This window comes from Astatotilapia calliptera, chromosome 8, assembly GCF_900246225.1.
Source record: "Astatotilapia calliptera chromosome 8, fAstCal1.2, whole genome shotgun sequence".
Classification (NCBI taxonomy): domain Eukaryota; kingdom Metazoa; phylum Chordata; class Actinopteri; order Cichliformes; family Cichlidae; genus Astatotilapia; species Astatotilapia calliptera.
The window spans coordinates 15,417,218-15,536,537 of record NC_039309.1 but is presented as its reverse complement, the minus strand read 5'-3'; the positions used below and the strand labels follow the sequence as shown (position 1 = coordinate 15,536,537).

The 119,320-nt window shown below is 41.2% G+C and overlaps 10 protein-coding genes across 24 annotated transcripts; 5 read left to right on the top strand and 5 right to left on the bottom strand.

The window, feature by feature from the left end:
* Window positions 1–25,824: 25,824 nt before the first annotated feature.
* On the top strand, window positions 25,825–45,655 carry slc38a10 (solute carrier family 38 member 10). Of its 3 annotated transcripts, none has more exons than XM_026178938.1 (18): window positions 25,825–26,059; window positions 26,247–26,496; window positions 27,647–27,764; window positions 28,188–28,233; window positions 28,423–28,516; window positions 28,662–28,805; window positions 31,711–31,835; window positions 35,547–35,649; window positions 36,518–36,700; window positions 37,046–37,157; window positions 38,359–38,465; window positions 38,559–38,712; window positions 40,447–40,620; window positions 40,697–41,158; window positions 41,250–41,357; window positions 42,748–42,768; window positions 43,177–43,317; window positions 43,463–45,655. In XM_026178938.1, exons 2-18 carry the CDS (start codon window positions 26,407–26,409, stop codon window positions 44,731–44,733), a joined length of 3,453 nt encoding a protein of 1,150 aa, XP_026034723.1. In that variant the 5' UTR covers window positions 25,825–26,059; window positions 26,247–26,406; the 3' UTR covers window positions 44,734–45,655. The 3 variants fall into 3 exon arrangements, with proteins under 3 accessions (XP_026034723.1, XP_026034722.1, XP_026034724.1); XM_026178937.1 differs by lacking the exon at window positions 31,711–31,835 and adding an exon at window positions 30,848–30,972; XM_026178939.1 differs by lacking the exons at window positions 31,711–31,835; window positions 42,748–42,768 and adding an exon at window positions 30,848–30,972 and having other exon boundaries at window positions 25,826–26,059.
* A 2-nt stretch (window positions 45,656–45,657) lies between these two features.
* Window positions 45,658–46,857, bottom strand: ndufaf8 (NADH:ubiquinone oxidoreductase complex assembly factor 8). Its single transcript, XM_026178985.1, has 3 exons — window positions 46,574–46,857; window positions 45,941–46,051; window positions 45,658–45,854 (listed from the first exon to the last, which is right to left on the bottom strand). Exons 1-3 carry the CDS (start codon window positions 46,652–46,654, stop codon window positions 45,834–45,836), a joined length of 213 nt encoding a protein of 70 aa, XP_026034770.1. The 5' UTR covers window positions 46,655–46,857; the 3' UTR covers window positions 45,658–45,833.
* Window positions 46,858–46,994: 137 nt separating this feature from the next.
* Window positions 46,995–53,085, top strand: tepsin (TEPSIN adaptor related protein complex 4 accessory protein). Of its 4 annotated transcripts, none has more exons than XM_026178949.1 (13): window positions 46,995–47,124; window positions 47,421–47,493; window positions 47,784–47,875; window positions 47,984–48,077; window positions 48,171–48,238; window positions 48,346–48,427; window positions 48,778–48,849; window positions 48,930–49,118; window positions 49,249–49,432; window positions 49,877–49,990; window positions 50,333–50,411; window positions 50,494–50,628; window positions 50,749–53,085. In XM_026178949.1, exons 1-13 carry the CDS (start codon window positions 47,086–47,088, stop codon window positions 51,364–51,366), a joined length of 1,839 nt encoding a protein of 612 aa, XP_026034734.1. In that variant the 5' UTR covers window positions 46,995–47,085; the 3' UTR covers window positions 51,367–53,085. The 4 variants fall into 4 exon arrangements, with proteins under 4 accessions (XP_026034734.1, XP_026034733.1, XP_026034735.1 ...); XM_026178948.1 differs by having other exon boundaries at window positions 48,927–49,118; XM_026178950.1 differs by having other exon boundaries at window positions 47,366–47,493; window positions 48,927–49,118.
* A 57-nt stretch (window positions 53,086–53,142) lies between these two features.
* LOC113028581 (protein FAM104A) lies at window positions 53,143–55,954 on the bottom strand. Its single transcript, XM_026178984.1, has 3 exons — window positions 55,350–55,954; window positions 54,864–54,969; window positions 53,143–54,638 (listed from the first exon to the last, which is right to left on the bottom strand). Exons 1-3 carry the CDS (start codon window positions 55,364–55,366, stop codon window positions 54,381–54,383), a joined length of 381 nt encoding a protein of 126 aa, XP_026034769.1. The 5' UTR covers window positions 55,367–55,954; the 3' UTR covers window positions 53,143–54,380.
* Window positions 55,955–55,974: 20 nt separating this feature from the next.
* Window positions 55,975–60,154, top strand: amz2 (archaelysin family metallopeptidase 2). Of its 2 annotated transcripts, none has more exons than XM_026178975.1 (7): window positions 55,975–56,029; window positions 56,763–56,841; window positions 57,349–57,522; window positions 57,664–57,792; window positions 58,003–58,166; window positions 58,348–58,524; window positions 59,242–60,154. In XM_026178975.1, the coding sequence occupies exons 2-7, from the start codon at window positions 56,763–56,765 to the stop codon at window positions 59,395–59,397; spliced, it is 879 nt and encodes a 292-aa protein (XP_026034760.1). In that variant the 5' UTR covers window positions 55,975–56,029; the 3' UTR covers window positions 59,398–60,154. The 2 variants fall into 2 exon arrangements, with proteins under 2 accessions (XP_026034760.1, XP_026034759.1); XM_026178974.1 differs by having other exon boundaries at window positions 56,763–57,051.
* LOC113028563 (monocarboxylate transporter 7) lies at window positions 60,151–65,858 on the bottom strand. Of its 3 annotated transcripts, none has more exons than XM_026178953.1 (6): window positions 65,440–65,858; window positions 63,111–63,336; window positions 62,864–63,007; window positions 62,632–62,760; window positions 61,409–62,410; window positions 60,151–61,053 (listed from the first exon to the last, which is right to left on the bottom strand). In XM_026178953.1, exons 2-6 carry the CDS (start codon window positions 63,331–63,333, stop codon window positions 60,863–60,865), a joined length of 1,689 nt encoding a protein of 562 aa, XP_026034738.1. In that variant the 5' UTR covers window positions 63,334–63,336; window positions 65,440–65,858; the 3' UTR covers window positions 60,151–60,862. The 3 variants fall into 3 exon arrangements, with proteins under 3 accessions (XP_026034738.1, XP_026034739.1, XP_026034737.1); XM_026178954.1 differs by lacking the exon at window positions 65,440–65,858 and adding an exon at window positions 63,791–63,846; XM_026178952.1 differs by lacking the exon at window positions 65,440–65,858 and adding an exon at window positions 63,425–63,491.
* arsg (arylsulfatase G) lies at window positions 63,507–77,460 on the top strand. 7 transcript variants are annotated; one of them, XM_026178959.1, is made up of 12 exons: window positions 63,509–63,568; window positions 64,338–64,423; window positions 68,201–68,440; window positions 70,925–71,160; window positions 72,566–72,680; window positions 72,885–73,031; window positions 74,359–74,570; window positions 74,658–74,738; window positions 74,827–74,935; window positions 75,173–75,293; window positions 76,185–76,275; window positions 76,717–77,460. In XM_026178959.1, the coding sequence occupies exons 3-12, from the start codon at window positions 68,214–68,216 to the stop codon at window positions 76,995–76,997; spliced, it is 1,620 nt and encodes a 539-aa protein (XP_026034744.1). In that variant the 5' UTR covers window positions 63,509–63,568; window positions 64,338–64,423; window positions 68,201–68,213; the 3' UTR covers window positions 76,998–77,460. The 7 variants fall into 7 exon arrangements, with proteins under 7 accessions (XP_026034747.1, XP_026034744.1, XP_026034742.1 ...); XM_026178957.1 differs by lacking the exon at window positions 63,509–63,568 and adding an exon at window positions 63,824–63,882; XM_026178956.1 differs by lacking the exon at window positions 63,509–63,568 and adding an exon at window positions 63,826–63,885.
* Window positions 77,461–77,464: 4 nt separating this feature from the next.
* Window positions 77,465–91,423, bottom strand: wipi1 (WD repeat domain, phosphoinositide interacting 1). Its single transcript, XM_026178968.1, has 12 exons — window positions 90,932–91,423; window positions 89,800–89,882; window positions 87,356–87,525; window positions 87,164–87,260; window positions 85,881–85,978; window positions 85,686–85,778; window positions 85,536–85,606; window positions 84,885–84,992; window positions 83,041–83,205; window positions 82,828–82,935; window positions 80,922–81,061; window positions 77,465–80,695 (listed from the first exon to the last, which is right to left on the bottom strand). The coding sequence occupies exons 1-12, from the start codon at window positions 91,006–91,008 to the stop codon at window positions 80,574–80,576; spliced, it is 1,332 nt and encodes a 443-aa protein (XP_026034753.1). The 5' UTR covers window positions 91,009–91,423; the 3' UTR covers window positions 77,465–80,573.
* A 1,935-nt stretch (window positions 91,424–93,358) lies between these two features.
* Window positions 93,359–102,779, top strand: prkar1ab (protein kinase, cAMP-dependent, regulatory, type I, alpha (tissue specific extinguisher 1) b). The gene is made up of 11 exons (XM_026178973.1): window positions 93,359–93,527; window positions 95,091–95,306; window positions 97,353–97,523; window positions 97,613–97,704; window positions 97,801–97,862; window positions 97,962–98,008; window positions 98,113–98,271; window positions 98,527–98,587; window positions 98,822–98,943; window positions 100,823–100,904; window positions 102,094–102,779. Exons 2-11 carry the CDS (start codon window positions 95,133–95,135, stop codon window positions 102,264–102,266), a joined length of 1,143 nt encoding a protein of 380 aa, XP_026034758.1. The 5' UTR covers window positions 93,359–93,527; window positions 95,091–95,132; the 3' UTR covers window positions 102,267–102,779.
* Window positions 102,780–105,662: 2,883 nt separating this feature from the next.
* On the bottom strand, window positions 105,663–117,346 carry fam20a (FAM20A golgi associated secretory pathway pseudokinase). Its single transcript, XM_026178963.1, has 11 exons — window positions 116,553–117,346; window positions 114,988–115,181; window positions 114,513–114,563; window positions 113,213–113,291; window positions 112,825–112,917; window positions 110,075–110,190; window positions 109,508–109,688; window positions 107,770–107,879; window positions 107,569–107,650; window positions 107,427–107,486; window positions 105,663–107,286 (listed from the first exon to the last, which is right to left on the bottom strand). The coding sequence occupies exons 1-11, from the start codon at window positions 116,924–116,926 to the stop codon at window positions 107,016–107,018; spliced, it is 1,611 nt and encodes a 536-aa protein (XP_026034748.1). The 5' UTR covers window positions 116,927–117,346; the 3' UTR covers window positions 105,663–107,015.
* Window positions 117,347–119,320: the final 1,974 nt, after the last annotated feature.

Genomic DNA, 119,320 nt, shown 5'->3' with positions numbered 1-119,320 from the left:
CCACGTCACCACGTTAACCCCTGCATCACCGCGTCCGCAAGCAGGGCCAAGAACCCCGTGGGCTTGTACAGAAGGAGGGAGGAGGGGATCCTCAAAAACTAGGGTGCCGAGGACCTCCAAACGCCCCGAAGGGCGGGTCCTGAGTGTCTCCAGCAAAAATGAGGAACAGGTTTCTTTTAATTTATTTCAATTCACCCAACTACAGTTCAGAATATCTGCGGTAATTAGTCTCCATTCGCTCATTTTTCTCTGTCTTTTTTTCTTTCTTTCTTTTTAGTAACGGTTGTGAATTTTCAACAATTACGAAATTTTAAATCTCGTCAACCGTGAAGTACCCAAGCCATATAAATGGTTACACAACGAACAAAAAGTGAAGTATTGCAGTCGAGAGGCTAAAAATAGCGAGCGAAGACATGAACATGCTCAAAGCAGAAAAAAAAAAGATTTACATGACAACTCTTGGTTAGATTTTTTGGGGGTGTTGGTGGACTCGTCTAAGTAATGAAACGCTTTGACAATGTGACATCAGACGTTTCCATCCCAACAGCAAGAAATATGCTTTACCAGCCCCAGCAGGCAAATGCACTTACACAAACTCAGAGTTCAAGCTAAGTAATTCTATTATGACTCTTCCAAACCGCTGCTGCCCTCATCACAGTGTTGAAAAATATAAACTATTCTCAAGACCAAAAGCAACACAATACATACATAAATCCTTCCAGTATGGTTTTGGCTCTGGCTCTGAAAGGATTTATGGGAAGGGGAAGTGGGTAGGTCACAGCATACCCCACCCACTGAGGAACATGACCTTCATTTGTCAATGGCCCGCTGTTGCATTGTGGGTCATGCAGTTTGGAGAAAGTTATTCTCATTCCATTTTACATTTGCATAGAAGTCAACACAAGCTCGTCTAAACTACATCCTATTTTAATTTAGGTGTTCCTGACATTTACACAGCTTTTCTCTTTCCTTCTGCACGGCATTACACCCTAAAGCCTATATCTGTATCATCAAAGAAAAGAAAGTGCTTTCACTCTACTTCTGCCACTTCAAATGATTGTGTCTGTGTTTTTATCTCACACATCATCTTCTTCAATTCTTCCACAAGACATCACAGAAACTCATTTGTTTGTTTCCTGTCACAGTTGCGAATTGCACCGTTTCAGCCGCCCCAGCAGTGCATGCACAAACTGAACTCGGACTAACCGGTTAAATATCTCCCAACCATGTCATCTCTGACAGAAAAAAACAAGAAGAATATTTCAACCAACGGCTACAGCCTGAAACGCAAACCCCTCTTCCTCATTAAAACAATCACAAACAAAGCCAGTGTGCAACTAGTTCTACCCCCTCTCACTGCTCCACACTCTGCTCATGTTGGGTAAACACACCTTAATAAGATACTATCAGAGGTGTCAGGTGGCTTTCACTCATGAATTCCTTCACATACATTAGCACCTGCTGGAACAAAGTTATTTCTTCGGGCAGTGACATGCCTCTGTTCCTTTGCTAGGAAAGTGCAAGAAAACCCAAAAAACATCTTTCTATGGTTTCGTGCTGTACTTATATATATATATATATATATATATATATATATATTAAAAAAGCCACACCGCGTGTCATTATGCAGTAAACATATTTACACAGGAAACATCTGTAATGCTTGTTACAAAATACAGCAGCTGCAGAGGAGACAATAGTTGCCCTTTGGAGCTTTTTGGCGCGTGTTTGCAAGAAGCTTTTAAGCCGATCATGATGTTGCACGCATATGGCAGTATTGATAAACGTGGACAAATGTTTGAGATTTCCTCCGTTGATGTGATGCTTCTCATTTGCTCTGGTGTAATACAGTTGCTCATTCTTAACCCTGTTCTGAGACAGCTCGCCTGCGTGTGTGTGTGGACCCCTGATATTTGTGTGTGTGTGTGTGTTTGTATGTGTGCGAGACACAGCTGCAGTAGGTTAAGAATCAGACATTAAACCTGTCTCTGGTTCCCATTTGAGGCCAGCTCCTCTCTGGCAAATGAAAAACACTTCAAGGTGCCACCGGACCTGAAGACGGTGCCGGTTTCAACAGCTTACATGGTCATGTGATGTTTGGAGAACGGAGATTGTTTGCCCCAGAGGCACACACACACACACACACACACACACACACACACACACACACACACACACACACACACACACACACACACACAGGACTGCAAAGAAAGCCCCCAAGTTTATAGAGGCCTAGTGACCCCATAGGCGAGGCCAACTGGATAACCGGGATGGCTGCAAACGGGTGAGCTAAGAGAGCAAAGCATCCTGGGATATGACTTCTTGCCAAAGCACTAAATTCTTTCATCTCTGTTCTCATATTGTAATGCATATCAGTCATAAAAGTGTGTTACATCACTGGGCACACAGTGGTCCCTTTCTCTTGAATTTGCCACGAATGTCTCCGTGTCTTTATACGAGTTTGGCCTGTATGCATATTCTATGCTCCAGCATTAAAGCACAGTGTGCTGAAGTGACAAACAGAGACATCTCTTAAATGTCATGCCAGGCCATTCACCCCTCCATGCCATCGTCCATCCATCCTCATCTCTCTAAGCTTTTTTTATTGCAGCTGCTAATGTAGCAGCCAGAGCAGAAACAAAGCTAGCTTTGTGACCCCCTACCCCCTCCTCACTGTCTGCTGACGTGTTCGCTTGTTCTCCATGTCATCCCCTAGCCCTTGTTCCCCTTCCAATCTTTCACTAAAAACTTCTTTTCTTCCTTTTATAATCCCCCCCTCCTTCTTCTTCACATCTGCAGCAGCATCACGCGGCCTGGCGTGGCCGGCCTCGAGAGTCATGTGATCTCCGGGGTGGCTGTTGCCTGGGAGAAGAAAAGGCAAGTTTGTGTCAAAATCCATTTTTGGTCCAGCTGGAAGGTCACAGGTCATCTCAACTCTGATGTAATCAGAGTAAAAGTGAGTCGGCCGTTTTGTAGCTTGAGCTATCTTACCCCTCTTTTCACTGTCGTTAATACTTATCTTTCATTTCTTTGTAGCTTTTTGGCCTCCGGTCTGAGCGAAATATCTCTCTTCAAAGACTGACCGTGACTTTGATTAAAGATGCACAGATGTGGCTAGCAAAACCAAACATCAACAGAATATGAGAGACTTCAGCCAAACATGTCCGGGAGCTGGACGTTAACAGATAGACACGTCATGTAGACTTCTCATGTGCATTTCTTCCTCGAGCTGATGTTCCCAGTCTCGGGTAAGTATCCCCAGGAGTACACAGACAGGTTACTTCAACTAATCTGAAAAAGAAAGAATACAGTTGAATTACAAAAATGAGTGGACCTGTAACAGTTAACTAAAAATTATGGATATGTGGAATGTAAGAAAAACTAAACAAAGCAAACAAACATAAATCACCAAAAGAGAAGACAAAGAATTAAAGCAGTGAGTTAAATTAAGAGTTAAATCATTTGCTAATAGTATGCATAAACAGTTAAACAGCTAACTACCATTAGGAGAAAAGTTAAATGAAGTAAAACGATTAGTTAGCAGTCTTGCGTCCTGAAATTTTTAACTAAAAGCTAGCTAACAGCCGAAATTGTTTACCAACAGCATGAGGAAATTGTTAGTTGACTGAATGTATGCTCAGTGGTCACTTTAGTAGCTAAACCATGCTACGTCTTGGTTGTTTTCAGAAACGCTTTAATTCTTTGTGCCCCAGATTCAACAAGGTAGTGAAAACATTCCTCAGAGATTTTGGTACATACTGTCATGATTGTATCACACAAATCCTGTAGATTTGTTGAATGGACATCCACAAGCTCAGATGTGGTGACGCTGAGACCATTTGAGGACAGTGAACTCATTGTCATGTTCAAAACCAGTTTGAGATAATCTGAGCTTTGTGACATGCTGTGTTATCCTGCGAGAAGCAGAAAATGGATACATCGTGGTCATAAAGGGATGGACATGGTCAGCAACAATATTCAGGTGGGCTTTGGCATTTAATTGATGCTCAGTTGGTACTAAAGAGCTCAAAGTTTGCCAGTGAAATATCCCCTACACTATTCCACCATCGGCAGCAGCCTGAGCTCCTGAAATCAGTCGAATGTCACAGCAAAAATCAAGATTCAACAAACCAAGTGATGCTTTTCCAATCTTTTATTCTCCAGTTTTGGTGAGCACATGCAAATGGGATCGTCAGACTCTATGTGGTCTTCTGCTCCTGCAGAGATGCTCTTATACTCTGCATACCTTGGTTGTAACAAGTGGTTATTTGAGTGTCTGTTGTCCTTCTATCAGCTCATAGCACTCTAGCCATTCTTCTGTGATCTCTGGCATTAACAAGGCATTTTCTCTAAAAGAGCTGCCGCTCACTGGATATTTGCTCTCTTATTTTTTTTTAACATTCTCTATAAACCCTGGAGATGGATGTGTGAGAAAATCCCAGTAGATCAGTTTCTGAAATACTCAGATCAGCCTGTATGGCACCAACAACCATGCTACATTCAAAGTCATTTAAAACACTTTTTTTAAGTGCTGCAAGTCTTACTACCACTTGACTGGCTGATTAGATATTTGTGTTACATGCAGTAGAACATATGTACTTAACAAAGGGGCCAGTGAGTGTGTAAACTGGTGATTTTGATGAACAGCTGTTAAATGAAGTTCAAATAGCTAAAAGTTATGGATAGACGATTGAAATAATAAGCCAGTGGTGGTTGAGACAGTTCACTTGCCATAATTGATAACTGGTAAACTGAGTGAAATCCATAAGCGTAAATGCCAAGCTGACAGTAACTTAGATCCAGTTTCAACTGGGGTCACATGAACCCATTTGAAAGTTAGATGTGATGTTGACAAAGGGATTCCTGAGTGACTCTGACAGGCCAGCGGGGGTACATCAGATGAAAAAGATATGGGAACCAGTCCTAAAGTTTAAGATGTTCCAAAACTGGAACTCACTGAGACAACACATGACTTTGTTCATACCATACATCTGCAGCTTAAAGCACAAACGCTGAATGCCCTGGTAGTTAAATCTCAGGTCACCACAAGCAACACAAATCTGTGTATTTTAGCATTTTTGTGCTGCTGCAATGCAACTGTAACTTAATGCTACTCCGCTGTATCAGGAAGCACAAGTAAAGCCCATGACAAAGCTCCTCCGTGTACTGCAGCGATCATTCTCCATAACAGCTGCATGTGTGTATACACCCTCCACCGATCATGAGACTGAACCAATGGCAAAACCAGAGGCTGAATGAGTGAAAAGTTCAGATGATGAGTGTGCTGGTGAGAGGCAAGAGAGCAACATTTGGAAAAACTGGATCGTTTATGTGTTCTGGTTGCTGCAATTACGAATGTTCTGTATTTGCTTGTATTTCAACCAAATACGCTTCTAAGAAAAACGAGGGGGAAAAAGCGATTTGCTCTTTGTTTCAACATGCATTTGTCCATTTCTCAAATATACAACAAAAAGGTTAAAAAAAATTGTTGACCTATGCAATAGAAACAAGTAATGTAATAGCAGTATCAGTTGGAGGGATACTGAAGTGACCTCTGTGATGACGAGTGAATGAAATCACATATTTTTATGTGGCTTGTTGAGGAAAGTACACGAAGCAGATGCATTCAACCATCCATCTTCCTCGGATGAAATTATTCTCCTTCTCTCATCACCCCCCAATCCCCTTCTCTCAGCCGACAATCGTCATCTCCAGCAACAAGTGGCCTCTTCCCCAGATGATTTTTTACATCCGTGGTAATGCAGTCTGTTCCTGACATGAAGCAGACTGTTCCCTGTGCTCAGGATTGATAGGTATACAAACACCAAGCTGGTTTACCGTACACAAGATTTTAAGAAGTGGTTGTACATGCACTCATTCTTAAATACACAAAACATCCACTTTTGACATCCCACCCCCAACACGCACGCTTTTTCTTGATCGACCTGAGAAAGCAAGGCGCTGGAATAAATTTTTTAGTGCCGTGGTGATGTCGCAGAGCAGCGTGGCATCACAGTTAATAGGGAGAGAGTGGGGATCATGTATAGGTCCCACATTCCCAAACCGAGCTACATGTTTAACCCAAGCAACTTCATCTTGTGCAATCTGAACAGGATATAACAGGCCTGAAAGTTCAGATGTCTGCACATAAAGTAAAAATAGATTTACAACAATGTGATATTTCTGTCTTGCAGGAAGGTTGGGATGGTGAGGGGGGAGACCTGCCGGTGAGCACGGTTGCAGGATTTCTTTAGTGGAGAAAAGGTTGGTCACAGTGGTTGTGTGGTTTCTGAACTCCCCCCTCCCACACCACCCCACACCCCTACTTCCTCCTCCTCCCAGGTGGGCTTGGTTTAAATTTGAAAGCGATCCCAGTGGAGAAAAAAAAAAACACAAGTTTGGCAATTAATGGTAGTTAGTGTGCATTTTGCATCAAGTTACATCAAGTCCCCGCTTGTAAAAAGAAAAAGAAAAAAAACTTGATGTATTTAGTGTAAATGTTCTGGAGACTGACTCAACATGTCTAACAAGGCTGGTAGTGGCTGCCAGTGAGCGTGTGTGCACATCATGTGAGCAGAGCACTATTAGGCCTTTTTGGGGAGTTATCAATTAATTCGGGGTTAAAGTCCATTTGCATCTAGACAAAGGGGACATGGGCCATCCATCTCCATGCTGTGGGGGGGAGAAGGGGTAAAGACAGGGAAAGAGGTGAAGGGGAGGGTATGTGTGCCTGTGTCTTTGTGTGTGTGTGTGTGTGTGTGGTGGGGGTGGGCTGGGGGGGGGGGGGGGGTAAAAGAGGGAGGAGGATGGTCCTCTTGCAGATAAATCTGTTACCCTCAGGGGTGCGTTTACATAGGTGAGGACTGACTGTTCTGCAAGCCAAGAGTGATTTATCTGAAAATACCACCACTACCACACACACACATACACGCATTGTTACACACTTATAACAATGTCCTGAATCAATTCCTTCACTATAGATGAAGCCGTCTGTTTCATCACCACCGTGTATCAGTTTGTGTATCGCACAAAGCTGCGCGCTTGCTCTTATAAATACATACGTGCACTGCATGTGCTCCTACTCATTCCTGAACAGATCCAGATTTTATGCTTTTTAAAATAAATACATAAACAATCCCAAAATCTATATTTAAAAGCACTGAAAGTTTATTTCATTTTGCAAAAGATTTCATTTTTTCTGCAGCTGCCTTCTGATCCTGCTTGCAGGTCCTCCCTCACACACTAACAGAAAGGATTTCCTAGCAACGACTATAATGCACTCGCACACAACACACACGCACACACAGAGGATCAACGCGCTGGGGCTCCCTCCAGCTATCAGCGTGGGCTTCCCCCTCCTTCTCCTCCTCCTCCTTTCTCTCTCTCTCTTCTCCCTCGCTGCTGCTCCGCCGTTGAGGGAAGGAGGGAGAGAAAGAGAGAGCCAGAGAGAGAGAGAAAGATCCCCACTTCACAACTCTCCCCTGGAAGCCTCAGCTGCTGGCTAGACCGCGCGGTTACACAAGCAGCTTGCCTGCGAACAGGAATGGCGGCGTGCGGACGGCTCGTTTTCACGCCAAAGCGGCCACGGATCTAATCGGACAGACGAAGGAGACGAAGAAAAGCCCGTGTGCGCACGAAAGCCGCGGACGAAAACGGGAAACCTCTCTGTGATTTTCAAAAGAGAGCGAGGGAGAGAGGAGGGGTTGGGAGGGTAGGCTGTTGGGGGTGGGGAAAGGCTTGGAAATCCACGGATGCCCGAAAGTGCGCTTTTATTCGGTGCGTAATGACACGACGCGTCTCCCTCCCTGATTGCTCCGACGACTCGCTGTCGACGTGAAGAAGGAGGAGGAGGGGGGGCTCAACGTATGCGGCCGTGCCGGGCGAACAGCCTACCGGGGACGGTTTTTTATATCCAGATTCTATAACCGACAAGGGAGCAGAGGCTACAGCCCCGTTGCGCGCAACACGGCACACATGGCACGCCCCCTCTCGCCTCCTCCCCGCTCCACACTGAGAGGAGACGGGAGGGGAGGCGGGAGGGGAGGTGGAGGCGTTTGCTGGGGCGCCATTTTCAAAAGCCTGCTTTTGCCTACGAGGTGTGTGTTTTGCTGCAGGAGGGCTGCAGCCCGTCCTGCCTTCTCATGTTACACACTTATCTGACGAAGGAGAGCACGGACTGAAGAAAACAAAGGAATGTGGACGGAATCTCCACCACGCCATCTATTACTCTTTTCACTTTCTCTGTTTGTTTGTTTTTATTCTTGCAAAAGGTGAGGAGCTTTAAGATTTCATTCTGGGGAGGGAGGGGGGTTATTTACAACAAGCAGCCGCAAATCAGCAAGGCCGTGATATCAGCGCTGGAGTTAGGTGGAATTTGACTTTTCCATACAGTTCGTTTCTGACGTAAACAAACAAAAAGTTAAGCAGACTTTAACTGTATAAGCTATAGATGGAAAAAAATAACTCTTTTTAAACTTATAAAAAAAAATCCTGAGCTCGTTTAAAGCTATAGAATATTATTGCAGACTTTAAAATATTTTTATATTTTTATATTTATATCGGTTATAGTCTATTTAACCTGTAATTTTACGGTAATTTTTCTTTATAAATATATATAAAATATGACTGAATTTAAATTAAATATATTACCGTTTCACTAAGTACTATGAGGCACAACCCCCTCACCCACCCGGCAAATAAATCGATCATTGTAGCCGAGGTTTATTCGCCATGTTGAGATCCTTTGTGTGTGAGAGAGTGTGTGTGAGTGCGTCTAACCTTTCTGTTAACTCAAAAATATAAACATGTTAAATACATTAATAATGCTTTTAAATGTATAAATACAAAAACAAACTAAATAAAAGGAAAGAATTAAGATATTAGTTGCATCAAACAGAGCAGGACTCGCACAACAACCTTCACCAAATCTGACACCAGTGAGAGAGTAATATTTTCCCACCCAAAACAATGATGATTTCATCGTGTGTGTGTGTGTGTGTGTGTGTGAGAGAGAGAGAGAGAGTTGGTGTGTGTGTGTCTGTTTTCCACATTGAAAGATTTAATTTTAGGGAATTCTCCTCTCGCCCTGCTTCTTCTGATCTCACGTTGTATCTTTTTATTAAAGCCTACAGTCCTCAGAAAAAGCAAGAAAAAAATCTAAAATTACAAGCTGGCTGCAGGAGTAAGCCCGTTTTACATAATTACATACGGTGGACCGGTCTGCTCACTTTGAAGAACACGCTTTTAGTTCTCCTAATCATCAGAGCGCGTGCAACAGCCGCTCATTAAAATGCGCCGATATTATCCTTATTATCTTATTCGCACTTTTTACAGTTGGGTTTGAATATTTTTGACAAAAGGCGGCGTTTTGTTTGCACTTCGCCGATCGTTTGTTTCGCCGTCAACACACGCGAGCGCCGAGAGTTTGGCTGAGGACTCTCTTCTAATGAAAAACGCCTTTAAACACGTATCCGCATTAAGCTGATTTTGGCTGACATTCAGTCAGTTTGCACCAAGAAAAAAAAGAGTAACCTGCGCGTTTCTGTGGCTGTGAGGAGTTTCCGTGTTGGTGAAGTTAATTCAAAGTGACTGCAGCAGGACAGGCAGCTCTTCTGTGGCAGCACGATGAGGCGATAATAGCAATAACAACTATTACACAACACGGAGAAGGGGGGAAATAAGGGGACTGAGGGAAACATTACAGACAGCAAGCAGTCGTGGAAGGGTGACTTTAAAACATATATATATATATATATATATATATATATATATATATATATATATATATATATATATATATATATATATATATATATATATATATATATATATTTCATTTTCATTTTCATTTTTCCTCACAGTGTGTTTGATAAGTGGACCTCACAGTGATCAAAATCCCAATAAAACTAAACTACTACTATTACTAATAATAATAATCGTTATTATTGTTATTGTTATAAAAATAATAATAATAGCATTTACTGTGAATGTTTTTCTTTTGCCTAGCTACCTATATCATTCAAATAAAAGCGTATATTTGACCATTTTCATTTAAATTATTAATTAAATTCATAATACAAAATATAATAATAAAATCCTGCATTAATAATATGAATTTAAAAAACACAGTAAAGATATATAATAAAAAGAAAAAATAATAATAGTTGATATTTTAAAAAATACATAAAATGAAGCAGCTGTAAAGGTACGTCAATGTAACACGCTTACAGTCAAGCCAGTATAACGTTTATTTGCTTTTTAAATTAATTTAATTTCTTTTTGTTAATAAATTTAAAAAACTTGACCAAAAAAAGAAAAACAATTTACTGTATCAGAGCCGAGAATTGAGGCTGTTTATTGTTGTGAGCTGAAGTTTCTGTGTGTGTGTGTGTGTGTGTGTGTGTGTGTGTGTGTGTGTGTGTGTGTGTGTGTGTGTGTGTGTGTGTGTGTGTGTGTGTGTGTGTGTGTGTACCTTGAGGTTACAATTTTTTTTTAATATGGTTATTTTTTTCTGCTCTTGTTTTGGTTCTATTCTTATTCTTTTAAAGTTACAGTACTTACATTACACGAAGCTGTAACGTGTATCTTAATACCCGTTTTGCTCTGCTATGGGGAAATTTGCTTGGGCTGCATACAGCACATCACTGCTTTTCTCCTCTCTCGCATAAAAACTCACAGAAACAAACAAATAAACATAAAACTAGAATGAACACGAGCAGATTTGACGTTTATTCGAAAAAAAAAAAAACAGCTGACTAACTCCAAGACTTAAGCGTTTTATCATTTTTATTTTGTCGTTCAGTTCCTGTCTTTGAGTCACAATGAATATTCATAAAGTAATTAAAACGAGGGGGGCGGGGGTTACATTGTCAGCCGCAGTCTGGGTGCCTTAAAGCGATGCTTGTGTGTGTGTGCGTGTGACTGTAGTTGTTGTAGCCCGGTCGGGTCTATCTGAATTATTAAAAATAATAATAATAATAATAAAAATTGCAAGACAAACGTCACAGCTTTGTGTGTGTGTGTTTGCGTGACTGTATGTTTGAATATATGCAATAAAAGAAGTCTGCACCAGATGGCTTCAACTGAATGTAGTGCAAATGTCCGTTTTTCTTCTTTTAGACTCCACTATCAGTCGGGTGGAGGGTTTGTAGGGTGGGATGGGTCCACAAGGAGCAAGCAGCAGCAGCGGGGCATGCTGGGGTGTGTGCCCGCTGAGGTGCTTTTTAACAGCCGGTCGAGGTCCAAAAACAGCAAGTTTTGTCGGCATAACCTGGAGACGTTCTGGGTGTCAAGGAGCTGATTTAGCGGCCCTGCGCGGTCCTCCTGCGGCACTGATGGGCGTCACGCAGCCCATCCGTATCGCCGTAATTGCATCGCAGACAATTAAGAGGCAAATTAACAAAGTGGTGGGCCCGTGAAGTGGAGAAGCCTACAACTGAGTCAAATGGGCAGCACGTGAAATGTTAACAACTGATCATCTGGGAGGAAAGAAAAAAAATCCCACTACATGGTCAGCTTTGCTTTGGAGAAATCAGACACACGCGGAGGCAACTTTTCAGCCTTGTTTGTTTACAGTTGTTAACCGTCTTCTTTCGATCACTGCGATTATCAGTAAGTGCATTTACATTTATAAAATCTATTTTAGATACGTCAATATGCAGCTGTTGCTCCGCTTTACATGAGCAATGCACATTATTCACTACCAGTTGATTGTTTTGTAAGACAGAGGCGGAGCTGAGAGGAGGAGGGGGTGAGGTGCGGGAGGAGAGGAGTGAGGGGGGGGGGGTTCTTGGAGAAAGAGGGGGGGGGGGGTAAGGTTGCCCTCTCTTCTCCTCTCCTCTCCATACACACCACCTCCTCCTCCCACCACAGTTGCACTGGGACGGCCTGAGACAGAATCCCCCCTCACCCCCCTCGCTCCACACACACACACACCCTATAGCGAGAAAGGCACCCAGCAACGAAATACAATGCAAACTCAATTAAACGCAGTCTCCGCCATGATTTGCCGCAATGAATGATAAATTGGCGGGTCGTTCTCACACTGTAGGATCTGGACGAGCTGCGGTAATAGGCGGGATGGTTGTGTAAAATATGCGCAGGGACTAGGTTTACCAAATTTAGTCCAGGAGGGGGCGGCAAGGCCGTCTGCGCCTTTTGTCCGGGAATTCCTGCTCCAATAGCCAGGTCTGTGCCTAAAAGCGCGTGTTTAAGGTCAAACTGCTACATGGGGGCCAGAACTGGCACATTGTTACCCAGAGAGCGAGAGAGGAAATAAAAATGTATTTATTTACGTCTTTTGCATATTGTGAGAATGCTGAATAATTTTGCAGCTGTCTAGCATGAAATTAGTACATGGCAAAAAAAAAAGGGTTTAGCAGTAAACGATGTAAACAATAATTACGAATGCAGGGAGAGCCCAGTCAGAGGGGAATGGAAGGTGGATTGTGTGTGAACCACGTGAACTCATTTAAAAATATTCTTTAGGCGCATTCACTGTCCTTCGCGTGAAATCTGCAAACTGTGCGGTAAGTTTTAGGATCAGCGGGGAGAACTAGAAATAGAAAGAATGGCTATCTATTCGGGAACGGGGTCGATTGTTAATAATTATAAGATGGCACTGAAATCTTCTAAAAGGTGTGTGTCAGTTATTACTGAAACCAAATATGAGCAGGAACGTGTGGCCCCTTTTTTCTAATTACGCTGTAAATTAAACTATAAAATAAGAGACTAATTTTGATCAAACAATTAAAAGGAACATTTATATAAATCAGCTGTGATGAATAAACGATGAATTATCGTTTGGACTGATCCCTGACCAGCTGTTGTGTAAAATTCCACACCACGTTTCCCTTCAATCAGCTGTTTTCGCCATCAGATAAAAACTGAAATTCAAATTTCAGCACTTCCTCTGCAGCCTCACAGCCTTCTGTTAATCAGAATATGAAGAAAATACCACAAAAAAGATCACATGTTAAAATATAATACGTATCATATTATAGGTGAACTTTCATTTCACAGCAGTTTATGAAACTACCCGCATGAACTGTGATAGATATTAGTCAGATTCTCCCAGCGAGCGAGTAAATACATTGAGGTCAAACCACAACACTCGGTGTCTGACTCATATTCATAGTTCATATCACAGCAAGTGGGATCTCCCTGTTGTCAAATACAGGAGCTTATAGTAGTAGTAGAAGAAGAAGTGAAAACCATAATGACTTCTTTTTGTTTCTTCTTTCTTTAAACGTCACACTTTTTGTCCTAAATTCATGACGCAAACTTTTTAAACCCGAGATTTGAGCTGCTCTTCACATCCGGCTCTGCTCCCCTTGAGACAGTTCAATTCTCTCCTTACTCGAGGTATAAAGAACAACAAGCACACTATTCATTTGTGAACAAATCTGCACATTCCTCCTTTTTTCTCCTCCTCCTCCTCTTCTCTGTGACATTTTTTCACACAAGCCTTTCCCTTCAATTACCTTGCTGTGCTGAAAATCACTAATTTAACAATAGGAAAAAATAAAATAAAACCACTCCAGCGTTTTGCTCCTTGGGTTTCTTCTTCACAGACACCAACATGCTGGCATGATGAGACCCAACGTGTTGGAACAGGATGCAAAATATTATCTGTAAAGTGAGGAATGATGACCCACTTACACTTTGCAGGAGCGTGTGGAAAAGATGCACAGAGACAATGTGACTCGGGATTTATTTTTTATTTGTATGTTTTCCTCTGTTTTATTTTGTTAAAAAAAAAAGAAGGAAAACCTCAAATGAACAGATTCATAAACAAATCAAATACTACAATTTCAAACAGATGTGCGTAATTGCCTTTGAAGTCTGACTGCGGCACGGGATACCTAATATTTAGGTTTAGATGGGCAGATCTGGATGTATTCAGCCAAAAAGCTGCGAGGAGAGAGCTGTGTATCATGGCAAAATATTGATTTTGCAGTAGCCTGAGAAAGCCAGACGAACACTCACTCACTCTTTTTCTTTCTCCCCCCAATTCTCCACCCCCACACCCTTACCTCCCCACCTCCTCTCTCCTCTTTATTCCATTAATCTCTCAGAGCGGTGTAAGATACTGGAGGGTTAGTGTAACATTGTGCGGCTCTAATATATTCCAGCCCTCAGTTTGCCTGTGGCATCCATATGTTTAATTCCACTACAAATGTTTCGACAGCAAATGAAACTTGTTTCTTTCCCCCCTTTTTCCTCCACATTGGGTCGAGGTTTTGTAGAAGGAAATTTATATATATATATATATATATATATATATATATATATATATATATACACACACACACACACACACACATACATACGTGTGTGTGTGTGTGTGTGTGTGTGTTTTACATTAACTTTTTTTTTTTTTACTTTTTGTCTCTGCATCAAAAGGAGTGTGTGTGCAATTCAAAAAAAAAAAAAGAAGAAGAAGCACAGTGACGCTTTATTTAATTGGTTGCCGACCACCTGGAGTTTCAACATTTCCCCTGGCTGATTTCAGACTCCCTCACACCAATGTGACGTCTATGGCTGAAGAAAAGACAGATGAAAAGGGGGGGGGGGGGGGGGGATCTGCAATTCAAAAATTCATATAGTGTTTCGCGGATTGCATGCTGTTATTTTCCGTTTTATCTGCAATAATTTATAAGTCATGCTAACGTTTTCAAATAAAGATTTTAAAAAGCAAACGTATGTTTTAACTCTTTTTTTTTGGTTCTTTTTTTTGGACATCTAATTGCACAAAGTGCTCAATAAACAAGCACATGACCTGCAGGTGTGTGTGCAACACTGGACACCGTCTGCAAGACACTACGCTCTCTGTATTAGTCTCTCTCTCTCTCTCACACACACACACACACACACACAGAGACATCAGGATCTTGTGTGTGCAGAGAGATGTGGCGACCAGGAAGGAAGGAGGCCTGTGAGGTCACCAGGGGAGAAAGAGGAGGAGAGACGATAACAGACTCGAGAGGGTAAGAGAAAGCAAGTGGGGGAGCATGTGTGTGTGCAGGTGTGTGTGTGTGTGAGAGAGAGAGAGAAGCAGGGCAGGGGTGGCAGGAGGTTTCCAACGTGTGCTTCCGGTGCAGAATAGCCCATTCATCATTCTCACATGGTGGGTTTACTTTGCCAGTGATAGAGAAAGGGGTGAGGAGCAGCACTACAGGGAGAATTAATGTGTGTGTGTGTGTGTGTTGGAGGAGGGGCACATCCACTGAGAAGTGGACCGATGACCACACCAGATGTGAAGGTGTGTGTGCATTTACCCTTGTGTGTTTACGTGGTGAGGTGTGTCAGAGTCAGATTTACTCCATCTCCCTGCACCCCTAGCTGACATACACGTCATCTCCCACCTCTCCGGCCTCACCTACCAGAAACTGGACACAGACACACATTCAGTTCCTGCCTTTCTGCATTCCTCTATAGGATGCAATCACACACGCACATGTGCAACAAACACATGAACGCTCACGTTGAATCGGAGCTTCATTTTAAGGGTGGTGGATGCTGGTGAGGTCTTGTTGTAGATGACATCACATTAGACTTGAGTGTTTTCAGAGTGGGGTCAGATGAGGTGATCTCGTCACAGTTTTAAGCAGACCTCCAGCTTCCACGGCCACAAGAAAATACGCAAGCGGCCGTCCTTTAAGAAGAAGAAGGGAGGGAGGACAAGGAGGTCAAAGGCTGGAGGAGTAGGTGGAGGACAGATGAGGAGTCCTTTCCTCTCTCTTAGTGTAAAGTGACTTCACACCCCTTCTCTGCCTTTCTTCAGGTTTCTTTGGCCTGTTAAATTCTGAGTCAGCTCAACTGGAACGCCTGGTGCTTCTCAGAGGCTGTCTGCTGACCTCTGACCAGCAACATCAGCTGCTTTTGTGCTCTGTGGAGCCTTATAGGATGGACCACAGCCTCCCCTACTGGCCACATACCAAAGCACACTGTGAGGGGGGAAGGGGGCTAGGGGTCTGATCCTGAATCATCTGAACCTCGTTAAGTAAACCAATTAAAGGATCCGTAAGATTAAAAGTTAGCAGAGGAGGTGAGATTTGATAGAAAACATGATACATGACTTTTTCCCCCAGTTCTTTGAGAGGAAATGGTGAAAGGTGAGAGTGGGGACACCGAGGCGAGGTCACTGCTGTAACTGGGAATTGGGAACACCTGTGGGATTCTGGGAGTCGTCATATCGCAGACATGCATGAATAATACTCAGATATAGCGTAAACGTGCGCGCGGGGGTCTCTCTCTCTCTCTGCCTTTCTCCTGCAAAACACACTCACACACACATTTTTCTCTGACCTTGTTTGGGGTCGCACAGAGGGGGACTGAAATGAGTTTCAAATGTTCACATTATTTATTATTGAGTATCATCTCACTGTACAAATCCCTTACAGATGTTAGCCCCTAGTGTGCTTGTGTGTATGTGTGTGTTTGTGTGTGTGCGTTGAGCCGTGTGTGCCTGGTTCACAAATGCAATGCAGAGAACGCGGGATACTTTTGAAAAGGAAGTTGGTACGTTAGTGATTGGTACATCTTTGTGTGTGTTTGTGTCGGGGGACGAGGCTCTGAGTGACTTGAGAAGAAATGAGGGATGATCTTTATGTGGCAGCTTATTTGTTTTTGAATGCAGGAGGCTCAGAGGCCCCTAAGTAAAGGCATCAAGCACAGGGCAAGAGGGGCATCCGTCACTGTACTGTCAGCAGACACACACACGCACACACAGACACACACAGAACAACGAGGCAGGAAGAGAGAAAGACACACGACCTGCTCCGTCTTGTGATCAGCCCCCTTGTGAGCTTCATTTGAGAGAAAGTGGCTTCTCTTTTTCGCGAAAGAGAAAACAAGAGCGGGATGATTAGTCACACAACAGATGAAGTTTCGGTGATAAAGAACACAATGAGTGGGGAAAAAAAGTAAGAAGTGAGAAATGGATGCGATCCGGTTACAAAACCAAGAGGAAAATATGGTCAGAAAACCTGTAATTTTGGGTGAGGGCAGTTTACAGGCTGCAAAACGAGCACTTTGTATTAAGACCGCTTATACCACTTCTAAATAAATAAATGAAGGCTGTTCAGACGTTTAAAAGAAAACTCTTTACCCCAGTTCAGCAGTTGAGAAATTAAATGAAATATTAAATTATTTTGCGTCATTATTCAACCAGTGAAGACGACACGTTTGAAATTTTAAGTCTGTAGATGCACTAAAATAAAAAAGTGTCACCTTCCTTGGTTATTAAATCTCATTTTTTTTAAAAAGGGTAACTAAAAGCTCAAATAATTTATTCCTGACCTGAACTAAAATATTTTACTGTAACTATTCAGACTAGTAGAAATTTGATATTAAAATTATATTAAAAATAAATTTTAAAAATGTGGAATTTCCTTAAATATTTACCCCTTTATTGTTATTCTCTGTATAATAGTGCAACAGAATTAGAGTACTCTCCCATGCTGGTGCTAAAAGAAAGGCAAGCAGTGATCACAATAAATAACATACAGAATAAAATGTACAATATGTGCAGAGATAAAATAAATAAATACAACAAATGTATATGTGTAAAATAAAAGGAGATGATCAGATTTGGTGTACTAAGAAGCAAACTTTTACAAAAATCTAAAATAAATAAATAACTGTAGCTATTTCTTAATGTTGAGTTTAAAGGAATTAAATAAATTCCATATGAAGGTGGGGAAAAGAAACAAACACAAAAACGAAACCTGTGTAAAGACAGAAAGTCTGACTTGCGTGAGGCTGAGGGGGATTACGCATTTCTGCCTGATGAGCTGCAGTTTGTCTGAGGTCTGGTAGCAATGAAACTCTCTTAAAGGTCAGCGGTGAACTTAGAAGAGAGGACGACTGCTGCTGCTGAAGGCTGGTTGGTCATCGGCCCGCCTCGGGACAGAGGGTCAGCTCCATCACCGCCTGGGTAGTACTAGTGACCTTTCTGATGTCAGAGTAGGGGAGTGTGTGTGTGAGTCTGGATGTGGCCTGGCCTGAAGGAGATTTGAAGGCAGGTCATATATAAATGTGGCCACATGTTGAGCAGGGGTTGGATATCACCTCTGCTTTGGATTTTTTGTTTTGTTTTGTGGGTGGTTAAGAATTAGCTATAAGCAAGTAAATAAGGAACCCAAATACATGCATATAGAGGAGAAAATGGAGGAGGGGGAGGAGGAGGGGGACTTTGTAAAACACCTCGGGTTTCTGTTTTTGGCCCACACACTAGAGAGTCCTTGGCAGAAGCTAAATGGACGAAAGTAAATAAAAGTGGCCATTATGTGTGTGCTCCAGTAAATAGCTGCTCTCTTGTCTCTCTGTGCTTCAAAAAGAGGGGCGGAAGATGTGATCACGAGGAAAGCCCGTGTCTTTTCTTCTGCAGTCACTATAGAGGGAGTGAGGGAGGGGGGCCTGGCAGTCCTCTTCTGCCTCCCCCTTCTCCCCCCACTGCTTTTTCTCCTCTCTCTCTCACTCTCTCCTCTCTCCCCCCTTTTCTCTTTCTGTTTCCTGTTCCTCTCTAGTTCGCTTCTGTCATCCCCTCTCCTGTTCGTCCTCCTCCTCTCACCGTTTCCCCGCTGCTCCCCTCATACGTTAAAAATCCCAGCTCTGCCCGCCCAGTGTTTCTCAAACATGCGGGAAGGGAGAGATCAATGGTGTCCTCGGAGAGAGAATTACACCGCTGAATTTCGATGAGAGCAGAAGAAAGGAAGAGGAAGGGAGAACAAGTAGAGGCGGGGAAGGCATGTGAAAAGGGAGAGAGGGAAGGAGGATAGTATATCTATCGTTCAAGGGAGAGAAAGAAATGGGAGGAATGTGGAAAAGTATGTAGGGGACTGAACGAGGGTGCGTAGGCCCTTCCGAGTCTTGATACTGAAAATAGAGCAAGAAATAATTAAAAATTAAATAAATAAGATTATGATGCTGAAAACGAACCTCAGTGAGTGCGTTTTGAGGTGTTTGGATGTGTGCTTTGGCAAGACTGAGATGACATTCATAACTGTGAGACTCGGGCCATAGTTTGTGCTGACAAATGAATGGCTGTGCATGTGTCTTATTTGCTGGGATTTAACAGATATTTCCTGTTTATAGGGCGAGGAGCCGCATCCATTAACACACAAGTATTAAGAGACAGAAAAGAACAAAAACAATAGAAAAAACAAACCCAGCAGCTGTTAGTTAAGATTTGCATCATCAGTCACTCTTTTTCCATCCTGGCGTGATGTTATTGGGGATGTTAACACATATCTGGAGTTGTGAGTTTGACTGTGACCTACGATCTTTGCTCAGATTTTTCATATTAAGGCCTCAGCACCCTAGAAGGAGAACTGCAAAGGGGCTGGAAGCAATCCCAGCTGTCATAGAGTGAGAGGTGGGACAGATCCTGGACTGGTCCCATTAACAGGGCTAACACACGCGCACAGAGACGGACAACCAAACCGATCTGAACTAAACCAAACCAAAACAGACTAACAACCACACTTAACAACCATTTAGAACAGCTTGTTGTTATATAAGTTTTAGATATGAAAGTAAAAGTAATGAATTGCTCCTACAAGAAATATTACCTCCAGTTTAACTTTTAAAATCACCCAGAGACAGCAATTTTTTAATTCCCTTTTAAAAAACATTCCTTTTCATGCATTCCTAATGTGTATTTATTTAATTATTAGTTTAATCTTTATTTAATCTTTTTTCCCCCTTGTCATGTGCTAGTAAGAAGAAGGTGACTTTTTGGTGGAAGGGTTTGCTGTTGTGAATTTTAGTGCAGTAATCAGGGATCTGAGATTGTCTGCATTTATCGAAATAAAAGCAAAAAATGCAAAAATAAATAAATCAAATACAATAAATAAACAAAACCAGAAATAAAGCTTCTAAAGGAATCATCCCTGAATATTTTCCATGATTGCCACCCCCCAGTGAGCCTACTATATTCTGCAGTGAATAGTCCTTTGTACGATTTATAAATGGTCAACAGAGTTGAAAGCAGTGATGATAAACTCTTCAACCATTAAATTGATAGTGGTTTCACATACATATTTGTTAACAAGCAAAGTTTTTAGTCTGGATCCTATCATAAAAGCTGTTTAATAGATTTGTTGAGGCCATTCAGACTCCTGTCTATTCTATCGCTGTCCGTAATAAATCAGTAAAGCACTTAAAAAAAAAAAAAAAAAAAAAAAAGCAGAAATAATCCTCATATTCGTGGGTAAGGACCTGGCTGCTCATGTGATAAGTACCCTCCTAAAATCCTAATGATGCCGCTGGCACCAGAGAGCCACATAAAGGAGCGTTTCAAATGAAAAGCTTGTTTCTGCCGAGCAAGCCGCAAGCAGCCAGAGAGAAAGGAGGAGTGGAGGAACCTGAAGAGAACCTGGGGTAACACCATCTCTCCTGGCTCTGAACTCTGCACTCGGCTTAAATGCCGTCAATTACTGGGAGATATACGGGCCGGCCTGTTTCAACCACTTTGCTGAGTCCCCTTTAGTTGCAGCCCACTCGGACTGTAAATTATCACCCCCCTCTATCCGAGGTTTGGAGCAGTTTGGAGTCACCAGTGAGACCCTCCTCTGTTTCGGTCCGAATCTAAAGGAATTCCCTCCCTCTGTGTGCCAAACCCCAAACCATTGCAAACGGAGTCTGTGAAGCATGCAGCTGCACGCCCATGTGGACACGCTCACTCGCAAACATTGATTTAAACACACACAAATGCACACAAATGTTCGTATATGCTATATAAAATCCCCCGGAGCCATAGATCATTGGGAACAGGTAGAGAGTTTAGCATGCGCACACAGGCTGTAGATCACTGAGGTGGGCAGGGACGTCAGCACTCTCATACACAGTGAGCCTTATTGCAGAGTTTAATAGAGGAAACCCAGCATGAATCCCCACAGTCATTCTGTTCCAGTCAAACACACCATTCACAACACACTGGGCCAGTGTGTGCATGTTAATAGACACACATACAGGAGTGAACATACTGCACATTATGCGCTTCACTATGCACTGTGAGTGTGTGGGGGGCTGGTTGGATATATATACAGTGTTCGTATATGAATCTGACTGAAGGTGTTTTCATGCAAATGTGACTGTGTGGGTGTACTTAAGCTGTATGTGTGGACGTTAACCGTGCAAGTGACATCTTAGCGTGTGTGTGTGTGTGTGTGTGTGCAACGAGGTGGGGGGTAATATTGACCCATCAGTGCTGCTCTGTCACCCCTTCTCTTTATGAGTCTGGCCTTTTAAAAACACACTGGATTTATGGCAGGTTTGGGCGCTATCTCAGAGACGGTGTGTGGGGCTCAAGTAGAGAATTTGTCTCGTTTGCTGTCAAGAGAAGTGAATTTAACAACATAAACATTTAAAGTGGCGAGATCATTAGCAGCGCCACGTGTTACTTCAACACCACAGCGTGTTTCACTGAGGGGGGAAAAAGGAGTAAAGAGATGTTTTGTGTTGGATTTTTTAAATATAAAAGTTGCAAAGCTATAATTATTTTGTGCAATATTTAATTTATTGTGTAGTTCTTTCAAAAACAGCTGAAGCTTTAATTTCGTTTTACTGTTTATTTCTTAATGTTGCTTTATAAATGCTCTGGTTTTTATTTCTATCTTGAAAGGGACTATATGAATACATTTACTTGCCATTTGTGCTTACATCCTTCTCTTATTAGAATATTATATTTTCTTGCAATATAGATCACAATTTGAAGTTTCTCTGGTTTAGTAAAAGGATTATTAGACGATGCAACTGGATGCTTGTTTAACTGCTCTCTCATTTATGCAAAATCAGGAAAAATAGTAACCCGATCTTAAAAAAACAACATATTAAACAGCAAAAAGGGGATAAGAACAAAAGAGTACAAGAGAAGCACTAAAATGATTTAATGCCATACACCAACAAGTTTCCCCATGAAATTACAGTAAAGTAAAAGTAGCAGCATAAAACTGTTAATTTACAATGTGCCCATACCACAACAGTTTATTGCTGTAAAAAATTATAATAGGCCCCAGTAACACTGCCAGCTTTATCTTCATAGATGGTTTCATACTGTAAAATGTCTTAAATCCTGTAGATCTGAATCTTTAAAACCTTGCATCAGTTTTCAACATCTTTTACCCACCCTGAGGATGAATGCTGGCTCTGATTAAGAGGCTCCAGGAGTCTTGGTCATGGTGGCCAATTACTGTCTGAACCTATTGTTCTTGCCTGCACAAACACTGAAAACCACATCACACATCCCCAACAATCACATAACCATCACGGTACTACTAAATGAACTATCTGTATCTAACATTTACACTCTCATAAGTTTTTTGCATGTGCCAGCACAAAGCTGCCCATAATTAGAGGGAGACTCTCCTCAGGTTGCTGCAGTGTTGTACACCTGCATGGTAATGAGGTATAGTGCAACGTGATGCAACACGATTGTGCTCATATATGAGCAGATCCTGGCAACAGACCGAGACTCAAGTCAAGTACAGTGACTTGCTGTTTATCAGTATTAATGCGTAGATATTTAATTTGCATTGCTATCCAGACTTTCTCCATTAATTCTACAGTAGCCTCGCACAGTGGACAGTAACATGTTTAATGTAGGCTGCAAACTGTCTGAGTTGTGATGTTTACAGGCGCCGACCGAGAATTCTTACCGCATGTAAACACAGTGATTAAAGTCGATATTAACACGTAAACACGCATCACGCATGCAAACAGAGCTGAGCGGTGCAGATGGTGACTTGGCATCTTCCTCTCTGCAACACAAAATCCCCTATCATCTTAAAAAAAAATTGTTCTGCTTTCAAATTGATTTCACAGTGCAGGAAGCCCCCGCACCCCACCCCTCCCCTCCTCCTGGAGATTAACAAAGTAAATTCCACTTCTTGTGTCTGAAAGAAGCACCCACAGATTTTTGCTTAAACCTCAGATAAGCAGACATGGAGAATTTTCTTGAGACTATGTGTTCTTTATCTGCGATTTTAGGTGCTACGTAATTGTGGATGAAGTCTAATGTGTGGTCCATTTGCTTCATTAATGGGGCAGACGCTAGTCGTTCAGCCAAGAAAACGCCTATTGTTCCCTTTACCTTCCCGTTTTTTTAATGTGTAGCATTAGTCGTGCAGTTGTTAGTGCTAGAGCATGGTGCTTTGATGATGGTCAAATGACAAAGTCTTAATAGAATATAGTAGGACGGGCAGGACAAAGGTGGGCAATGTTCAGCTGGATGCAGCCAATTTCTGTGTGAGAGGCCTGCCTAAAAACCCTATTCATAGGCTGTCTAATGCTGGTGCGTAATTAAATGTGATTACTGGAGCAGAGGGCTTCTCTCTCCCTCTCTGAGGGCCACACACAGGACTGGAGGCTGCGTGCATGCGCTCAATAAGGAGGCGCTAACAGATGTACACGAGCAACAACCACAGGCGTACCTAAAAATTCTCAGCCATCTCTCACTCTGACACAAACTCAAATACAAGTAAAATATCACTTAATTCTAAAATTTCAACCATCCGGCTACTAAGAAAAGCACCATTGGATTTAACAGGGAATAAGCCCAAAGGATTAATTGGCTGAGAAACTGAAAATGTTTCTTTTAACCAAATGATCCTTCAGCTGAAACTTAAAACATGAAGTTTAGTTGAGTTGTGTTATTACAAATGCACAAAAACAAACACATACCACAGCATGCAAAGGTAAATAATTTTTACATTTTTTTCATAAGAAATCAGCATTAACTATGACCTTCACTGGTGATAATCGTAAGGCAAACAAGCAGAAATATAAACACAAATCAATTATGGTTTCCATGCACACACGCACACACCTTTTTCTGGCTCACTCTCTGGTCCAGTTTCCTGGGCAGACACAGTCCCCCTGGTGCTCATGGGAAATAGTGAGCATGCCAGGCCCCACAAAGGCGTCCTTTCAGCCGCCTGCATGCTTGACCTGTGCAGGGTCAGTGCTCTGCTTTGTGCCCCGTGACCCTTAAGTGACCTGGGGTCATGCTGAGGGCCTGAGGTCAAATTCAGAGGCCTGCGTCTAATTTTACCCCAACCGGGTTATCCGTCCAAATCTGCCCTAAAATTTGCCCCCCCCCCCCCCCCCCCCCCCCCCCTTCTCCCTCTAAAACCCACTACTGCCTCCACACATAACTGCGCCCTACTGAAATACATAAGCACTCTGCAGCCTAATTGGGCTACTGTGAAGTAGTCCCCACACTCAAGCTCTCTATCTCCTACACGCTCGCACACACACACACACACACACACACACACACACACACACACACACACACACAGGACCGACCTGCTGTAACTGCACTAATACCCCATCCCATGGCCTTTGGTCTATCTAGAGGGATTAGGTGCAGAAAGACACACATACGAGCAGAGATATTGCCACGCACACATGCACAGCACACACACACACAGCACACACAAGCGCAGGAGGCCTGGCTGAGGGTCTACCTTGAGGGATTATGTGCAGAGAGACAGGACCCTCCAGCCAATCAGCCGGTCTGTCACATTGATTTTGAGGGGTCACTGGCGCACAATGGCCAGGGTTTTCCTGTCTTAACCTCTCTGATCATACACATATGCACACACACACACACACACACACACACATAAACACACAAGCACGCACTCATCCACATGTATACATAATAAACATTAGACCGTCTAAATTTTAAAAAATGAACGGCAAATATACAAAGTGCTGAAAAAATAGACAAATAAGTACAATTAAAGGAGAATGGAGAAATATATTCAAATAAAAGTGTGTTTTCAGATGACGGTGATACTGAAAGGCTGGAAATTCCTCTCCCTCTCTCTCTCTCTCTCTCTCTCTCTCACACACACACACACACACACACACACACACACACACACACACACACACACACACACACACACACATACCTCTCTACAATTCAAAATTCCCCTCCTGCGCCTCTTAAAGCTTCATCACATCCCTGCTGCTGAAAATCCCTTGTCCCCGGGGGGAAGCACACCCGAATTTGGTGAGTGGGGGGGAAGCGCTCTTAGGTCAAACCCCCACCTCTCCCCCCGTCCAACCTGGGGCTCCTTCTTCTCTTTCCTGGTCATACAACACAATAGTCATCTATCAGAGAGGGCACCAGGCAGGCACTAAAGCTAACGGAAATAAACCGCCCATACTGCCAGCAATGTTTCAGGTGCAAGGCTGAATATTTTCTCCAACGTCATTCAAGTTTGGTCTATTCTCTTTTAGGCTTTTGTTGCTTGCTTCCCTTTCCTGACGGGAATATCTGAGGGCTCTGGAAAAACAGGATTCAAGCGTGTCTGTTGTTGGCACTGTTGTGGTTACAGAGCTCATCAGTGACGGAAGAACTATTTAGGTTCTTTAGTTAAGTAAAAGTGCAAATACAACAATGCCAAAATACTCAGGGGAAAAGAAACAAAAATAGTATTGAAAGCACTCTGGAAAAATGTATCATAGGACTATATGATAGGATATATAAATATATATATAAATTATATATATATATATATATATATATATATATATATGTATATATATATATATATATATATATATATATATATATATATATATATATATATATATATATATATATATAGATATATATATATAGATAGATAGATAGATAGATAGATAGATAGATAGATAGATAGATAGATAGATAGATAGATAGATAGATAGATAGATAGATAGATAGATAGATATCTATCTATCTATCTATCTATCCATTAAGGAAAAAATAAAGAAAAAATAAAATAACAAAGTGACCACTAGTGGGCGCCCAAGCATTTCCACAGTACTGAAACTAGCAGGCTGACTTGTCTTCACTCACCTCCTCGGCTGCCATCTGTACTTCCTGGAAACGCGTTTAGAAAAACAGCCTTGGTGGACTTACTGCCTTTTTTAATCAACTCGCAGGTTATATACACAAAAAGACGACAGTTGACCTTTAATGTCACAAAATTACCAATGATAACATAAACAGGACAGCGAGGCGGAGGGCGAGGAACAGAAGTGGAAGAGAAAGGTGAGCTAATGAGACTACAGTGGTGCCACTACTAACGGGTCAACCTGTGACTTAAAATACTTTTATCCGGTCGCATTGTAAACATTGAGCTCGGCGGTGTGAATCGGTTTTACTGTAACATTTGAAAGGAAGACAGACTGGAAGTGTGTCGCGGGTTAAGCTCTGTTGTTTCCGTGTTTCCTCTCAGAGCGCCACGTCATTAATCGGCGGATGAGTTTGGTTCCAGCTGTGCGCTGCCGTTTCTGCCATCACCCCTATAACTCCGTTCGCCTGCAGCTTGCTGCTGTCCGGCTTTGCTTGACATTTTCTTACCGAAGGAGCAAGAAGCGTCGCTTAGGAGATTAAAGATGACTGCGTCCAACTCGGGTCTCATCATGAACGTGGTGAACAGCATCGTTGGAGTCAGTGTGCTCACCATGCCCTTCTGCTTCAAACAGGTGAGTCTGCTGCTGCGACGCTTACCTTGCGGGACTTGTCCTTAAGTCTCTCCGAAAATCCCCACTCTCTGTTAAAATATTTGCAGGATCAGAGGGAATGCTCAAATCCCTTTCTCCTCTTTTTGTCATATTAGGTCATAATCTTGTTTCACAAAGTTTTAGTAAGGTACAACAGGTAAACAGGTGTTACTAAGCACCTGAAGTGAACAATGCCTTTATTAATATCATTAGTAACATTAGTAACTTATACATCTTTCATAAGAAAGGGACTGCTGGGAAAAAGATCTGCTGTTACTGCATTCATCTTCTAATTTTTAAAAGGAAAACTCATTTTAACATATTAACAGTGTTATTCACTGTCAGGTAGCTTCATTTTTACCAGTACAAATATAATATATATCAATGTCAAAGGGTTATGTGATTGAATAAGAAGTACATTATTTGCCTCTTAAAGGTAGTAGAGTAGAAGAATAACAACAAAATGAGATATAAAAGTGAATAAGCATGACGGGATATTAATGAGTGACTGTGAGAATCACCAGCTTCCTCAGAATGTCAGTGAGCACTTGGTAAGCAGCATCTCCATCCATCAGCAGCACTTTTCATAGAGAGATGAATTTATATCATCACTATCACTATATGAAATTAGGAGGTGTTTTCATGTGAAGGATTTCACCCTCTGGGGAGCTCAGTGGTGCTCGGTTTCATCAGTGCTCTCCGGGTACTCTGGTTTCCTCGAATGTTAGGTTCTCAGCCTATGACAGCAGGGATGGAGCAGATTTAGCAGATTTATCTTGGAGGATATCTCCACTTTCTATGAACATGTAATGCCTTCACATCGCATTTAGTGCTTTATTACATGATTTTTCTTTTTAGTCAACGAAGCTATTCCCAAATTTTTAACTTTGTCATGCCTTTTTAGCACAACTACATGTTTGGAGCTTGTATTTGTTTTGGCTGTTCCTTTCTGTAGGCCTAGCATCAGAATCTTTTCCAGGGTATACTTGTTTTCCAGCTGGCTGAAGGTTTCCTCCCCCGTATTGTGCTTCTAAGTAGTTTGAAGGAAGAAATATTGTTTAAAGTTTAAGAACGATCTCATTTGAATTGGCTTGAGGACACGCCTGCTAACTTTCCATCTGTCTTCTCACAGTGTGGGATAGTGCTGGGAACTATCCTGCTGTTCTTCTGTTCATGGATGACCCACAAGTCTTGTATGTTTCTGGTCCACACGGCCAGCAGCACCAAACGAAGGACCTATGCTGGACTGGGTGAGCTAAAGTGGCAAACAAGAGAAATATTTACTTGTATTTATTTTGTTCTGTTATGTAATGTTTTCAGTCGCCAGTATGTTTGTGGAAAAGCCTGAATGGTGCCCATTTTAAGCAACAGCTGATTCCTGGTTAAAGTGGCGAAAGAAGTTGTTGCTTGTCACTAGTTCTGCGAACAGTTAATAACTGTTCGCAGAACGTTATTTGCTTATAACAATGTTAGATGACATCAAGTGCAGAAGTGTCAATAACAGTAAAGTAAACAAATCTCTGCCCACAAGGACAATATTTAAGCTGCTTCCATATGTGTTACAAACGATGAATGAGGACATTTAATCTTGTTTGATTGTTAGTTTTATCAGGACGGAATATTTTTAGTGCACTGCATGTTGCTCACACTGATGGCACTTTTATTCTTCGCAGCCTTCCACGCTTACGGGAAACCAGGAAAAGCACTGGTGGAAACGAGGCAAGTTCATTGACAAATTTTAGTTTCTGCCTATCAGTAATACAGTTGTTGGATCACTGGAACATTTTAGATGTTCAGTGGAAACAATGGATCCATTACAATGGATATTTAGATTATGCATTGTAGGTCATGTTTAAAAACACATTTTCACAAGGTTTCTCTTGTCCCTCTCTTTTTGTGTCCCTGCAGCATGATCGGTTTGATGTTGGGGACCTGTATTGCCTTCTATGTTGTCATTGCTGATTTGGGCTCAAATTTCTTTGCTCAGCTGTTGGGTTTACAGGTTTGATATCATGATTTTGTTGCTACTCGCTTCTACTTTTTCATAATTTTAGGCTTTTGCGACCAACACTTGTAAAGATGTTGTGAAAACAGGAAAAATACTGAAACTAAGCAAGTGTGTTGTTTTGTCACTCTGTTGTGTATAGGTGACCGGCAGTTTTCGCGTGCTGTTGCTGATTATAGTGTCGCTGTTCATCGTACTCCCTCTGAGTCTGCAGAGGAACATGATGGCCACTCTGCAGTCCTTCTCAGCTATGGCGCTGATGTTCTACACCCTCTTCATGTTCACGGTTAGCCCACTGACACACACACACACATACATCTAAACTTTACACAGTGCATGTGAATAGGCTGTAGCAGAAATTCTTTTTAGTTGCAGATCTTGAGAAGCAAATAGTTGAAGCATAATTATCAGTAAAAAAGATTAAAAAAGATTGTTTTTGTTGCCTGTCTGTTAGTACAGCAAGTAAAGTACAAATAGATTTAAAGCATGTGTAAGTTGCAGCACAGCTTATTAGCCATGGTTGCTGATTTGATTTTCAAAATGTTATTTGGCCAAGTGGTCGTTTTGTTGTCTTCCCTGTTAATTCTTTCTTACGCGCACCATTGTACAGAGCTGTGACATCCTTGTGCAATGCCATATTGTCTTGCTCCTATTTTTAAAGAGAAAATCTGCATGAAATCATTTGAGACAGAGAACAGTTGCTGCGCTGCTCGTTATAGACTGAAAAAAGGCTCTGCCCTGGGAAGGCACTACTTGGAAATGGCCACAGGAGACATTAAAAGTTGTGTAAATGGAAAGTAAGTGGAGAATAAATGGTCAGTTGCAATAAACATCAAACTCAACTGTAGAACAGAAACTCCCACATATGTCCGATTTATTTTACATATATCAAACTTAAACTTTTGGCTGTTTATGCAGCATGTAAAATGCTTTTTTTTCTTTAAAGACAAAACAGTGTGTGTGCATATCTTTCTGGAGCAGCTAGTCAGCACTGATTGACAGCACCACCACATCAGCTGGCTGCGGTAGTAACTACTGGGACATAGTTTCCTTTAAGAAATCAAAATATAACCTTCAAGTTTGTGAAGTTACATAAATTACAACTTTTGCTCTGTGGCCAAGCCCAATGTTTAAATCAAACTTCACTTCTGCATGTCATGCATGTGAAGTTCAGTCTAAATAGGCGTCAGTGCAGCACGGAGCACATTTCTTGCAACAGATTTCAGAATTTTGAACAGTTTCTAAAAGAAGTGCAGTTGTATGCCACGAAGGCGAAATTCAGCAGGAAGAGCGCGTTCACAGTCCGCTGGCAGGGCGGAGATGGCCTGTTGGCCTGCAGGGAGCTATGCACGTTTTCTCCTTTTAACAACAGAGAATGTGGTACAACCGGTCTGTGGGCCAGTCTTGCTTGTGTTGTTGTTGGTCTATCAGGCCAACTCAGAGAAAAGCAAAGTTCTTGCATACAACAAGCCAAACTGTTAAAAACAATGAAAAGTGTCCATTTGAGACACTATCTGTGCTTTGCATACTTTATTTTTTGATCTTTGAAGTTATTTCATGTTTCTCCCATTCGCGATAACCTCCGCTGTTGCTCGCGCCACTATTTTGGCCCACACAACAACACACGGAAGCACGTGTGGTCCGTAAAAACCTCTCTGCACCCCATCCAAGCAAAAACGTGTATGCAAACATGCACTCTGGTGGGACCAGAAATGATGCTTTATGCAGCACGTTCTGATAGAACCGCAGGAGCACGCTGCCATTTGCATTTGCACACAGCCCCCTGCACAAGATGCATTTAGTCTGAAGTGTGGTCAGAGGTGAAAAGTTTGAGTGTAGAAACTATCCAGCAGCAGTTTTCTGGCTCATGTGATTCAACTCATTTACTCTTTAAATATGCACACACAGTTGGTGCGTGCATGTGTGGGTAGCTCTGTTTTACTGACCTGCAGTACTGGTTCCACAGACTTCAAAATGCTGTTTGTACTATTTCTGTGTGATGTGAGTTCTAGCTCTGTGGCATGTCGATAAGGTGGAACAGTGGTGTGGTGTGTGTCCGGCTTTAGATCCAGGCCCGGCCTGGCCCAGACCCCTAACCATCTAACAGTGATGTACCTGCTTCCCTCCCTTTTTCATCCTACCATTAATTGTCCCCCTCTTTCATTTCTCTCCATTGTACTACTTTACTTCTTTCTTTCCCGTCTTGTCTCTCTCGTCCTTCTGCCCACCATCACTCTTTCACTCCACTCTCCTCATCTTTCCGCACCCTTTGTTTGCTCCCTCCCACCCCCTCCTTTTCCACTGCTGTTTCTGCTTCTGGTGCTGTAGATAGTGTTGTCGTCTCTGCGCTACGGCATAATCTCGGGCTCCTGGGTGGAGCGAGTTCACCTGTGGCGCTTCAAGGGGGTCATTCAGTGCCTGCCTATTATCGCCACAACCTTCTGCTGTCACCCGTAAGTAAACCATAGAATCCACCCCCCTCCCCCTCCCCAAAAATATAACATACCACTGTAAGGCGGTGGGGACGGAGAGGGGGTGAGTGAAGGAAGCGCGATGTTTCCCCCGCAGTGTGACACTCCTTACTCCCTCCTCCGACCTACCTGAGCCTTCTTCCTCCTTCTTTCAATCATCCACAATCTCACCTTTGATTGTGATCTGGTCTGAGCCATTTGAGCTCTGTGTGTTTGTGTGTGTGTTTTTGGTGGCAGTAGTAATAAGGCAGAGAACATAGGGAAGTGACAGGCTCATTTTTGCTGCCCTCCACCTTCAGTCCTGGTCTGTGTGGGTGTGGCAGGTTTTCCTTTGGGATCTTATCAGGTGCTGTGAGGAGCAAGACAGAGCACATGCTGATGAAAACCTATGAATTAGTGTTTGTCTACATATTCCTTTCATATGCCTCTTATTTCTTGCAAATTTATGATTTTTGCTTTTATTCATTTTGTATCATCTTCATTACTCCAGTTTTTCCACTACAGCAGGTTTTGTTCAGTGTGGGATTTCCTGTCACGTCTCTTTGTTATTTCCAGCTCTTCATTTTCTCTGGTTTTTCTCTCCCCATTTATTACTTTCATTATCTGTCTGTGAGCCATAAGCGAGGGTATTGTTCCCATTCTTCTTTTCACTCTTTCCCCAACTTTTCTCCATTTGGTTTGGGCTGTAACTCCCCCTTCCCCCCGCCTCCTTCCCCTCAGATGGTGCTGTCCTCGTTCAAACATGGGCTGCTCAGCGGCTGGTGGCTAGGGCACATCAATATGGTGCGCTGGGAGGGTGTGTTTCGCTGTCTCCCCATCTGTGGGATGGCCTTCGCCTGCCAGTCGTAAGTACTCCTCCACCTGTGCAGGATCACATGATGAAAGTAATGTCAACCACGACTAAATAGAATTCTGACGTTGGAAGCTCAGTGACCTATAGTGAACGTTCGATATTAGTCTTATAAATATGTGCAGTGTAACTCCCAAAACGTGGGCTTTTCCGCTCTTCCACACAGGGAACTAAATGTTTTATCGCTGCATGTAGAGAAAATTTCACAATTGGTGCATGAATACTCACAGCATTTTTTTTTTAAAGCCACGGTGGAGGATTTGGGGTAAAAAGAAACAGATTTGTGGTGGAGGTGGTTGATAAGGCATCGCTATTTGTAAAAAGAAGCTGCTTTTGTTGCTTAGATGTGCTTTCTTTAGTTTTAACCATCTGCGCTTACTTTTCGCTTTGTGTTTTCTAATTCAGTCAGAAAATGACGGAATCTGACACAGAAGATGAGCGGACACTTATAAGAAAAAATAAAATCAAGTGGATGGTTTAGATTTGCAAAAGCTGCAAAGTACTGGATGCTTTTTGAGAGGGAAGGCATGTTGGATTTTTGAAGCTGACTATGCATTAGCTGCTGTCTATAAATATGCACCAGAGGTGTTGAAATATATGGCTATTGATGATAATCATGACATACAGAAGAAGCAATTGATAATATATGTGAGCAGTCCATCACTAGCTTCTTCTTGCCTACACATATTATGCATTTTTAAAGTGAGGTGGTCACCTTACTTTAATAATCCATGAATTTTTCTGTAGCTGTGATAACGTCTCTCTTACACGCAGAGAGAGATTCACGTTCCACAACAATCGCACTAAATCAAACTGCGATGCTCACACAGGGAGAGTTAAGCTGTTGAGGAATTAATTCTTAATTTAGCTTCCGCGTTGTTGCCTTCTTGTGCCGCTGCTCCTCCTCTCTCCTCTGCATTCGTCAGCTAACACTAACGCCACACGAGACTCCGTTATTGTGCTTTAAGTCGCAGGTTTCTTCAGTTTGTTACTCACCTGATCGAGTCACAGCAGTCTGGTGCTCTAGTTAAAGTGCACTTTAAATAAAGTACCCCACCTCTTAGCAAATGACAGCTGGAGTAGACTTGGGGAGCCCCAGTGATCCGGAATTGGATAAGTGGTTAAGGATAAAAGTGAATTCTTTTGGCCTTGATATTCATGTGGTGAACATCTGATATCAACCCTAATATTAGCGAAAGTGAAAAATGATGGGGGAAAATGAGGTGTTCTTTTCACTTCCCAGCAATGTTTTATTAAGAAACGTGTTAGTGTAAAGACCCTGTTTGACTCCAGACCGCTGTGTGCCCAGCTGTGATGCTATACCACTACATGTAATGGTAATAATGTATTTATTAGGTCAAAAGAGCTAGCAAAGTTTGAGCGTCCTATCGGTTGGGCTCTTATATATAATGAATGCTGTGCTGCAGTCTTTACTAACAGTAAATAATAGGAAGGTTTCCAACACAGCATTTGCATGCTGTTCACAATGCTCACTGGTTTATTTTCACTGATCACAGCTTCTTCTTCTTTACTGCCTCCATTTTCACTCATTTGCATGCTTTGTCACTGCCTCTTTTTGTCCTGTCCTCTACGCTTCAGTGCCCACTCTGGGCGTGCAGTGAGCTGAGCGGGTGGTTCAGCTCACTGCACCAGTATCCTGTTAGACATGAATGTCTAACAGGAGCAAGTTAATCTTTGGTGCTGGAGAGGGCTGTAGGGTGTTACGGTGAGGTCATCAGGGGCCAGATGTTTGGGTGGTGGCAGTGTATGGTTTTGTTTTGTGCGAGAAAGAGTGAGGTAAGTGATAGAAGTGGGCGACTGTAGCCTTGGGAGTGAAACAGGACTTTTTAATTAATGTAATCACACAAAGCTAACATAACATTATGGTATGGCAGACAGGCGTGATCATTAGCAAGCGAGGTGTGCATGTGATCCAACAAGAAGAAAGTATGAGCTTGTATGTGTTTATGTGTGCTTCCTCCGTCGTCCCACTAGTAGTGCTGAGTGATATTTGGCATGGCGATTTCTTGGCCTGTGGTAAGGCTGAGCGAGGCAAGCGCTCCGTTAGGCGGCAGGCAGCTTAAGCCAAACCACTAATCAACACATTGGACTGCCGCCATCTCACAGACACACTGATGTATTCACAGGCTGATTAAACAGCTCTCAGCACATTGGATTTTTATTACATTCATGAAATGTGTTTACTTTCAGTTAAAACATTACTTAACATCACCATTATGATGGGATGGGAGCTGGCCCTGTTGTTTTTTGGCTGAGCGTCTGAACAGCGAGGAGCAGTTAGCTCATAATAGAGGGACATAAGAAAAACATGTATGGCAGAAACATCTTTCTGTGATGCTACTGCTGGTGTGTTTTCCAGTCCCATTTAATGACACTGTCTTCCACACACTCACTTCTCCCACAGTCAGTCTGCATCATATTTGAGATTTCATTGTGTTTAAGGACTAGCCTCCGAGTCAGGTCTATTGAGCAACCATTAGATGCTTTTGCACTGCGCTTGCAGTATAACGTTTTATTTAACATTGGTTATAACATTAACTGGTTTCCACATTAAACAAGCACAAGGAATGGCATCATGCTAGCTAATAAAACCGAGTGTGTGAACAGAGAGTCAGGCAAAGGGAGAACAAAGGCCAGTGAAAGTTATGGTTTCTCTCTCTCTTCTGTCTTTCGCCTCTCACATGTATAAGAGAAAGGGAGGGAGAGAGAAAAAGGAGGCGAGTAAAAAGAGTCTGCCAGGAAAGTTTATAATGCTCTAAAACCTGTCCAGCCACTTGCAGTTATATATAAAGCCTGTAAATTCACTGGTTAATGTGCCGATGGTCCCCTCCACACTCCCACACTCGCCTTAAAGCACAGGACAGGAAATGATGAAAGGAGGTCGACACCTGTGTTAATAGACGAGCATTTCAGCCTCAGCCGGCCTTCACTACTGTCACCCATACTGTGTCTCTCACACACACAAACACATATGCAGTGGTATCTAGACAAACACTTGTGCATACCTTACATCACTACCACTCCCATTACATTACTTTCATCTACTGCCATCGTGAGAAATGACTGCAATAAAAAAATAAAACTTTAAGCATGAATTGATATTAATATGAATTAAGATTCATATTCTCAATATGAAGATTCCAATTGTTGAAAAACCTTCATTTATATGATGTTGTATGATTGATTGAGTCGAATGACTTTTTAAAGTAGTTTGATTACATCTAAGTAGAAGATTGAAGTATTAATTTCAAATGTTTATTGATAATTGCATTGCATTCATATATTTTTAATGGGCTAAACAAAGAAGATGAAATCGTGTAGATTAAACCATCCAGTGTTAGTTGGATATTGACAAGGACATGAGGGAAGAGATGCATCATTTGATTACTGAGCATCGCAAATGGACCCCCATATGGCTGCTTAATAAAGGAACGCTACAGAGCGGTTTCTAAATTTGAAGTAAGTGGCCGTGAAGACTGTCATATTGCCAGCTGTTTGGGGGGACAAAAATCAAATGAAACATCTGTAGGACTACGTTCCTCGATCTCCCTGCTAGAACTGTTGCATTGTAGAATTTGTATGTCTGATAATTCAGACAGTATAAGATCACATTGCAACAATAGTGTTGTGCCATGCAGTATACAGGGTGTTTTTGTTTTGTTTTTTGGCTTACTATCTCTTACAGGCAAGTGCTACCAACCTACGACAGCCTCGATGAGCCGTCTGTTAAGCGCATGAGCACCATTTTCACTTCATCTCTCAACGTTGTTACCATCTTCTACATCACAGTGAGTGGAACCACTCTTTCTCAGTTGTGTTCACATCACTCCTATTTTGTAATATTAAAGAGTATCTGAGTTTACTTATCTTAAAATTTTAACAGGTCACTGCCAAAAAAGCTAATGACATGAGTTCACTTTTTTTAATGTCTTTTAATGGGATTAGATTACACAATATCAGACTAATCTGGATGGTGTAAGGCATTGATTTGAATCTGGAGCTTGCAAATCAGTCAGTTATTCATAGACTGTATATAAAAGATGCAAACAGCTACCTTAACTTCACTCACTAGTTACCAAAGACCCGCTGAGTTTTAGCCATTGCTCTCTTGCTGTTTTTAAAACCGGATGTGACAAAAAAAATTAGGTCTTGAGGCACTTCCACACCGGCTTCATGTTTCAGACACTGAGGCTACATCAGTCTTGTACATACTGCCTCTGGTCTTTATGGACAAAACTTGCACTGTATCTTGTCCTGAGAGAAAGACTAGCATGTTAGATTTTTGCAGTCTTTCATGATGGTTTTGTCACTTCTGTGAGGGAAACATGATGAAGAGAAAGAGCAGTGACATTGTCCTGCATGTAAGTTGGTAAGCGTGATTAATCAGAGAGCAACATTTAGTCTGTCATAGGTCTCACTCATGAAACAACAAGATTTTATGACCTCATTATAAACAACAACAATGTGTATTCTGAGCTTAGCATCCTACAGTACACACTCTTGATGGAGTTTCTGGTATTTTATATTATTTATGGCAGAATGTGTCTTTATCCTGATATTAAAACAGTCTTGATGGCTGATATTGGCATCAGAAACTATAAAAATTCCTCCTTCTTTTTGCTTTTCCCCAAACACCATGTTTGGTTCTGTCTCCAGGTGGGTTTCTTTGGGTACGTCAGCTTTACAGAGAACATCGCAGGGAACGTGCTGATGAACTTTCCATCCAACCTGGTGACAGAGATGATACGCGTTGGTTTTATGATGTCTGTAGCTGTTGGATTTCCCATGATGATCCTGCCCTGCCGCCAGGCCATCAACACTATGCTTTTTGAGCAGCAAGTGAGTTCAGATATACTCAGACGCTCCCTTTGTCCTCTGCATTTTAAAAAAGAAAGTCTTAATGCTTGTTTGCTTGATGGTTTTCTCACTTTACTGAATTGTTAATAGTAGAGGGATGAGAATTTGGATACAAATTAGATTGTGAAAGAGGACCTCCCATTCTTTCTTTCATGCAGTTTGAAGATGCATTTAGAAGTTTTTCGTGTAAACACAAACAGCAGGTGTTTCCCTGTAACACCCATAAATGTATTGAATCTGTAATCAGTTTGTAAATGTGAGATTTGTTACATCACTAAATCCCCTCTTTAGCTCTTTTTTTTCTATCTTACCATTTTTGTCTTACAGCAGAAGGATGGGACATTTGCCGCTGGGGGTTACATGCCTCCTCTGCGCTTCAAGATGATCACCCTGTGCATTGTGTTTGGCACTATGCTGGGGGGCATTCTCATCCCCAACGGTACGTCCTTTTTGTGTGTGTGTGTGTGTGTGTGTGTGTGTGTGTGTGTGTGTGTGTGTGTGTGTGTGTGTGTGTGTGTGTGTGTGTGTGTGTGTGTGAGTGAGAAAAATTGGTTGTGGATTGCATGGACTAAAATAAAATGGTGTGTGTATGTGTGCTGCTCGCTGGAGGTCTTAAGGTGCATGTGTTCCTTTATGTGGGCGTAGCTGGGGAGCTTTACGATGTGTGTGAATGTGACTTTACGAGTCAGTGACTGTCACACTCTAACACAGTCCTTAAATCAGGGCCCTTACTTTTATCTCCTTTTAGATGGGCAGACAGGAAGATAGGGCTATTATTCTCCCGGACTCTTTCTCACACACTCGCACACAAACAAACGTCCAGTACACACCAGTATTGGCTCTCCGTCAGCTTCCTTAAGTCCTTGTCTCTCTCACAAAACGCTCCAAAATTGCATAGATGTAAAGGTTAGCATTATTTTGTGTTTTGTCCACCCACTGTTTGTTAAAGTTTTGATTGGGTGAACACGGAGACACACACAGAGCCGGTCAGATTGGCTCTTTGTGTATTTAATCAGGCTAATAGACTGCGGAGAAAGGAGGTAAGGACCCTGGGGGGAATGGGCACTAAATCTGAGGGAAACAATATGGTGTCCGTCCTCTAGATGAACGATGGGTTTCCGGGCTTGACGCCCAGTAGGCCCATTCGTTGTGACTTGGGTGTGGCCACGGCTCGCTGCTGCCAGCAGCAGTGTGCCACGGATGGCGTCTGTGAGGGGCCGTTATGAATCCAGTTTGTAATGAGGAGCCCAGATCTGGGACTCTAGCAGTCTTTTTTCACCCAGTCTTTTTTTGGCACAAAGAAACAGAACCAGTGAACCACTGAAACAGACAGAAACGCTTCAGCTCTGGTAACGTTGGTGTCATGTTGATTTAACAGTGTTTAGGTTGGTTTAATTAAGTTTTCATTGTACTGCAACATCTGGGGAGGCACACCTTGGATCTCCAGATCATTTTCCTGTTAGTTTAGTTGTTGTACCACTTGTCGAGCTAACTTTTGTCCAGTTTGTTATAACCATTTCAGACATTTAAGCTAACTCTTTCAGCACTCTATCCATTAACATTTGGTGAGCACCTCTGTTTTGGAACTAGTGCACTACAGGCCCGCAGATTTTTTATTAAACCGGTTTTCCTGTCTTTAGTGGAAACTATTCTGGGTCTGACTGGAGCCACCATGGGCAGCCTCATCTGCTTCATTTGTCCTGCTCTCATCTACAGAAAGATCCAAAAGAACAGCATCATTGCTCAGGTTAGAAGCTTTGAATCTGCACTTTTCCAGTATATTTATTTGGGGAAAATATTTTGTCTGACAATTTGTTGTTCTCCACTTCCTGTCCTGTAGCTGGTGCTTTTTGTTGGTCTGGGCATCCTGCTGATCAGCACCTTTACCACTCTCTCAATTTCGGCCAGTAGCCCCGGTCCAAGGATCCAACCTCCTCCTCCTGCACCTGGCAAGAACAGCCAGCAAGAACTACCAGACATCCCTGAACTGCACGGTAAAGATCGCGAGTTTCTGTAATGGCTGGCAATCACTTAGGAACTAGATGGGCTGTAAATGAAAGTGGTTTACTAATGAGCCATGGAAACATTTACCTCAGTGGGCCAGAGCCGGAGCTGTCTGTAGCATCTGAGATTGGACAGCAGAGTTGCATGTAATTATTTCCTTTAAAATGCACCAGCAGTACAAGAGACATGTTTGTTTCTTGTCTTATTTTTAAAGTCACAGACTGCTCGCAGCACCTTGAAGGCGCATTGTAAAGAGAATGTGAACCAGTAGCAAAGGGCCAGTGAGACTAAAACAAAAGCACAAAGCCACGGCAGAAGAAAGGCTTTCTTTTATCTCTCGGAGAAGAAAAGATGGAGACAGACAGAGTGACTGGTAGACAGACAGGCAGGGTGAGGAGATAACCTCTTGATAATATCTGAAAGCAGTGTTGAGTGCTTGACACTGATGAAGCGAGATTGATGCCCTTCAAACTCCAGCAATTTCTCTCCACCCCTCTACCTCTGTTCATTTCTCCTGCCACCCCCCTCCGAACCTCTTCCCCCCCAAAATACATTGTCTACACCCCCTTTCTCCCTGCATATCTCACATGGCAGCTATAAAATGCCTGCAAGCGCTGGCTGTATAAAAGGAAATGGGGTGTGGGGTGATGATGATATGGGTTTGGGGATAAATGAAAAAAAAATGGAGACGAGACCCAGAGGAAACCTTCTGAGCTGATGTTTCCAGTTTTAGGGTGAAAGAAGAAGAGCATGGAGGGAGTCCTGACAGTTAATCATCCTCAGCTCTCGTGGTCTTTTCTTACTGTGCAGTTCCTTCTTGTTCACTCCCATCCAGAAACTCTCATTTGTGGATTTTTGTTTTTCCCTCCCAGCTTTGCTTCACACTAAACTCACAAGAGCCAGGATAAAAACTTGTTTTCTTTCTGCCACACTCTGATATCATTTCTCTCTCCCGTCACCCTCATTAATTCGACACATCACTGATGCCAGTCTTGCCATTTTCAGTATTTGCTGCCCCCTAGTGGCTGTACACGTCCAAAACCAAAAATGTCCATATTTTCAGATGGCATTTGGTATGAGAATTATAGCACCAAGAAATGAAGTCTAAGATTAACTGTTTTAATCTTAGACTTTTAATCAACTAAATGTCATAAGACTATAGTGGGCTAAAATCTAAAGTTGATTCGGTCGACTAAAAGATAAAGTGTAAAGTTTGTCATGTTTTTACCGGTGATGGTTGCTCCACACAGTTTACAAAGCAGCTTATTTTTCTTATTTTTGAAATCTGGCTATGTGTCGTGTTTTCTTTTCCTCCCAAGTGAATATAATCAGGGAAATAAACAAAAGAACCTGTACTGTTACCTGGGGGCAGATCAAATTTTTGTTTAGCCTTGTTCCAAAAAGAGAACTTCTAATTGGATCACTAAACTCGTCCCAGCCTTATTCGCAACTTAATTAGTTCTGATTTGATCTCGTCTCTCCAGAAAATTTTCAACTCATTTTTAATCATTGACGAAAGTGTCAATACATTCGATCACAGATTTTGTCCTCATATATTTGTCTGCATAAATTTTTGTTTACCTATCGTCTTGTTTGTGTCAGAAAACTGTGATGAAAATATGGGGATATCTTGGGATGATATCTGGCATTAGATTAGCTGACCATAGTGAAACAGTAGAACAGTAGCATTAATGAGACGTTCCATTTTTTGCACCTACATGCAGACAACCCTGCAAACAAGAAGCCAGTGGAGATAGAAAAGCCTGACAATCATCTGCCTGTGGAGGTGGTGCAGCCTGTGGAGCGGGACCCAGGTGAGCCCCCCCAGATTAAAGGACCAGTTGATCTATCGAAGGAGAAGAAGGACGAGGAGGTGCAGTTGGATCGTCCTGATGCGGGTAAGGAAACTGAACCAAAATCGGAACATTAACTGGATGTCGAACTTGTAAGGATTACCATTTCTTATTTATCCAGGTGTGGCAGTGCCAGAGGGAGAGGCCCATCGTCATGAACCACCCATTCCTCATGACAAAGTAATGGTAGACAGAAGAAAGAACATTGCAGAGCTGAAAGATGAAAACAAACAACCTGTTGCTGCAGAAGGTGTTGAAGAAAACCCTCTAAGAGGCAACGAGCAAGATTTCGAGAATGCTTTGAAAGTGGAAAACAAAGATGACAAGGTTGATGAAAAACCTGCAAAAGAAGAGGATCTGGGTGGAGGTGAAGTCTTGTCGAACGAGCTGGTTGATAAGCCTGTTGCAGAAGCAGGCAAAAAGTTGGAAGTTGCCCCATTAAAGGAGGGTGAGAATCTCAACGCTGTTAAAGAGCCCCTTGCAGATAATGCAGGTGTAGTGGCCAATCAGGCTGCAGAAGCCAATCAGGATGCAGCAGCCCAAGTCCATAAAGTGGGGAAAGCTGCAGATGCTGCAGAGAAAGGTGAGCATTTCAAGCTGTTTAACTGTTGGTTAAGCAAAATGATGAAAAAGGCGTTCTAAGAGAGTGTTTGTGATATGTAATGACCTTTAAGCTCCACCTGCTGAAGGAGAGCATCGCCCTGCTGAAGGAGAGCATCGCCCTGCTGGAGAAGAGGCTCCAGCTGCTGAAGGCAAAGATGCAGCAGATGACAAGATGGAAGGTAAGTGGAGTAGATATGTTCAATAAAATTCAAAGTTAAATTCATTTATTTAGTAGCTGCCAATTTTTTCAGCATGTTGTGAAAAACCTTAATCACGTCCACATTTAAAAATCAGCCTAAATCAATTTGCACTCGCATTTATAGTGGCTGATAGTTTTTTTTTGTAAACCATGACCTGCTCTCGGTCGGGGGAAATGCCCTCACATTTGTGCAGACACAGACTTGGGTTTTTATTTTATATTAATAGTTTGCTAAAATGTGGTCCAGGCTTTCCTTATCTGTGTCACTGTGTAACACTGACATACTAAGTTTGTAGCAGAGCTTGCTAAGCATGGAAAGAGCTGCTGCCTGAATGGAATCCAGATGCACCCTAATTGTCCCACTAGAGCCACTTCCGCCAACTCTGACTTTAAATTGCTTCCGCTATGAGAAACACATACGAGACGTTCTCTTGTTTCCAGCAAGACTCAATACAAGAGTCTCCATGCATTCACTGCATCTGACAAGCTGAAGACCTAGTGAATCACCTTTATGGCCACAACATTGTCCCAACATTAATGGGAAAATCCCAGTACATTTATCTTTATATTTATATTCTTCTAATTTTCAAATATCAAATATTTTCTTACAAAATCACTTTGCTGAAGTTAAGACGTGTTTAAGGCAGCAGGTGTGTTGGTGTTGGTTATATTTAGAAGACGATTTGTTGTTTTTAGCAGTTTCCAGCTCTTAGAGAGCTGTACTGGATGTATGTAGCCAATGTTGATTCGCTAATGTGGTATCAACTGACCAATCAGAGCAGACTGAGCTTTCCAGAGGCAGGATTTGAAGAGACTGGAGGTAAAACGTTGTTTCAGAGTTCCTGCTGCAGGAAAATCAGCATGTGAAAAAATGTGTTTTTGAACATTAAAAATGTCAAACTGGTAAAATTGTGAAACTTTAACTAAGTGATATATGAGGACTTTATTTAAAAATGAAATGCTGGACTTTAAAAAAAAATCCAAATATGAAGTCAGGTTACAGGAAAGGCTCAATAAATAAATAAATAAATAAATAACAAACACTTAATTTAACCTCTTTGTTTTCTGGGTGGGAGAGTGCAGTATTCCTCTTATTGGCTAATTTAGACTGCTATGTAGCCCACTTCCTCTTTCTTTTCTCCTGCTTCGCTTGTTTTATCTTAATGATCCCTTCTTGCCTATTATTCCCTGTTTGATGGTGTTAAAAAAGAAAAAGAAGTACAGATGTTTCCTCTCACTTCTTGACTTAGCTCGATCCTCTTTTTTGGCTTTTGTTGACTTTCTCATTCTGTTATTCTGTTGTTTACTTTTGCCTTCTCTTCCTTTTTTCTCCATCTTTTCTTTCTGTCTCTGCTGGACTCCTGTCGCAGTGATAAAAAAGCTGGTTGCAGGTATGAACTCCCTCTTGCCTCTTCTTCAGGTTATCTCAATCTGTCTGTCACTCAAATTTTTAAACATTTACAAAATGGCTCATCTTTTTTTTTTTTTAATTATTGCTTATACAGTTGTGTGTGTTTTATGTTTGTGTGTGTTTATATTTAAACTTAATACTAGTAAACTAAAACCACCCACTCACATTGCCTGTTAACATAATCTGTGTCCACACCTGCCTGTTTAAGGCTACAGTCTAGAAGAGCGTGTTAACTGGAAGTAGTAGATTATTAACTGTTTCCTGTCTGCCCCCCTCACCCCCAGAGTCTGGCCCTAGTTTTATTAAGCCTCCTAACTAATGCCCTGTTCTCTGAACAGGTCGTTACTTATTTTAATTAAATGTTTTTGAATGGTTTGTTTCCATGTAGAGGGTCAGCTGGACCACGCGGTGCTTCTGCAGGTCATTAAGGAGCAACAAGAACAACAGAAAAGGCTTCTGGACCAACAGGAAAAACTATTGGCTGTCATAGAAGAACAACACAAGGAAATCCACCAGAAACAACCTGCTGGTGTGTATATACCTTCTTTTTTTCTTTTTTTTTTGTAGTCATGACAACTTGTAAAGAAAACACAACTTAAATGTGGCCCATTTAAGTTAAGGGCCACATTTAAGTGGTGGCCCTTAACTTAAATGTAATGTTTTTGCATTTAAAGGGGGCGCTGCTGAAGGCGATGGTGAGAAAGGCATCCAAGGACAACCAGAGATGATGGAAGGTGGAGCAGCAAAACCTAAGGAGTCTGGACTGGAGCAGCCCAAGGAGGGAGCTGGAGCTCCACAGGCTGGAGGAAATGAGGCTCATGCTCTGGCCCAGAATCAAGCTCAGGTTGAAGATAAAGGTGCTGAAGCTAACCCTGCAAAAGTAGCCGTACCAGCAGCTTACAAGGAGGATGCAAATGTTGCGCTCGCAGGAGAATCACATAAGGAAAGTGAGGTCGGGGCGAGGGGAGTGCCATTGGGGAAGCAAAAACTTGAACCTGTAGCTCAGAATGATCAGTTACCAGAAGAAGAGGCAATTGAAAAACTTAAGAAAGAAATGGTAGGCAAAGAAGATCAGGCAAAACAAGGAAAAGAACGGCTGGAGAGGGAAATGAAGGAGAAGCTAGCCAGGGAAGAGGAGTTAGAGAGGGAAAGATCAGAGAGAGAAAGGATAGAGAAAGAAGTTCAGGCACGATTAGAAAAAGAACGGCTAGAAATGGAGAGAAAAGAAAAGGAAAGGCTAGAGGAAGAAAGGATAGAAAAGGAAAGACAGGAAGTGGTGGCCAAACAAGAGTTGGAGAGGGAAAAGATAGAGAAAGAAGTTCGAGAAAGGCTGGAAAAAGAACGACTGGAAAGGGAAATAAAAGAGAATCTGATCAGAGAGCAAGAGCTTGAGAAAGAAAAAGCATTAAAAGAGAAACTTGCACGCGACAAAGCTGCAAAAGAGCGATATGAGCAGGAGCTGCAGAAAGCGGACAATGAAATGCATGATAAAGCAAAGAAAGAGGAGGCATTGCAGGAGGCTCAGGAGAGGCTGCTTCAGCTGCAGCAGGCCATAGAAGCTCAAAATGCTGGAAAAGCTGCACAGGGGGGCAAGATAGATGATGGTGAGGCTTTGAAGAAAGGAGGACGAGACCTCAAAGAGAAAGCTGCTGCTCAGCCAGAACCCGGAGAAGGGGAGGAAGATGGCGAGGTTCACCCCCAGGGCTCCCACGAGAAAGTTAGGAAGCAGGGAGAGATAGATCTGAAGCGGAGGCGTAGGTCACTTGGAGAGGCTAGAGGGCCCCTGGAGGACACTGAGGCGTCCAGGGGGGTTCCAGGGTTGGAGCCCCTGCTGGAGCTGGGGGGGCAAGATCTGCACGCAGCCCTGGAGGGGCAGCTACTGGCTGGGGCAAGGCTACACACACGGCAGATTAAACAGGCCTCAGAGGATGAAGAAGCTAAATAACACACACACATTCTTATTTAGCGGTCAAACACATACTGTAGACCTGCAGAACCTCTAATACTGTGGACCGTGATATTGCTGCCTTACATTCTCTTTTGCCTTTGGAGTTGTTAAGAAGTGGACTGTGTTGTTTTTCTTGATACTGTGTAATCTGCCAGGAAGCCAAAGTCTTTATCAAAGAGCAAAAGTGAATGTAAATATTAACTTATTTTTGTTTCCAGAGAAAATTTTGAAGAGGTCATTGTTTAAAGTGTACATACATCTATGCAATTACCTTTCTGTGGAGTGTTTTTGAAAAGGACGCTATTCGTATTTGAGTCACATGTACTCCTTTTGTTATTCAGTTGTTCCTTGGTCTTTGTAAATGTTGTAAATGCTTTTAAATGTGATCCATGTATTTTCTTATAGAACCCAGTTACCCCAAATTTAATGTACTGTGGCTTCAGGCCCTTTGATAGTGTTTTTGCTTCGTGCTTTCAAAATGAGGTATTTAACTACACGCTGGAGTTTTGAGATATAGAGTAGCCTTACTATTTCCATAAACTGTGGACAGCAGAGCAGCTCGAACCAGACAACCTGGATCAATACCTGTAGTTTCTAATCATTCCATCTTTATTCCTAGTATTTCTTCCAGGTTGATTTATTAGTGCCTTTCACTTAACATACTACAGCGTATATTTTATTCAAACAAAATGTGTTTTTTTCCCCTCAATATCTGGTCTTTTTCTTCCACTAAATGATCTTATTTGAAGATATAATAATGGAAGGTATTTTGGACTTCTGTATTGTCTTTCATTGCCTAGCACTTCAACATATTGGACCTTTGCTTTATAAAAGAGGCTATTTTTGTGACTATTTTTCTACATGCATGTTATTTCTGTACATTTTGCTGATAAAAATTAATAAAGATCATATATCGAAACATCAAAGTCAGGGTTTTATTTATTTACACACAGACACGCACAGGTTTTCACGTTAAAGACTACGGCAGTTCTTAATGGCTTATCTCAACCACACCAACGTGAAAAACTTCTTAGCATCAAAAGTCAGTCAACTTGGTCTTCTTGAGATTGGTCCAGATAAGCCTGGATGATTTCCATTCATCTGGCTCTTTTTTTGGCCTGTAATAAAATCAAATATATAAATAGGTAAATGGATAACATTAAACAGAACTTTCAGTGTGACAGTTGCTGACACTGGCACTTACTGCATTGGTAAAGCAGATCTTCAGTGCTTCAAACTCTTTGGCACACAGATCCTTCCTCAGCTCCTGTGTGCCTGTTGTGGTAGCAGCTACACACTTTCCATACACTGCTGCCTGAATAACACACAAATTAAAACGTCACATGAAGCACATTTGTTAATGTAATAAATAACTGCATTACTTGGACCAATGTTTTATTAACAAATGTACCCATTTTTATTAACTTAATTTCCACTGTTTGTTTATTAAGAATTGGCACATTAACTTTATTGCCAAAAATTCACCAGAAGCTAAACCATGCTCTAAAATGTTAACTAGGTAAATCTAGTAATAAAAAATAATAATACAATACAAACAAGTGCTTATGTGTGCTTTAAAGAATAATTAACTGGTAGGTATTTTTGTAAACTACATCTTGAGATAATAAAGTACATGGCAGCACGTGTATATTGTTAAAAGCTTAAATGAGGAAATATTTTGGATGTCCCCTACTGGGAGCTGCTGTAGAGATGGCAGCTGGCTTTGATGGGAGAGGCAGCTAAGTTTATTCATATCTAATGAGAAGAAGAGAGGTTCCAGAGTTGAACCCGTTCAAAGGATAATCTACCAAGCAGTATTTTTCCACCATGTACTTACCTCGTTCGCACACTGTGCAAAAAGTTCCGGGAAAAGTCTCATTTTCTCCCTAGTGCGACTCCAGACATTTGACCCAGACATGCTGTTCAGGCGTAAATAGATTTGTTTTAATATCTGGTAAATTTTTTAAGTCAACGATTTTAAAAAAAACGAAGCAGCAATATTTTCGTGTCAAATAGTTTCTTAAAACCTCTGACAACTCAAAAGAACCGAAATTATTTTTATCATACAACTAACAGACGGAGCTCCGGTGAAAACCCTGGGCAGCGCCATGTTGACGACTGTTTACGCCCATAAAAAAATCTGAACTATGATTCGTTCATTTCCTTGTCAGAAAAAACATTTCTGAAGGTTGATTCGTCATGTTCCAACTCCTGGTTTAACCAGAACGCCAATAGAGTCGAGGATTGCTGCTTAGTGTTTTGTTATTGGCTAGCGGTCACCTCAAGCCCCGCCTTTCCATCGTACACCTCGAAGGAAGATGAGTAACCCGCAGCTGGGACTGCTAAATCATGGCAACATTTATGGAACGATTAGCCTTTCTTCAGAAAGTAAGTAATATCGACAGTCGTTATTTTAAAAAAAAGAACACAGAGAAGCCGAAACGAACATGTTAAATGTCACGTAACGTTGACGTACTTATTTAAATCTATTAGCTTTTGCGAAACCATAGCTTTCTTTTAGCCTGCTAGCTAACATCCTTAACCAACATCTTTTGGCTTTTTACTTTCTGTTTTTCACTGGACGTGTCAGGTTGTTTCGTTAAAACTTAATGCTGCACACTGGTTTAAGGGTCAGTTTGCGGTCAACCGAAGTGGTAAACCACAATTTCGTCTAACTATCCAAGGTGCCCACCCTGATGAAGGCTACAGCAGATGATGAAAACCCCTGTCCTGGCTACCTTTTCCAGGAGATTGGAAGTATCCTTTAGCTGCTTCTGCTGTTGACTGCAAAAAGTTCCTACTCCTGCTGGCCTCTTTTGCATCTTAGAGCTGTATAAGTAGGCTGTGGCCATGACTCTACATAATCACTGATGGGTACATACCTTGAGCATGGCTAGGATAGGATAGGTTAAAATTATATTTTTTGTGTGTGTGTGAAGAAAAGGTCTCACGTGGGTTATCAGTCAAATGTTTATACCAGCTAAACCATGGGAGTAGTAATATCTGTGTGATGAAGTGTTATATCCTTAATTCTAAGCACACTGTAGAAATCTCCCATGAGTCTTCAGGTTGTGGTCAGTGTTTGTTGGAATACCTCCTGGAGAGGCTACAAGTGGAGTCCTGTCATGTCAAACTGAAGGTGAGAGAATTGCTTTTGCTACTGTTTCTGTCTCTTTAAAGGACCTGTACATTGCTGATTGCAGTTTACGAGTAAGTGTGGGTTCTGTTCTTGCTTCTGGTGTATCAGGTGCTGAAGATTTTTGTCCACCTCTGTGGTCATGGGTCCAACCATTTCCTCACAGAACTCAGAAGGAACTCCACCTTCATCCAGCAAGCATCCGGTTAGATTTTTCTCATTTGTGCGTTCAACTTTCATTATTTTGCTGCTGCCATCGTTCATACATATTCACTTTGGGTAATTTTTATTTGATAAGTTTACAGCGGCCCTCCTGATCCCATCCATGGCACAGCATTATATGAGAAAGTGAGGAATACAGCACAGGTACGACATGGGTTGTTTTGTATTTTCATCTCAATATAGTTAGTTACACAGAAAGGGAAGGTGGCTTGAATAAGAACTTTTATTCTTTGCCGTTCATCCATTTACAGGAAGTGGCCCGCTTACTTTTCACAGATGTCATTCCCTCCAAAAACAGTATCACTTCAACTAACCTTGCCCCCCCTACAATGGGTAAGTGCTAACACACATTGATTATGACCATAAACGGCACTCATCTTTCAAAGATGGGCAGGCGGGCGGGTGACGTGGACACCAAAGTTTGTGAAAGTGATAACTCAAAAATGAATTAGAAAGTATAATTTTCCTGATGAAAGATATAAGCTTTAAAGACTTAAAGACCCAAATATATGTACTACGTCCTGTATGCCAAACTATTGTACATCACTTTGCTATCAGGTTTGACTTTAGCGCCATGTAATAAACAAGTAATAGAAGAGAATGGGTATCTGTAGATGGGATGAAAGAAGTAGTCATTAAATTGCATTGTGTGTACAATAGTTAATTTGTTTCATTCTCTTTAGGTATGGGATCGGCCACTTCCCACAGATCAGGAATGCAGGGTTTTGGATACAGTCCAAGAAAGCAGGGGACAGGTGAGGGAAGCCGAGCTGCACAGTACATACAAATCAAACTTACTGTGTGTGTAAATTTCTGGACCTGTGCCTTGCAGCAGGCAGCGACTCACTTCTGGATAAGATTCAGAAAGCAGCTGAGGTGGTGGCGAGCGCTGTCCTTCCCCCTACTGAGCATCAGGGGATCCGTCTCCATGACAACCATTACCGGGCCGTGGTGGCGCCTTCTGCACCCATAGAGGTGGCCGTGCCAGCGTGTGCCTATAATCTGCCTGCTTGTAGACCGAAAGGTCAGAAATGAAGCTGGCACAATTACGCATTTTATTGAGGCAAGATTGAGGAAAAAGTATCAACTGAAGCCTTAGTAGCGAACAGATGTTTATAAATTAAGGTTTTCCTCATGTGTCTTCACTTCACCAGTGACTAAGTGGTGTCCGGGGCAGGTAGGAGGTGGCTGGGAAGAGACGGACAGTGGCAACAGCTCCTCTCACAACTCCTCTCAGGACATCGCTGCCAATAGCAGGGCGTCGGTGGGCAGCAAGTCAGCTGGCACAGGAAGCCAATCAGGGGCCAGCAGAGAGAGCAGTGGGGACCTATCAGATCGGTCAGTGTCAAAAAAGTTTAACCTTTTTAACACATCATGCCCTCGAGCCTTTTTTTTTTTTTCTTTTTAATGCATTAGCTGAGAGCAAGTACTGGATTTTAAACAGACTTTACCCAATGCCTGTACAGTGACAGTGCATTTAATCTCCTGTTGTGTGACACACGAGAAAAGGAAACATCAGAAAATTGTTCATGTTTGAAGAGGGCTTGTAGTTTGTTAAACCAGCTGTTTTTATTCCAGTGCAGTCACATTTAGGAGCTTGTAGCATAATCTCCAAATGTTCTGTGTGCAGTTTGTACAATTTACTGTTTACTGGTCACCTAAGAATAAACCTTTTGCCAGGATTGTCAGTTTTTCTATGCAGTAAGCCATGTTCCTGAGCATTATAAGCCTGTGTTTTCTTTAAGTTTGTTACTTTCCTCTCATACTTTGTGTGGTTTCCAGGGTGGAGGCCTTGCAGCTAGGGGATTGTGGTCAGGAGATGGCACTCATCAATAAACTGACTGAAGGCTCCAAAGTTTTCCTTTCCAGAGAGGAGAGCCAACACTTCATCAAAGAGTCAGTGCACCAAAATCCCATTGAAAACACAACAGCCTGGGCTGGTTCTTTTCTACAAGCTGGTTTCTCATTTTTAATTAGTTTTTTAGTAAACTCCTGATTGTATTCAGTTGCCTTTTTTAATATTATTAATTGAGCTATTTTCATCTTATTATACATTTTTGTGCTCCTGCTTTTGTGTTATTTTTATTTAATTCAACTATTTTACTCTATTCTATTTTAAGCTTTTTTATTGGTTGTTTTGGTTTCTGTGATGCAGTAAATTGTTGGTACTTGTGGCACGATTTCAGTCTCTCTTTTTTTTTTTCTTTGTTTTTTTTTTTTTTTTTTAAACTCTGTCAGGTGCTCCATTCTTAACTGTGAGGTTGTGGTGGAGTTGCTGTCTTGCAAGCTTCAAGATCCTTCCTACACCATTAAGATGGTAACAATGAGAAGACATCGAAAATCAGAATTCTTTGTTTCAACTTTACTCTGATTATAGTGTTGTTTGTCTACTCTTGCAGCGGGCGCTGTGTGCTGTCGCATCCCTGATGACCTCTGACCTCCTCTCTCTGGAACAAATGTTTGGAGCCACACAGCACAGACTTCGCCAGCTGAGCGAGGGCCCTCCAGGACCGGTGGCAAATAAAGCCACCAAGGTAAACGAAGCAGAGGGAGACTACTTTACTACTTAAGGACAAGTAGTAAACCCAATAATACTTATTTGTGCTTTTTTTTTCTTTTTCTTTTTTTTTAATCTGCATATCTCCTCTGACTAGATCTTGCGACAGTTTGAGGCTTTGATGGGCGGATCTCTGCATGCTACCAGGCAGGATGCAGTGAACAGCCATCAGGCAACAGTGAATCAGCTTCACACCTCTAGCAGCAATTTACTGCCAACACACTTGTTTGACAGTTTCAAACTTCAACAGCCGGACACTTCATCTGCAGGTGTCATTCAACCACCAAAGCACCCATCTCCCCCTCCTAGTCAGGATCTGGCTCAGAGCCACGAATTAGCAGAAGATCAGGTCCAACCAGTAAGGACAGGCGAGGTGAGACTGCATGCTGAAGATTCCGAGACTGTTCAAGATAAAAGCACCCTTGCTTCATGTGAACCTCAGAGTAAGCCACACCCCCAGAGCAGACTGTCTCTGTTCAGTGGCATGGAGCTGGTGACCAAAGGAAAGCCGCTGTGTAACAGTGAAACATCACATGAAGAGGTGGAGGACAAAATAGGCGACAGGATAAAGGAGATGGACGCTGTGCATAAGTCCGATTGTTCAGTGAACTCATCTATCACCAGTAAAACCAGTGAGGATGTTCCCTCAGTTTGCAGTTCCTCTGCATCTAATTGCAGCCAGTCAGTATCAGCTTTCTCCTTTCTCAACTTTTGATTGCAGGCAACCGTTTAGAGCTGTTCTACTTTAAACCAATGATGTCATCATGCGTTGATCCTTTTGGAAACCTGTTTAATGTTCCAAACCAAGATCCAACCAGTTAAGTTGTAAGTGGATAGCAGATTCTAATTCAGTTTCTTTTCTTATCTGTGTGCCTCTTCAGAAACTGTTTTTAAACAGCAAATTGGGCCAAGAGTGAGATTTGGGACTCATAAATAGAGCCTGCAGATCATGTCCATCTATGGATGGTTTGTCTTCTTAAAGACAGGTCTTTGTCTGCTGCAGTGTATTTTAAAAGTATTTAATGACTGAAGTTGTCTTGGATAAGAGGTCTTTACTCTGCCTTACAAAGTTACAGGACAATAACTGCAGAAAACATGAAATGAGAGATCTTTGTAACATTTACTTTAGAAAACTTAAGCTGTTTTTCCACCTCCGTATCTTTAATCCAAGACTCTTGTGCAGCTTTGCATGACATTACAGTTCAAAATCACATTTATTTATGTCATACTGGGCCTCAGTGCAGCTCATCAGTTCATCCTCACCGTCAGAAACGAGCTGTCTTTTACTCTTCTGTGCTCATGGCCAGATCTGTGTACCTGAGGTGGTCTCATTAGGGGTATCTGCTCTCACTGATGTCATACAGAGACGGGTAGGAAAAAAATGTTTCGATCAATCTGAAGCCTGAGCTTTTAGTTTACAAGAATTACTTGAGCAAACACTGACCTCATTATTTGAAACTTCCATCTGTTTAAGCAAATAAAAAACATAATGGGTCCCCTTTCTACATAGTGCAAGGAAAGCACAGCCTTGACATGTGTTATGAGGGGGAAAAAGAACTAATGAATAAATACTTCTTTAAAAAAAAAAATCATGGTTTATGAAAAGGCTTATTCAATATCTGGAAGGCTGATCAAATAAAAGTCCAAACCAAAGTCTAAGTGAGGCTAGTCTTCAGCAGCACCAGTTTTAGTTCCTGCATCATTTGCAAACAAAAATGCTCCAACCTGCTACTTTTCCATTTTCCCTAAAAATGACACTTCTGTGAAATCATAATGTTTAAATAGTAAAATGACAGATGTAGGCCTAAATTTAAATCTAATAAAGTACGCAGTTACTGTGTTTTGGCTTTGCGGGGCACACTGGTGGTTGCTTTTTCTCAGGATTTCTTTTATGTAACAACTTCCACCTCTGCAGCACGGCCTGAACCTCTGAGGGGGAGAACCTCTGTTTGAAATTTGCACTACAGTCGCTTTTCTTATGAACTCAAATCAAAAGAAAGTTGTCTTCCATTATTTTTGGTACTAAGCTATTAAGTCATTGTAAATGTTCCAAGTGTAAATTTAGAAATTTATTTATTATGTCTGCTCTGTTGACTAAAATGAGACTTGTAGAGTGCATGATTTTAAAAAAAAAAAACTTGGGGGAATTAATATTTTTGGGTTATTGTGTGTGCATAACTAATGTCTCGACTGTTTGATCATATGTAAGCAGTCATAAAGGATTTCTCATTTCAGCAAAGGTTTGCCTTCATTGTTTCAGTTACATATTTATTGCAGTGGAATGTAGTTCAAACTACACGCCTAAATCGTAATTCAGCGTAATTGTACTATAATGAACGCCACTGATGTGTTTCAGTTCAGTGAACACAAGCCAAGCTGTTCAACATGCAGGACAATAAAGCATGCTGTATTTTTGTCACAGCACTAACCACTACGCAGTCTTGATGTGATTTGTTTTGTTTTTTTTATCCGACATGTTTGCACACATCACTTTTGGCAACACTTTATTTCAAATGATTCAGGGAAATTACATATGAATCACTTTTACATTTCATTTTATTCCAAACACAGTGTACTGGTCATATTAAACCACCCATAAACAAGTATGGCTGACCGGCTTATGACACACAGATACACAATGTGGAAAATGTGGAACAAGTAAACACTGGGTTCTAAATTATTTTAAAGAGTCTGTTTTTGTTAGAAGCGCTGTGCCGAGCGGAGTGCTGCCTGACCTGCACTTTCCACAGTGCCTTCTTAAGGACCTATAATTAGCCAGGGTTTAATCTAAGGTTGGATTTCAGCCAAAAAGTCTATGAGGATCTCTGTTCCATCCTCTTAAACCCACTGACCAACCACACCTAGACATTTTAGATTCATTTAGCCAGTGACTGCAAAAAGTAGAATGCTCTAACTTTATAGCTTTGGTTAGAGAAAACAAAGCCTAAAATATTCTTTAATGGATTGTATTGATCGTGCTCCTTAGGAGTGAATCCATTGGCCTTCTCCATATGGGATCACAATAACTCCCACTTCTCTGATGGAAACAAGCGACCGACTGTCCCAGTCAAGAGTAAACAGAAAGACTTCCAGAGTAAAGTGCTTAGCTTTATTTAGTTCTGCAAGCACTTTGGATCATCATCATCATCACACTTTTCTTGTGATTAGCACCAATGAAAATGTCCACGCATCGACGCACGCATGTAAAGAGAAGGAGACCTCTTCATAAAGTGCACGGGGTGCATGCATACACACACACATACACACAAATCCACACGTACACATCGATACTGCACAGAAAACCACAGTGGCTGGGCCATGGAAAGGCGGATGTGCTTATGATCTTGACAAATGGTACATGTCGAGGTGGGGATGAGCCCAGGATCCATAAACCTCCCCAGTGGGGTTGCAGCTGTATGCTGTTTTCATAATATGTCGTGTGCGATGGTACGACAACTGAAAGTTATCATGCCACATACATTTCAATCAATAAAAAAGTTGTTATTAATAATAATAATGATAAGAACTTTGTAATACCATAATATTTTCAGAGACAGTGAAAATCTCATACTGTTGCAACCCTATTCCCTACACATCATCGCCTTACACCTGACCCCATGGTGTTATTGAGGCTTTCTGGGAGGCACCATCATGCCAGCAGTGTTGACACTGATGGGTGAGGGACAAAATGGTCAGGAGGCAAGGTCGGGCGAGGGCCGGAGGTCACGGTCATGTCGACCCTGGTCGTCCTCTGGTCTGCAGACTGCTGAAGTGCGCCTCCCTCAGGACTCTGTTGATGTAGTCATATGAGACACTTCTTCCGTCACCATGGAAACCGTGCGGCAAGGAGCTGGCAGAGACTTCGGGCTTTGGGCTGACGGGGTCCTGGGTCCTGCAGCTGTTTTGGCTGTGTATGCATGGTCTGGTGGTGGCCACTATTGCTCTCTCTGGACTGCTGATCCCATTGCTGCTGTCACTGCTGGAAGACTGCAAACACAGAACAGAGTTGGAGTCTGAACAGCAGCTTCACAGATGGATGCACAGCCTGTGAATAAAGACGGTCTAAGCTCTTTCTGACAGCGGCGCACTGTATGTGATCCCAAGACACGTGCTCTATCTGCAAAAATGCAGCAAGATTTACATTATAAGGTAAAAGACGTCAACTTTTATAGACAATCAGGAGCAAATCCACAATCTATGTATGTGTCTCACCTCTGAGTCCAAATCTGATACAAGCAACGAGGGACCCCCTCCTGACCTCTTGGCCTGAGGCCTCAGCTGTTGGTCTTCCTCGCTGTCGCAGCTATGGTGCCTTTTCCTGTACAAAACAGCGATGCAAGGAACAGAGAGATTGTGTGACAGAAATGATGCAGGGAGGGGGAGACAGATTGGGCGGAGGAAGCCAAGAGTATCAGAAAGAGAGTACATGACGAGGAACCAAAAATAGCAACACAGGCTGAAGCAGTTATATGAACAGGCATGTGGCACTGGTACTATGAGACCATACAGACTTACACAGCTTTACTGGGGTCTGTATGAAGCTATATTATATGACTAGAACTTGGATGCCTGAAAAATGTGACTTAGTCATAACATTGAATTACAATGACATAATAACTCAGTGTATTTTTCCATATGGTGATGATCCTATAATAAATAATTGTGAAATATTGTGAAAATGTATGTTCTCGTCTTTACCTGCTGTCAGTCAGCATTTCTCCAGTCTTATCGGATGCTTATTTTTGGCAAACAGAAAGGTTGACACTCCTTGTCAGCCGGGTTAAGATGTCTTATTTAAATGCTTTGGCAATGCTGCTCTCTCTCATCTCACTGGGAAGTCCAGGGTGTGTAAAACGAGCTATCTTCAGCCGGCTGAAGAAGCACCGGTAGCCACAGGAAAGCAAAAAATCTCCGCTCTGCCAGCGTCTCGGCGGGGCCACAAATTTAGCCGAACGAATAAAAGCTAACAAGCAAGTTGCTAGGTATTCTCGTTTACGCTGTGAAATCTCGAGGAGCCCCGGTCATGACAGCAAAGAAGCAAGCTAGCCCGCTAGCTGCTACCTGCTACCGTTTGAGTAGCCACTTATCTAGCTAACTTTAGCTGCACTAACCGAAAGTTCTTCCGCTTTCGTATGACGTCTACTTGCCAATAAGCGTGTTGAATTGTTCTCTTTAGTTTGCAACAGTCCGCTACGAGAAACCAGACCGGCAAGTTTACGATAAATCTGATTTTAATGTCTGCACTACAATACGTGATACTCCGAAGTCTTTTGGAAGACAATCGCGACTGCGAGCTTTCTTTTTTCTTTAACCCCGCCCCTCTGTTTACATGACGTAAATATAGCTTCCGGTGTGAACAAATAGAAGTGTCGGTTAAGGTATTTTCTCATTATTGTATCCTTCCCTATTGACCCATTTGCCTTATTTGTACTTTTAAGTGTTTTAAGTGTTTTTTTATTGTGTGTCGAACAAAAGTGCAAAAACGCGTTTGCTAACTATTCTTTAGAAAATATCATATAGCATTAAGCTAGCTTGTGAGTTTATATTTACTGTAATGTAATGTAGCTGCTATTAATGTGTGATAATGGTTTTCTCTTCTTCCAGTCTCCGCTATTTAGCTGCTGACAGAACTGGACTGACCTGATATAATTAGCCTACAATTAGTGCATAAGTATTTAGCTTTTATATTGAAGGGGTTTGACAAAAGAGTTAGAATAACTGTTCAGGAAGTACAGCCATTTTACACACAGTACCTCCCTTCAGAGAATCCAAAGTAGTCGGACCGTAATTGTAATTGTTTTGGCCAGGTGCAGTCACTCCCTTTTAATTTTAGTTTAGCTTACTTTGATCTCTTGGTGGCTTAATGTTTATCACAAAACACTAGAGTGGATCAGTCCTCCTATCTAACTCTCGGCAAGAAAGCAAAAACATTTACAAATACATTTCTCAAAATGTCAAACTTTTCCTTGCCGCATGCATCCAAAGAGAGCAAGACATCCATGTAAAAGGAGTAAAAAGAATCAATTTATGTGATGGGGGGATAAAAGATGGGAAAAAACATTGTCTTGTCTGCAGGGTAATTCAAGTTAATGCAATGCATTTCTCCTGCAGATGAAGGTGATCCAGTACACTCCAGAGAAACTCCATACAGCTTTGGTCTCCAATTCTCAGTATTTAACTAAGGTTTATAGTAAGTACACAAAAGAAGAAAAGCGCCTTCTGGAGGAAGGATTCCACGCTGGGCAGCCGGGTTCCCTTTTCCAACTCCTCACCGTGCACTCTGACTCTGACTGGATCCTCGCTCACCCCGAGGAGCCCGAAGACTTTGAGGCCTTTTACAGAAAGCCTTATCGCAAGACCCCAAATGAAAGCCAGAGTACTATTTATATTCAAACCATAGGTGTGCATATCTGCATATCATGTACTCAGAATCTCTATTTCTCTCAGTTCTAGCGGAGTATGTGTGGGGAGTTGTGAAATGTTTCTTACAGGATTCAGTAGCTTTCAGTTGATGCCCTTAGCAGTGGACATAGAGAGCATGAGAAGAAAAAATGAGAAAGAAAAAACTATAGTCAGTTAATTTTGGGCATTACAAATGGGTAAAGTATGTCTAGTGTGTGCAACAAAAGGGTGTGGTCTCCAAATTCAGCATGCCACTTGGTTGCTTAGGCTTAATTCTGCACTTTGTTTGTTGTAGGTTCTTTTGGAGAAGTTGCTGCCCAGACAGACCAGTATATGGAGTGGCTGCGAGATTACTGCCAAGCCTTCTTCTACGGGCTTTCTGTGAAGTTGCTTCCAGCAGTTGCAGTGTCTGAAACAAAGTGCTCTTTCAGGGTCAACAGTAACTCTTACAACCTTCAAATCCTTACTGGTAATGACTTAAAAATAAAAACAAAAAACGTACATTTAACATTTTTCCATATCAGTTAGTGACTTTGGACATTTTCCTTGCAGTGTCAATCTGGGTTGGTGCAATTTTCTTTGTCAGTACTGTTTTTCTCTTTAACTAAAGGCGATCTGCTACAATTTCTGAAGAAGAGGAAACCAAAAGATGCTTTTTGTATTGTTGGAATCACAATGATTGACCTCTACCCCAAAGATTCATGGAACTTTGTCTTTGGACAAGCTTCTCTGACAGAGGGTGAGGTTTCTAAAAGCAAAGCACTAGGTTATTCAAACACAAATCCGTCTTGATGCAATTTGTTCCATGAGCATTGGGGAGGAGATGCTTAGTTTTTTTGTGTGTGATGCAATGTGACTGAGTAGCCACTAGATAGTGCTAAAGTGAAATACATTAGAGGGGAGATAGCTTCCTGTTTCCTTTCCTCAAATTTTTCCTAAATGTGTACAGGAATGGGCGTTTTCAGTTTTGCCAGATATGATGACAACTTCTATAAGAGAAGTTATGCTGGAAGGCTGAAGAAGCATCTTCAGCCAAGGCAGAAGGATTATTCTGTGTTTGACGGCTATTACACTCCACCGATCACTAGCTCTCTGCTGCTTCGATCCTGCAAGGTTACTAAGAAACATCTCAGTTTACTTAATGTATTTAGTTATTGTTGGTTTGCCAGTGGTCATGATCTGCCCACTTGTATCAACATGTCTTATCAAAGCACTTATTTCCATAGACCCTTGTAAACCTTCACTCTTGTGTCTGTTTTTAGTCTTCATTGTAACTTTAGTGTTTCTGCTCCAGACAATGACTCACGAGATCGGCCACATGTTTGGAATCTCACATTGCCAGTGGTTGAGCTGTGTCATGCAAGGCTCCAACCACCTCGATGAGTCTGATCGAAGGCCCTTGGACTTTTGTCCCATCTGCCTTCGCAAACTGCAGTTCGCAATCGGCTTCAATATAGCTGAAAGATACAAGGTAATGACACATTGATTGCTGAAGACAAGGAGATAATTACAATATTAATCCCTTTACTCTCTTTACTATTTGGTTATTGAATAAATACAGCACCAGCAAGACATTAATTGGAGTATTTTAACAAAGATATAGTCTTTGTATACTCTGTGCTGGAATAGTGAGAGTTCATCTGAGTACTTATTTGATGTGGGGTCATGGGTTAAAAATATTGATTATTTCAGATTTCTAGCTAAATCTATGCGCTGCACTGTGTCCTCAGCCTACCTGACATGCTTGAGTTCACAGTGGGCCTTTAAATCAGACTGAATTTTGACCCCAATGCGCTGAGCAAGTAGATAGTAAAAAACATATTTCACACAGGCTGCTTCACAGTGCCGGCTTGATTTTTAACTTGGCGTTTTTTTTCTCGTACTTTATTTTGTTTTCCACGTTTTGTGGAAATGTCATCACACTGCACTTATTTGTTGTTTATGAAGCATCTGGTAACAGTCACTGTCAAAGCAAGAATGCAAGAATCTCCCACACAGTATTGAAAATGCATATAAAAATAAAAAATGGAAAGATACACAGAAATACATCAAATAAAAATCATAAAAAATAAATATTTATTTTTAATATTTATAATATTTTTATAATATTTATATTTTGAATAATATAAAATAATATAATAAACATCAGTTAACCTTTTTTTTTTTTTTTTTTTTTACTGTTTATCAGGCCTTACTTCACTGGATGGACGAGGATCAGACTCAAACATCAGTGAAGGCATCAGCCAGTCATACCACACCTCACTTTACAAAACCCACCGAAGCCTTTAATGCATCCAAACTTTGGGTCTGCAGGTGTTTGGAAATACTGGAAAAGGATCAATAATAGTTCTTTTTTACTCTATTTGAGCACTTTATAAATTGCATTCATCCACTCAGTCATACAAGCACTTTTTACAATCCCAAAAATGTTTATTCTTCAGGTCTAACACTACTGGAGTAATAGAAAGCCGTACCTCCTCCGTCATTTGGTGTTTTGATGAAGGTACTTGAGAGTGCTTTCTTACACCCTCCATCCAATTTTTTTCTGTTCTTAACATTTGTGTTGCTGTTTGATTATCAAAGTAGATTTTATGTATCAAAAGTCTAAGTATTGGCTAGCCACTGTAAACGGTCTACTGAACTGTGCTGATTAAAGCCCAAAACCATATGTAATGGGCATCTTGCGTGGTTGAGTGGGTCATCTACTGATCAGAAGGTCAGTGGTTTATTTTTCAGCTCCTTCAATCTGAAAAATATTGCCCCCAGTGCAATGTGATGCTTAGAAAGCACTTAAAATCATAGACTAAAACACTAAACAACTCTATTTTACTTAATGACGTGATGGTAGCACTTTGGAAACCTGTGTTTGCACAATGTAAATTCAATTAAACATGTAGTATGTATATAAGATTTATCATATAATGTTAGCATTTATAGGTTTACAGGTTTTGGAAGACTAAGCCAGCAAATTTCTTTTCTGTCAGTGTATCTGTGCATTCTGGGATTAATTTGCATGTTTTCAAATAAATGTTGTGTTCAGTGAATGAACATGTTGTCAGTTTGTCTGCTGGGTTTTAGAGAATAAACCACGTTCACCTGTCTGTTTCACAGTGTTGCTTTATTACGAACAAACACGTTTTTGATACAAAAATTGTTTGCGGGTTGACATCCCGTATTAAATAGCAGTGCACCGTTAACTAAGTGACAGTTTGATTTGATTGCAAGTAAAACACATATAATCAAATTGTCCTGAGCTTCAGGTATTTCCCATAACAAGTGTAACAAAGATCTGTGCAACTGATTGTTCTTGCTGCAACATTAGCATCACATTTTGTCTGGCTATTGTTACTGAACTGATCACTGAGGTAATTATTGAGCGTCAGTGTTAAAGTCTCCTGTCAAACTAAGACACCTCCCTTAACGCTTAATCACTCTGAGTGTACCCTTTGTCACTGCCATCCATTAAGTGCAAGACTAAATGAAGCTTCTTCAAAGATAATTTAAAGGTACTGACACTGTTAAAAACACTGTTTGGTATATCAGGTAATTAAGGCACAATTATTACTTAGATACTGTGGTCTAAAAATTTTTGAGATTGCTCTCAGAAACCAGACCTACAAAGGCAGATTTTAAGCACTTAGTAAGCGTCTTTCTCTTCAGTGTATTCATGCTGTTACAGTTTATCAGCATTAGCCTTTAACTACCGTTCTATGGCTTGAACCCTTTATTACTCTCATTTTACATCAGCTTAAAAGGTAAAACACCCTCTACATCACTTAGTGTCAAAGTCAGAGAAATCATTTGGATCTCTAGTTCTCCTCAGTTTGCTCTTCACTCTCCTCCTTGTGGGCTGCATTGCTTTCAGAGCGTCTTCTCCTCATACAGGAAAATCCTCTCTTAGCAGGCTTCACCAAACCCAGGAACAAAGCACTCAGAGCCATGCCAGCTGCACAAGAGTAGAAGGCTGATCCATAGTTATGGGTCATGTCCACCAGCATGCCTGAGGAGCAAAGGAGAATAGAGGTAGAAGTAAGAACTAAAAAGCCAGCTTGTCAAAAGGTCTATGTACTCATCTTAAACAAAGGCTGGAAGCAATTGCATTGTGTCTTGTCATGTTCTGCAGGGACTGAATCAAATATCCTGATCTAGATGATCCAGCCAAACTTTATACTTTTGGTTTGTGTGTATTTTGCAAGATTATGAGTTGTAACTACAAGTGTAAGATTCCCATAAATCCCATAAATGAACATGTGTGTTTTTCACTACTAAAATATATATTGTTTTAAGATATAGTATCATTTGTAGTAAAGTTGATCCTGGAGGTTATGTCCAGTAAATATGTCATTCCTCAGTACCTCCAAGTGGTGGTCCTGCCAGCCCAGCAAAGCTCTGGATGAAAACATAGACGCCAGCAGCTGAAGTCATCCTCTCTATGCCCACCACATCATCCTCAGCCAGCAGAGGAATGTGGGTGCACACCACAGTTCCCAGGAAGAACCCGTAGAGAGCACAGCACACAGCTAGGCCGTAAAACTCTGTGACCAAAGTAAATCCCACCAGCACCACAGTCAGTGTAATCACACAGGCTAAAAGCACCAAAAGCTTCTTCTTCCTAAACTGCCTCCGTGTGAGGATCCATCCAATAGAGAATCGGCCTAAGATTTCAGCCACGGCTATGGTGGAGAGCATGTAAGTCGCGTGGTCCTTTTCGACTCCTCGACTCTCACTCAGCTGGATGATGTAGAGCTGTGGAGCGAAAAAGCCCAGAGTGGCAAACAGTCCAAAGAGAGAATAGAAAATGAAGCTGCACTCTTTGAGGATGGAGAAGTCCAAGAGTTTGGAATTGTTTTCAGATAACTTTTTGTCAGCTGCATTGTTTAGTTCCTCTTTCATCGCTTGTTTTTCTGCATCTCTGCTTGTTTTTTCCTCTTTTTCAGATGTTTTTATTTCTCCCTTGCTTTCTTCCAGTTGTTCCCGTTCAATCTCCACCTTTGCTTCTTTGTGAGGTAAAGATGTCTCCTGTTGCTTGCCGCTGTCAGTGTCACTTAGAGACTGAACACCAGAGTCTGCAGTGCTCACAGAGCCTGTAGTTAGCTCGTTAGTCAAACTGCAGAAGGTATTTTGATCAGAGAATGCCTTGTTTGTCACAGAGACCCCTGAAGTTGTGCCCTCTGTACAGTCATTATGTTTGCTCAGATCTTTTAAGGTTAAGGTGTCAGCCTCTGGTTTCAGCGTCTCATTGGGTTTAATAATTATCGGCCGAAGCAATGCGCCACAGATGATGATGACGCTTTGCAAAGCTCCTAATACTGCCATGGTATTTCTCCAGCCAATATGGTCCCTTAATGCTGCAAAGGCTAAGAGGGAAGAAGAGGCATTCCATGAGTGTCCACAAACAAATCTGCATGAGTATTAAGTATGTAATGTTCAAGATCTGGCTTATGAAATGAAAATGTGATGTTGAAACTGTTGCAAACTGTAATCTTTTCTTGATATTATTTGGGAATATTAATCACGTTTTTTCTAACCCCTGTCACTCACACTTGTCTTTAAAGCGTCTTTATAAAAAACATCCCACCTGGTGCCAAAGCAAACATTGACAGGGACTCTCCAGTAGAAGCGATAGCAGTGGCCAGAGATCGCCGATGGTTGAAATACTGAGAAAGGATGGTCACCGTGGGGAGGAAGGTCAGACAGTAACCCATGCCTGAATAGTTGAATAAATATGTACAAGAAATTCAAAGAATAACAGCATTGTGTGCAAAGTTTTTTGAAGTGGAAAAGTAGTGAAAAAGCGACTAAATGAATACCTGCAACTAATCCGTAGGTGATGTAGATTTGGTTTATGGAGCTGGTAAAGATGGTGGCGATGGTGCCAGAAGTAATAAGCAGTCCTCCAGTCATGACAACAAGTTGAAAGCCAAAGCGGTTGGTCATCATGGAAGCAAAAGGTGCTAAGTGGTACAGCGATTCTCATTATTTCAATGTTATTTTTGTACGCATGTAATGTTAAGTTTTTTAAAGCTGCAGCCACATAGCAACAACACATGTGCTTACCATTGAATGCCATGACAAACACACTAATGGAAACAATCCAGGAGACTCGACTGTTGGTCTCTCCAAACTCATCTATCAAGTTCTGGAGGAAGATGCCAAAGCTTTTGATGGTGCCATAGGTGAACACCTCCACCAAGAAAAATGCCACAGCCACCACCCATCCCCAGCCACCGTCGGGGACCTTCGAGTACACATTGGGCCCCAAGAAACCACTCAATCCCATGCCCTGGAAAGAAAAACAGCGGATTAGCATAACTGCAAAGTAATCAATTTAAAAAAAAAAGTAATAATAATAATAAATCAAATGTGCGTACTTTGAATGGATGATCGAATTAAGACAAAAACACAAAGTAGGGTGGCAACAAATGCTGGACTGTTACTGTAGAGGCGCTCTGACGCGTCAACACGAGCGGAACGAGAATGCGCCCATAGCCGCAGGACACTGGCCGGGACTCGCTGTAAGTAATTACAGATCAAACCCACAATTCCGTTTCGCTCACACAAACCGGCAGGAATACTTTAATGACGCATTCGGGGAAAATTCATCTTAAACTGGAAATTGCTCTCGTTCGGCAGCCTGAGCGGTAAATGTAAGGAGAAGCGAGTTGCCTTTTTTTTTCTTCTAGCAATAAACGATCCAGCATCAGGGGGCGCACGCGCTGCTGTGGTGCTGTAGGTACCTGCCGCACAAAAGCCAGCTTCAGCTCTGTGAGGACTGAGTCACAGCTTTTTGAAGTGTTCCTCTTCTGATCACAGACAGTCTGAGTAAGAGGTGGTAAGCCTGATCCTTGTCAAATTACTCAAATCAGCTGACTTGATAACTGGCTGGTGTTTCCAGTAGAAGTTCATATAGTGTTACACCCTCTTTTATATCGGTCTTTCTTTAGCTGCTTGCCTCTTAAATAAAGTCTCTCTGTACATTCTTACGGACATCTGTTTAATGTACAAACACTGGCAGTGCTGCAACAAAAGATGGTCAGGAGGGGGAAAGGCAACAGCCGCTGAAGTTCAGTCTCTCCATTCTCCCTGATCAATTATTAATGAAGCTGAGCAAATATGTTTTTATTTTTGTAAGAACGGGAGAAAAAAGTGAAGCAATAATGACCGATTAAATCCTAAATCCTTAAATGTACCACCAGGTGATAAAGAAATACAGCTCCTTTGTGAAATTATGTGCAGGAATTATACATTTTCCATGCATCTGAGTATTTTTTATGGGATTTCCAGGTCTCCCAACCTACCTGTGTTTGGATTTATAATCTCCAGCGTGGTTTGTTTGACCTCATAACTCTCCAGAGCTGCAAACCTGTTGTGTAAGTATCCCCCTCCTACCAGATTTTGTAAAATTTCTGAACCTAGCCTTCATAAGCTGTGCTGGTATGTTAAGCATAGTGTAAATCCTGTTTTTGATATACAGGCTTCTCATATTACATGTCATATATTGTTGAAAAACAAACAAACAAACAACTATGGCATTCTGTACACCTGCTGTAAATTTTCAGTTAACCCTTGTATGGTGTTCGGGTCTGTGAGACCCGTGTTCAGTTTTTTTCAAAAGAAAAATTAAACAATTAATTTTTTTTTCACGTGTAAATGTGTTGTGTCTTTCCACTCACTCCACTTGATTATAACTGATTTATTTATAACATTTTATATAAAAGAAAAACGAGAAGCACATTAATTCATAAATGTGATCTAACAAAGGTAAAGGGAAAAAATTAACCATGTTTGCTGTTCATATGTCTTGTAATTGGGATGAAGTAAACATCTGTTGAGTAATTTAACATAAAATTGTTTGATAGTGTTAATTTGGAAAGCCAAAACTCTAGCGGGTCCACCAGACCCATGAACACTGGCTGAGTAACAAAAATACGAACACCACACAAGGGTTAAATGGTAAATGGCTAGTTACTATTACTAGTCCCTAAGGACCCCAAAGCGCTTTACACATCCAGTCATCCACCCATTCACACCCATAAAATTAAATAACATAAAATAGAACGGTTTAATTACAGCCGGAAATTGACCACTGAACAATATTTAGCTGTAAAGAAATAACTTTAAATTAAGAGCCAGAGACGCGGGTGGTAATGTTAACCTTTGGGTGCCCCACCCCAACGGTCCGTTCTCGTGCGACTGACGCAATCCGGTCCGTCTGCGGGGGCGCGTGATACCCTTGGGCAATAACGTCTAAATAAGTGCTCACAAATAGTTTGTAAGTATTTGTGCGTCGCGTGTTGGCCGGATAATTATTTGAAGTAGCTAATTAAAAGCGAACGTATTCGTTTGTAATGACATGGCTGTAATAAGTCGGAGTGAGCTGTCTCACCTGTAAGAAGCTACTTTCAGAGGGTCCTGTCTTCGCTCGTTGCTATAGTCCCGTAAGTGGCGCGCGAGCGACGTCAATAAACTTTCAAACTTAAGCTAACTTATGGTGCACATATTTCCACAGGCGTTTTTTTTCTCTCACAAGGACACACACGTGTACACAGACACCCACACTGACATATATTACATATATGTAAGCACGTGTACAAGCATGCTGTATCAGATAAAAGCTGACATTCATGAACGAGAACGGGGTGGGGGGTGGAAGAAGGGGTTAAAGAGATCTGGTTGCAGCCAGTTCTTCATAGTACCCCGGCAAACTAAACACACATACACACACAAAGTTCTTTAACTTGGGGTGTTGTTTGAGCGGTGCTCTGAGTTAATAGCTGGCCAGAGAGAGAGAGACAGACTGGGAGTTTGTGCCCAACCTCAGGCTTGAATATTTGAAAAACGTTTTGTCAAATCAGAAAAGTACAGATTTGTTGTTTGTTTGTTTTTTAAATCCCTAAACTTTGTTTGGTTAAAAAGTGATGACTGCCATTTACCTGAATTAAGGATTGCACTTTTTAGGGTATCCTTCTACAGTTACATTGTCCATTCATACATAATGTAATACTTGTTTTTTTCTTAAGGATTCTTTAAAAAACAAATACTGTCCAAGGAACTAACTCTGCTGCTCTATGCCAAAAGATTTTACTCACTGACATCTGACCCAGTGGGCTTACTGACGACTCTTGATGCACCTATAAAATTTCAGCTTTTTTGTTGATTAATTCTTAACCACAAATGCTGACACCATCTTAAAACTGTTAGGAACTAGACAAACATCACACGTGCTGGTGTGATGAAGCAGAAAGTTGAGCACGGGTCGTGATCAGAGGCTAACTGATTTGCCCTCAACAAACTAGGCTGCTTTGATAAAAAGTGGGTTGCAACAGGAACACTACCTGCATGATTAGAGAGATCGCGTCTCTTATTACAGGATATGTAACAGGTTTTGAAATGATTTAAGGTAATTTGGATCGACTGATCTCTTTATTCTGTGTAAGCTTACTCTGCAAAATCTTGAAATGTAGTTAGTAATTTTCCATAGAAGCTTAAACATAGCGGCATCTTGGTCCATGCTAGTTTATAATACTCTGATCCTAGACTGCACAACAGTCACAAACACTCAGATTTAAAACTAGTAGCACTGGTCAATGCCTGATAGTTAATAAAGCTGTATTATTGATGTGCTGTGTTGATACACAGGGATGTCTAGCATTTTCACCATTCTGTAGCATCAAGTCTTCTTTTAACAACAGCTCATAATCTGAGGAGACCAGCTGCTGGACATTTGAGAGAGAAATATGGTCACATTGTACTGGGTCGTTTTTGTCACATTTTTCCTGTCATGGTGTGCCAGATGTTTTCAGCTGGTGAAAGGTCTTCACTTCAGCACCTGATCTCTTCTCCTATGAAGTCATGCTGCTGTAATCGTTGCAGTGCGTGGTTTATCTTCATCGTGCTCAAATATACAAAGACTTCACTGAAAAAAATGTCATCTGGATGTTGCTCTAAAACTTGTATATACCCTTCAGCAGTGATGCTGCTTTTTAAAGTGTGTAAGCTGACAATTCCATAAGAACTGATGCATCCATGTACCATCAGAGTTGCAGGTTTTTGAACCAAGCACTGATAACAAGCCAGATAGTCCTTTGTTTGATGTCCATGTCTTCCAAAAAAAATTTCAAATTTTGATTTGTCTGACCAAAGAACAGTTTTTCACTTTGCCTGAGTCCATTTTAATTTCACTTTTGCCCAGAGCAGACAGCAGCGTTTCTGGATCATGTGCAAACACTGGTTCTACTTTGTACAGTAGAGCTTTAACCTGCATATGCAGATTTTAATGCACTTCCTCCTGAGGCTGTCACGATTTGGCAGTGTGGTGGGAAGTATGTGGACCAAAATGTAGGACTCTTGATAGAAAATAAGCTCCAGAGGCAGGTTTATTATGGAACTATTACATCAAAAGCTGAGCTAATAATCAACAACCGATAATCACTAGTGGACGTGGAACAAGGACAACACACTACCAAGTGGGAAAGAAATGACAAGAAACAAGGGGACATTCAGACGACGACAAAGAAGAGGAAACAGGTGGGAGCATAGTTGGGACCAATCACGGAAACAAGACTTGGGAAAGTAAAGCCGAAAGCTAAACACCTGGGACAAAGTTTACCAAAATAAAACAGGAAGTAACTAAAACGGGAGAACACTGAACGCAGAAAAGGAGACTTCTCTGTGTTAGGTGTCAGGAAATGCAGAGGGAGACATAACAAAAAGGAAGAGAACGTAAACAAACTAAAACCAAGAACTAAACTACAGCCTAAGGATAAAAACAAAGCAGCACACCATTGATATCTACAATCCATGGATAAAAAAATTAGAACTAATAACTCAGAATACTAAACAATATAAATCTTAGTCCATAACTGAAAATGCTGAGTGAAAAGATCCACGACCATGACGGAGGAGCTATCACGAGCATATTGATTTTCAGTCTTGTTCCTTCCTTTTCAGTTTCTGTGTTGCTGCCATACAATTCAAAGTGAACAAACAGTCTTTGTGAAATATTTCTATGTTTTCTTTGCTCTATTTTTTCTATTGTGATTAGAATATGGGCTTTTAGATTTGTAGATCATTGCTTTCTGTTTTTATTATTACAAAGCATCCCTTTTTGGGGAATTAAGGTTATAATTGCAAGTAATCTTTTGCAGGTTTTGATTCAAAATGGCGGAGGGCACACCCCAGCTTCCTCCTGCTGCAATGCTGCTATTCGGGCTGCTGCTCCACACAGTGTCCCAGCATGGACCCACAGCTGATAAACCCAAAGAAAAACCCAATTTCATCATCATACTGGCAGATGACATTGGCTGGGGTGATCTGGATGCTAATCAGCTCGAAGAGAGGGCAAACAACACACCTTACCTCAACCTGATGGCCCTGCAAGGACTACGGTACAGAATTTGATTCAGATCTATGAACCTTTTCTTATTTTATATTCATTATGTATCAGACGGATGTTTCTACCCTTGGGTGTTTTTGATGTCAGTATTTCAATACTATTATCTGAGGCACAGTACACCAGCATATACTGTATAGTTCAGTACTAGTAAACTCAGTGATGGAGAATACTGCTGCTTTGACAGTCATTAAGGCTAAAAAGGCTTGGTGTTCACAGGGTACTGTATCAAAGAATATTAATGGAAGGTGGACTGGAGGGGACAATTCAATTAAGTAAGCGCTTTGGCAACAGTGGGATGGAAAAATGCTCTTTTAACAGGAAGAAACTTCTAGCAGAGCTAGGCTCATGGAGGGGCAGCCATCTGTCACGGCCGGTTGGGTTTGAGGTGAGCAACACAGGATGAAGGCATGCTCTGGAACTGAGCTAGAGATTAATAATAAGTAATTATTATTAACCACACTACCACAATTAGTTAATAATTAGTGTCACAGGAAAAGATGTACAAGCAACAGGGATGGTTCCAACCTCCAGAGCATTACAAGGAGTGGAGTGAAGATTTTGTCAGTGCATCAAGAGGTAGCACACATTGCTGTCTTCTGAAAAAGAGCTGTGACCTTTGCATTTCTAATTAAGTCTAATCTTATCTGAGCTCAGGGGAAAAGTAAGCGGACTGTTGTTCAGTGGCCCAAAATTCTCTTTTTAGACAAAAGTCAATATTGTGTTTAGAAATCGAGGACCTGCACTCTAGAGGAACACCAGAGAGATTAAGAATACAAGTCCGGTGGGAGTCTGTGATTTTGAGTGCCATACTATCTTCTCATATTGGTGGCGGATGGTTCAGTGTGTTTGATGAAATCCACAATCAGCTTAGTCATTTTTGAGCCCTCCATCTATTGACATTCTTTATGGAGATGCTGATTTCCTTTTCCAACAAGGCATAGCACATGGCAACTGTGATGGACCAAGTTGAAAAAGCAGGAGGACTCAAAGGAATGAATAGAAAATAGGGTTTCCATTTATTTAACCCCAAAAATCATATTTACAAAAATACCAAATGTTGAGCTCATAAAAGAGATCAAAGAAACAAATCGAAGCTCAGGCAAAGACTGCAAATTTAACAAACAGCAACTGCCCAAACAAACATAACTGACCTAACAGGAAATGACACACAAGGGTATATATAATGGCTGATCAGACCACTATGACACACGAGGGGTAACTAGACAAAACACAATTATAAACCACAAAAATGATGCAGTACTGCGTGGTTTGTTTATAAACTAAACACCAAAGAAGAAAATCAAAACCACTGAACCCTAAACTCAAATATCTAATCAAATACAAAAGCTTTTTTTAAATTAAAGAAAATACACATTCTCCCCTTCAGCAGGAAGTGGTGGTGCGGTCCAATTATCGCTCTTTGTATTTAGTGGTTTCAAACCATGTCCACCCCCTTTTGTCCGGCAACTCCCAGGGATGATGGCAGGTAAGTAGTTAGTCAGAAGTCAAACAAAATAATGAACTGGTATGAATACATAACCTAAATGTGCGCGCTTGCAAATGGAACAAATGTATCCAAACCAATCAATAAACTTATTGGAAACTAAAATGTGTTATTGTGTTCAAATGAAGAAATGAAAATACACAAGCGTTACCGACTTTAGAGTGTGGCCATGGATTTGGCCGTCACAGCAGCAATGCCAAAACTACTACCAAATAAATTGTTGACCATGTTATTACTGTTTGATTAGCAAGCCAGTTTGCTTGACCTGAAGTCCATAGAGAAAATATATGGGATATTATGTTAGAGGAAGACTTTGAGGCAGGAAGTTAAGTTACAAGTGGAGCCTTTATTTGTGAGTCCTTTTAAAGACAAAGTTCTCACACAGACCATGGGAAAAGGAACAAAAGTGGAAGCACAACAACAAGAAAGCATGACAGAAGGCATCAGGCAACACCGGAACAAACAGAAATCCAGAAAACGTGAAACACAGGACATAAAAGCATCTTGATCATGTATTTACACAGATAACACAGAGCAGAACACACAAGGAAACGGTTCATAACAAGAGGAGTCAGTATGAGAGATGCATACAGTCACAAAGCCATGCAGGATAGCTAGAACTAGACACTAAAAAGAACTCTCCATTGTAAACCTGCCAACAACCAAAAGTCAGATAATATTGAGACAAGAAGACTCCTGCACATTAACCAAGATGAAAGAGACAATGAAAGTTATGAAGCACAGATACATAAACAAAACAGGGAACACAGTCTGGGAAATAGAATAATAAAATCAGAAGTCAGTGATTTTGCAAGAAAATTTCACTAAAATGACAGTGAAATAAAGAAAAAGTGAAGCTTGATGTGGTTAGAATAATAATGAAAACTAAACAGAAACTTAAAAAATTCAAGAATAACACAAAACCACAAGATGGTATGACGATAAAATATTTTTATGTTTTTAATTCTCTAGAATGACCGACTTCCACTCCCCAGCCTCGACATGCTCTCCGTCCCGTGCTGCTATCCTGACAGGTCGTTATGGCCTAAGAAACGGGGTGACTCACAACTTCGGGGTGAAGTCTCTAGCTGGCCTGCCTCTGTCTGAAGTTACCTTACCCCAGCTACTACACAAGGCAGGATATCACACTGCCATGATTGGGAAATGGCATCTTGGACACAATGGACTATACAGTCCAACTAACAGAGGTATGTGGGACATTTAAGCAAAGTGTCTGTCAACTTCATGTAGTGGAAAAAATAGCAGTTAGTTTTAGATAAGAACTATTTAAGTGCAAAATATAAGCATAATAATATAATATAATAAAATAATATAATATAATGATATATTACACTGTGTCATTATTCATTTAACAAAAACTGAGCCAAAATGTGGAAGCAGTGTTTAAAAAATAAGTGTAGTCCATGGTTTAATAGCTTATAGAATCACCTTTAGCAGCAATAATTTTAAATATTCATTTTCTGTGTGACTTTGTCCCCCATGTTGTCTTCCCTCGCTTTCAAAGGTTGCTGAGGTTTATGCACAGCTCTTTTAATGCCCCAACATAGTATTTTAGTCAGGTTGAGGTCTGGAATTTGACTGGGCCATTATAACATCTTGATTTTGTCTTTGTCAGTCATTCTGATGTGGATATGCTGCTACATGTGGGATCACTGTAATGTGTTGGACAAGCTGTCAGACAGATGGCCTCACATTTCACTCTGCAATACTTTGGTACATCAATGCAGAAGTCTTTGTTCACATTTAACATCACAAAACTAAACCATTCTACCTTTAAAACCTTTGAAACGACACACACTGTGCTTTCTTTTACCATGACAGTATATTAGACTTTTGCTTTTGTCACTTCAATATGTAAACCTTTGATACACAATTTGATACGCAATTTTATTTAAATGTACTGATAAGGTTTCAAAAACTCTGTTCTAAATCACAGTAAATTGTATGTTTCAACTGGAAACCACAAGCTATTCTATACTTTGAGAATTTATAGAAGTATAAGAGTGTATAGTCAGCTGCTAAGAGCTGCTAAGAGTTAGCAAAACGGCAGCAGTACAGCCAGAAGAAATGCTGAAAAAATTAATGTGCAGGAATTTATCTAGCAGTTGAGCATTCGATACTTTTTGTGTGTTTCACATAAAACAGTGATCAGTGGGTTAATGTAGACAGTTTTCCTGTTGCACAATGCTGTATCTTTCCACTTAAGTTTTGTTGTTTGGTATCTGTGAAACATTTCCCAACCTCACTGCAGGGAGCAGACTGCACAGGGTCACTAATCACGTCCTCCAACCAGCTGTGTCTAGTGAGACAACATATTTGCACCTGACAACACACAGGACAGACTTACAACTGCCCCTGTCCCATCCCCTTCCCTGCACAACCACAAAAGTTTCACATCAGCATCTTTAAAGCACTGACTAGCCTTGTGCTCAGGCAGGTATAAACAGGTAGTGCAGGGAAAAATACCTGACTACTCTAGTTACCATAAGGACATGTGTAGAGAGTTGAGAGATAAGACCTTTTTTATGGTAAGGTGATAACATGCTGATACTTTGATCAATATTTGCAATATTTTCTATATCTCTTGTGCAGGTTTTGACTACTACTTAGGTATTCCCTTCAGTAATGACATGGGATGTACTGATATCCCAGGATATAACCTGCCCCAGTGCCTCCCCTGTGACTCACATGGACCACAAGTGATCAGGTGTAGTACTGTGACAGTGTCACACAATAATGAAAGTATAGGTTGCACAGTGACTAGCAATACTTTGCAAGTAGCTATTTATTTATTAGAAGTATTTTTTTTTTTACTATACTATAACAACCATGAATGGATGCCAGTTCTTTCTTCCAAGGCCTCACCAAGCGAAATGTAGTTTTATTACAATCTATTGCTTTTGTGCTCTAGATTGAAGAGGAACATACATGGAGGTTGTTATTCCAGAATCGGCCTTCCTCTGATTGAAAATAGCACTATTGTGGAGCAGCCGCTTGACCTGTGGACACTAACAGAGCAATACAAGTCTGCTGCACTCCGGATTATACACAATGCAAGGTACAATGAGGTTGCACTAATTTACACAGACCTTACACCTTCCTAGTACTGGGTTGAACCCAGTACAGAACTGTATGAGCTAAAAACATATTTGCACCTCCTGAGTTACCTGTGTTAAGTTTAGAAAGGTTACTGTAGTGCAAATATGCTGTAAAAAAATGTACATTAAAGCAGCACAGCGTTTCCTGAGCCTTATTTTGCAACCATGTGTCAGAGCCAAAAATGCCCTAGTTCCCTACAGCCAGGTATGTTACATCTTTCTTTAGACAATATGCGTGTGTGTGAAAGTTAAGAAGTGAAATCTGATGTGATTTAGAGTTTCACGCATTACTTCCACAACAATAGAAACTGTTGTCTGTTACTATGTCTGTGCATATGATTCTCTTTGAATGATTCCACGTGAGGCTTTTATCATCGGCTTGATCTGAACAGTGTTTCAAAATGCTGCTTTATTGCCTGAGGATATGCATGTACTGTGGATCCTCTGTCGACACATGGTGGGGGGGTGAAACCAGGTAGCTCTTGCAGACATCTGTAGTTGATTGCCTTGGATGACAAAAGGAGAAACTGCTGCAGTCTACACAGTTGTCTATGTTTATCGTAATGAAAGAACATTACCACAATGTTTTAGTATGGCTCTGTGGTGTGCATTATGACTTCTGAACCATTCCTGATGGAAATTGTTAATAACAGAATATAGCCTGCTAACAGAGCAGTAGAGTATATATTTTTGAAATATGCTATATTAAATTTACAAACATAACAAAAAACATGCCTTTATGTTACATGACTGCATCATTTGAACGAGTGTAGCTGTGATTGTAAGTAATGAGCTGTAAAGACATAGAAGGGTTTTTTTGTTTGTTTGTTTTTTATCAGTGAAGCTCTTTTAAGTTGATAATGCTGTGTTTTGGATGGAAAATTTTAATTGCAAGCACAGAACTGCTTGTTTTTTGACAGACATGGTTTTGTTTCAGATTAAGCATGAGTAAAAATGGGTAATTCTGATGTAGAAGCTGGTTTGGAGCTTTTGAATGAAGCACAATACAGCACAATAGCATGGCAGATATCCTGAGGCATCATCAGCAGGAAATACACCGCTGATGGCTGCTCTCCAAGTACCCCATAACTGTGTTTGTCCAGGATTACTGTTATGTTGCTGTGACAAGTGTCTGAAATAGTATTTGGCAGTCAGTGAATGAAGAGTTTGTCAGGTCATTTACCTTTAATACAAATCTGCTTGTAAGCCAATAGTTTATTTTTTCAATGCAGCATCCGCCAGCCTTATTTTTTTGACACAGTTTCCTTTTATTAATTGTATTTTCAGTGAGCGAGGACAACCTTATCTGCTCTACATAGCACTTGCTCATATGCACGTCCCCTTGGCCCCTCCACTATCTCCAGATGCCCCTACCACTGATAATCACCCAAATAGTGGAGTGTATGCTGCCAGTCTGCGAGAGCTGGATAGTCTGGTTGGGGCAATAAAGAATGCTTCTGAGGCCACAGACAGAGACAATACACTCATCTGGTTCACTGGTTGGTCACCTGGATTCATGTCTGATATTCTGACAAAGCCTGTAATACTGTCTTGAATGTCTTGCCTTGTGTGCACACTCTTTACAGGTGACAACGGTCCATGGGAACAGAAATGCCAGTATGCAGGAAGCGTAGGGCCCTTCAGAGGCAAATGGCAGACCAGCAAAGGTAAATAAAATAAGCTTCCTGAGCAGTATAACGTCCACTTTATTGCTTTGCATCATCATATTTACATTTTTTTCTGCCTGTGTACTAGGTGGCGGTTCAGCTAAGCAGACTACGTGGGAGGGTGGTCACAGAGTGCCTACAGTGGCTTATTGGCCTGGAAGGATTCCTGCAAATACCACCAGCTCGTCCCTGCTCAGGTGCACCACTTTAGTAGCGTGCACAGGCTAGTTTATATCATTTAAATAGGTATACAGTATGCATACAATATATTTGTGAATATAAATGAGCAATTTTATAGATCCTATAAAATATATGACTACCCTACACGGTCATAAAGCCAAAGAGTACAGAAGAACCTTGTTTACTGACTCACCCAACAGTCTTTTACCAGCCATTAAAAACAGTGCTTACTCACTCCTTATCTCTTTGTGCAGTGGTATGGACATCTTCCCAACTGTTCTGTCTCTGGCGGGGGTAACACTCCCTTCTGACAGACGTTATGATGGCATTGATGCCACAAATATCCTCCTACATGGTGAACAGTTGGGCCATGAGGTGAAAAAAAAATTCACTTTGAATTTATATTTAGCTGTATACACTTGCTGGCCACTTTGCTACGTACACCTGTTCAGCAGTTGTTAGTGCCAGTCAGGCTGGTCTGAGTATTTAAGAAACAGCTGATCTGCTGGGATTTTCCTGCACAACCATCTCTAGGGTTTGCAAAGAATGGTCCAGGAAAAGGAGATAATATCCAGTGAGCGACAGTTCTTTGGTCAACACTGCTTTGTCGATGACATAGGTCAAAGAAGAATGACCAGCTGATGGGAAGATAACAGTAACTCAAATAACCACTCATTACAACCGGGGTTATCAGAAGAGCATCTCTAAATGCGGGGTCAGAATTTGGCTTGAATAGAATAAAAGCATTGAACGATCCTGGCTTGTGTCCATGGTTCAGTCTGCTGCTGGTAGTGTAATAGTGTGAGGGATGCTTTCTTATATTCTCTGAGAACTAATTGAGTACCAGTCGTTTAAATGCCAAAACCTGAGTATTGTTGCTAACTATATCCATGCTTTTATGACCACATGTACCCATGTTCTGATAGCTCATTCAAGTAGGATAAAATGCCATGTCGCAAACCTCACAATCTCTTACACCTTTTGGATGTGGTGAAACAAGCAGTTTGCATCATGGGCATGCAGATGACAAATCTGGGCCACTATTTGACACTATCGTGTCGACGTGGACCAAAATCTCTGAGAGTTTTGACAACTTATTGAATGCTTTGATTATTTATACCGTGAAGATTTAGGGCAGTTCTGAATCCCAAAGAGGGTTTAGCCTGGTATTAGCAAGTTGTATTACCAAGTGGCCTGCGAGTGTACTTTTCACAGTGATGTTGTATTTTTGAGTTGCCTGCAGACATCAATCCTTCTTTTCTGTAGTTTCTCTTCCACCCTAACAGTGGTGCTGCAGGGAGGTTTGGTGACCTTCAGACAGTTCGCAGTGGGAGACACAAAGCTTTCTACATCACAGGTACTGGTCAAATGGAGGGCACGCGTGCCCACCATCCACAATCCATTACACTACAGTCGGGCATGATGTCATGTTATTAAAACAGCTTGAGAAACAAACTTCTCTAATGCTGATGACGTGTTTATTCACATATGTTTGCAGTGCTGCTTGTTATGCCCTACCACTGTGGTGGATGGTTTACATAATGTCATCATGGTGGTACCAGACTGGTGACCCTGCTCTGCAGACAGATGTTTAAAAGAGAAAAACAACCCTAAAGGCTACATTGTAGCAGATTCATTCTCATCCTGAAGCATCATCTTGCAAAAATCTTTGCATTTATTTAAATAATTCTAAACCCTGAACTAAAGTAGTAACTCAGCAGCGTTTCAGAACACTCTTCAATTTAATGTAGGCGAAAAGGGGCTTATGGGGAATGCATGTATTCCTGTTTCTTTATAGGTGCAGCAGAAGCATGCGGTGGAGAAACAGGAAAGCAGCAGGTCCACGATCCTCCACTAATATTTGATCTTGAGCGTGATGAGGCTGAGGAAACACCTTTGGATGTCAAGACAACTGAATACCAGGTGGTAGCGGAGAGGATCGCTCGGAGGAGGGAGAAGCTATTATGGGACATCGCCACTGACAAGTCAGTGTCCATCGCAGATTACAGGACAGACGAGTCAGCAGCACCGTGCTGTGACCTGACACAGACTGTTTGTCGTTGCCCCAGGCTGGGTTGAGGGTGGGATTCACATGTAAACACTCACACAAGAGGCTGATAAGACAGGCTCACAGCTGGAGAAACAAGTCTCACTCTTTAAAAAAATGTGATTAGCACTTTGTTTGTAGAAGAAGCCATTAGTGAAGGGGTTCAATGGCCAGAGGCTACAGGACATGTACAAACAAGATGAGAGGGCAAAGAGAAGTAGGTGGATGAACTTTGGCCTGTTAGTAAAACAGTGGCTGGAGTAATTCTCAGTAATTTTAGAAAAATAACACATCTTATATCAGATCATAAGACATACTAAATTTAGTGGATAGGATTGGGCTTAGGGCAGAGACTTTTGTTGCGACAATCAAATTTTGGAGACCAAACATCTGAAAATAGATCCTTATTGTTATCTTGTTGAATATTTGATGGCTTTTATTATAATATTCAAACATTTATAATATAATTACAAATAAAAAACAAACAAAACAAAACTTGTTGCAGAGGTCAAATCATTTCTAAGATTTAATGAGTCTCTGGTGTAAATGTCCAGTATTGAACAGCTCAATGCAGCTCACAGGTGCCCTAACAGCGCCACCTTCTGGCAAGTCATATTACTATGTTACTTATTACAACAGTACTATAAAGAAATGTTATATACACATTATACACTGTAAAAACCCATTAACATATATTTTACGAATGTTAAGTCTATGTGTTGATGTGTAACACATTACACAAAAAGGATACTTAATGCATTAATGTAAAAATAACTTGACGTATATGTTAACATATTCAGAATTATTAAGTAAATAACACGTTTTTTAGGCTTGCACTGAAAACAATGGACCTGTAGCTTTGTCGTGTACAGCTCGTCCCAGGATTTGCATTTAGCTGTCGACTGCTGCACCTACAGAGCAAAATATTTCATCAGGTTACATTTGTGACTCTGCAGGATTTTTCAGTCTCGTGTATTGCTACCATAATTAGTATCACAGCTGCATCGGCAAGTCATATGATACTTATGGCATGTATCGTGATTTAAATAGTGTATTGTATAATATCTATGTATAATTTCTTTCTGAGTGAACTACTGCTTGTCTCTCCTGAGGTATCATACATTTTTATGACCACTGATTGAAATGTTCTGGAGCCCCATACACAGGAATGGCCCTGATAAATGTCCTAAGACTTAACATTGCACTTGGCTTGTTAAGAAGTAAAATCTTAGGTGAGTTTTAAGCATACCTCCCAGGGACCAGTCACACTAGGGAAAACAGCGGTCGGAGACTGCTGTGCGGAAAAAAAAAATTATGCCTGTATGCAATTAACTTGCAGTGGTATTGCCTTTGAAATGGTCTCTTCAAAGACAGATCATTTTGAAGCAATGCTCAGCTGCTGTCTTTAAACCAACTTTGGTGCGTCAATTTGGCAATAAAACTGGGATAAAACGGTAATAAGACGAAGTCAGTCTGCTATAAATTTTTGATTAAACAGGGTTAAGTTGGCACTTAAGCGCTGTATGCAATAATACCCTAATTGAAATCTGTTGCCGTCTACCTCAGTCCTCAGTCAGTCCTACCAGAGCCAAGGGTGGACTCAGCACAAGTGGACTGGGAAAACTTTATAAATTTATAAACAAACAGCTGCAGCTAATTCATTCCATCAATGACCAACATTATATCAAGAGCAACGTAACTGTGTGGCTCAAAAATGAGGATACCAGAAATGTAATAACAACACGATACAGTTTGAATTCAGGTTTCAGGGACGTTCTGCTCTGAAAACAGTGGGACAGTTGAGAAAAGTGAGAGAAGGCGGAAGGAGAATCAACATGTTTATGCTACAACACATTAACTTCTAGTGTGTCAAACTTGATACATGAGTTTTAGAGAATCTTACATCATCAGTGTGATTTCTTTCCCCCCTGAAAAAATTGCAAAACACATTTTTTAAGAAATAAATTGCAAAGAAAAACACAGATGTGGTAAGCATGATACAAGTTAAAACTCATATATCAAAATTAATATTTAATTAATTTTAAAGCGTTAGAAGGGTCAATAAACACTCAATTTTCTGTCTTAATTTCATTGCTCAGACTTTAAAAGGATAACGGTGATCTCTTATTTTGTTATGAATAACTGGGGACTGTGTGGCCCTGAGAACTGAGGTTCAGGCGGAGCCCAGGTTTTATCCAGAGATTTACTTCACTGCAAACACTTCCTTCATATACCTGAAATCTATGTACACTTTGTGAACCTGAATTGGAGTTATGCACCAGGGCTGCTGTCTCACATCCCACAGTTAGAAAACCTTGAATTAAGGCATCTGTTAAGCATAAAATATTAATTTAACTAATCCTAACATACTATAACATTCAGACACTGCTATAATACACTAGCACAGTCCCACTGATAGCTCAATTTTGAAAGACACATGTAATGTATGTATTAGTGTCTGTCGAGGGAAAGAAAGAAAGAGAAAGAAAGAAAAATGAATCTTGCTCTGTGTGCACGCTGCTGAGAAAAGGCAACGCTGAAATGTGATTAAACACTGTAACTCACTGTAAAAAGGATGACAAGCTGTATACTCATATGTGGTTCTCCTACAGCCTTCTGAAAGTCTGAACATAAGACATGCTTTGCAGCATTGAATTCAGTGCAGCTTGCAGTGAGTTGCCCACCACAAATCTTTGTAACTGACACTGACGCGATTCATTGTATCCTCACTTGGAGAAATAAACATGATGGTGCAGACGAGATCCTCATCCACGCAGACTGACTCCGGGTTGCAGCAACTTACTGCAACATTTTGGCGTTCTATTTGCATTTATAAATAAGCTGGCAATTATTTGGAAATCTGAAATAACTGAAATAATTTGGAGGCAGGTTGCTTCCCCCCAGATGACCTGTGCAAATGCCTTGCAATCAAAAGCAATCGCTCAGAGGTTGGGGGCACTGTACACTCAACCTCTGGGTGACCAGTTGGTCAACAATTTGTATTTGGTCCCAAAAAAAACTTGCCAATTGCCAATTTTTTCCTAGTGTGACTGAGGCCATAGGAGCACTTTTGTTATTTTAACCCCTGGATATTATTGAGCTTAAGTATTGTCGGTCAGCTCATACTACTTACCTGCTCTTTAGGTTGCTACCATAGTAATGATTTGTCGTTGGACAATACATATATTCAACAGTAGTATAAAAGTCAGAATTTCTAGCTGTGCACAGTGATTATTTCAACATGTTTAACACTGTTGTTAGTGGTAGTATATGGGAGTTAACATTAGGATGGTTCAGACAGCCTTTGACTTAAAGAACAAATGTTCTGTTGATGTTTTTTTCTTTAGGATGAGTGGACCTTCTGCTCTGTTTTAGTGTTTTTTTCTATATCCTTTACAAATAACAATGGGTGCACAAAATACAGAAATACAAGAAGGTAATATCCTTCCAAGATTTAACTTTAGGTGTGCAGGGTAACTTGTGAGAGGGTTGGGAAGCCACAATGTCGCAACACATTAGGAATATTTTGTCCAACCTTCCTACTAGAAACAGGTAAGTCTGGTTTGTGTGCAGGGGCAGGGGCAGGGAGGGTACCCTGGGGAATTTGGTCAGTTATTCTGGTTTCCAACCGGAGGGAACTCATTCTCATCATCCAGACAAACGGGGCCCTCAGCAAATTCGTGCTCAGGGATGACTTCACCCTTCTGGGCTCCACCGTCTTCGGAGTAGCCTGGAAAGAAGCAAAGAAAGAGCATTTTAAAATTTCAAATATTTCTGATCATATTTGGATGGCTAGGGTTTTAACTATAAAGAAACAAGCTTCATTTAAACAGGAGTCGCTTGACAACAATACTAAGAGTTGAACATACACACACTATTTACAGCTGTGTTTAATAGCCATTAAACATAAAGTATACTGACTATGCTCATTTTAAAGTGTCAGCCTTAAATCTTACCCATTAGAGTGGTGGAGGAGGGTGCGGTCGTGGGGAGAGCCACAGTGGCAGCATATGTTTGGCTAGGTGGTTGTGGAGGGACATTCTCGGGGTTCTCCTCTTCCTTCTGGTCCACCTGCTCCTCATTGGACTCAAAGAGCCTGAGGAAGCATGGAAGAAATGGGCTGAATAGGATTTAACACCTAAGATAATGCGACAACAGGAATGCACAACAATGTGAGATTTCTAAACAGCAACAAAAGATGGAAAAGTATGGAAGTAAGGAAATGGACAACTGTTTAAATGCATACAGATACAAAAAAATAGCATTCAAGCGTTTTCAGCTCCTACATGTGATTATAGTGCACATGATTACTAGAGATGGCACGATACGACTTTTTTATGTCCGATACCGATACCGATATCATAAATTTGGATATCTGCCGATACCGATATGAATCCGATATAGTGTTTTTTAATCAACAAAACTGTTTTTTTAAATATCTTGCTGCATTTTGTATAAGTTCATACTCAAGTTTAAAACAACAACTACACTAAAGCTATTCTGTTATACCTGTATGCAAAAAAATAAATAAATTTCATAGTTCAGCAATACTGATCAATCTAATAAACTTAAACCTACACCATCCTCCCTATTCTGGTATTTTAAAGAGTACTTAGCGTAAATATTAAGCAACCTAACTAATAGGGTTCCAACTCCCAGCAACAACAAAGATAAATAAATAAAAAATAGGGAACCACCCCTCACACTCCACCTCATGATGCTTAATCGACGTAATCAACCTTAATTTGATGCAGTGTGAAAAAAAAATGCACAGAAATCAATTATTTTTCAAGAAATATTAAATAGATTCAACATCTTTCTTCAACAAAATTGCAGACTGCACAGATGGTACCTTCCCAAAGGAAAAAGTACTATAGCTTACTAGGGTATATATATTAGACTTAATAGTTACTATATACAGTAATTGACTTCTATTCATTTTACATCAAATTAAAACTTTGCGTGTCAGATAATTATTTATTAAAAGCTAGACATTTTAAATGAGAATAAGAAAGAAAAGTATGTCTTTGTGCCCCCTTTTCCCTGTTAATGCCCTATCGGCCCCCCTGGCTAAACTTTGCTAGATCCGCCCCTGCTCAGTTACCAGCGTCAGCTACGTAAAAAAAGATCCTGGTGTAGAAAGTAATATTAAATAAATTCTAACAACAGCTTATCAAGCTTAAACGTGCTGCTGTTGTTTATCCACTGGTTTCCTCTTTCTGGTGCAAAGTGGGCTAAAAACAAACCAGAGAGACGGAATTGCGACAGAAAAGCCGATCAGCTGATCATTAAGCAGTTTCATGATTGAAGTAGCAGCAAGAAGAGGCAGTTGCTCCATATATCGTTTGTTAAGCTTAATGCAGGAATGCTTTACAAACATTCAGAGATGGACTTACACACTTGCTTTACTGCTCTCGGGGATAACTTTGTCGGAGATGAAATGCCGGGTTGCTAGCGAAGCTCCAAATGCTATCCAGACCACCGACAGGTCCCGCATGCCACAGCCGCTCTATCACGTGATGCATACTGCTCCGACGTGCTAACGTTCTGAGGCGAGTTACGGCGTGTTGCAAGTTTTGTGAGGTGCTTTCGTGATATTTAATGGATCGGATTACATTTTTTATTTTTCTCCGATATCCGATCCAGTAATTTAGGTCAGTATCGGACCGATACCGATACGTAATATCGGATCGGTCCATCTCTAATGATTACATCTTCATCTTCACCTTTCTATCTGCCTCAAGATGTCTAACTTTTCAGTTAGAGTAAGTCAAGGGGAACCAAAATAAGTATACATTTTAATTTAGAATGAGGATTTCCTGCCATATTTATAACCTGTACATCCCACTAAGATATACACACCTGTGCTTTTGAACAAGGACACACTCGCCTCCATCCTGTGGATCCACATTATAGATGTAAAGAAACCCATCTGAAGATGCCACAAGCAGGCGAGGAAGCTTCTGAATCCTGACAACAACATCAACAAAAACAACACACACACAATATAAATGAACCTGCACAGATACAGACTTGTGTTTTTTCAATATACCTGTATAGTTGTAGTTCTCTTACGTAGCGAGGGCACAAATGTTCTTCAGACCGAACATGTTGAGTCGCACTGTGGCAAAGGCTCTGTCCTGATTCATCATGTCAGATACCTGAGTGGGTAAGTAGGTACTGGCTGCTGTGAACATTTTCCCCACATATGCTGACCATGTAGGGGACTCTTCCTCTTGGCTGGAATCAAACAAGATGCTTTGTAGTTAAAGAGAAAGAAAACATTTAACATGAATAAAAGACTACTAAAGATAACAGTTTTATAATATAATGGAGCAATGAGAGTTAGAAAAAAGTGCTGTTTTTAATAATAACACAGCAGAGAGGCCGAGGCATTCATTTACTCTGGTTAGGAAGAGCAACGTTTGAGACAAAAGCATCTCAACTGTCAGTGAGTCCCCCGTGCAAAATAAAATAATAGTAATGGTGAAGCAGGATAATACTCATCTAAATAATGGTTTATTATCAGTTATCACCAGCCACTTTATTAGGTACACCAGTTCTACTAAAGTTCAAACCGAGCATCAGAGGAAAAAAGATGATTTAAGTGACTTTGAATGAGGCTTGGTTGTTGGTGCCAGATGGGCATCTCAGAAACTGCTGATCTGCTGTGATTTTCTCGCACTACCATCTCTAGAATTTCCAGAAAATCTGAAAAAGAGAAAATGTCCAGTAAGCAGCAGTTCTCTGGGTGAAAATGCCTTGTTGATGTCAGAAGGTCAGGAGAAAATTACTAAACTGCTTCAAGCTGACAGGACGAAAAAAACCAACTCGAATAACCCCTTGTTACAACCAAGGTGGGCAGAAGAGCATCTCTGAACACAAAACACATCAAACCATGAAGCAGGAGGAGACCACGCTAGGTGCCACTTCCTTCAGCTAAGAACACGAAACTGAGGCTACATTTCAAAACTGGACAATAGAAGATTGTATAATCTGACGTGTCTCAATTTCTGCTGAAATATTTGGATGGTAAGGTCAGAATTTGGCATAAACAACATGAAAAAATTGATTCCTCCTACCTTTTATCAATGGTTTAGGCAAAGTTGGCCAAATACTCCTCCACACATGTAATGGTGTGGAGGAGTATTTTGTTGGCTAGCTTTGGGTCCCTTAGAAACAACAGAGCATCATCTAAATGCTACTCAGCCTACCAAAGTATTGTTACTGAGCATGCACATCCCTATACACGGTGCACCATTGTCTAATAACACCCTATATCTCAAAGCTCAAGCCATCCCTTTCTTGATCATGACAGGGAGTCTGCTATATTCAAATGGCCTCCAGCCTCACACGTTTTGGGATCTGATGAACAGGAGATTTACAGCTGACCAGCAGGCAGATCTGCAGCAGCTGTGTGATACTATTATGTCAATATGCTCCAAAAGACCTAAGGAATATTTTCAGCATCCATCCATTATCTTCTGGTTATCCAATACAAGGCTGCAGCTGTTAGGGCAAGAGACAGGGTCCCCAGTCTAACACTTAGAGACAGAAAACCATTTGCATTCACAATTTAGAATCACCAATTAACCACTAACTGCATGTCTTTGGACTGTGGGATTAAGACAGAGTGTCTGAAGAGAACCCACGCAAACACAGGGAGAACATGCAAACCCCACACAGAAACACCTTGTTGAAATTCTGCCATTAAGAATTAATGCTGAAGAGAAAAAGTGGGTCCAATCCAGTGCCAACTACTTTTATAGATGCACCTAATAAGTGACTGTGAATATTTACATTAATTAACATATGACTTTATATAATAGGATTAATATTATTCTCAACACAATTTTCTTTTCAAAATTAGATAGTGAATAACTGAAAAAAGAAGCTTGAAAAAGGAAGAGAGAGTCAACCTTGGGCTGTGCTGCTCCAGTTTAAAGATATGGACCGTCTCAGTGTTGCTGGAGGCACACAGGAACTGTGCATCTGCACTGAAGGACAGCGAACTGATACTAACATATCTGGAACACACACAGGAAATAGAAAGAGAAACAAAACAGTGAGATTTAATTTCTTTTAAGTAATCCAAAACTAACATTACAGTGATGTATTATTAAAGCCCGTGCACGACTTTGCCTTTAAGGATTTTTGTCTGAGATAAGAAATGACTCTGCAAACCTTTGGACACAGTCCGGTCACAGCAGTGTGAGTGTTGAAACGCTGTGTATGACAGCCTCCATGCTATCTTACAGTGTAATGTTTCCATGACCCCACCACTCACATTACTGTTAGTCAGTCACTGACACTGGAACCTGCTCAGCACATTCACAGCCATGTATCATTGGCTGTTGAGCGGAAGAGCAGTAAAGTATCTTACTCACCAAAACATGTAAGTGGTGAATATTACCAGATTTATTTGCACTGCTCACCTTCATGTCACGAGAAATTTATTAAACCTCTTTCCTACATTATGAATCATGTTTGTTCAATGATTTTTTTTCTTTTCAATTCTGACTGCTGGTCAGTACTTAATGCCTAAACTACGTGAAAAGAATAATAATAACCTTTTCATGCCTCTGCGAAATTCAAACAGCTTCTGTCCTTCAGGGATGCTGAAAACTCTGATGACAGTACCCTGTGGAGGAAAGCGTGGTCAGGAGGGACTGATGTGTAATAAAAGAGAAGGAAGGTGAAAAAGGAAATCAAACCCTCACCTTCTCTGAAGCACTAGCCAGCTTTGTGCCGGAGGCGTTGAATGTGAGAGCTGCCAGGGGACTGTCATGGGCCTGGATCAGCGTCACAGTGCTCTAAAGGGGCAACAATGCTCTTTAACACAAGGCTGCTCTTTTCCCCCATGGGGTTTCCAGGTGAAATGAAAACAGCTGCATTTCTTTCCTTTGTTGCCTCACCAGATTGTTGGCATCATAGACTGTGATCTCTCCCATGGTGGCGCTACCAGGATACGCCAGGAAGGAGTTGCCATGGTTGATGGAGAGTGCACAGAGACCTATAAAGGAGACAAGAGGATTATTTACTATTTTATCTTTATTTTTTCTTTTCATAATCACTGATTTGGCTTTTTTGCCTATTGGAGTTAACATGCATTATCTAATCTGACTTATTACTTATAAAGAATAATGTGTTAGGCCTGTGAATACATTGGATCAAGCAACTGTTGCATGCTTTTTTAAACACAGTGCTTTGGAAAGCCTATGAAATGCAAAATTCTTATCACTGTTACAGGAACTGAAGCGCCTTGTCACATTTAATCAGTATTGATATAGCAGAGTCCATTTGCTGACTTTATGATTGTTGTCTGCTTGTTTTGTAAATTGAAAATGTATCCACAGTGGCTTCCAGTCAAAAAAGTAATGTAAATTCCACTTGCATGATTAAATACACAGCTAACACACATGTATATGATACTACTTTTCCTTACAGTCCCCCAAATATTCCCATATATTATTCAAGTGTCACAAAATGCATAAATTTCATTGCATTGGATAGCATAATGTCAAATCAAATTGTAGCTGCATTTATTTTCTCTGCACACAGTAACTTCTAACTCTCTCTTTAATCACTTAATCACCTTTAAAGCCAACTGGAATCTCCGGCAGGCTACGTAAAAGACATGCTGATCCCATCTGAACTGTATGCAGCCCTCATAAACAGTATGGCAACCTTAAAATCTCAGCTGAGCCCTTTCTGGCTGTTCTAAGGTGACCATGTGTCTGCCATCAGGGCCTCTCGGCTATTGTGGCTCGCAGCTTCATTGACTTCCCTTAGATCTTTTCTGAAAACATGTTTTTATAGACCAGGTTTTATGCAATGTGTCTGTTTGTCTTTTTGATATTACTTTGCTTTTTGTTCTTTTTCTACTGACATTTTGCATTCAGTTCTATGCCCCTTTTCCTTGTATCAATTATATCTTCTTTTTTTTAATCTATTATTGTTTGCGATTGCAGACTGGCTTTACCTTCTAAGCATCCTTCTTTTGCCTTCATTAAAAAACTTTCTAAAGAGATTTTAAAGGTGCTGTACTATTATTAATGCTTCAGTGTCTTCTAGCCCACAGAACAACTTGGCAACATCTGGGCATCAGGCTGTCTCTCTAACAGTTGGGAGTTTTGGGGTTTTTTTTGTCATGTTTCAGCAGGCAAAGCTTTAATTTCTTCCAAAAGCTGTAGTCTACCTGAGGGGTTGGTGGGTGTGTTGAGCAGCGTCTTAAGGAGCTTCATGTCTTTGATATTGTGGATGTAGATCGACTCTTCGAGGCACACCACGAGCCGCTGATGTTGAAAGAGACACGAGCACAAGGACATGTAATTATCAGCACAAACTGGGATGATAAAGGGGCATGCAAAGCTGTCACTCTTGTCTTTACCTGTCTGTTGAGCCTGACAGAGAGGATGTTGTTGGAGTAGCTGTAGTTACAAATTTCCGTGCCTTTCTTAAAGTGATAGACGTTCATTCGTCGTGGCATGGACAGACTGACCACAACCACTAGGCTGCTGGAAAACAGTCGCTCCACTATATAGACATCTGGACACTCCACTGGGGAAAGAAAAACAGATGAATCTCTTGAATACTTGCTTACAGGGAGTGCAGAATTATAAGGCAAGTTGTATTTTTGAGGAATAATTTTATTATTGAACCATGTTCTCAATGAACCCAAAAAACTCATTAATATCAAAGCTGAATGTTTTTGGAAGTAGTTTTTAGTTTGTTTTTAGTTTTAGCTATTTTAGGGGGATATCTGTGTGTGCAGGTGACTATTACTGTGCATAATTATTAGGCAACTTAACAAAAAACAAATATATACCCATTTCAATTATTTATTTTTACCAGTGAAACCAATATAACATCTCCACATTCACAAATATACATTTCTGACATTTAAAAACAAAACAAAAACAAATCAGCGACCAATATAGCCACCTTTCTTTGCAAGGACACTCAAAAGCCTGCCATCCATGGATCCTGTCAGTGTTTTGATCTGTTCACCATCAACATGGCCTGTATTTATATAGTGCTTTACTAGTCCCTAAGGACCCCAAAGCGCTTTACATATCCAGTCATCCACCCATTCACACACACATTCACACACTGGTGATGGCAAGCTACATTGTAGCCACAGCCACCCTGGGGCGCACTGACAGAGGCGAGGCTGCCGAACACTGGCACCACCGGGCCCTCTGACCACCACCAGTAGGCAACGGGTGAAGTGTCTTGCCCAAGGACACAACGACTGAGACTGTCCAAGCCGGGGCTCGAACCGGCAACCTTCAGATTACAAGGCGAACTCCCAACTCTTGAGCCACGATCGCCCATTGCGTGCAGCAGCAACCACAGCCTCCCAGACACTGTTCAGAGAGGTGTACTGTTTTCCCTCCTTGTAAATCTCACATTTGATGATGGACCACAGGTTCTCAATGGGGTTCAGATCAGGTGAACAAGGAGGCCATGTCATTAGTTTTTCTTCTTTTATACCCTTTCTTGCCAGCCACGCTGTGGAGTACTTGGACGCGTGTGATGGAGCATTGTCCTGCATGAAAATCATGTTTTTCTTGAAGGATGCAGACTTCTTCCTGTACCACTGCTTGAAGAAGGTGTCTTCCAGAAACTGGCAGTAGGACTGGGAGTTGAGCTTGACTCCATCCTCAACCCGAAAAGGCCCCACAAGCTCATCTTTGATGATACCAGCCCAAACCAGTACTCCACCTCCACCTTGCTGGTGTCTGAGTCGGACTGGAGCTCTCTGCCCTTTACCAATCCAGCCACGGGCCCATCCATCTGGCCCATCAAGACTCACTCTCATTTCATCAGTCCATAAAACCTTAGAAAAACCAGTCTTGAGATATTTCTTGGCCCAGTCTTGATGTTTCAGCTTGTGTGTCTTGTTCAGTGGTGGTCGTCTTTCAGCCTTTCTTACCTTGGCCATGTCTCTGAGTATTGCACACCTTGTGCTTTTGGGCACTCCAGTGATGTTGCAGCTCTGAAATATGGCCAAACTGGTGGCAAGTGGCATCTTGGCAGCTGCACGCTTGACTTTTCTCAGTTCATGGGTAGTTATTTTGCTCCTTGGTTTTTCCACACGCTTCTTGCGACCCTGTTGGCTATCTTGAATGAAACGCTTGATTGTTTGATGATCACTCTTCAGAAGCTTTGCAATTTTGAGACTGCTGCATCCCTCTGCAAGATATCTCACTATTTTTGACTTTTCTGAGCCTGTCAAGTCTTTCTTTTGACCCGTTTTGCCAAAGGAAAGGACGTTGCCTAATAATTATGCACACCTGATATAGGGTGTTGATGTCATTAGACCACACCCCTTCTCATTACAGAGATGCACATCACCTAATATGCTTAATTGGTAGTAGGCTTTCGAGCCTATACAGCTTGGAGTAAGACAACATGCATGAAGAGGATGATGTGGACAAAATACTCATTTGCCTAATAATTCTGCACTCCCTGTACTTCTACTCAGAGAAGTTATGGAAAGTACCTCATGTCAAAATTCATTCATAGTACATTCACAGTATCCCATCTATTTGTGAGCTGTGAGAATGGTTTGACCTGTAGCAGACTTGCTGCCAGTCTTCGCAGCAGCCTTTTGGTACAAAAAAAAAAGAAGTGCCTCCGTCTGCGTTTACCTACCTTGCACATCAGACTAAACATGACTTGAACAGCCTAAATTAAGTTGAACATGACCACAGCTCAAACTATGCTGTGCAGACCTCTGTCACTGTGTACTCGTGTCATATTTAGGGGGCAGAATGCAGGTTGGTTTGTTTGCTGATTAAAGAGAGTGAAGAACAGTGTCACTCCTACCCCCTTCATGGATGCAGTCCAGTTTGTCCACAGCTGTGACTGAGAAGAGCCGGTAGCCGGTCTTAGTGCCCACTGATAGAGAGCTACAATGGAAGCACACCCAAATACTTTTTTTAGTAACACTGTAGTTACATAGTATACCATCGGCCTTTAATTTAAGTTGGATACATTGGAATACCTTAAAAAAATAATGTCTTTAGTATTATACACCAACACACACATATGGTCACTAGTATAATACTGTAAACCATTGCGAATGGTTATAATGGATCATAGATACCAATGCTGTAATAGCTACTTTCTAAGCAAGAAAATAATACACTGTGGCCTCAGTTGACTTCCTTACAGCTCTACTGATAACTAACCCATCATTGTCCATGATGCAATAGTAGCATGACCATAACTGACAACAGGGTTAGGACATGGTTATCAGATCACAGAACTACTTTGTTAGGCTTAGGGCAGCTTAAGCCTGCCACAAAGAATTTCAGGCAAACATCTGTTTATGTGCATAAGTCTTTGGCACCTGAGTCATTATCATGCTTAGGCAACAAAGCCTTAAAGCAATTACCATTAAAAGCGGTTAATTTCCATAAAGATGCCTGCCTTCCTAGCTCAGCTGGAGATGAGAGGAGCATTGTGGTCAGCAGGCTTATTTGGCTGTTTATCCTGAAGCATACCCAAAGGAGTTGTTTGTTTAAGGAAACACACATTAAAATCAAGAGTTTGTGAATTCTTGGTTCAGTATGAGATACTGTAAAGCAGATTTTTCTTAAAGCTCCTTTATTTTCATTATTAACAAATAGCACTGCACGTTGACTGGGAGTGTAAGCAAGAGACTGTCAAGAGACTGTTAAACTGTGTTACTACAAGTTTGGTTAGAATACTAAAAGACTACTCAAAAGTGCAATAGGCCACACAGTGGCCTACTTCATATCCAGCTCTATGGGACTCTCGTCTAGAAGTTTAAATGGTGCACACAAAAAGGTTACTTCATTTTGCATGCGCTCACTTTGCAGGTCCCATCAGAAAATAAACCACATTATAGAAATGCAGCTGAAAATAATTATGCAACGGTCAGGTGTAATAAGGAGATTGAGTTCATGCAGGGCCCAGCTCGCAGGTCGCTTACGTGGTGTCCTGGTTAAACGAGGCACAGATGAAACCTCGATGCACTCCGGGGTCGTCGGATAAGTCCGGTGACTCCATCCCAGCAGCTGAATTCCCCCTCCTCTAGAGGTCGGAGGCCTTGGGCCCGGGTCGATCACCGCCGGAACCCGCTTCCCCTTTTGCTGCTCCCCGACTGTAAGCGCCACGCTCACACTCTTCGGGGACAGGAATGTCCGGGCAGGCTGGCTCAGATGGTGCACATCGTAAACAGGAGCGTGAGCTGCTATGGCTAACCGGAACGGGAGCAAAGATAAACAGGAACAGCTCACTGACGACCGTTTTACTTCGGAGAGGCTACACTCCCGTTGTTATTATTGTGTTATTAACTTCCAGTGTCCACACAGGAAAACAAAAACAGCTGATGGGAGGATGCGTCACCCTGAGGTACATCGTGATTGGCTTTCCAACCATACGTCTGCACGCCTCTCTGGCTTTTCTATTGGTCAAGTTGATAAAATCCAAGAATGGTTTTAGCAAACAGCTATCAATCAACCGAGCGGCTTGTTTAAGAGGAAAAACTGGTGATTGGCCAGTTTTGCTTTCAGTCTTGTCATGAGGAATTGTTTTGATGATTTGATTGGATGAAAACCCAGTGACACGCAAACAGCTTAAATTACAGTACGCAATTTTTGGTAATAGTTTACTTTTTTTTTAAACAAAGTAATATGAAATTAAATATACTACTATAATATCTATGTAAAAATATTTTTATGTAAGAACATTTTTAATTTATTCGTATACGAAAATATTTCTATTTCAAAGTTTCGGTTTAAAGCACTGACGTGAATTCAGGTTTTTAAAACAACTAATTAACCATAAAAACAAACAAAAGATTAAGTAGTTTAAAGCTTTTACTATTAAGCTAAAACTGTGACCCAAAGAAAGTCTTTCCTCTTTCAGTTCCTACTTGCGGTGGCTGTTCATCTATGTCGTGTCTATGTTCGTTTGTCATGCTTACAAAAATAAAAATGTAAATTAAAAACTTGGATGTGCAATACATTACTGAGTCATTATTGTTGGCTCTGTGAGCCACGTCTAGATGAAGTTGAAGTGCAGACTTCCTGCTTTAATTTAATATATGATAATAAGGGATTTTTTTTCTTTTTGACAGCAATAGCTTTCAAATTCAGTGGCACACTTGGCATCAGTTTCAGACTTTTAAATACTTAACTGATGTTGAAATAGTGAATAAATAGCCCAGTCTTGCAAAAGAAACAGCAACAGAGTTTAGAAACAGGAAGCCTATTAATTAATACATTTCTTATTTAAAAAAAAAACCGCATTAAAGTGACACACGGTTCCATTGAAATAAGGGTTATATCCACAATGCATTGCGTGACCTCAACTCCAAAGCCCTATATACAAATGTGACCTGAAAGTGATGTCAGTACCCAAACATGTATGAACATTTCACTGATTTTATTTCAGGGCAATGTATTCATGCAGTAATCTTGTTAAATAAATAATAAATAAAATAAATTTCCCTCCATTGTACCTTATCCCTAGCGTCCTGTCACACCAACCCTGTGTATGCTCTCCTTCACTGCATCCATGAACCTCCTCTGAAGTCTTTTCCTTTTCTTCCTGCCCAGCAGCACCTCCATGTTCAGCATATAATAGCATTTAATTTAGGTTATCTTGGTCACTCCCACTGAAAATCTTCACCTTTGCCACATCAAGCTCAGTCTCATGTCTTTTTTGTCACTGTCACCATCTCAAAATCATGCATCATAGCAGGTTTCACTGAAATCTTGTAACCTTCCCTTTCACTCTTGCTCCTTCTGTCACAAATCATCCCTGACACTCATCTCCACCCACCCCACCCTGCCCTTCTTCTCTCTTGTGCACTGTCCTTTGCCTTGGATCGTTGACCCCAGCTATTTAAACTCACTCTACCTTCACTATCTCTGCTCCTTGCAGCTTCACTGTTACACCTGTCCTCTTATTCACTGACTTTCATTCCCCTTTCCTCCAGATTATATGGTCACCTCTCCGTGCTCTTTTCCACCTGCTCCCTAATCTCACCATAGATCACTATCACAATATCATCTGTGGATACATGCAGTATTACTGAATTACCCAATAAGGTATAACACTATATCTGTAAAAAATAACGAATAACATTCATATGAGACATTTTTCTCCCTAATGAGTAGCTGCTTCAGCTTCTGATACTACTTCTTTAAAGTTGTTTACCGTTACAAGTTAAATGAAAGACTTGTTCTTGTAGTTGGGGTTCGTAGTGTTGTTGCTTTTGCCACCACGACCACTTTTTGAAATCAAATATTAATCAATTTCTTTGCCTTTTCCTTGACGTCACGATTTCCGTGCGGTCTCCTTTAAGGTTGCCACGGGTTACCGGCTCACATGTCAGAACGAAGAGAATTGACGTCAGTGACGGCTGTTGATTGGTTCTCAGCCGTATCCGGTGGGGCAGCGGTCCAGGGCTCGGGGAAAAAAATCGAAAAGAGGAGGAAGATCTGGTAACGGTGCGCTTTGAGAAATATCTTACATTCCGAGTCACCGTTTAAAGGCTCGGCAGGATTTTACCGTTTCTTGTGAGTATTCGTGTTGTTTTGGTTCGCGGAACATATGACCTCTGTATAGGTGAAATTTGTTTCCTCCGTCTCTCGTTTGTTTATGCTAGAACTCAAGATGGCGTCATTGGAGGAGCGCTTTGCCTTTGCACGGAGCTAGCGAGCTAGGCATCAAACCTGACATACATAAACTAGGCCGAAGGTAGTTTAGCAATCCTCTGATACGCGTGTTGCTCATTTGAGGAGTTTTCTGCTGCTTCTTCATATGTCGGGTTGCTCGTTTTATTAGCATTAATCTGCTCGTGTAAGTTACTTGACTGCAGCCGTCAGCTTTCTCGCGAAGCCTTCCTGACCTAGACAGTGTTACAGACAGGGCATCTGCTTCATATTTACTCTAACGGTGGTATTTCGCCACTTTTTAAACCATTAAATGCGTTATTACAATCCATCATCAGCTATGCTCATTTGTCTGCTGTTTAGCAAGGTCATTGTGCCTCGCTGTTGTTTTGTTTAATTGCATAGTTAGTTTTAGGCGATGCTGCAGGATAGTAGCTGATTCAAAGAATCGACATTTAAATATAAATAACTATTTTACGACATTTCAAATAAAGTAAGACTTTCTTATTGCATAAGACAGGAGAGCTTTCCTAGTAGAGGTTGCCGTAGCTCTTAATTTATACCACCTGGTCCGAAAACAGTATCGTTTACCACATAGTTATTCCTGTGCTGGGTTTAGATTAAAGCAAGCCTGCCAAGTTTCCACTACAAGCGTAGTTAGTTGTGCATAACGGCTGTGCGAGCTTCATCTTTGATAACATGGCTAGTAATCTCCCCTGGGCCTTGTCAGATTAGAAATTATCCGAATCCTATTATACTGATGCACATGCACGATACACTTGCAGGCACAGAATAGATTGTACTCTCACTCCGCAGGACTTGTTTACTCATTTATCCTTCTAAATGGCAGAGATGGGTTACATCAGGACTTTAGAGGCCTTCCTGATTTAGACTACATAGCCAGATCAAGCTCAGAGCTGTCTGAAGAAACTTATATCACAGAGGCTGATCAGATGATCTAAGGAGCTGTCAGGCTGTCTTGCTCAGCACCAGTATTGTGGCGTGAAATGTTGAAACCTCAATCATGTGCGCTTGCTTTTGGCCTGTTTCACATTTCACCATTCGTCTAAATTTAGGCCTTGTCTATGATAATGTTTCAGCCCTAGCCAGCTGCTCTGTCATTGATAGAGGGCTTAATTCAGTCTGGGGGAAAAAAACTTGAACTGTTTTGTGTAAATAAAACCAAGAAAAACGGTGTGCTTGTTTTAGTTTTGTTGTGTCTGCCTGTGTGTGATCACATCATATGACCATTTTTCGCTCCAGACAATTAGGAGCACTCGGGTTCCATAGTGACAAAAACAACATGCTGTGCTTTCTCACTCCGGCTCCATTTTTCTCACATTCTCACATTTTTCTGTGTGTCCAGTTCACATTGAGACGCTCAGGCTCTTTTACCCCGTGTCACTCTCTGTCCTCAGTGTTGTGCGCTGATGATCTGACACCATGCTTCTTTTCCTTTCCTCTCAGCACAAAGGTTAGAGGTCACAGAGCAGGGTTGCGGCTGTCGTCATGGCATCTGGAAGTACGAGCAGCGAGGAGGAGCGGAGCCTGAGGGAGTGTGAGCAGTACGTGCAGAAACACAACATTCAACAGCTGCTGAAGGACTGCATTGTCCAGCTGTGCACCTCCAGGCCAGATAGGCCCATGGCTTTCCTCAGGGAGTACTTTGAGAGGCTGGAGAAGGTTTGTGTGCTAATGTATGTTTGTGTCTTGGACAAATGCAAGCCATTTGTCAGTGATGGGTGGGCATCTTATACCCTTGTATTGGACTGTACTACTGCCAGTTACTGTAACCTACCTTCTGATTTGTGTCACTTACAGTGACGCCAAAATTCATAGCACTTTAAAGCAGAATGATTAGCTATTGGTCCAGCAGGCTGACAGCACTTAACCTCCCACATTGACCTTTTTCTATTTACAGTTGGTTCTTGATTTTTAATTTTTTCAGCATGCAATGGGGGAAAACAGACAAGCCCTATATTATACATTTTTCCCCTTTCTTTTCTTTCTTTCTTTTTTTCAAAGCACATCTTGTGGAAAAATATTTAGACCCACCAAATGTGCGTGCACACTTGGAGAACAGACTTCCAGAAAACTCTTTGAGAAGTGGATGCTATAGTTTACTCTAAATATTAGTAAAATATTGCCAGCCAGAGTCAGCAATAGCTCATATGAAGGAACAGAGAATAAGTAAAACAATTAATTAGTAGTCTGGTTACTGTCAGATCTTTTGCAGATTTTTATCTTCCAGAGACAGGAAAATGAAATAATACCTTAGCTACTATTTTGTTTATCTTATATTATTATTTTCTTCAACTGTAGTCATGATCATACATAGATGGACAGTTTCAGAGTTTTTTCTTCTTCAGGTTTGCAGTTATTTACGTTCAACATTCAGAACATTTGAGGCTTTCGTCCATCTTTTTATCTATTTTCTTTTGCTTATCCAAATCACCATGGCAGTGTGGCTGTGGACTATTTCAGCTGCCACAGGGTGGGAGGCAGCGTGCACCCTGGACAGGTCGCCAGTCTGTCACATGAGGCTTTTGTCAATATTGAATTATAAAAGGTTAAAAAGTAATCGGACGCTTGGCTCCAAAGTGTTTCTTGAGCCGTGTCATTTCATTGTTTTCATTGCTGAAAAGAGCTCAGGAGTAGCCCAGAGGTGATTTAGAGATGATTTATTCGACCTAGAATGAGTTTAATTGTCTTGGCAATATGAAGAGTAACAAAATAATGATAGCCAAATGCAAATAAACTATTAGATCTAAAAGAGAAACTGTTGATGTAATTTGCATGGGAAAGACGACTCTTTTTAGTTTATTTTTTCAAATAACTCCATGGCTAGTCTAGATTTCTGTCCAGCACATGATTAAAATAAGACCAGACAACACAATTTCATAAAATAGTTACAATATTAATTACTTTTGTTGGTTTTCTAAACTCAATTTGTTTGTCTGGTTTTTTTTGTGTGTTTCTATACACTAGGGGCCTCAGTTTTGGGCAATACAAATACTTAGTGTTTGTTATAAAAAGAATGTGGTTTCATGAATTCCTTCTGAAGAGTCTCAGCAGCATGCATGGTGCAAACAGGAAACATACTTCCTATTGAAATGCATATGTTTCAAAGTTCTACTGCCTGTAACAAAAAACGTTAAAAATCTTGTTACGTACACAGGAACAACTGGATAATGGGCTGCACCAAAACCTCTCAGGATTTATTAAAATTTTCAGACCCAGTGAAATCATCACAACATAAAGGCTACAGTCCAGATTACAAAAACAAAAGGGCGAGAGTGGAACTCATAGATTTCACAGTGTTATATGGAGTGATGAAGCAAAAATCGACCTCAGAACGATGGAAGGGGGAAAGTGTGGCTTGTGCACATGTGACTGCCAGTGGAACTGGGACAATAAAACGTATTGATCATTTCACTGCTCATAGAAACAACAGGATGAGTGTAGGGGTACACAGTGGCTTTTTGTGTGCTCAGATTCAACCAAATGCAACAAACTGATTTCACCTCATGTGAACTGCTGTCCAAATAAATTGCATATAAATCAAAAGTGTAGTGTCTGCAATAGAGGAACACACCCATCTGATGCATGCTGGAGGAAAACATTACCATGAGTCCTGAGTGTAGGATGCGTTGCTTTCTATCATACAATTAGTTGTGACTGTATAAATCTTGTTTCCCTGACTGACTCAGTCCTGTCCCTCCTATTTAGGAGGAGGCCAAGCAGATTCAGAACCAGCAGAAGGCCAGCAGTTCCCGTTCAGACTCTCGTGATGAAGAGGTGTCTCCGCCCATGAACCCCGTGGTAAAGGGCCGCCGGCGGAGAGGCGCCTTCAGCGCAGAGGTTTACACAGAGGAGGATGCCGCCTCATATGTCAGAAAGGTAAATGCATACAGCAGATACGACGCTATGGCACATATGATTTCTATTTGTGCCAGCATCCTGACATTGCTTTCTTTTTGATTCCTAAGGTCATTCCAAAAGACTACAAAACAATGGCTGCCTTGGCCAAAGCTATTGAAAAGAATGTTCTCTTCTCACACCTGGATGACAATGAGCGGAGGTACCAGACTTAATATTTTTTATAATTTTCAAAAAGTATATTCGTGGGGATGATTTGGATGACTGGCTCACCTCTCTGTTTCTTTTCTTTATTTAGTGACATATTTGATGCAATGTTTCCAGTCACCTACATTGCTGGGGAAACAGTTATTCTGCAGGGTATGATTACAGCTTGTCAGCATTGATCACAAAAAAGCATTAACCAAAATCATAGCACTGCTTTCTGTCATGCTAACTGACTCGGCTTTATGCCCTCAGGTGACGAAGGTGACAATTTCTACGTCATCGACCAAGGAGAGATGGATGTGAGTGTTTGGATTGTCAAGTAGCTCTGTTAAATGACTCATTTAAAATCACATTTAACATTTGCAAGTATTTATTTTGGTTTGTCCCTTTTCCAATCCGGTAGGTGTATGTGAACAATGAATGGGTGACCAGCATAGGGGAAGGTGGCAGCTTTGGAGAGCTGGCACTGATCTACGGCACCCCAAGAGCGGCTACTGTCAGAGCCAAGACCAACGTTAAACTGTGGGGCATCGACAGAGACAGCTACAGGAGAATACTTATGGTGAGGAGATGTGCGGCTGCAGACCAGCGTTTCTAAAGCTTGAAGTTGAAATGTTTTTGATCTATTCTTGTACTGTAGATTCACTGTTTGCTCTTTTTTTCTGTTGCTGTTGTATTGAGCTAATTTCTTCTTATAGGTGTGCCATCGTTCTCATGTTCACACTTCTAATCCACCAGCATATTCTTGACACTATGTTTGTTTGTTTTTTTTTCTTTTTAAGCATTTACACTTTTAAAAAATGTCCTTCTCTTTTAGGGAAGCACTTTGAGAAAGAGGAAGATGTATGAGGAATTCCTCAGAAAAGTCTCCATTTTAGGTGGGTTACTTGTTTTTAAATTAACCATATCAGAAATTAAAGCAGAGGAAGGGAAGCACATTACCTGTGTCTGTTGCTGAGATTAAAATAACCTGAAAAGAACTTTAAAAATATCTCACTTTTAAAAGAAAAACAGTAACAGGTTCAGGCCTTCAGAAGACTTTTTTGGTTTGTTTTTTTATTCTGTCATCATTATGTCTCATTATTAAACTTTGCTCTGCTCTCCTTCCTCAGAGTCGCTTGACAAATGGGAGCGTCTGACAGTCGCCGATGCCTTGGAGCCTGTCCAGTTTGAGGATGGACAAAAGATTGTTGTGCAAGGAGAGCCCGGAGATGAGTTCTTCATCATCTTAGAGGTATCCACTTGATTCATTCGTCTCCTTTTACACACATTAAAGGTCTCGTGTTGTACTGCTTTATGACATATTAGTATTAGTCTCACTTGTCTCCAGAATATTTCAAGTTTCAAAGTGTCATTTTGTTTTTTGAGCCACACGTTTGTATATCTGTGGTTTGGCGCTCATTCAGTTCAGTGAGGTCAGAGTGCACGGCTGCTGACACTCATGCACGAGACACTCTGTGGCTTCTTTCTTTGTGTGTGGATATTTCACTTTTGAATAGAGCTAAATTCTCAGCACAGTGTTTGTGAATGCAGAGTTTGTTCGACTACCTCGCAGCTATAAAAATCTAAATTTCAGCAGTGCAGTGCATTACTATGTTAGCAGTTTCCCCTTGTAGTTAGTGTCTTTAAACTCAATATTTTCTGATCACAATGTTTTCTGGAAACGGAAACAGATAAATATGTACATGAGTGTGAAGTGCAGGACAGGAGAAGACACACTCAGCTGGATTTCTGTTCAGCATTTGAATGTAACGGAAACACGTAAAATGACATGAACACGCACTTCTCTACTTCTCTGTTGGTTATGAATCAGTCCTTTTTCTACACTTTGTGGTTGTCTCTCATCGTTATGTTGCCCCCAGACCTCTGACCTGTGCGTGTACTAATTAGGTCACATGAGCCCTCCCTAGGAAACAACAGGATTTCCTTTTCCTATGGTGACATGATTGGCTGAATGTAATTCACTGAGCTTTCAGTTGTTAAGGTGACAGGAATACATGAAAGTGTTAGTTTGGTTAGTTGTGGGCTGTATTTTCAACGCTTTGCTTGGTGTCACGCAGACTTTTTTCATATTTTCTTTATTTTAAGCAACCAGATTCCAGAAATGACCCAAACTAACTTTGGCAAACACTGGCTTCCTGTGCAGCTCTGATGTTTAACAGCTTTTAGTGCGATACTCAATAATTGTGCTCATATCTTAAAGTCACACAAACAAACTTCAGCAGCTTTGTGTTCAGCAGTGTTAAATTACTGCTTTCTTTTTCATCAAAGTCTGACGACTTTAAGAGAGATGGAGGCTTCAGTTCCTCTTCAGAAAGAGCTGTGTGACAGCAGCGTACGCCCAGACAACACTTTAAATATATCCAGCAGTTGAAATCTTTTTTTCTTTTCTTTTCTTTTTTTTTTTGGCCAAAGTATGTCTTGCTGCTGGTAGTGCACACCAGTATGTTTAGCATTAGTGTTAGCAGCATGCCAGCAGCGAGAGGGTAGGATCATAGGTGAATTTTTGCTCAGCTTCCTTTGGTTACCTGGTTTCTAGATCTTGTAATGCTGGCAGCAAGCAATATTTTACATTTCTGTAAATGTAAATGGCTACTTTATCAAACATTTGTCAATGAGTTGAATGACCTTGTCTGCTCCTGCTTTTCCTGGTTTTCTGCCATATTTACATAAACTAATGAGCCGCACAAAGCTACAAAATAACATAAATATGACTAATTTTAAACTGAATCATGCAAAGCTGCTCTACAGTTGTTGACCTCTGTTTTCCACACACTCCCTCTTGTGGTCATGCATGTGATTGACAGATGATCGGTTAGTGTCAGAAAGTTAATTCACAGGAAAAAATGGAATAATCCCACACTGTGGAATATTTCAGTTCCAGCTTAGTTTTTCTTTATCTGCATTATTCCAACATGAACATATTTAGCTTTAAGGTTGTTATGAAGTTGTTACAACGTTTTTGTTTTTTCTTTACTGTAGTTTTTATAAAAATGTACCACTGAACAAAATAAGCATTGGTTTAAACAACTGAAACCCTCATTAGTCGCAGTCTTGATTCATCAATGTATTAAAAGCACTTTTATGATAAGCTGATGTTTGTGTGTTTTCAGGGCTCTGCAGCTGTGTTGCAGCGTCGCTCAGAGAATGAGGAGTTTGTGGAAGTTGGGAGATTAGGACCATCAGACTACTTTGGTAAGAACTAAAGTGTTACATAGGAGTCTTTTACATATATATGCATGTAGGGCTGCTCAATTAATCGAATTTTAATCTCGATTACGATCTGGGCTTTCAACGATCATTAAAAATGACTGAGCCGATTATTAGCCCCTCCCTCGTGCTTTACTCTCGCGCTGCTCCGTGTGGCAAATCGAGCGCACCTCTCTGCATTTCGAACACGTGTCACAACAATTAAGAGCAGCGGTCCCCAACCTGTTTTGCGCCACGGACCGGTTTATGCCCGACAATATTTTCATGGACCAGCCTTTAAGATGTCGCGGATAAATACAACAAAATAAAATTAGTACAGGTACCGAAAAAAAGAAAATTTATGCATAACACAAGTGAAAAGACCAAGGAAAACCGAGTAAACGATAAAAACAATAACAAAATAACGCTGAAAACCGATAAAAACCCTGAAAACTATACATTTCACACCTGAGCCTCAACTCTCGCGTCCCAGTACCAAACGACTCACGGACCGGTACTAGTCCGAGGCCCGGGGGTTGGGGACAGCTGATTAAGAGGACCCGAGGGAAGCTCGGAAAGCTAAGCAGAAGTTATTTGGAGAGGAAAGTGACTGCTGCTGGTTAAAAAGAGAGGTAAAAAAAACTTCAGTGGTGTGGAAACATTATGGGTTCGCGGAGTCAGTCGTGGATCAAGTAGACATAGTGTGTAAACTTTGCTACAGTGTCGTAGCTGCACCACAGAGCAACACTGCAAAGTTCACTAAACATAGATCTTTACATTTTTCATTTATTTTTTATACTGCAAACATTTGCACTGTTATCAGTATTTGCACACTATTTTATATTATTTTTTGACAATTTTTAAAGTCATTATTCAATACATTGTTATTGTTAAATAAATATCGTCAAATAATCGAGATCTCAATTTCAGTGAAAATAATCGTGATTATCATTTTTGCCATAATCGAGCAGCCCCATATGCATGTATGTAAGTATGTGTCATGCCATTAACTCAGTAGTTTTTTATTTTAAGTAACAAAAAAAAGATAGGGAGCATTAAAAATGGTGGAAAAACAGATCTTTGTGACTATGACCAACACTATTTCTGTATACATGTCTCTGTGTGTGACACTGAAGGATGTTTTCATGAATTTTGAATTTTAAGTCTGTGACACTTGTTTTTTTTTTTCCCCCAGGTGAGATTGCTCTGCTGATGAACCGCCCCCGCGCCGCCACCGTGGTTGCCCGCGGCCCCCTGAAGTGCGTCAAGCTCGATCGGCCTCGCTTTGAGCGTGTCCTGGGTCCCTGCTCAGACATCCTCAAACGCAACATCCAACAGTACAACAGCTTTGTGTCGCTGTCTGTCTGAGGGAGCATTTCTCCTCACACTCACTTCTCCGCCCCCCGCCGCACCCTCTCCACCTCTTCTTCTCTCCTTTCAGACCCAGGGGTCCACCAGTGCTTTTCTTTTTTTGTTAGTTTTTTTTTTTTTTGCTTTCTGTCACCTTCTTCTGATTTCAGTTCCCCCATTCCCACTCTTAATTTCACACACAAATCATTTTATTGTTCCCACCGGTCACGCTGCTGTGACTGTTTTTGTTTTTTTGTTGTTTTTTTTTAAGCCATTCACCAGCGCTTGTACCAGCTGCTGTACGCTACCTTGTAGGCACAGTTACACCACATGTAACTTATGTTATATATATATATTTGCTGATTAAGCTTCTTTTTTTTTCGATACGAAGCGGGAGATCTGAAAGGTTCTCAGACTGATGAGACAGACAATCAGACTTTACATTGCGCTTTCAGTAAAATTATTATTTTTTTGTTGCAGACTGAAGTGAAGAAAAGTTTCCTTTGTTGTCGGGCTTTTTTTTTTTTTTTTTTTTTGGACATCAATTAGCTTGACTACACAGAGAGAGAGCAGAACTGAGAAACTGTAGAGGGCGTGAAGATCTAATGCTCGACTTTGGTTACCGTTTGATTGGTACGACGAGAAAACAATGTCTCTTTTAGTTCGAGAGAGCTTGTACAACAAATATTTTTTATTGTGCAGCTACCAGGCTAGTGCCAAATGTTGATTACTGTCATTCAATGCAAAGATGCATAGCCGTGGGAATGCAATGCGTGCTCTGTTCCAAACAGGAAGTAGTTATCACCCTGTAGTCATCTTAATCAATAGGACGACCATACAAGAACTGCCTTGACTACTCTGAGGAAAATAAATAAATAAATAAAAAGAAAGGAAGACAAAAAAAAGAGTATTAAGTGTATTTCAGTATTCAGTTTCTTTAGTATATACCAAATAACTTGGTCACTCTTCTGCTATGGTTTGTAATCAAAATGTTATAGTATAGTTAAAATGATCCTAGTTATATTATTATCATTGACTAAATGATAAACTTATGGTTTGGAGTGATGGTGATTGTTTAAAAAAAATATGTTGAACTTTGTCTTTTTGTAAACACTTATTTTTCCATAAATTCTATTTTAGGTGTCCAGTGCCACAAAGTAAAAATAAATGCTTCTTCTTGTCAACTGATGAAACAGTATGTAATTGTATTGTGTAAAATGTCATGGGTAAAAACTTTTTTAAATAGATCAAAGGGATAATTAAAGGTTTATCGAAGCGGGGAGTACAAAGCGGTTTTAAAGGACTTTTCAGGACATCTGAAGTATTTCTGTTTCACAGCTCGGCACAGGCGAGTTGACAGGCAGAGCGAGCGGATATTTATTTAAAACTAGTGTCATTGCTTATTGCCTATTTGAAAAGGTGGCTGTCTTTTCATCAGAGTAGCTTGTGACCTGTTCTCTATGCTTACCTGGCATGATGTTTTAGGCATCCAGTGATCTGGTATGAATGGAAGTGTGTATTTAAAAAAAAAAAAGAAAGGAAAAAAAGTCCTGCAGACGCAGGAACCCTGTCGAATATTTGGTTTGTTACTCCTTAGCTGAACTGCTTCACAACTATTTAGATGCCATAATAAAATGAAATATTTCTTTTTAAAAAAAACAAACAAACGGACAAAAAAAAAACCTTTACCAAATCACATGATGTTGACTTCTGGACTCTACATTCCTGCATCACTGTCTGTTAGCAGAGATGACCTGTAATCATGTTTCTTTTGGTTCTCATTCAGAGCGTTTGTACTCGCTTACAGCTGAGATGTGTGTTTGGTTTTATGTGCCGATTGCAGGGTAGTCAGGTTGGTGAGAAGACCTCATGGATGTGAGTGTATGTTTCTTCACGCTTAAATCTGATCATCATGCCCCTAACCCTCAGGTTAAACCTTGCGGATGTGGCTTACCTGTGGATTTGTGTCCACTGACAACACATCTGGGAAATGGCTCCGTTAGGGGTGAGGGTTTCACCTTTCTGTCAGAATATTGTTTTCGTGTAAATAGCTGCATCATTGGTTTGAGTCCAAAACGTTTTTAGCCACACTGCAGTCGTCCCAGTTTGCCTTAGCTTACCTAACCTGGGCTTACAGTAGAAGTCAGTCACTCCTGCTAGCCCGACCTTCAGTGAGTTTGTTAGGCCTGCAGCACAGAGAGCTGCAGATTATAAGAGGACCATTCTTTTTCTATTCTGTCCTGTATTTAGTTTGACCTCCTGTATGTGCAAAGATGTTTATCCTTTTGGTATAGATTGTTCCAGATGGCAGTTTAAGCAATAAAATAGTAAAAAAGAAACTCTGCTTTGTCTCAGACTTCTTCCTTTGCAGACTTTCAATACTGTGCAGGGTTCTTCTTGGCTGCTTGATCACTCATTTCCAGTCCAGTCCTCATACCTGACCATTTTCAGAAGAGTGGTTTTGTTTAAGCCACTTAACATGGACCTATGAAACTAAAAGGATTGGCCAGTGTCGTGTCTACACAACATAACATAACTTTCAAAATCTTGTAGATTCTGGGCATTTTGTTACGAGCAGCCTGTTTTTGTTTGTTTTTAATCTGTTCTCATTTCTTTAGTTCACTGAATGAAAAATGTCCAAGATAAAACACAGTTTGACGGGTGTACAATAGTATTTTTGCACCAACAAGCTGAGCTTTTACCCAGAAACTTGCTATATCTCAGCATGGTGTCAAATGTGTATAAAACATTGAGGAAACTCGACAAATAGAGGACAGAAGAAGGCATTGCTGACTCAAAAGCTACCTACGGCAGATGAACAGTATCTGAACGTCACGTGTCCTAATAAGAAATAGGAAGAAAAATATGTATCTCATACTGTTCACTGAAGCCTCATCAGAAATGGTCTCAGTGGAAGTGTGGCTGTCAAGAAGGTGTTCTTAAGAAAGAGAGAAAAAGCCGAGGCATCCCAAACTACACAAGTGCTGCACTAAAATCAGTGACAATAGCTCTGATGTGAGTGATGAATCCAACTTTAAAATTTTTGGTTCAAATTATCTCAAAGGTGTTGGAAGTAGTCAGGAGAGAGGTACTACAGTGAGTGTCTACAGCCATCGCAGTGGAGGCTGTCATGGTTTGTGGCTGCATTATCAGCCAGTGGTGTGGGAGATCCTATCCAAACTGATGGAATTATGACCTTAGAAAAGTACTGTCAGATTTTGATCCACCATTCAATATCAGAATCTGATAGCCAGTGGTTTAATTTTTAAACATACGATGCTGGGAAAACGTACCAAACACACAGTGCAGCACTATCAGTCATGGACCGGCCTCCTTCAAGCATGGGTTGCAACATTTTTGAAGCAGTGTGGGATCATGTTGACACAGAGAACAGAACAAAAGCCAGTCAAAGAAGAGCTTTGAATGTCCTTTATTTCATAAAATACCCAACCAGCAGTTCAACACCTCGAAATATCTAATAGTAAAGTTTAAGAAAAGCACCTGCCCGCCATGTCCCTGTATTTTCAAAAAGATGTAATATCAAATTTGCACACTAGGTGGAGGTATTGCACAGAAAAATAAACAACATTGATTTGCTCAACAAGAAAAAGCCTAAATTAAACAATTTAAACAACAGATACAATTCTTCATTCCTCATTTGAGAATTTTGTCCAGTTTATAATAAATTTGTTTTTTTCTCAAGCTTTTTAAAACTCCGTCTTTAGCAGATATTATTCAACTGAGCACATTTAAAGTTAGATTGTTGTATTTGGCACTATGACCCAACATTTATATTTCTCTAAACTTTAGCTACTGGTTATTTGCAAATCCTCTCTGTGCTTTCCTTTGGTAAATCTTTTATTTTAGACATTCATTCACTGAAAGCTTTTAGAGAAGGCGTATTGTAAAAATGCTTCGGTATGAAGGGATTTACCTGTGCTCGAGGGCCTGTTTTAAGTAAAGGATCCTTATCAGCCACTCTTTCTGCTTTGTCAAGCTCAAGTCTGACTCCACTTGGCTCTAAAGTCTCTTAAAAATAGTTGTGGTTATTTATCTTACTCTACATCACAGAGCAACGCAGACTATCAGGTTAGTTGGAGGAGAACAAAGGGAATGAACGGGTCAAAGCTCTGACATGTTCAGACGAAAACCTCACACAAGTCTGCTTGGGTGAGAGTTATTACTGTGGTGCAACGAAATGCATATTTGCTAATTGTTTTGGGTTTGCTGTTTCTGTATCCTTGCCTGGCGGAGCTGACGGTGACGTTGTGAAGCTGTTTAAACACTCTGATGAGACGGAGGATTACAAGTCTGGAAAACAGGGTGGAGTAAACTAAGTGGCTGTTTAATAGGTAGCACTTTTCTCACAAACATATGGCTGAGCGCGCACACACACAGTCTGCCGCTCTAAGGTGATAACTTCTCCTCAGAACTTGCAGAATCATCACATAAAGACTTTATTTTCTGATTATATGTCACGGACACGCAGAGCTCTCTTTCCACATCCACAGTGTAAACCAACAATCATTAAAAAAAAAAAGCTGATCCAGTGGTGGCTCTACATATCAGATGCTGTAAGTTTCCACTCACAAAGCTTCATTTTATTTCATTTGAAAAAAAAAAAAACAGGGTCTTTATTTAAAAATGTGAAGGTGTCAGAGATTCCTTCCTTCTGTGATGAAGACTCGCGGCTTTTTCCTAAAAATTTATCGAGTCTTATTTATACGAGTCTCTTCCCGAGCAGCCAGAAGCCGAGCGCATCCTCTGTTACCTTTGCATCGTCCCGTCTGTGGCAGCCTCGGGAGTCACTGTGGATTTAAAAAAGTCCTCAGTGATCACTTCGTCTTTGCCCAGCCTCCGGACGCACTGGTGGACCACTCGGAGGACCTTGTGCAACCTGCGGTCCAGGGCCAACAGGTGGGGCTCTGTCAGGATGGGCCTTAAAGAGTCTTCCTGCAGGGACTCCCTCATCACATCACTGAGCCTGAACTCTGATTGGGCCAGGAGCTGCAGCCTTAGTAGTGTGGATTGCTTTATCCTGGGGGTAAGAGGACAGGGCAGAACACACGATCAACAGGAGAAGAGAAATTAGTTTCCTTAATTCCTTCACAGATTTTATTAATTTTTTTTTACTTATGCCCTTATGTACACAACTTCCATAGACTGAGTCATACTCACATGCAGCACTGGGACAGTGGAGACAGGATGGACATCTCATCTTTAGCGTGCTTCCCAAACCTGGTGCATAAACAACACACGTTAAACCCCGACAGCGAACAAAAGCAGCATCATTTAGTGCTCAGCAGCGGTTCTGTCTCACCCTCTGGCATTGTCCAAGTGAAGAAGGAAGCCTTCATCCCCAAACTTGGTAAAAATCTCATAGTGGTGTCTGTCCATGTTCCCTGTAACGAAGGCGTGACTTTAACGAGGGGAACAAATCTCTACACGTGTAGCTAGATTTCCGCAATATAAAATATCTGACGCTACATGAACAGTTTATAATGCAGAGGTAATGAAATACCTATGAGAAAGTCGAAGATGGACATGTCTATGATGTTTAGGAGCCTGTTTCCTGAGTTATAGGGGTACTGCTGCTTTATTGTGTCGCAGTAGAAAGGATTCACTTCCCACCTTTTGAAAGAAGCATAAACGAGAGGAAATTAAAAGGAGCCGATGGAGAATATTCTTTGGAAAATGAAGCAATTAAAATAAATTAGCCACAACTTTTTATTGCTCACTTTCAATGTGATGCTCCAGCAAAACAAAGGGGTTGATGTGTAACACTGTGTTACCTCCCTCATTTCTTAACACTCTGCAAGCATTCAGAACTGAGTAGACAGATGCTGTATTTTATTTTATTTACATCTTAACAGTTTAGTGCTTGCTTTGCCACATTTTTTAATTTCACAAGGCCCCAAATGTAATTAACTGGTAATAACTCTACAGACCTGTGGTAATTGCAGAATCTGGTTAGTCTTGCAAAAATAAGCAAAATCTTCCCTTTAAAAGGCATCAACTGGATGTAGGATGCTCTAAAATGCATTATACAGTACAATGTTAATATGTTATTACAATGATGTAACCAGATAACAGAGTCAGGAGGCCTCTCATTTATTTTGTGTGACAAAGTCACTGAGGTGTTTTAATGATATAAAACAGGAAGTGGTTTTCATTTGACTTGTGCAATCTGACTTTGGAGGCCTTAAAAATAATGGATGCTATAGTAAATAAAAGAGTCTTTGAAATCTTGCACTCTGATTTATGGAAAATGACACTCATGTTTTAGTAGCAAGAAATATCCATTAAATTAACTGCATATACACAGCAGAAATATTGTTGTCTTATTATTATTATATTTTCCTGAATTCCACCGCCACTACTTATTTCTGTTTAAAGTGAACAAAACTATAATATTTTATATCAGAATTAAAAACTTAAATGGTTAGTTTTATAAAGAATTGTGATCGGAGTCACAGAACAGTAACCACAGCAGCAATTAGTAGCAAAATACAGAAAATTATTATTGTTCCAGTTTTCAAAAACCGGCAGGATGTGATGGACACCACTTTCTTGGAATGACTTGAGGACATCTGTTCCTGCAGGATGGAGCCTTAATTTTGTCCTCAGTGAGCTTCCACAGATTCTCGACTGCATTAAGATAAAGACTCTGAGACAAGCGTCTCATTATTTTAACGTTATCAGGTTGAAGGGAGCGGTTTTAGCTGCTTTGCAGTGTGACAGAGTACATCATCGTCCATAAAAATTGCTGACTGATTGGAATCTAGGCAGGACAGGAAGAGTGTGTTGGTTAAGGAGCTTCTGATAAATGTGGAATTTATTGCTTCCTGTCTGGATAAACTAAATGAAACTGACTCTCATAACTAAAGTGATGTTTGGACCGGTTCTCTGTTGGCAAGATTTGGCCTAACCTAAGTTGATGACAGGCTTGGTCACTGGAAAACAGACTTTAAGTCTAAAATCTTGCAGGCAACAGTGGACTGTGTGCCAAGAATGAACTTGAATGCACTGTTTACCAGTGAATTTACAAGCATTCTGCATAATAACTGGTGTCAGTAAAGCTGAAATCATTTAAGAATTTGGCTCGTGCATCAACCAGCTTGTCTTGAAACTGCTGAAAAATTCATCCCTTCAGCCGCAAGCTGAACAACTGCCATCAACAACCGCCAGCTCACCATTTTGCAGAATGCTTGCTGGCAGTTAAACAGTTTTGTGCTGCATTAAAAAAAACGAGGTCTTACTCCTCCCGTCCGGTGAAGGTGTAGGAACGGATCCACGGGCTGGGGATGGAGATGCGGGGAGCAATGCTGAGTCCCGGCAGGTAGGCGGACAGGGAGCCCTCCAGCAGGTCGGGGCTCCCGCACGCTGCATATTCTGTCTTGCACACATACAGGCACTTGGCAAAGAAACAAGTGTTGTTTGCTGTTTGGGAAGCAGAACAAAAACGGAAGAATGCAAAATGAGTTTTTCTGTTCACTTCCGATTACATGCTTTCCAATCAGCTCTGCCTTTCCCTCTAGCTGGATGCCATATCAACAGCAAGGAAAAACACAAACAAACATCAAACTGAGTAAAAAATAACTCGCGGATCATCTTAGCTTCACGCAGACATGCTTGTTTGCAAAGATATGCAAAGGGCAGAGATAAACAAGCTCCCAATCAGATGCACAGCTACTGAGAAACACTATTCATGTGTCAATCAAGTATTTGAACTATTGTAAAGGAGTTTATATTTAACATACAGGCATAACCGTTGAGTCTAATCTAAAGGTATTACTTTGAGGAACTGATGTGGTTTTTTTTTTTACCCGGGGAGGTGAAGAACACAGCTCGTAGGTCTTCATTCTGGGTTACTTTTAGGACTTCACTAGTGATGTTCACCAGCCTGCCAACCACTGGAGGAACTCTCCGGAAGTCTAGGATCCTAGAAAATATATTGATGTGATTCAGAGGAAAACCTTTTACTCGTGTAGGGAGACAGCTCGTGCTGGCATAAATATTAATGCAGTGTAAACCTTCCAAAGGTGATGGTAGTCTTATCTAACTTTAAATCCTCATCTCACAGGAGCCCACGCTCCACTTTCACTGATTTTACTGATTCTTATCAGTGAATGAGTCCGCTTGACAGCCGCCGTGCTGTGTAATCCAGCTGGCTGTGTTCATATAAACTATCGAGAGCTTGTACTCCCCAGAGGCAGAGTTTTAGTCATGTCTCGCAAATAGTAATCAAACAACAATCAGCGTGTCATGCCGAATTGCTGTTTCTAAAATGGTTGGCATTCCCCAGCCCCTGATTGCGAGTGATAATGATGAGGGCTTCTGGCAAGTGAGACACAACGAAGAGAGAGAGGCAACACACTGCCACAGATTACACACATAGCAAATTAAAATTTAAAAAAAGAAAACAGGAACAGGAGTTGTACAACATTCTCACTTTTTAAAGAATAACTGATAAAGTATGAGCAGATAAGGAGAAAAGGCACTGTTTGAGAGTAATTACAGTAATTGTTCGAGCTGTTGACGTGGTGCTGGAGTTGTTTTCTGTCTGTGACTTAACACTGTGTGTGTGTGGGTCTGTTAATGATACCGTCTAGTTCAGATGAGTGAATCACCTCGCCTCAGCTAATGTGTAATTGCATAAAGATAAGTGTGTCCTCATCTGTGTCCAAACACTGTGGTTCGAACTGATCAGCAAGTTGGGAAATCTGAGGGTGTGCCAAAATGTTGCAATCTTTTTCGAGGCTCCATGATACATTCGTTCGCACAGGGGGACCTGTTTTTTTAGACTTAATTGTTGGAGACGGTTTGGGATTTTAAGGATGTTTTTGAATCTCGCTATTACAAGAATGCTGCCACATCGTCTCTGAGGATTCTTTAATTTCATCACTTTCTCTCTAAGACATAATGGATGGATCCATAAATCTAAAAATGGATTATTATTATAGGGTCTTGACCTTACAAAATCATAAGGGCCTTTAGATGACTGTTGTAGTGATTTGGCGCTATAGAAAAAAACTGAATTAAATTGGATTCATTTTTGGTCAATTTTAGGATTTTTGTTTTATACATTTTAGAAAGAGTTTCACAAAGTTTAGACCCGATCCTAACATCAGGATGTAAACTTCAGCATGGAAATGGAAAAATCTAAAATAAGAATTTTGTGAAAGGTCACTTGGGGCAAATTCTTTAATTTTCATCTGCATGTCTGCAATTTGGGTCCGCAAAACTGCCAGCCACAAATTGATACATGACACTTTGATGTTAACACCGGCAGTTGTAGTTGCTAGACACATCTGCCAAGTGCTTCTTAGCTTATTCAAGTAACTAAAATGTATCTCTCGACCATGTTTGCAGTACCTTTTGGAGCATTTTTAATGCAAGTAGGCTATTTATTAATTAGCACTAATTAGCAAACATTTGTGTATGTGGATGCAGCTTGCTAGCCTAGCTAGCTAGCATTTGGGATAACTAAGAATTTTGTCACCTCCCTCAAATGCAATTTTTTTCTGGCTTCATAATAACAAAATTGAGCCTTTAGAATAGAAGTTAAAAAATGTGATGTCATGCATCCATCTTTTATATACAGTCTATCGTTGAGTGTCCAAATACTGTCATCTAACCATGCGGATTTTAAGCTTGTTTGTTTACTATATTCACATTCTTAGTGTAACCAATCACAAACCAAGGTGGAGCTTACCCCAGCTGTCTTAAGGTAAGAGGTGGGGTACATCCTGGCCAACACAGACACTCACATTTACACCTATGGGCAATTTAGAACCACAAATTAACCTAACCCCACTAATAGCATGTTCTTTGGACTGTGGGAGGAAGCTGAAGTACCCACACAGACATGGTGAGAATGTGGAAAGTCCACACAAAAAAGGCCATGGCCAGATGGTGGATTAAAACCCAGGAACTTCTTGGTGTGGGGCAACAGTGCAAATCATCGCACCACCATGCTGCCTGCTGTGATGACATCAGTCACTGAAGTTATTTAGAGGCACAGAGGTGGCAGAGCCTAGCTGGCATACAGCTAGAGGCAGGGTACACCACAGACAGATAGCCAGTCTATTGCAGTGTATTGGCACTGCAATAGACTGGCTATCTGTCCACAGCTGTCACTCACATTCATACCTTCTGGCTATTTAGACTCACTAATTAACCTAACATGCAAGTCTTCTGACTGTGGGAGGAAGCTGGGGCTGGCTTTTGGTCATTTTTATGGATTATAATGAAATCTGGATCAGATGTTATCGTTCCCCTCAAGAAATGAATTGGATAATTGACTAAGAAAAAAAGAAAATGAATCAAAGTGATAAATAAGCTTTTTTTCCTCCCATTTGGTCGCATTCGTCCTCCCTCCAAAAACAGTCATAGTACCTTTATATATACAAGGACGTAACTGAGATCAATAAAATAACATGTGTGCAATCAACACTAAAATTACCCCCAGCAAGCCAAGCAGTCATATAACCACAGTGAGAGGACACTAAAATTACCCAGTCTAACAGCAATGACCGAGAAGACGTGAAAACAGTGAGGGATAATGAGGCTGCACCTGTCCAGATGAAAAGCAGCAATCTCTGCATTGTGTCTCTGGAGGTCAACGAAATAGAAGACGTCTTCTGGAGTCTCCTCGTCCCTCTGCTGCCTGACACACACACACACACACACACACACACACACACACACACACACACACACACACACACACACACACACACACACACACAGAGCGATCAAACTGTCAGTTCCAACACTCTGCAATATATAATCAAGACATTACAGGTGGCCAACTCGAGGCTTTTGACTGACATAAATTCACACAGAACATGACATAGCATGCTATTACAGTACACAGTCTATGTTACCTAACTCAGCATTTCATGTTTTTGTGTGATTTCATTGATTTCACCAACTGAAAATAACCAACTAGATTTCCTCACCTCATTGGTTTAAACATGGCTTTAGCTAGGTTGCGCATTTTCAGGGCCAGTTTCAGGTGATGTCCGCTGGGCTTCACCACTGTGGGAAGACACACAGAAACATGATGTGTGGTGCGAGATCGAGACGTTTTTTTGTACCACAACATTTGCCCTACATGACTTCCACTCCACACTTATCTCAATGTTTTTGGCCAGGGAAAAGCAAACAGTGAGCAGCATGCAAACTGACTCATTATTTTAAGATTTTAGATTTGCAAAATGTGAATCATTGTCTGGCCTCGCCCGAGTAATAAGGTAATTGGATGCACCCTGCGCTTTCTCTGACTGGCTCCATATTGTGTCACAGCAGTAGTCCAGATCAGCACATACAAGCACCCCCCTCCCCACAGTGCTCAGTGAAACTCCAGGTTCTTAATAGTTAACAATCAAGCAAGGTTTATAATATAAAACCATTTCTGGAAATGACTCAACGCGAATCCAACTGGCACAAACAGCTTCTGTGGCCGATGAATTACGTCGCTCTTTGGTGACTGAAATAATGAGAAGGTTAAATTTAAACTGTGGGGGGTAGCGATTGTTTTGTTGCTTGTTTCTTCTTGGCAGTGAGTGATGTTTGTGTGGCCATGCACTTCACTGCGCAGGGATGCTGACAAAGCACAGACGAGACAGGTCAGACAAGTCAGCGTGGAAGAAGAAGAAACGTAGCTGGGAGAAAAATTTAACATATAAAACCAATAATGAGCTATTTTTCCCCCTTAATGTTTACATTTCTACCTGCGACACTTTTACAGCACTTACTTAGTGAACAGCTCAGTAGCATCTATTGTTTGGCACGTCACTAACTTTCAATTATCCATCCGTAGCTTTGGTTTGCGTGCTGCTCAGAAGTAAAGTAGGAGATGGCAGCGTAGGTGGTAAGAAACGCTGGCTTCCCTCGGCGCGTGCAGACATCAAACGCTTAATTAGGAGCTCTGCATTTGAACGCAGACTAATTCCTGGGTTTTATTTGCCCCCAGAGCAAAGTGTCTTATACAGAAAGACAAATCTGGATTTTGGTGCCAATAGAAAAACCAAAAATCCTCACTATCACAAAGGCAACAGTGTGTTTGTCTCTCATGGTACTGCCAAGCAGAAAAGGCAGAGTGAGAGAGAGGCAGACAAACAAAAAGAGAAACAAAGAGGCTAGTGAGAAATCAGACTCATGCGGTTGCACAACATGAGATATGAGGTAAAGAAAATAAAAGCCCAAATCCCCGAATGGATAAAAGGCTCATTACAGGTGGCGATGACGTTGTCATACCTTGGGTGCAATCACACGCTCCTTTTAGGGCTTTCTCATCTTGAGTGTAATCTGTAAGACAATGAACTTGTTAGGTAATAAATTAGCACACTTAGTGCAGGGAATGTACCTGTCTAATTCCAGAAAAGTAATGGGTGCTAGATTTGCCATCTGCATAAAACGCTAGCTGAACAGTCCTTACTGTAAAAAACATTAGAGTCCTGTGCTGTAAAGGAGCTTTACAATACAATACAATCAGCTGTTTGGTTGCTCTTGTGCTGATATTATATTATATCTTTCCTACATCTGTCCTATATTAACAGAAGCGTTTTTCATTGCATATTTATTCAATTATACTGCACTACATGTAAAATTCCACCCAGTTCACAAAATTAGACCCCATGAGGGATATGACAGTACAGCATAAACACAGGAAGCCGATAATCTTTCCCTGACATCATCGAGCTAGACGCTCCAAATCCCATCTGACCTTCACCTGCACTGATGACTGTCATGCTCTGCATGTCCTTGATAAGTTGAAGGACAGTAGGGTCATCACGGGAGTACAGAGCATAGCGGTTTATTCCCAGGTGGAACTTCAGCCAGCTGGTATCAGGGTCGTAGGTCACCTCATGATTAGTCACAGTGATGTTAGCCAGAGCCGCTGCCAGACTGTAGAGCTTCATATGTCTGAGGAAGACGAATAACACATAGGACAGATGTTAGCTGTGGGATACAGGATGCTGTCAACTCCCTATTATCAGAGCCCTAAATAAATGGTTAACATATGTAAACACATCAATTTTCTGTAAAGCCATTGTTAATCCTATGTTATTTAAAACAACAGAGTAGCTGATTTAAAGAGATGCTTACACTGAACCTAAGATGACATGCTTAAAGCAAAGGAAAGAAAAACATGTTGTGTTATAAAGTTGTTCTATTTACCACTTTACTCCTGCCTCCATTAGTCATTTATAGTCAGCCAAGTTTTATTAGTCTCTTATATACAGGCTTTTTACTGTTTCTAAATTGAGTTTTAACAAATCTAAACTGCCCAGCCCCCTTTCCCCTCCAAGTAGGAATAAGAATAAACTGATACCAAAAGAAATACTGTCTGTGGTAAGAGGGGCACCACATGACAAGGGCTGACCACAGTGAGTGGGATTGCCATTTCTCCACCCAAACAAACTCCATCACAGACCGGATAACAAAATGAGATAATGGAGCAAAGCGCTAAGAATAGAAGTTTGTTTTTCTGTCATTCCTACCACCTCATTCATTTAATTTGACGTGACACAGAGTAATCAGGCCGCTGGACAAGTGCAGACAGCAGAGCGTGTATCCAAACACACACTGTGGGAAACAGATAAGTCACGAATGCACACAACGAATGCAGTAGATGTGATGTTTAGACGCTGTTGCAATATTTTGCAATAACAAGCCTGTGAGCTGCCTTTTTTTTAGTGCACATTTGTAAGGCAGCACAGCGGGGAGATCCATTGCTCATAATTCTTCTTATTTTCCACTGTGAGAGCCCAATATCTATATCTCTCTGAGGGAGACAGACAGACAGCCTCACAAGCCAAGACGGCTACAACTCCCAAAGATTGAGATGGGCCCCGGCAGTTTTAAAAATCCTTGTTTACCTTAAAGAAACCGTTCCAGATGCTGGCTCTCAGAAGTGACGTGTTTGTCAGGGTTTTCTGACCCAGCCCACATGACACTGGAGTTTTTATGACGCACAGAATTGTCTACAGATCCGGATGTCTGTCTGTGGGTGTATGCCTGTCACCACGAACAAAGTGCATCCAAGTTCATGGATATGTGTTTGTGTGTGTGCCTCGGGTGGGTTTGGCCCCAGTGTCACTGACCCTGCCTCCTGACCACAGTCAAGCCTCAACACGTGCTACCACAGTGGGAACTCTGAGCCAAAACGAACACGCAATTTAACAATAAAGTGAAGTAACTCCGTCAAGTCACGCATTGCAAAATCAGTGGCATTATTGTCACAACAAACATTATCTTAATTTAGAATGATGAAACATGACACCAGAAACTGACCTTTCCCAGTGCGACACCTTCCTCCTATAGTAGTCAATCAGCTGTTCCACCTGCAGCAGTCTCTCTTCTGGCCCCAGAGCCGGAGTCTGGATGTTGTATAGAGGGTGAGAGAAAAGCCTCACCAGTTTTGAGCCTCCGTACGCAGGCTCAGACGTGGTGCCGTCCAGGAGTGGTGCAGAAGTCCAGTTGGAGAGCTGCGGCGTGGCCAGACCCCCCTGGCTGGGGGGGAGGGTGAGTTTGTTGGGGCCACATGAGCAGGAGTGTCCCGATGTCAGGCCCTTGCTCCGCATCTTTGGCAAGAGGATGAAGTAGAGGTCGGCGGAGAAGACGGCCGTGAGGGTCACAGCTAATAAGATGCGATCTCTTCTCATCATTGAAACAGAAGGAGGGGGGTATAGGGGGGGCAAAGAAAGCTGAGCAAAGTCCTGGCTATGTGCTGCTCGGGACTGTGTGAGGCATCACTTGTAGTCTCCCTCCAGTCTCGCGCACACACACACACACACACACACACACACACACACACACACACACACACACACACACACACACACACAGTCAGCCGGGCAGAGGCAAGCAGTCACAGGTTGGTCCAAGTCTCTCTCTCTCTCTCTTTCTGTTCTCTATCTGTGTTTCAGTCTGTTTCTTCCAGCCTCACTTTTCCTCCTCCTCCTCCTCCTCTCTTGGCAGCTACTGAAGAAAGTGCCGAGCTGAGAGCGAGCATGTGCTAGCAGCAGTCAGTGACAGTCTGGCTGCTTCCAGGGACCTGCTGCTCAGAGGAAGAGCGAGAGAGAGCGTGTGCAAGTGTACATATAAGCAAGAGCGAGAGAGAGAGAGAGAGAGTAGAGCGTGTGGGTGTGCATGTGCAGGTATGTACACAAACATCAAATTACAGGTTAGCAGAGGGAGAGAGTGGCGAGTGCAGATGGGGGTGCAGAAAGCACAACTCTCACACACTGTTGGAGAGCAAAGTCCTCGGAAGCAACACAACGCACTTCTGCTTATTACAACAGATTTGAATAAAACCCCGTCCAGCTGGCGTGGCGGGTCTATGGCAGTGCCAGCGCTTGTGCGCAGGTCCAGGTCCGGTTTTCATTATCGTGTGTTTAAGCTGGCCGCCTTCCTGCGTGATTTCTGACAGGAAGATTTAAATCTACATGTTTAAAATGCACAGGTGTAGAAATGAGTTAAGGTGGCGTGACTGTGCTATTTGCCTTGCCATCCTTTCTTTTTCTTTTTTTCCCCCAAGAGGGGTGTGGAGGAAAGTTTCCCTTCCCTATCTTATCTTCTTGTCTCCATACTCCTCCTCATGAAGTCCACTTTCACTTCTTGTCAAAGCTCATTACGTCCTCTCATCTTCTCTTCATCGTCTGCGCTCCTTGCTCGTTTCTTTCTCTCTCCTTTTCTTCTTTATGTTGCCTCTATTTTTGCCTCCTTTTATGCTACAGACCTCCAGTCTGTCTCGCTCCAGGCAAAAACTCCCAGCTGCGCTTTCCTTCCTGCTGTAGTTCCCACACACGACTCCTTCACCTCTCTTGCCCTGAACCACACTGATACAAACGTTCATAAAAGGCAGCGCAGGAGGGAAAAAAGAAGTTGTTGCACAACTTGAAATGAGGAAATGAAAAGAAATCAAATACCTCACTGTGTTAGGACACTTTTCCTTATTCTTTGTCTTCCTGATTCCTGACTCACAAAGTCTGCTTGTCGCTCACGTCAACCGTAAAAGCCCTAGGCAGCTTTATAGTGAAGCAATGTAAACCTCACAGGGCTTTTCCCAGCCTGCATCGGCACTGTTGTGGTATTTTGGAACATCTGTCGTCTGCTTGGCTGTATGTGTTTGTGTGTGTGTGGAATTCTGGCAAAGTGATGTGTTGATGTCTGGGAGCAGCTCTCCAGGGTGTTTTACCCTCTCAGAAGAGAAAGCAGGGCGAGAGAAGCTGTTGCTGATGTTGGAAATCAGTGACAGGAAGCTTTAACCTGCCAATTAGCCAGACTGTAGATGAGCTTTGCCACTACAACCACAGTTTCCTTTTTTTTTTGGTCTTTTTTACGAGTCAAAGAAAAGGGGATGCTGTTGTCTAAAAGCAGACACAATACTATGCAAAAGTTTTGTGCCACCATTTCTAGAACCACTCATTCCTTTATGTTTTGCAAGGAAAATGAGAAATAGGTGCAACACAAACTTGCATGGGAATACAATATCTAAGGGAAAAATATAGTTTGTACAATTCTAACATTGAAAGCCAAGATTTGGCATGACTACATTTATTCTTCAACACAGCCTAAAGTCTCTCAGGCAAGCGTTCTTGTATTTTATGTCATGTTTCTTTTCTTTTCTTCACTGGTGATGTGCTTGGCATCATTGTCATGCTGAAAAACGAAGCCATTGCCAGTCAAATGGTATTGCATGGTGGATCAAAATCTGATGGTACTTTTCCGATTCTATAATTCCATCAATTTTAACATCTCCACCACTGCCTGAGATAGAGCCCCAAACCACAACAGAGCCTCCGTCGTGTCTTAGAGATGGCTGCAGACACTCTGTTCTTGTGTAATTTGGCATCCCTCAGCCTTTTCTCCCCGTTTTCCTTCCTTAAAAATGGCTTCTTGACAGCCACCCTTCCACTGAGACCATTTCTGCTGAGTCTTCAATGAACAGTAGATGGATCAGCTGAAGGACCAGATGCATCTCTCAGGGCCTGTGTCAGGCATTTGCTGGATTTGTTTTTCTATTTTTTAAGAACATGACTTTCAGATACTGTTAATCT

Excerpts from the sequence above, each read along its gene's own strand:
- slc38a10 (XM_026178938.1), top strand. The coding sequence starts at position 26,407 with ATGACTGCGTCCAACTCGGGTCTCATCATGAACGTGGTGAACAGCATC. Across the intron at positions 26,497-27,646 it reads TGCCCTTCTGCTTCAAACAG|TGTGGGATAGTGCTGGGAAC; the intron begins GTGAGTCTGCTG and ends GTCTTCTCACAG. Across the intron at positions 37,158-38,358 it reads GGGCATTCTCATCCCCAACG|TGGAAACTATTCTGGGTCTG; the intron begins GTACGTCCTTTT and ends TCCTGTCTTTAG.
- ndufaf8 (XM_026178985.1), bottom strand. The coding sequence starts at position 46,654 with ATGTCTGGGTCAAATGTCTGGAGTCGCACTAGGGAGAAAATGAGACTT. Across the intron at positions 46,052-46,573 it reads TTGCACAGTGTGCGAACGAG|GCAGCAGTGTATGGAAAGTG; the intron begins GTAAGTACATGG and ends TGTGTTATTCAG. Across the intron at positions 45,855-45,940 it reads AGATCTGCTTTACCAATGCA|GCCAAAAAAAGAGCCAGATG; the intron begins GTAAGTGCCAGT and ends ATTTTATTACAG.
- tepsin (XM_026178948.1), top strand. The coding sequence starts at position 47,086 with ATGGCAACATTTATGGAACGATTAGCCTTTCTTCAGAAA. Across the intron at positions 47,494-47,783 it reads CCTTTTCCAGGAGATTGGAA|AAATCTCCCATGAGTCTTCA; the intron begins GTATCCTTTAGC and ends AGCACACTGTAG. Across the intron at positions 48,239-48,345 it reads AAGTGAGGAATACAGCACAG|GAAGTGGCCCGCTTACTTTT; the intron begins GTACGACATGGG and ends ATCCATTTACAG.
- LOC113028581 (XM_026178984.1), bottom strand. Across the intron at positions 54,639-54,863 it reads TATCAGATTTGGACTCAGAG|TCTTCCAGCAGTGACAGCAG; the intron begins GTGAGACACATA and ends CTGTGTTTGCAG.
- amz2 (XM_026178974.1), top strand. The coding sequence starts at position 56,763 with ATGAAGGTGATCCAGTACACTCCAGAGAAACTCCATACAGCTTTGGTC. Across the intron at positions 57,052-57,348 it reads TATTTATATTCAAACCATAG|GTTCTTTTGGAGAAGTTGCT; the intron begins GTGTGCATATCT and ends TGTTTGTTGTAG. Across the intron at positions 57,523-57,663 it reads CAACCTTCAAATCCTTACTG|GCGATCTGCTACAATTTCTG; the intron begins GTAATGACTTAA and ends CTTTAACTAAAG.
- LOC113028563 (XM_026178953.1), bottom strand. The coding sequence starts at position 63,333 with ATGGGATTGAGTGGTTTCTTGGGGCCCAATGTGTACTCGAAGGTCCCC. Across the intron at positions 63,008-63,110 it reads GTTTGTCATGGCATTCAATG|CACCTTTTGCTTCCATGATG; the intron begins GTAAGCACATGT and ends TGTACCACTTAG. Across the intron at positions 62,411-62,631 it reads AATGTTTGCTTTGGCACCAG|CCTTTGCAGCATTAAGGGAC; the intron begins GTGGGATGTTTT and ends CTTCCCTCTTAG.
- arsg (XM_026178962.1), top strand. The coding sequence starts at position 68,214 with ATGGCGGAGGGCACACCCCAGCTTCCTCCTGCTGCAATGCTGCTATTC. Across the intron at positions 72,681-72,884 it reads CATGGACCACAAGTGATCAG|ATTGAAGAGGAACATACATG; the intron begins GTGTAGTACTGT and ends TTTGTGCTCTAG. Across the intron at positions 74,571-74,657 it reads TACACTCATCTGGTTCACTG|GTGACAACGGTCCATGGGAA; the intron begins GTTGGTCACCTG and ends CACTCTTTACAG.
- wipi1 (XM_026178968.1), bottom strand. The coding sequence starts at position 91,008 with ATGGAGTCACCGGACTTATCCGACGACCCCGGAGTGCATCGAGGTTTC. Across the intron at positions 87,261-87,355 it reads CTGTCAGGCTCAACAGACAG|CGGCTCGTGGTGTGCCTCGA; the intron begins GTAAAGACAAGA and ends TTTCAACATCAG. Across the intron at positions 85,779-85,880 it reads TCTATGATGCCAACAATCTG|AGCACTGTGACGCTGATCCA; the intron begins GTGAGGCAACAA and ends TTGCCCCTTTAG.
- prkar1ab (XM_026178973.1), top strand. The coding sequence starts at position 95,133 with ATGGCATCTGGAAGTACGAGCAGCGAGGAGGAGCGGAGCCTGAGGGAG. Across the intron at positions 97,524-97,612 it reads CCGCCTCATATGTCAGAAAG|GTCATTCCAAAAGACTACAA; the intron begins GTAAATGCATAC and ends TTGATTCCTAAG. Across the intron at positions 97,863-97,961 it reads GGAAACAGTTATTCTGCAGG|GTGACGAAGGTGACAATTTC; the intron begins GTATGATTACAG and ends TTATGCCCTCAG.
- fam20a (XM_026178963.1), bottom strand. The coding sequence starts at position 116,926 with ATGATGAGAAGAGATCGCATCTTATTAGCTGTGACCCTCACGGCCGTC. Across the intron at positions 107,880-109,507 it reads ACCTTCACCGGACGGGAGGA|GTGGGAAGTGAATCCTTTCT; the intron begins GTAAGACCTCGT and ends TTCTTTCAAAAG. Across the intron at positions 107,487-107,568 it reads CACTTGGACAATGCCAGAGG|GTTTGGGAAGCACGCTAAAG; the intron begins GTGAGACAGAAC and ends TTTATGCACCAG.